This window comes from Thermobia domestica, chromosome 6 (genome assembly GCF_964235325.1).
Source record: "Thermobia domestica chromosome 6, izTheDome1.hap1.1, whole genome shotgun sequence".
Classification (NCBI taxonomy): Eukaryota; Metazoa; Arthropoda; class Insecta; order Zygentoma; family Lepismatidae; genus Thermobia; species Thermobia domestica.
Window position 1 is genome coordinate 102,032,279 of NC_137459.1, and position 144,179 is coordinate 102,176,457.

Here is a 144,179-nt window from a genome sequence, read left to right on the forward strand (position 1 = left end):
ATTAAGTCGTTTCTTTCCAAAATAAGAAATTAAAGAGGAGAAAGTGCTGAAGAACATAGTATTAGTTGCGATGTATTTTTAATAATCTAGTTCTAAGTTATACAACTTTAAACTAACGTCTGCAAAATCACTAATTGGCACATGCTGCAAAACAAGAACGGTCGCCACTCACAAACAGGCTGGGATAAAATTGAAAAAAAAAATAAATAAAAACAGTTTGTGCTACCAATATATATATGGTAATAATATATAAAAATAACTGAATTAAAAAAAAAACAATCAGGGAACCAATATATATATATATATATATATATACACAGAACCACAGACGCGTTAGTTGACACAAAAAAATGCATAACTTTTGTGACTCCAGCAAACCGTTTAGATGCATAATTTTTAAGGATGCAACTAAATACATAATGAAAACTGTGTTAATTGATGCACTTGTGAGCATAAAATTTATTATGCAGATAAACGTTTTGCTGAAATCACAAAATGTTATGCATTTTTTTTGTCTCCTACTGAAGCATTTACATGTATTAATTGAAACAATGGTTGGTATCGCTGGTTGCATATTCCCTAAATATACAGGATTTCCAAGGGTGTGAAAACGATTAAATAAATTTAGAACACTACTAAAAATATGTAATCGAGGCTTTTGGGGTAATGCAGGACAGAGTACAGATATTCCATATTACATGAGAGCCTCTACGGCCATTTTGGAAGTAGTCATACTGGATTTGAGTTAATTAAGTGAAATATAGACTTTACGATACACTACTATTTTTGAAATAAAGTGTGATTTTTAAAGACATTAACAAGATTGTTTTCTATATTCTTTGTTAACGAAATTTTGATCACATAGGTCTAGATACAAAAACTTGTCATTGTAAATTTATGATCATAATTTTGTTCAGGATGCAAACAAGCAGAGAAGAAACTACCATAATATCGTTACGAAATCACACCTTATTTCAACAATAGTATCGGATCGTAAAGTTCCCATTTCACTGAATTAATTAAAATCCAGTATGATACCTTCCAAAATGGTTGCAGAGGCTGTCATGTGAAGTGGAATATTTTCACTATGTCATGCATAACACCAATAAACCTCGATTTCATAGTTTTGGTAGTGTTGTAAATTTATTCCATCGTTTTCACACCCTTGACAACCCTGTATATCAGATGTGCAATATACAATTTAGGCCACTCAATTTATGAGATCCATCTAAACTATGTCACAACCATTATGAGGAAATAGTTACAAAAATAAGGCCTTCAAATAGTATATCTTACAAGTCAAAAAAGGAAAAGAACTCAATTTATTATACCTAGGTACATAGCTTTTTTTTACAGGTTGCTCTACAAGAGCAGTTTTGCCATTTTCACTAAAGCTAAAATCCCAAATTATCTTTGGTGAAATAAAAGAACATGGGTCAATGTTAGAAAAATCGTACCGATAGCAAATCTAGCGATGGGAAACATAAAACTTTACAAAGTAAAAAAAAAAAAAAAAAAAGTGGAAACTACCAACTCAGATTATAAATCAAACTTTGTATGTCTATGTTCTCTGAATCTTTCTATCGCTTTTTTATAATATATTTTAGTATACTAATTTATGCCCGTTTGGCCTTTTTCCGTTTCGCCTTATGCCCTCAAAACATTTTGCCATACAACCGATAAGGATGTTATCTTAAGGTGGAAGGGGAATTCCCGTTTGGCCTTTTCCTGCTTGACCTTATAACATACAAGGGAATTTTCACTCTGTTTCTGTAACAAAGAGGGATTTATCTTATTCTCAACTGCAACGTCTCTTCTATTTCAGACAAATTAAACTCAAATATCTTAGAACATAAATTTTATTATCACACCCGAAATAGCATATCAAGTTTCTATGTGGATATAATATGAAACAGCATCAGTATATGAAATTACATCAATTTCACTGTTCTTAAGTCTATCTTTTAGGCGGTGAATCCTGTCGTCAAACCGTCTCTACCTTAGCTTTCTAAGTGTGTTTTCTGATAACCACTTGAAGACGTACTCGCAATCTTTCATTTTCACGTTGCCTGTCTTTCATTAATTCAATGAAAGAATGTATGTCTAAGTGATCCCTTGATGCCTTTCTTCGTAATTTGACGTGCCACTGTCTTGCATTGTTAGTCATTTGTTCTTGATCGTTTTCAAAGTGATTCCACAAGTCACTGCAAATAGGTAAAAATACATCATTAGCACATTAAAAATTCAAAGGATTGCAGGAGAATCTACGTTGGAAAGTCGATGGCAAAATTTTGGGTGAACCTAATTTATTTCTTTTGCAAAGCAAAAGAATGTGTTCTTTTGATAATTTACAAATCAGTGAATGTAGAATCTTCAATACATGCACGTCGCAAGAAAATCTATATTACACTTTACATTAGGTGTTAATGGAAAAAATGCTATACTGTAGAGTGCTCGGGATAGCTTAATTAATGATTTAATAATAAAAAACAATCATTAATTTTTTGCACTAAACGCTATCTATTTATGTAGGAAAGAAATACTTACAGAGAAAATAACGTGTCACCATCATCCAGCCAAGTGTCTATAAGATAACCATGGAACTCCTCCTTCATAGAACGTTAGGCGCATCTTCTTGCAAACGTACAAACACTACATCTAAATGGGAAGTTGGTACCAGAGGCTGTGCTGCTGCATGTCGAATCCATCTTTTTACTTCAGTGCTCTCTTTGTACAATTGAAAAAGTTCTAACTGCTGAACCTTCCTCCAAACAGACTGAGAGAAGTGGAAGGAACATCCTGTGATTTTAACCAGGAAATACTTTATTTATAGCATTGATTGCTACTTTCGTAAGATCAATAGAAACTTCTTTCAATTTGAAACGCAGTCCAAATTTCTCAGCTTCTTCCATGATTATCTCCAGTAATCTTACATGTGTCTCTTGCTTTTTACTGGGCAATATGCAGAAGAGGAGAACAAATACCTGGCCGAAATATTTTCCGTGCAGGATGTACATTTGGAAGAAAAGGAGAGGTACAGTCTTAAGTGTCCCTCCATTACAATCCTGTCGCACTGACACATAATTTTCAAAGTTCCAATAGTGCCGAAAACCTGTTGAAGATAGAAAGACTAGAATAAACAACACAGACATTCTAAAGAAAATGCTTTAATATTAATATTCTTACTCCTGTTACTATTGTCATAACAGATTTTTACGATTTCAAAAAAAAAAGAAAGAAAAAGAAAAAAAAAGAAAAAAAGAAACAAGAAGAACGTAAGAAATTATAAACTATTTTCTTGATTACTAAAATATAACTTACAAGAATTCTACTGGTGTCATCGCCTTCATCCCCCAATAAAAGTTTTTGCCGTCCTGCGTTTCGCTCCACGATCCTTCCACATTCAATTTATTCAATCTTTGCGATAGTGGTGCCCAGTTCATGCTCGTACGTTATATAGAGAGTGTTTAACGGCACCAAAAATAGGGACAACAGATGCAGTTTCACCACAGTAATTTCCCTTAGAAATCTTCTTCCTGGAGAGAAGAAAATAAATTCATTTTAAACATCAACAGCAAAAAAAAAAAAAAAAAAAAAGTCGTACTTTCCCTCTAGAAAGTAAAGACAGACGGAATATTGCTTAACTACGACCGGTCAATTGTGTTACACTATAAATAAAAAAAAATAAAAAAAATGGACTATGTATTTGTGTGCTAGCTAGGATGCCATTTAAGAAAAGTTCCACATCTAAAGTTCTAAAATAACTTTTGGAAAAGTTGCACGAGTAAATATTAGAAACATGCAGAGAAGCTTCAGTGTCAAAATTACTTATACCTTATTACAACTATTATATATACTTACCTATACTTACCTATATGTCTTAGTAATTGTTGATGTTCGTTCTTCCGCCGCTCTCTTCTTCATATGTGAGGTACAAATACAAGGCTACATGAGCAATTTTTTAAACAGTGACGCAGATAACACAAAATTCTGAATACTTGCTTTGATTATACGCTATTCTGTTCGTTCAAACGTAAATACTACTAGCATTACAAATGTTTTCCAAAATGACACTAAATTTCCCTATCATAACTTGAAAATCCCCTTCGCTGGTGTAAGGCGAAATGGAAAGGGCAAAGGGGAATTCCTGTTTCGCCTTACAATCAAATTAACATATACTTAATTATAACATATACTTACATTAACATATACATTAACATATACATTAACATATACATAACATTAACATATACTTACATTAATCAGATCTTAGCATCATAGCCTGAAGTAATGAAAACAGGCACAAGGCGAAACGGGAAAAGGCCAAACGGGAAGACATCCAAAGTTTCATTTTAAAATCATCTGAAAGAATTGTTCACTTACATTTCCCTGTTTTTAATTATTAAAGATATATTTTGCAAACGGACAAATACGTGGACGTTTCGAATTAGGTACAAAAATATGAAAACTGTTCTTGTGATGTTAGATGTATAATTATAATATTCTAAAAAAGTTATATTTCTGGGATAAAAGTCTGTAGGTCTATAGTAATTTACCATGTTAAATTCAAATCTGAAATCAGAATTTCGCTATCAGGTTTACTTTCTCAGTAATATAGGATGTTCTAAAAAAAAAAAAAAAAAAAAAAAAAACTGAAAATGGAACAGTAACTAAGACGTTACTGGTTTAGCCTGTAGCATGTTTCCTAGTACGTGTGTCTCTTGTCTTTACTGACACATCATCAGTAGCCTTCTGACATGCTAAGTTATGTTTCTTTCATTTCCCATTCATGAAACTACGAATTTTAATTAAAAATGAAGTAACAGTCAGTTAAAATCTCATAATCAAATTGAATTCATTGGAAGAACATAACACTAGTGGAAAATCCTGTTAACCTCTGAAAAGTTAACCTGATAATGATACCAGAAATTACATTTGAAATTTCCTTTCCTTATTATACGCTGTGTTAAAACGGCACCATTCACATTTCCCTATCACGTCCCTGAAACGGAAAGTTTGAGGGGAAAAATAAGGCTTTTGGTAGAAAAAATCCCTTTTTTCTATTTTGGGTCCCTCCGGAACACCCTGTGTTAACACACAGATCTCAAAATAAACTGAAAAATACTAAATGGTGTACGAAACGTTTGTACAAAATTTCAAGCTTCTATCTTGAATAGTAAGGATGGGAGAAACAAATTACCAATCAGCTAAGAACATCCCCACAGTGGCCCAGATGACTCAAAAAGATTCGGATGTAATATAAAAATTTTCTGAGACATCCTAGGGTCATGTTTTACACTTCATTCTCATCAGAATAGAACAGTCTTTCAAACGGTACCATTCATATGTTTCCGTCATGTATCTGAGGCGGGAAAAATTGCAAAAAATGGGATTTTTGTTAAAATATCCCTTTTTTAGCATTTCTGGACCCCTCCCCCCTATGTTAACACACAGATCTCAAAATCAACTGAAAAATGTTAAGGGCATAGTGAATATGTCTACAAAATTTCAAGCTTCTATTTAGAACAGTAAGGTAAATATATATACCTATTAACACATGTGTTAAGAATATCCCCACAATACCCCAAATTCCCGCAAAAACGGGAAACTTTCTAAGACATCCCTATTTACCCTAGGATCATGGTTCGTACCTCATTTTCTTCAGAATGGAAAGTACTTTCTAACGTTACCAATCACATGTCTTCATCATGTATCTGAGGCGGGAAAATCTCGATAAAGAGATTTATTAAAATATCCCTTTTTAAAACCTTTTTACCCGTTTGAACAGAACTTGGGGCACCGCAGAGATCTGAAATATATCTGTAGAATACTAAGGAGTACACTGAATGTATGTGCAAAATATCGATCTTCTAGGTGCAAAAGTAAGCCCGCCAAAAAATAATATGCCCACAGTACCATAAATTCCCGTTTAAAACAAAATCTCAGGTAAAAATTTCCTGAGACATCCTTATTTACATTAGCATTATGGTTCGTACCTCATTCTCTTCAGAATAGAACAGCCTTTGAAACGTTTTCCATTCGCATGTCTCCGTCGAGTATCTGAGCGGGAAAATCGAGAAAAAGGGAATTTTTGTTATACAGTAGGTGCAAAAGTAAGTAACTCAAAAAATAGTAAAAATAGGCCTAACAAAAAATTCTTTAGTTTTAAGTTATGACGTATCACACCCTATGTTTCGACCCAGAAAGGCGTAAAACCATACGTAACGTGTTCTAGAACGCTTCCACTCTAGAAAAAAAGCTTTATTAGTACTTTTTAAATCGAATAATGAAAATACAACCCTAACGTATAAACATATACGATATATGTAAGGGTTAATGCCGTGCTACTGTTTTTAACCTTCAATTTATTTCCTGCTCAATAATAGGCATACCCGTGTTTTGTCAATATTTACTTCAATATCACGAAATCGGGGCTTTTGGCCCGATACTCTAACCAAAACATCACAATTACATGACCATGTGTGACTTTTAGTAGATACTCAACTATTGGTATGTGCAGGACAAGGGCGCCGTTTTCTGTGTAACTTTGGAGGGCCCTATGAAAGATATGCATTAGTAGAAAGGAAAAATGAACGACCATGTACTGTAGAAATAGGAGAACCTGCTTCAACTTAGCAATTTGGCCCCCCTCGTTAGAGGACCATTTCAACTTTGGAGGTCCCAGACCACTAAACCCCCCCAGGATCGGCGCCCTTGGTGCAGGAGTAACAACTTATGCGAGTTAAATGAAGTTTTTCTAAATAATCAACCTTCACCTAATAAGAATATTAATATTATTATTAATAATAATAATAATAATAATAATAATAATAATAATAATAATAATAATAATAATAATAATAATAATAATAATAATAATAATAATAATAATAATAACAGCGGTACGGAGTTCACGCATGCATCGGATATATTTAATGAGAATCAAGCAGCCACTAGCATGAGTCACTTCAACATACAGTATGTACTGTAGTTAACCTAAATATTTCTTCACTCCTTTGTGGATTTTTGTAGGAAACGAGTTCCTTCTGAGAATCCCTTATGGCTTTGTCTCTATTCTTGTTGCTATTTTTGTTTTGCTAACGGTACTTTTCTTAATAACTACATACTTGCACTACCTAACACAATAATATCGTATTTTAATATACACTTACCTCCGTTTTTCTAAGCAGATTCCAGCACTAGACAAAAGAACACACACAATAACAAGTCAGAATTCGCTCCACAACAACACGAAAACCAGTCGAGCATGCGCAGTAAGTGCTGGAGACTAGCTTCAAACAAAACACGACAGGTGACGCTCACATCATGAAGAAATGCATCCGTACCGATGCAAAGATCTGCATCAATTGAGTAATCTTAAACCACAATGCATTTATATGTCTCAAATGACCCATTTTTTTTTATTTTCGATCGTTCTCTAGGGTTGAAAATGCTGCGCATGAGTGACAAAAACAAAATTTATACATATTAACGCGCCATTTGATGCACGTAAATGTTTCAAATTCCTAAGATGCACTTGTAGTTCTGTGTGTACGTTGTCCCTATATGTAAAGTCGGTATTGAAATGAGACGTTAAACCATGAACAAGAACAACATAGTGTCTGTTTCTGTGTTTCTCTTCCGTCCACCCGTATTTTTATTCTGCGAATTCTTGTATAATCTTTCTCTTTCATTAAACATTCATCTTCTTTAGCCTAAAGGGAAAAATGTGGTACGTTAAATTGAAGATTGGAAGATCCGAACAAGGAAACTAATCATTAAACTGAAATCTCATAGTTTAACTTATTCCGTCTGGAGACAAACTCCCTCAATTTTATATCCAAGCGAATGATAAAGAACATAATTTTGAATTAATTTTGTTAACAATTATTAATATTAGATATGAGTTTAACTGGTATATATTGTATTTACTGATAACAGTAATATACAAAATTGAAGACTAGTTAAGAAAACTTTCATCTTCGTATATTAGCTATAGTTAGACACATATTAATTAAAAAAACATTGCATAAAGGTTAACCAAAATTGATAGTAATTTTAAAATCAGTATATTTCTACTCTTGTACAATCCGCGGCAAAAAAACCTGCAACATGAGCATATAAGTTTATTGTGAAATGACGAAGTCTTTTGCTCCAAAATAAGTGCGCACGGGAGGAGGCCGAGGTTTATCCTGGCGTGATTCGTTCCACTTAGACGTTATGTTCATTCCCTGTGCTGTTAGGCGTAGTTTCACAATAAACTTACATCCTCATGTTGCAGGTTTTTTGCCGCGGATTGTACCACTGCTATTGTACAGGTATGACACACTGTTTCCTATATTGGAATTGAAGACACTTTTTCTAGATTATTAGTTAACGTAGCTCTAAGTTTGTCAAGACCAATGAAACTTACTCTATTTTTATGTGAGGTTGTGCAATCTCACAGTAGTCTGGACCTAACAAGAACTTGCAAAATTTACTAACACATTCCAATGCAGAATACTGTACTACAGAAAACAATAGTAATGATAATATATACATTTGGTAATAGCCACATTATAAATATACTTCATTAAACAATAGTAGTAAAAAAAGCTTATAAGACAATTTGTATATGGAGTGAATATTTTAAATATCTACCATTTTTTTCTGTACACTATAGTAACTACTGTCTCGTTCACAACATCAGCAGCAGAAATAATGCGCACATTATGTCAAACGATGTACTGGAAGATACTAAAACATGTACTAAGATTCTTCCTTGCAGTAAGAACAGCTGTGCGCGTATACACGTATAATGACACAAATGTCTTTGGCTGAAACATGTCGCCTTGAATTGGAATTCTGATCGCATGTGCTCATTTTTCTGGTATACAGATTTTGTGATGAGAGACAGGAAAGAAATATGATGTTAAATGAAGCCATGAAACCAACATCATAATAAGCTGAATTTGTAAGTTATATTTAAACAAGTGTATGTATACGGTACATTTTTATATTAAATCCACTTGGTTGTTTATAGTGAAATATAAAATTGAGATATGCATCCTTGATTTTTAAAATAAAGAAGTAGCAGCTGACACACTGTCCAGGGAACATTTTTGTCTCTTGTGGACGCAACTTGCTTTGCGATCCTTTGTTACCCTGAAGGTTAATAGGCTTCAGAATGAGAAGTGTAGCAGATGTTCCAAGGTGATACACAGTTCCTGTAGTTAACCACATCCACGCCTTCTCCCCTTAGAGACTTCGGCATGAAACTTGCTTTACAGAGCAGAAGTTTGAGTAACTCTAAATACAGCAGATTTTTTTAAGTATATTGAAGTTCCGCGATTATGCAACTAACTTCTCAAACCCAAATTTTGGCTCAACACAGATGTTACTGTCGATATTTTCTTGGAGATGTGTTTTCATTTAATGTTTTGTTATTAGTATCTAGTAGCTTCAAGAATATGAATGTCAGCTTTGAAAGAATGTTTTCCGCATAATATACTTGGCTTCTATATTCAGAAATTGGGTTTGAACGTTAATAAAAAAATAAATAATAAGATAAAAGCACTTTAAAGTTCAAATGTGTGCTGTAATCTTTACACATTTGAATATTAATTGTATTTTAAATGTTCCTAGTAGTCTTTTTTTTTTGTTGTTGTTGTTACAAATGTGTATCGTCAACGAGAGTATCAATAACCGCATTGCTTACTTCGTTGATTGGAACTTACAAGGGAGGGTTACGAAGTGGCTCCCCTGAGATCCGAACGAGTCAATTGTGTTTGCATTTGTTATGTTATAACTAGACGAATCTCAAAGTCATACGTGCCGCCGGGCGTTATACCGTGAGTTACAACATATGTTGTAATGTAAAAGCTACATAGCTGGCAGAATAGTTAAAACCGGGTCATTTGTTCGTAAACGGTTGGGTTAATGGAAAATTCGGCGAACAGGCATCCCGTCATTTTCAAGGGGGCATTTTAGATGTAAAAAAAGTTTGCTCAGTGTCCCCCGCAGGGTCCCAGCCCAGGTAACACAAACCGGACCATGAACGTCTTTTTTGGGGGTTCGAATTCAAAATGACGTCTTTTGAAAATTTGGAACGTCCTTATCACGTACTAAAATGGTAGTAAAATGACGTGTCAAACATGACCGAAATTGTACGTGTTTATCACGTGCCAGAATGGTAGTAAAAATGACGTGTCAAACATGACCGAAATTGTACGTGTTTATCACGTGCCAGAATGGTTGAAAGAACTGACGTCTCAAACATCACCTAAAAAGGACGTCTTTTTGAGGTGCTAAAAGCGCGGACGTTCTTAGAACAGTGCATGCTGGGAGTCGTGCTTGATAGAATCACATGATAGAATAGCGCGCGTCCATCATTTAGAAAGTCGCGTAGTGTTAATTTAATTTTTAGTAGTAAAAGTACTCGTTTTACAGCAAGATTGTCATAACAGACCACTGTGCTACTATACCGGAGGAGAAGGTAAATTATCTCATTTTATCTTTTCAAAACATTGCATTTAATTAGTGTGAAGAAGAACCATGTATTGTGTCATTGAGAAAAAACCGGATATACAGTTGCCTGAAGGCAATCCAGTTATTATTGCCAACGAAATTTGGCTCACTCCACGAAAATGTGAAGTTCTATGGCCTCCATATAAAGTGTCTACTCGTTTCGAATGCGCGCTTAAAACAGGGGAACAACCACAAGAAAATTGGCTTCTTGTGAAAATAAAAAAAACATCAGATTTAAGACAAGTGAGTATTTTCATTGAATTTCCCGTACAGGTTTACTTTTGGCACATGACTTGAAATAATTGTTGATAAATTATAAATCTTTCATTAATTTCCTTCTTATTGTTTCCTAAAAGCTTTCCACTTTCGCAAAGATACAATTCAAGGGTGCCACCGGAATTGTTTTAAAAATTACAATTATACATATGTCTAGCAGAAGAGGTACAGCAATTTTTTCTAAGAAAAATGTTACAATTTTGGTGATTTCTTTTCACATTAGCTTAGGTTAGATTAGTTTGTTAGGTTGTTACTTTAGGGTCCAGCATAATTTTCGAATAAATCATAGAATTTCACTTATTTCTGTTAATAATAGGTTTGGTTAGGGTTATGTGAAGTCTAAGTACTTGCATCAACCCATTTCTATAATTTTATATTTTTTTACGTACCTCTGGAACCTTCTGCTAAACATACCCCAACGATTGTTTTACGATTTACTTATTAATACGGCTTCTAGATGTGTAGCATAAAACTTTAAAACAAAACTAACCTTTGTTATGTTGCCACTAAGAAGCACGAATACTATCTAATCAAGCCAGGGTAGTGCAAACGCGCGGGAATGCGTCCGAAGGGAGCAGGCACGTCAGCGATTATGGGTATACGCGCTAGTAAGGGTAGTGGAAAGAAATGGGTTTTTGACAGTGATACGAGTTTTACTAGCACTGGTCATGGTTTCATAGGAACGCTCCAATTGTAAACTTAAAAACACAAGTGGCATTACTTGAACATGCGGTTCTACCTAATTTTGACATCTCTCTTACATGATTACGAATGGGTACCAGGATAACCAAAAGGGTACCTCAAGAAGGTACCAGGATGACGTGATTGAGGTTAAAAAGATGACGTACCATGATGGTACCATATAGGTCATCAGTAGACGTCTACGGACGACGAAATCGAGGTGAAAGAAATGACGGTGCACAAATCGTCCTCTGTAGACGTCTACTGCACCTTACAGAAGACGTCGCAGATCACGTGATATTTGATGACATTATCACCAAAAAAGTGACGTCATGTGATACCCTTTAAAAAACGTCTTCTGTTCCAATTTTTGTTACCTGGGAGACGGGGTCCAACTCAAAAGTTTCAAATGGTAAGGGGGGTAAAGTAGCACATCGATGGAAAGCTGTTGTGAAATGAAAGAAAATGGAGTAAGTCTCGACTCTACAAATTATGGACGTATAACTGTGAGATTTACAAATCAAAGGAAGAGCAAGGAAACATGTTTACGTGGACTGAACTAATTGCGAAAAAAGGAGCCGATGAAATCGAATTTTATATAATTAAATTTCTTTCTTTGAAGCCTCTTCTTCCCAAAAATCTTATTGTGTGGAGTGACTCTTGTGGGGAACAGACTAAAAAACAAAAAAAAAGCTTTTCCTTATGGTTGGTTCTTACAAGTAGTAGGAAAATTGAAGATATAGTTCATACGTTTCCGTTGAGTGGACATTCAGTGCTACCTAGTGTTAGGGATTTTTTACATATTGAGACGTTGAAGAGAGTGAGAAGCGGTGTTTTCAGTTTTCAAGAACGGCAAGATGTAGTTAAAAGTGCAAGGCGGAAGAGGAAGTTTAACGCAATTGCCATGACTCAAGAGATTTCAAAGGCCCAGATGCTGCAAAGGACTCATTCATCATCAGGAAGTCAGCAATGGACACTGGGAATCCCTTCTCCTATCACAACGTTCGACACGTTTTATAGTATAAACCAAATGTTTAGATTGGACAAGTTCCAAAATTAAAGGGGTGAGCCAAGGTACCCCTCCCAAAATTTTAAAGGGGTGCATCAATGTAACTATGTTTTATGATAGGGAATGAACCTCTATACATGACCATATAACCATATAAGGTAATAGACCCTCTTCCAAGGAAAAAATGGGCAAAAACAAACAAACAAACACATAGTACAATGTATTGCTTACGTTTATATTTTGGCAATTTTGTACCCCTAAAAGGGAATGAGGTGGACCACCCAAATTTATAGTGATCTATATTAAGGTTCTATACTATTATACCAAATGTTTAAATTTGACAATTTCCAAAACTTAATGGGTGGGTCAATGTACCCCTCCCAAATTTTTAAAGGGGTGCATCAATGTGTCCATATCTTATGAAAGGCAATGGACCTCTGTATATGCCCATATAACTATATAAGGTAATAACACCTCATGAAAGATAATAAATTAGGTCAAAAACCCCGAAATTTAACTTTTTGGCAATTTTTTACCCATGAAAGGGAACGAGATGGACCCCCAATACTAATAGAGGTACATACGATGGTCCTAAGCTACCATACCAAATTTTTATATTTGGCAATTTCCCAAATTTAAGGGGGGTGTTCCTATGTACCCCTGCCAAATTTAGGGATTGGGCCAAGGTGCCCCTGCCAGAATCTAGAGGATGGTCCTAAGTCCCTAGGTCATTGACGCCGGGCCAGGAGCATTGACCTTTGACGTATGACGTCACTAAATTTTTTGCTGACTCGGTTGGACATAGAGGGACCACTACTACTGTGACATAGAAGCTGACAACTTTGAATTGCCTAGTGGTTCATTCCAGCCTATACTTTTTTTTACAAAATGATCTTAATGGTTTGGTTCCGGGCTTAAATCTGTCGAAGGAATCAGCAGAAGCTCTTAATTCTAGGCTCCACAAAAGAAACGTTTTTGCATCTGGAACGACATTTGCCCGATACAGATAGAGAAAGACAATGTTGATTCTACTTTGTACAAGAATCTCTTCGTACTGTTGCGATGTGTTGGATTTGCTTAATAAGTTTTCCTATATTTTCCAATAGCTGGAGACTGTTTGTTGATTCTAACAAAACAAGTTTAAGATGTGTCCTTTTACACAATGAAGATAAGTACCCATCTGTACCTATTGCTCACTCGATTTCAATGAAAGAAACGTAGAAATTAATTTTAAAATAAATTATATATCAAGAACATGGGTGAGAACTGTGTGGTGATTTCAAGATTTTGGGCATTTTCCTAGGGCAACAATCTGGATATACGAAGATGCCATGTTTCATTTGTGAGTCTGATAGTAGGGCAAGAAGTGAGCATTGAGTAAGAAGGGAATGGCCGTTATGGGTACTTTGGAATCCAGGATCTGAAAATATTGCACATGAACGTTTAGTTTAGTTCGTTAGGACAAAATATTACTTCCACATCTTGACATTAAGTTGGAAATCATTACACAATTTGTGAAAGCACTTGAAAAACAAGAACAATGTTTCAAGTTTATATATAACACATTTTCATCCTTGTCCTATGGAAAAGTGAAAGAAGAAATATTTATTGGCCCTGATATACGAAAACTTTTGGAAAACAGAGATTTTAAAGCAACAATGAATGCAGCTGAGAGAGATGCCTGGGCGGCATTAAAAAGTGTAACAGAATTTTCTCGGTAACTACAAAAGTCCAGATTATAAGAACATTGTAGAAACTATGTTGAAATTTTAAGAGCTTTGTTGCAACCTAAGTATTAAGATACATGTCTTGTATTAACATCTGGATTACATTCCAGAAAATCTTGATCAAGCAAGTGAGAAGCAAGAAGAGAGATTTTACTAGCATATGCGAGATAAGGAGCATAGGTACCAGGGTAGATGGAGTGTTAGCATGATGGTGGACTGTTGATGAAGCATAAACAAACAAATAGCGGGAGAAATGCGTAAGAAACTCACCAAAGCTTACAGAAAAAAGCGTTTGAAAAACAACTGAAAAATATTTATTTGTCTTACATATTCAAATTGAAATATTTCTGTAGGTGAATTTATTTATATTCATTCAGATTTACATTTCAGTACAGACATCTGTATAGTTCCTTCGTATTTCTGTTCCTATATATACTATATCCATACAAAATGTGTGGTATTGGGTTGGAGTTACAAAGTCAATTTGCGGAAAATCCTAGGGCGATGAGAAAAAACGGACTTCATTTTCGGAATCAGCGAGTGAAAAACTATTAAATTCACCTATCAAAACGAAAATAACTTCCAGATGGTTTTCATTTGCAGCCCTGTGTAGTTAATTAGTTTTAGATAACTGTATTATCTTGACATGATGAATTTATTCAAAATTTAAGCACGGTTATTTTGCTATTGAGTTAATGTATGCATACTTATGTTACATTAATATTCTCAAAATATGTAGTTCTCCAAACAGAAAGTAAAGTATGTGATAAATGAGGAATCTTCTACTCATTTCTATCTCGTATCAAATGCAAAATAAGAGAACATCAAGCTGTGATATTCCTGCATTGGTATGGGCTGCTTTTATGGGTTTGGTGGAATGATTACATTTGTCTCCAATATCAAATAAAACTTCCGGAAATGGAGCAGCAAATTACTGAAGGCGAACAGTTTGCGTTCTGCGGGGAGTAAGTATTCAGACAATCTGAGAATGATGGCAATTCTTCGTATAGATAATGCGTATAATTCTAGTGAAGTTGGGTTTAATTAATACTGTCTGAGTGGATCTGAAATTTCAGGAAGTTCAGCACGTGTAGTTTCTGAGGTTAATAGGTACATGTTTCGTTCTTTATATAATACTAGTATCAAAAGTTTAACAGTGACTTTAAGGTTGTACTTTTCTTATTTTTGTACCTTGGAACGTTGTTATCCCATTCTTGTACTTTTTGTTTCACCAGAACCTTTTTTCACGCAACATAAAACAACTACTAAAACAGCCAATTGCTCAGCTTTTAGAAAAAGAGTTCTTAGTCAGATATATTGAAATTTTGGGAAACATAGACAAAGATACAACGACTGCAAACGGAAATTACGAGTGGCGTTCAAGTGAGTCCCTGGCGTTTTGTAAAATAAAATAAGTAAAAAAAAAATTAGAAGGAATTCCAAAGATGGAAACTACATTTGAATTTCTATCTTCAGTCACAAAGTTAAAAACTATCATTTTTACTGCTTTGACGGAACCTGTATGGATCATTTACTAATAAAACAACGTGTTTCATTATTCGTAAATGTCGTCTTTCAATATTGCTTCCGCTATAAATAGTAGCCGTATTCACAGAGTCTCCAGAAAACAGAAGAAATGAAAATCTTTAAAATATTAACTGAAGTTGTTCTAACAAATACCTATTCTTCTTTTTCATTTCCACATAAGCTCTACTAAGTTATAAATTTGTTGCAGTGTTTAACTAATGTCTAGAAGGTTTCAGCTTAGAACGATTTTTCAGTGCATCTGAACCATTTCAGAGCAGATTTCTTCATGTCCTCATCACTGTGATAAATTTATCTCCGAGGGGTTCATTCAGGGATCCGATCCAGGAAACACTGTTCTTCCTCGTCATATCGGCACTTCAGTTCAGTGCAGACTTGAACTCTTCTGTCCGGTCAAAAATGGAAAGCTGCTTCGGAAACCAGCATGAACTTACTTTTCAGAACAGCGAATGGTAATGAATTATTGTGGAATTTATGTTTTTAACGAATTATTACACAATTTTGCAGTTTCGCGACAGTTTATGTGACGATTGTCAGTGACAAAATGTTCAACGGGCAAAACATTCCTAGGAATGACTGTCCACCACGACCCGGATTGTCAGTGATAAACGTACAACCATCTGCAAACCGTTTGCACCATTCAAATATCTTACTGCGGTTGAGTGCTTCTTCACCATATTGTGACTGAAGTATTCTGCAAAATGTGAGCTAGATTTATACCCTCCTTCACTAAAAATTTCATCGCCAGATGATGTTCGGTGTACAAGTTCACATTGTTGTCTACCATCAATAGCTGTTCTGGAGTGATATGCAAAATGTGTGCCGCTTACCAATAACAGGAGCGAGTTAACACTTCCTACTGAATACACTGCTTTCACTCTGGAATTAGATTTTTAACCTGTAAAAATGTCCCGAATTAACCCAAGCGCCTGTCGTATGAAGAAAGCAGTGTGTGGTGTACTTAAGAGGGCAATGCAATGCAATATGTGTACTTTTTAATAATTAAAACTATACAACGTTAGAAAAAGAAATCATCTTACAGATTAACTGGTTGCATACTGGAATTTTATTTTAATTACAATTAAATGAAAATTCACTATACTAGCAATTACTTAACAATTTAATCACTTGTTTATATTATTGAAATTTAATTATGTTTATTATATCATTATGTTTATGCAACATTTATTTAAAATGCGTTGCAGTTATTTATTGCATTTCAATGCACTTCATCATCATGCCTATATTAATTAGTTCACGACATCGCTCATCAGTTTTGTAATAAGTACGTGACACATCTCCACTGCGAGGAATCGAATCTTCGTCTTCCGTGTTACAAGCAGGATACTTATCACTATATTACCAAGAATGATTTATTTGTGTTATAAGAAAATGTATATGTTGCCGTTTATTTCTTTAATTTAATTACATTCCATCAGTATGCTTACATTAATAAGTTTACGACATTCTTCTTCAATAATTTAATAAGTACGTGACAAATGGACATGAATTTTGAACACAAAAAGTTAAAACTCTATCTGGATAAAACCTTTTTTTATATCCACCCAAGTGTTTGTAACCTTTAAAAAATAATGCCACTGCAAAAAAAGTAGTGTATCAAAATGGTTAGCACGCTTTCGCGGAGTAAGTACATTGACAGCTTCAAATACATGCATTGACTTCGACTTCTTAAGTTTTTATATTTTAGAAAGTTCTTTCAACTTGTAATAAATAAATAGATAAATAAATAAAGGTAAAAATAAAGTCACTGAAAAATAAATACAATGAATAGAAAATATATCGGAAACCGTTTATCTGACATGAGCTAAAATTGGTCAATTTCCGTCTACGTTGTGAGCTCGTTAAGTTACGAACGGAATTTAAAATGCTATTAAAACAAAACGAAAAGTAGTCAATTCCTTGCGGGAGCTCACGTGGTTCGGATTCCACGTAAATCAGTAGGTCCCGCGTCACATAGCCTCCCTGCTGAAAGGGATGTTAAACTAAAAATCAACTCATCTCATCACAAAGTAGCCAAATTTTTATATTACTACTTAAGTATCTTTTTTTTAATGTCTAGAGTTTGATATTTATTTTACTTGGGTACAAATAATATTGTACTATTTATAAATACACTTCAAGAGCATCTAATTTGTTGCTATATAAGGAAAAACTACGTAATATTGTAACGGAATAGTACTCTAAGTGAGATAGATAGATTCAATTTTGATTACCAATCCTGTACTTTCTGATATTTTGAATTTAATATAGTTTTATGCTCAGGCATAGTTTTATTTGAAATACATTTTAGTATGCATACTCCTCAACCATTTTATAATATAATAAGATTCTTGAAACATTATGAAGCGCAGAGCAGCACTAAGTGATCTTAGTTTTGAACATCTGTCCAATAGTTCAGATTACTTTTTTTCTATAAATTTATACTCGTGTCACTTTGTAAACATTTCATTCTGAATCTATGTACTTTATGAAATTTTCCAAACGTTAAACTACTGCACTAAACTGATTTCTTCTAAATTGATAAAGCTGGAAAATTATACTCTTATAGTTAAGCGGTTAACGCTATCATCTATGGTGCCATATACATATATATATATATATATATATATATATATATATATATATATATATATATATATATATATATATATATATATATATGTTCGATCTTAAGTGGGAGCAAATATAATTTGGATACCGCATTGAATGTTAGTTAAATAGATTGATGTTGAAAACAACGTGAAACACTCTGCAACAAGTTAATTCAAATTTAACAATCTTGTAATAATAATCTTTAATAACAATAAAATAATGCGTGTGACTGAGTGTTGTCTGTCACCAGGTTTTCTCATACGGAGACATCCAGAGCTACCAAATTTGTACACAAATAGATCGTCACCAGGTATAATTGCGTCCAATTCCATTTCTGTTTTTTTTTTCGATTTTCGAATCGAGTGGGGATTGCAGGTGGACGATCAAATTCATTCAAATTTTTAGTTGTTTTTAAGAATATATTACCAGTATGCAACCAGTAATACATATCTGTTATACTGGCTTACATAGGAGACTATGATGCAGGTGTTGCTCTTCGTTAATCACTTATGTCCTCGCGTAGAGAAGTCACTAACACTCGAGCTTTTGGTGTGATCGGTCCCAGGTTCGATTTCCGGTGGGGACACTCGGTCTGAAAGGTGTAACAGCTTTATTCAGGCGAACTATCATAAGTGAGGTTTTTCCCGGGTTTTCCTCATTCACACCAGGCAAATGCCAGGATAGTACCTAACATAATGATCCCAGGTCGATTCCTTCCTTCCCCTCTCCTTTCTTTCTCTTTAATTCCCCTGCAAGTGTGATTGCCGAGGGACGTCATCCCTCATATGTGTGACGGGCTAACATGGTCATAGATGCCGAAAGCCCGTAAATCTAATTCATAATCCTAATCAACTATTCACTTACTTCATCCATTTATTTACTTTCAGGTACTTAGCACAAAACCTTCCCTTTGTCTTCTCTGTCCGAGGAACGTACAGTTTAGTTTAAGAAGAATAAAGGATTAAAGAGAAATTTAAAGTACATAATATTTTTTATGCTTCATTGTCATCCATATTTTAAACAAACCTCATAGTTAATCATGTAATTGAAACATAAAACAATATGACGATAGAAAATATTATACTACTACTAACTTTGAGTTCATTTTTCTTAACCCAGATCTCTCTCTCAACAAACTACAAACTAATCAATAGGAAAATATATATCCTTTACATACAAATTAACAAAATTTAAGAAGAAAAAGATAAAATGCTCTGGGAAACTATATTTCTTTTTCTCAATCATATGCGTGCGCAATTTATTTCCATTTTGAAACGAATACCTGGTGAGTATAATCGTATTTCAAAGTGAAGCTGTCTCTTTCTTTCTTAATAATCTCGAGGTAAGAAAGAAAGAAAAAAACGAGAGAGAGATTACAAGAATTGATGCCACATTGCAAATAAGATCTGAGAAGAAAGAACGCAACGGGATTGGATATATCGATTGAATATATTTTGTAGTTCAACTCCCAAAATCCAATTTTTCTGATTCTCAATTGTATGTCTTCTTCACAAACGGAGAAGATGTTTTCCATGGAGGTGCAGCGTAGAATTTCAGCTTTTGTGAGATTATTCTATATTCTGCTGTACATCTTCTTGAAATATTTTTTTTTCTCACTCGTTTCCTTTCCTTTTTTAAGAAGGAGAAAAAATACGATACATTATTACGAAAGGCAAGCAAAAATCGAAGGTTTTTGTATATTTTCCACAAAAGGAGAACTCCTAACAAAGACAGTATTCTTTTCGTCTATGATCCTTTTTTTTTTCTTTGAAACTGTATATTTATTCAGTTAGTATTTTATCCTAAAGCTGAATCAAATTCAAGTTGGGACAGTACTTTGACAAGAATTATTACAATTTGGTTTATATTTCTGTACTGTACGTTCTCATAGATAATTACAATAAATTCGTTTACTCAATTATAACATGGTAATGGTATTTTGAGGTGCAAAATTTCAGCTCAGCTGAGTAAACATACCAACCACCTACTAGCAATTCTTGGAAGTAAACTAATGGTGGACCTTCATTGGAGGAAGGTCTGGCTTGCTAAAGAGAGGATTTTCACATCTTAGTGATTTCTCTCAATATGGTTTATCAAACTGAGAGTTATCTTTCAGAAGGATTATTTCAATGTTTGAATTTCACTGAGTACAAAGTCATTTCAATATTTAACAAAATTACTGTTATACAACACATTAAAGTCCCCTAGATATATACATGCAACCTAGATATATTCCATTTTTGGGTATAAATAATGATGTGGAAATGAAATTTTCAGTGGTAAACAAATCAAGTTCTCTACCACTAATCCTAACCTTTACTGAGAGATGTTCCATCGATGTTCACTTACCACTATAACGAATTTGAACCTGGTCATTTTTTGATGGTTGTGTTTGTAAGCGGTGAACGAAACACTAGGATTAACCATAAGAACGTTGCTAAGCTGAATACAGTAATAATTTTGCATTCCTTATGGAGACAATACAAAGTTTAATCCATAAATTTTAAACTTTTTTTTTTAACCTAATGATGAATTAAAAATAATTAAATAGATAAAAGCTGTTTGTGTTATGAGAAGTATATATACCATTATAATTAGTAATAAGTAGCCTAAAATGATCATATGAACGCTAAATCTATAAAGTTAATCTCTTAATGTTATCGATTAAATGAAATTTATTACTATCATTATTATCTGATTTTCATTTGATTTTGAGTTTAAAGATTTTTGACAACACTGGAATTATGTCAGATGCAACATAACGTGAGATCCAAACCACATCAGCGTTCGTCGACAATAATCATTGCAGCACAAGAGAGCTATTATTATTATTATTATTATTATTATTATTATTATTATCAACCTGTCATATGCATTTAAAATGCCCAAAATATGTCGGTCTCAAACAGTTTTTTGAGAAGAATAGCAAAGTTTTCGCATATTCTGTCAGTAGAGAGCATGGCGTCTGACTTCAGAAACCAACTGTTCACACAATTGAAACTCGGTTGTGGATTTAAATTTGTCTTCCTGATCAAACCAAAGTTCTTCAAAACCCGTCGTCACTTTGTAATGGCCAACATGTTCCTAATTTATTTCTTTATTAAGTGATTGATTACTGGGTATTCAAATGTGGACTTATTGTTTGCAGTGTATGAGTATTACTGTAGAATAAAGAATGGCAAAGATTTAAATTTGAGTTTAGGAATGCACTTATTTTCTGACGCCGTTTACTGGTCATTTAATGAGGTTTGGGAATATATATAATATAATTAAATTCAATTCAAGTATAGGGTTTCTGTTCATTATGTAGAGGTGTGATGTTTGTAAATACTGACTTAACGTACTTTGTACATTTATACTAGTGAGTGCTATTAATGCGATTGGTGAATAATAATATTAGATGTAATTCTGGTAATGAGCAGAATTCGCAGGCAAGAGCAAGTGGTTAAGTCAGTTTTCATATTTTGTGAATCAGAGATCAATCAAATTTACAATTGCCGTTTTGAAACTAATGATTATAAACCAGCCTCTCGAATGAACAGTATTAAAGTTCATAATTGATAGGGTTTAAAGGAGGAGTTCCGTTAGATTAATTTCAATCAATCAAATACTGTTTGTTGAGGAATATATTAAAGTTCGGTTTTTGTACTTTTTTTAAAAATTTTTATTCAGTCTGTTGCTATTTGCTTTAGTTCTATCATTAAAAACAATAGAATATATTTTGTTGTTACCATCTGACTTATAAAGGAAAAAAGAAACTGCGTAGTTTTGTGTTGGCTTCTTCTTACCGAGAGATATGCTTCACTGCATTAAGTGTTTTTTTGTACATTTCTGGTGCTGATATGCTTAAAGGAGACAACCAAAAAGACCAATAACCTTGGGAGTTCTTCCTTCATATACTACAATAAGGGAAATAGAGCGTTTATTTATTTAAATCGCTACTGTTACAGTATTGTGGTTTCTGAAATAATCATTTAGAACTAGTCGTTGCACAAGTTTCAAATCAAGGAAGGACTTTACTTTTGAAGAAAAGTGATCACGGTTTTACTTTACCACAAGGAATCTCTTCTCTAGAGCTGATTCTCTCAAGCATTGACTTCCAAAGTTTTAATTATACGACTTCAGGACGAAAGAAAAAAAAAAAGAAAAAATAAGTTCCACAACAGTCTTGCTTCTTTTTTTCATTCTTCTATTCTTATTATTCTAATAGCTGTTGCTCTAGGCAACATAGAACAATGGTCTGGTATTTTATTTTTCAGTTTATTCTGTGAGATGTTCTAAGCTCGTACGACATGCTTTGCCAGATTTTTTTTGAAGAAAAATTGTTTACCTGCTTCTACGAAAGTTCTGTTCTGCACAACACCAAACGAGATGTAAGCCATCAAATTATCCAGTTCCGTCCAAGGAATGTTATCTAGATGTGAGTCTACTACATATGAACACTGTGATAAATTTTTGTAGGGGTATGACAATAGTAGTGGTGACTACCGGAAAACAGTTGAACCGGTTGCAAACAAAGTTTTGTTGTTGTTTGTCGAAGTTTATTGTTCATTTCCAGCAGCGAGGCTCTATGAGAAGTAGACCTACAGTCTAAAGTGAAATTTGACGAACCACCCTAATCAGTCAATGCTCTCCCACCGGGAATCAAATATGGGATCTTGTGAATCAAAGACACGCCTCGTATTACCCACTAGATTAGCGAGAACGGTACCAAAGCTTTTACAGTAGGAATGATTACTAACAGGAAGGTAATGGTTACTTAAAATCTAAGGCGTGAAGTTCGTCAGTAATGGTACGAGGTTATTAAAGAGAAAATTTTTTCTTCTTCATCTAGGAGTCAACAAAACGGTTGAACTATAAACGTCACCAAACTTTTCTCACTGATATGGTCGTTGAGATATTGGGACGTATAATTGTTGTGACCAACTCATCGACACTTATTCCATATTAAGATATCTAGAAACGTATAATTTGGGCAGAATTCGTCTTTTGTTACGGATGCAATGAATAAAAAGTACATCTCAAAGTTTCTACATCGAAGCTAGCGGACATGATGATGATGATGGTGAAATGATTAAAGTTGAACGAAACAGGAAAACTCCAAGAAAACCCAAACAAATGATGTTTGTTAAAAATTGTATTGCTTCAATTTAATTATTTTAAAATAGGACTAGGGTTGTAACCATATTTATATTTGAGAATTAATATTTGCGTATTTCCACAGAAACATTTTGTGTCGATTTAATTGCAACTTAAACTATATCTTCACAATTTATTTATTTCAAAATGGATAGTATTAATTCTGGACATAAATCTGTTTTTCTGGTTAGTAACAATTACGTCAAGAACCGCAATTGTATTTAGATTCGAGCTTTAATATTTTCGTAATCGCAAGTTAGTTGCTAAACGAACTAGGGACAGTAACTGTAACCAACTAGAGCACTTAATTAAACACGATTTCAACCAATATAGTCTAACTAATTAACTAACTAACTCTATGGCTTATGGAACCCGCAGGTTCAATGCCGCGTTAACAAAAGCTCTCCACTGACTTCTATCCTTAGCCAATTGGATTCAGTTTCTACTTTGTATTTCTATCTCTGCGATATCCTTCTTAATATTGTCCTCCCATCTGCGCCTAGGTCTTCCTAATAGCCGTTTTCCGATTGGTCTTCCAGTCAAGACTTTGAAAGCGTTTCTAATTTCTTCCATCCTAGCTACATGACCTACCCACCTAAGCCTCGTAGACTTGATGATCCTAACAATGTTTGGTAAACCGTATACATTATATAGTTCGTCTTTATGAGTTTTCCGCCATTCCCCATTACCGTTCCTCTTGGGTCCGAATATTCGCTTCAGGATCTTGTTCTCAAATACTTTCAGTCTATGTTTTTCTCTCAGAGTAAGTGACCATGTTTCGTAACCATACAGAACGACAGGCATGATTATCGTTTTATATATTTTAAGCTTCAATGACAAGAGATTTTGAACCGAATAGTAACACGAATTCCCTGCTTTTAGTCGACATTTAATTTCTTCGTGAATATGATTTTCCTTTGTTAATATTGATCATAGATATTTGAAACTATCCACTTTATCAAAGTATTATTTTATATTTTAACGCATCCATAATTTGACGTATTACGGTCCCGACGCACTTCCATGTATTTAGTTTCCACTGCAGTTACTTCTAAACCCAAGTCACTGCAAGCGTTTAATAAGATCTCTGTATTTCTTTCTATTGTTCTCCTGTCATCCCCTATTAAATTTACATAATCAACATATGCCATAACCTGGTGAATACCGTTCAACTCTAGGCCCTGGTTGCTATCTTTGATTTTCCTTCTAGCGTATTCCAGAACAAAGTTGAATAATAATGGCGACAACGCATCTCCTTGTTTAAGGCAATTTCCGACGTGAAAGCTCGTGGACAAAAGTTTTCCTACCCGGACTTTATTTTGAGATTCATTTAAATATATCTTAATTAATCTAATTAGCTTTCTCGGTATTCCAAGTTCTGTAAGAACGTTGTATAATGTTTCTCTCCTAACCGAGTCATAAGCCTTTCTAAAATCAGTAAATAGTTGATTACCAGGGTATTGTTTTCCCATTTCTTTTCGAGTATTTGGTGAATGCTGAATATTTGTTCGATAGCTGATCGATTTCGTCTAAATCCGCGCTGATAATCTCTAATAATTTCATCTGTGTATGGGGTCAATCTTGCTAACATGATATTTGAAAGGATTGTATAGGATGTTGACACAAGACAAATGCGTCGATAATCATTAAAGTAAGTTTTGTCGCCTTTCTTGTGAATTGGAACAATGATTGATTCTTTCCACTCTTGCGACAAATTTTCCTTGTTACAGATAAGGAGAATGAGTTTTTTTTTTTATCTTGTTCCTCAATTTTTCGCCTCCAGCTAAAATTAACTCAGCCAGAATTTCGTCTACATCTGCAGATTTGTGTTTCTTTATTTTCTTTATAGCGATTCCTGCTTCTACTCGGTTGGGTTCTGGAATATACGTTTCTGCGGTATGTATCTCTTGTTTCCACTCATATTAGTTTTTGTCTGCGTGTTCAGAAAATCGTCAAAGAAATCTTCCCATCTTTTTAAGATGCTATCCTCAGTGAGAACTGTTCCGTCAGCTTACTTTAATATATAAGCACGAGGGAGCCTTTCTCAAATTCGTTGATCACCTTATAGATGTCTGGAATGTTTTTATTTTTACTATTCAAGTTACTTAATTTTAGCTTTCAAAAAATCGCGTTTCTTTGTTCTAAAAATTTTGGAAGTTTCCCACCTGATGTCTACGAAATTTTGTGTATCTATTTTATTCGGACTTTGTTGCCAACGTAATTTTGCTTGTTTTCTTTTCTCTGCTAGTTTTATGCATTCCTGGTCGAACCATGGTTTGTTCCTACGTATTTCCGCGTGTCCCAATTTTTCTTTTGCTGAAATTTGAATGCTATCTTTGATTTCAATCCAAACTAGTCCACTCTGAATCTTCTAAAGCCGAGAATCTATTCGAAACTTCAATCTGATATTCCTTTCTTACCTGGCTCTCATCTAATTTATTTAAATTAAATCTCTCCGTTTTCGAACATTGAATATTTCCTTTATTCAACGATGAGCTCTCTCCTATTATCGCTGCTACCTGGTAGTGATCAGTGTCACAGTCAGCCCTTCTAAACGACCGGGCATCAATTATGCTAGATTGCCTTCTCCTATCTACTAAAACGTGATCAATTTGATTACCGGTATGTGTTTTTTTTTCCCGTCTGGTGATGTCTAAGTGTATTTATGAAAGTCGCGATGTGGGAATTTTGTACTGTCCACGATTAGGTTTTTGGATAATTTAAAGTTCACGAGTCTAACGCCGTTGTCAGTACTTTCCTTATGCAGACTTTTGTTCCCTATAATCGGTTTGAAAGTATCATCTTATCCAACCTTCGCATTGAAATCACCTAACCAACCATATTTAAAACAATAATATCACACCACCGATCCCTCAGAGTAATAAAATAAAGTATGCCAGTAACAAATTCAACCCGCTTGATTGCTGGTAATATTCGTTTGTGAACGAATAACCCTGTTCCTAATTTGTGATATTTATTTCCTTCCCCGTAAAAGAACGTAAATTTTCCTGAATTCACAGATCCATTTCCTTCCCACCTAACTTCCTGAACTCCTACCAAGCCCATCCTGTATTTCTTTAACACACTCGTTACGGATTTTAACGCGCCTGCCTTGTAAAAAACTTCTAATATTCTATGTTCCAAATCCCATGTCCATTTTCTTTTGCAGAGGTCTGCCAACTTATCAGTTCTTGTTTGATGCTTTTGTGAATGTTTCTGAACAACTTCCTTGTTTTTTACAGGATGAGGTTGTTAGAATTACCCAAACCCCCAACCTGGAGGACCACCCCTTGTCGTCTGTCTGCGACTGCTTATTCAGTGCATTCGCAGCTAACCTCTATATCTAGAGGCCTTCTCCTCGATCCGCAACCTGATAACGCCCCCAAGCAATTTCAACAATTTTCAAATTTCGTGTTTTATATTTCTTAAATCTTATGGTGCCCGTGCTGAAAACGGGCACTTCCGCCAGTACCTTCTACAAACGTCTAGAAAAAAGATATAAAGCAAATAACATTTGATTATAAATCTCAATCTATACTAGCAAATAAATTCATAACTTTCTCACAAGGGAACATTCCGATTTGGTGAATTTAATTGCTGAAAATGATTGCTAGCACTGGATTCAGCACCAAAAGAACTAGAGAAAAATAGGGTGTATAGTGGCAAACCGTATAGAGGGTGAGTAAGTGAAAGTGCGAAGTTAGAACGTAGAAAAAATCTAGAATTTTCAAATTATTTTTGAAACGAATAGAGGAATTAAGGTTAAATATTGACATAAGGAATGTATGTAGAGCTCCACTGACTAGTCGTAATGTGAATTATGGGTGACATCTGAAAAGCCGCCATGTTGGAATTAGCACAAAAAAAATATACGGGAAAGGGGACATGCAACATATGACTCTTGACACACACCGTTTGTTGAAATTAACAGTGGCGATTAGAGTTTAAGATCTTTGTTTAATTACAGCTGTTATGGAACTTAAGAATGATTGTGTGATTGAGCCAAAAATGGAGACAACAGTGGGTACATTTGAAAAGCGATAAAGATGGACAATCTGGCTCTTCACGGCTGTCTTCGGTATTGAAATTGAAGCAGTAGTTGACAGGTGTCATGAATGCGCCAGGTGCTGTTTGCAAATACCCAGTTTTGTAGGAATCAAATATTGATGCTGTACCTTTGTGTTGTAAACTGGTAGTTGGTAAGTGATTGCAAGTTACTAAAGTTGTCCCGTTGTCATATTTTGAAATCAGATGACAGTAAAACGGTATGTGTTATACATTTTACGAAATTCTTATACGGACAGAAGAAGAACACATCCAATGTTTGTACGAGTGACGTACAAACATAAGGGATAATGAATCGGGTAAGTTCAACATTGTTTGCTTTCTGCACCAACTCTTCATCTTTATTAGTTCTCCATGAATCAACGAGGAGCAGCAGTTTTATCTGCTCTATAGAAGGCTAGAAAACGTCAGTCATGAACTCTTTCAGGTTGTCCTTAGTCATATTTGCACTTTTACCGGAATATGAACGAATATTGGGTAGATCGGGAGGTTTTTGGGTGGAAAGTGGCTTCATTCACGTTTGTATTTGTTCCTCATTCACGTCACCTTTACGATAGTATTGCTATATTGCCATAGCGTGGAAAGTGTTACAGAGGTCTGCATTGGACACTAATTGATTACAATAGACGATGTGCGTCAAGACCCATATGTCACATGACCCCTTTCCCGTATATTCTTCTTGCGCTAATTCCAACACGGCGGCTTTACAGATGTTCCCCAGGATTCCATTACGCCTATTCACTGGAAATCTGCATGCATTTCTCATATCCAACATTTAACCTTAATATCTCTACTAGTTTCAAAATTCACTTGGCACTTCCATACATTCTCTACGTTCTATATTCGCACATTGCTCTCACTTATCCCCACCCTGTATACGGTCTGTCACTAAACACCCTCTTTTTATATGTTTCTTTTGGTAATAACAATCATTTTCAGCAATTGAATCCACCAAATCGGAATGTTCCCTTCTCAGTTCATTTCATAGTAAAAACTTCTGAGGTTTATAAACTGGGTAGAATAATTTAGTTAAATGTAAGACCTTTAAGTTAATTGCAATTTATTTCCTATTAATATATATATATCAAGGGCTTGGGTTAACAAGTGGACAAGCTACAATATACAAATTTTACAGTACAGTGATTTTTAAGTTTAAAAAAAAAAAAATCCACGATTCTTGTTATTGATTCTATATGCGCCGCTATTCGTTACTTCACGCATCAATATATCATGAATAAGTTACTGTAAGTTAAAGTCTGATTTACCAATATTTTTTTTTGTAAAAATCGCTATTTTCGGGCAGAAAATGTTAAAATTTGTGGCTTGTCACCTTCTTGCTTAGAGATAACACATGAAATGAAAGTTTTGGGGCAACAGTATGACACGCTTCATGAAATAAATTTTCAAAACTATTTTTTCTGGACGAAAATATTTATTTGGGCAGTTTTGTAACACACAAAAAGCAAACATTAAAGTAACTATATGCATTCAAAACAAATTATTACACAAATCCTTTTTTTCTTGTTACACTTATAGTTAAATTTACTTCTTTTTTCATGTTTGTATAACATTAGAGACAAACCCAATTTTGCCTGCCGTATAGATACTAAATAAGTTCCACATTGCTCTCATCATCATGATCATTTGGCATAAGCGTTTGGAAGTAGGTGCTGTAGATGGAAGGAATGAATGGTAAGAGACTTCTTACATCTTCAAGTTTCTTCTTATTTATCCTTAGTGGCGCATTGTATTTTGGTTTCAGTTTATCAGCATTAAATTTGAATGTAACTGCTGCTGAGAAATCAACTGGGCGTCCACACTTCGCTTTCTTTGTCTTCCACATTTTGTAATAATGCTTCAACATTTAATATGTCCTGTTGAGTCATTCGTATTACGTGAAAAGTATTCTTTTTATTAGCTTTGGAAATGATGTCCATCCACATACTAGGATTATAAATTTGCTGGTGTTTCTGCTGAAAGTTCTCAATAACAGCAAAGTCTCTATCAGATGGTAGAATGGTGTGTCCTGATATTAGAAAGTAATGAGTTATTTGCTTGAAATGTCCCTCTCTAATAAGATGGAATCAAAGAGCCATCATAGTAAAGTTCTTATTCTGCCTGGACAATTATCACTGAAAACAAGCTCTTCCACTTCGGGCTTCGTGGCTATAAATTTTATAAGAGCACTGCACACTTCATCACAGATTCTGCGACCCGTTTTTTCCCTCCATACGAACCCGTAAACTTTCCCGTTCTCACAATCATGAATATTGAAGTTGAATAGCCAAAATTTCCGACAGTAAAAGGCAATACTGGTAGTGAGTTTTGGGACTGGTAAGGCATTTTGCAAGTTCATGCTAATCACGAGTTTCTTATTATCTTTACTCAGAGTTTCCCTTTTTTAGAATATTCTGCATGGCTTCAGCTCGCCCCTGGTGCGCCTTCAGATCATTTTCGATAGTTTTTACTTCATCTTCTTTGTCTTCTGATTTTAAAGCAGCAATTTTGACCTTCGATATATCACATACTTTGCAAGTATCTGAATTAGTCAATTTCAAACTAATATTATATTCGGTGCAAAAAATTCTACGATATGCATCTTGACTGACTGGATTCTGAATCCCCTTTTCCGCGCACCATGGTAAGTAGAAATCTTCATACAACCGGGAAATTAAAAATCACAGTCAAAAAGTATTTTTCCCGATTATCCGATCTGCTGTATTGGCTCTGGTACTTTGGTATGCTGTTTATGTGATCCCTAACAGACTTAAGTCGATTTTCGTCTATTCTGTTTGGCCTGTTCTTATACTTGCCTCTGCTATCCGCTTTGGGTGTTGTAACTTCACTTGCAGCTTGAGAGACAATAAAATTTATTCTTCCTTTTGAATTATGCAATCCATAAACACTCAAAAACTCACTTTTGCAAATTTTGATTTCCACACCACTTACTTTAACTGTGTATTCGGTTGTAAATTTTCGTGAAAAAAAATATGTTCTTTAGTTCTTCTAGGATATGATCTCTTCTTAGGGTTTACTTTAATGCAACCAAATGAGTAATCATTTTGTATGTCATAGGAACCAAGATCCCAAAATCCACTAAAAATGTCTACCTTTTACCTAACGGTTTAGATCTGCACAATTTTTCGCAAGAACATGGGGGACCAAGAACTCGGCTAGAGACCCTTCTCTTTGAATATTCGCTGGAGTATTCACGCTCTTCATTCCTCCTCCTCTTCCTCTTGGTTTTCGCATGTGACGAAGGGCTTCGTTTTCTTCATCCCTTACGAGACTTCTTTTGGGGAGTTATTTCTGCTTGTCTTGCAATACGTTGCATATCATCAACAGGCGTAGGTTCATCCTCAAACGAAGTACAGAACATAATATATTGCAACAATACTTTAAAATCTTTTCACAAAATATAGCTAATATAAAACTTTATTCAAATATCCGAGCACACGTTGAGCAAACTTTGCAGATGAAAAAACTGGGTTTATTTGAAGACTGCACAGAAGAAAGAGAAAAGGTTAAGTTTCTTTTGTTCTGAGAAAATCGAGTCAAAAGTAAGTCCGAGTTCCCCCATTGTCAAGGTTTTTTTTTTTTTTTTTTTTTTTTTTTTTTTTTTTTTTTTACAAGCAGCTTTAGAAATGATAGAATATGTTTCTTCCTTAGTGTATTACATTGCACTCCCCAAGGCGTACACACTGGTATCAATAATTCAATTTCGACCAAACAGAGGTATTCCACCTATCTTCCATGTAGTCTTCACTTCGAAAATCTTATTTGAAACATTTTCACAGCTTAATTCGTTCGTCGGTAACTAAGAATACAACGGAAAGTTTTAAGTATCTGGCAGCAGTGATTTCAACGATTCAACAATGAAACAGAATCCAATTCTTTTGCAAAGTTCGATATTCATCTATTCTTTTCATAGTAGCAAGAAATACGAAAATTATAATTTTAACATAATTAGGTATATTTACTTTAGCAATAGTATAGCTAGCTATAGTAGTAGGTATAGGCATATATTATTAGTCTTCTAATTTGTACCACCTTCAGGGATTTTGTTACCCTATATTTCTCTTGTTACCAGAAGAAATGATTTGTTTGTAGGAATCTACAGTGAATAGGACTATTATCTACGATACTTTGTATGTCAACATCGAACATATTTGAAAATTACTAAAAACGAAAAGAAGCAGACCACAAATACAGGGTTTGTCCGGAAAGTAATAGGACTGAGACGATTTAAAAAAAATATTGAGCCAATCGTTACAATTCTTTAAAAACTTTCAAAATAGGCTCCTTCTGCGTCGATGCAGCGCTGCCAGCGCGATTTCGAAGCATTGGAGGCGTCAATGAGGTCATTCTCCGGAATAGCCTTGAGAGCCGCGGTGCAAGCTGCTTGGATCCGCTCTGTCGTCTCAAAATGCTTGCCTTTCATCGGGCGTTTCAGGCGAGGAAACAAAAAGAAGTCCGGGGGCCACATCTGGGCTGTAGGGTGGCTGCGGAAACGTTGGGATGTCGGCCTTGGTCAGGTAGCTGTTCACAAGAAAGGCGGTGTGAGCCGGAGCGTTGTCGTGGTGCAGCTTCCAGTCGGCTCCGATGTCTGGTCGGACCCGATTGACATTTCGTTTGAGTCTCTTGAGCACTACCACGTAAAACTTGGCGTTGACGGTTTGCCCAGGAGGAACAAATTCATGGTGGACGATGCCTTTGATGTCAAAAAAGACAATGAGCATCATTTTCACTTTGGATTTGCTCATTCTTCCCTTTTTGGGCGATGAGACGCCGGCGTGTGCCACTCGGAAGATTGCCTCTTTGTCTCGGGATCATACTCAAAGATCCATGATTCGTCACCTGTGATTACGTTATTCAAAAATTGGGGGTCACTTTCACACATGTTCAAATCTTCTTGGCACAATTCCACTCGCCACAATTTCTGGTCGTCAGTGAGCACTTTTGGGACAATCTTCGCGCACACCTTGCGCATGTTCAAATGCTCCGTCACAATTTCATGAACCACAGTTTTTGGTAAATTTAACATCTGGGCAATTATACGAATACTTATTCGACGGTCTGAGTTCAAAACTTCGCGCACACGAGTCACATTGTCGGTGTTTGTCGAAGTCGAAGGTCTTCCAGCACGGTCTTCATCGGCGACCTCTTCCCGACCCTCCGAAAAGGCCTTGTGCCACAGAAACACACCAGTTCTTGCTAAAGCATCATCTGGGTAAGCCTGCTTGATCATATCAAACGTCTCTGTCGCAGATTTACTGAGTTTAACACATAATTTAATCGCGTACCTCTGCTCTAACGAACGCTGCATTTTCGGCTTGCACCACCCATAGAAACACATCGCGCGAAAAAGCCTGTCCTGACTCTCCGTGTGCTCGGAGACAACTGACCAGCCACTCGTTCGTTAGCTAGGAACGCCCTCTACCGTATCCAGTCGGTGCACGCACACTCCGAAGTACAGTCATGGCGGAATAAAATCAGTCCTATTACTTCCCGGACAAACCCTGTATAATTGCATCGCAATAAGGGTTCATCGCTAACCCCATTACAAGCAAATTAAACACATTCAGCACAGTAATGAGTGTTAGACACGATTAAACTTTACATTAAATTTTCTTGCATACAATTGTTAGTCGTGTATATGGTCCCACCAGGTAAGTTAGAGGAATATGTAATGTTTCTAGGAGGACTCTCCTAGCAAGTTATATTCGTTTGTATATACATAGCACCGTCCCGCCTTCGATACTGTTATAGGCATGTTCAAGAGTAACGTAACTTGGTAGCAATTTTGACTTAAGTTTTAAAAAATCCGCTTAAGAGCATATACCTTTTATCTATTGGTGAACATGTCTGGTAAAATTAGGAAAGTGCCCTCACAGAGTTATATGCAAGAAAATTGGATGAAAAGTTTGATAGTGTCTAACTGTCTTAAAAACCTTTGTTTTACGCCCACGCGTACGAATTTGGCGTGTATCCAACACTGAAAGACATGACATCATAATTACGATTTTCTTCACGAAGAAATAATTCAGTGATTTTCTTTTCTTTGCTCCCTCTGGAACACCATGGATTTCAATATTATAACATTTGGCTCCATGCCGAAACGTATACGGACTTTCTAGTCTTTTGATCCTAAATTTACCGGTAGAATAGACTGAAATAGTGTGACGTCCCACCCTTCTCGTTACCATAGTGATCGTCATTTTATTTTCTAAACAACAAGTAGCCTAAATATCTAAAGAACTTATGTGCAAAACGAAAACAGTGATGAAATATTTCGTAGCTGCAAACATTAGAGTGGAACAAATACTTATGTTTCTTTTTAAATATTTCTAATGATTGAGACCGAAAAAGAAAGTAGAAAATGTAATTAGAAAAGAAATACATAAAATAATGTTACGTGCATGACAAACATTGACACTGAAATCAGCGAGTTCACATGTCTTGTGAAATTTTCCCTCTGATGTATATTTTGAGAATTTCTATATTTTCAGGTTAAATTAAACCTTAAAGTGTACTCACCCTGTTCATAATCAGATATTAACTTTAAATAATTCCGGAAAACTTTTGATTCAGTAATATGAGTATGATATACTATTGCCAATTTGAAGAGGATTATTGTTTGACAGTTGTTTAAAATATATACTGAACCATTCATAATTGGATGTGTAATTATTGTACGTTTGCTAAATGCTTTTATTTTTTTAAAAAAAAAAAGTTGGTAGAGAACATAAGAAAAGATGTTACCTATATCCACTGATGGTCTGGATTGAATATTTCTAAAGGCTAGCCTTTTTTTTTCTTTTGTAATGTATACTTAGAAATAATATTGTGCACTCTCATTATAAACAGTAGACATTAGAGGTGTAAATGCCTTAATAGAATTAACATTATTCTAAAAGACTTTTTTCTTTTTTAAAAAAAATCATATATTTTTACAGCTCTCTCTGTGCCGACAGTTTGTCAATCTACACGTTAGGGAGTTTATACTGCGTATAATTGCTTCTTATGGTGGATTGCATGATAATTGTGCTTACATTAACTATTCGATTTCTACCTTAATACTTAGGGATGTGGAACTTTTAAAAATAAGCTCTTTAGCTCCATTAGCCTCACGCGTTTGTATAGAGAAAAAAACATGGCGATCACCATGGTAACGGGAAGGAAATGGCATCACTATTCCAGTCTATAAGGGATACTAGTAACTATAGTTGGGGAGCTAGAGTCATTTTATTGTTCTCGTTCATTTTGTCGAATATGGATCCTACTATTTTTGGATCAAGGCTGCTAAGTACATAATCCTTATGTTTGTATAATATACAAATTAGGGATATATACATTTTATGTTGTGGCTTCTTTCCCCTACTTCCGATGCGAAAAAAATGGAATTTACTCTGTTGCATATACAATAATCACTTAACAAGAATCATAGTGACACGATAAACATGATCCGACCTGTGACAATTCTGGTTCCAAATAAATGGCAAAGTCGGGTCTGTATTCAAGGCTTTAAATAATGTTTCAATTCATATCATGCAGCAGGCGAACGTCATCTTGAGTGATTAGAATTTAGGACACTAGTACACTTCCTGATTAAAGAGGATTGTTTAGAGTAAGGAAAAACACTTCCATGTGATTTGCATTTTTTAAATTGTTTCAAGAGCGTATTTAGAAGTACAAAAACATTAAGTCAGATAATGTAATGTTATGGTTGCTAAGGAAATCAAACCTAACTAATCTGGAGTCATGAGTAGAAGATTGTTTTTTCTTTACTTCAGACATTCCACTTTTCCTAACCAAATGATTCACTAGCCCAGTAAACTTAAAAGAAAATTAACACGTCGCCGATCTATGCAGCTATCATAACAACATTATAATATAAGCCACAAGCTGAATAAAACTCAAAACGTTTCGATATAATACTATGACATGCCACAATTTATAATATGATTTAATTACCTGGCTCGATGTTGATGCAATGTCTGGTGACGGTTCGTAATCTGATTCTAGATCTGTTATGTCATCAAACACGCTCAAATCTCCACTACTTTTGCTCTCCAAATCATCACAATTGAACAATTTTCTTCTGCTCGCAGCATTATCCCAACTGCAGGACGCCATCTTTCTTTGTGGCATGTCATTGTTTTTTTATCAAAAAAGAAATAAAAACTTTTTGGGCAGCAACGCGACTGTCACGATAGTGCTGCCATCGTGTGGAAATCCGACGAAATATATTTTTAAAAATGTAGATATACTTACAATACACCATTTAAACAAATAAAAGGATTTTCCCAAAAGTGTGGCTTGTCCACTTGTTGCCCCAAGCCCTTGATATATATATATATATATATATATATATATATATATATATATATATATATATATATATACATATACATATATATATATATATATATATATATATATATAAATAGAAAATCACTATGTTTGAGACACTAAATCTGCAGAACCGCCCGAACAATCTTGATCAAATTTTCAACATGAATGAGGTTCAGGACTGGGATTGTTTTTATGATTTAAATTTGACGGAGCAACGTAGGGGAGGGGAGGAAGGGGGAGATATATGAAAATCAATTTATACAAGACTGAAAGTGACTATTTTTGTAAGTTAATAAATCTTGAACTATCCGACCGATCTCAATCACATTTTCAAAATGCATGAGATTCGGATCTGGAAACATTTTTGTAATTTCACTTTAACGGTAGATCCTAGGGGAAAGGGAGGAGATGGGGACGTATTCATAAAATCTAATAAAACCTATTAACTTTTGAACCACCCAACGAACTCCGATCAATTTTTCACCGTATATGAGGGTCGGGTCAAGGGTGTATTTTATAGTTTCAATTTGATAAGCAAACGTAGGGGAGGAGACTGAGGAGATATATGTAAAAAAATAAAATAAAAATGACTGTCTTTCTGATTTCATCACTTTTGAACCACCCGACCGATCTCAACCAAATTTTCAACATACACGAACTTAGGGGCAATGATTACTTTAGGCTATTCACTTTGACAATGCAATGTAGGGAGGGGGAAGGGGAGAGAAATTTAGAAATTATAAAAATGACCGATATAACAACTGTTGAATCAATAGTTTACGGGGTCGATGAGAGAAACAGTGACACTTCTGATGCTGATTCAATCCACGTTCAGCCCTGATTGTTAAGGAGGAGGAGGGTACAACGTAGGAGATTGGGATAAACATTTAAAATGATCGAAAATGACTAATATTAGTTTCGAATCCATAGTTGTAGAAGTAGCTGAGATTAACAGTGACAATTCTGGTCCTGTATACCGCAGCACGGAGGAGGGGAGGCGGAGCTATGTATAACAATGATCGAAATGACCAATATTAGTGTCTAATTTATAGTATCCGGGATCATTCAGATGAACAGTGACATTTCCGATCCTGTTTAAATCTAAAATCAGCCCCGCCAGTTAGGGGAGATGGAGCAAAAAAATACATATAAAACTGATCGAAAATGGCCGTTATCAGTGTCGAATTTATAGTTTTCTCGGTCCCTTAGATGAACAGTAATACTTTCGATCCCGTTTAAATCTAAATTTAAACCCGCAACTTCGGGGAGGGGGAGGAAGATATATTTAAGAATGGACATTTTTGGGAGTCGCTTTGAAGAACGGGGACACTTCCGATGCCATGGCCCGCAACATGGAGAAGGGAATATATATGGTCGAAAATGGCCGATATTAATGTTGAATCGATAGTTCTTGGGGTGGCCGAGATGAACAGTGACACTTCTGATGCTATTTAAATCAAAATTCAGGCCCGCATCTTGGGGGGAGGAAAGGTAAATACATAAAACTGATCAAAAATAACCCATATTAGTGTCGAATCCATAGTTTCCTAGGTCACTGAGGTGACCGGTGACACTTCCGATTCCGTTTAAAACCAAATTCAGCCCCGTAACTTGGGAGAGGGGGAGATAATAAAATGATTGAAAATGACTTATATTAGTGTCGAATCCAAGGTTTTCGGGGTTGCCGAGATGACCAATGATCTTTCAGATGCCACTTAAATCGATGTCATTAAAAACAAAAACAGCACATTTCACGGGTACTAAACACATGAGATACGGAGTTGTGCATTTAAATTTTCATTTCAACCTAGCGAAGCTGGTAATATATGCTAGTATATTATATATTGTGCAATTAATTGAGTTAACGTTCAGAATGCTACGAACGTTAATTCCTTTTGTGTCAATAATACCATTGCTCAAACAGACAAGATTAAGTCAACACTGTGCGATTTCAAAGGAGCCGCACATGGAATTTACACGGATATATATATGTAGCTTCTGATTTGCTGACACCAGACCTCACGTTAACAGAATTATTGCGACTTCGTGAATATGTTTCGCAGCATTAAGAATTTACGTTTGCTGTATATACTGTTTGCTCCAGGAATATCTGAGCTCCTTAAGCTGTTTAGGTGCTCACTTAAATTACCATTGTGTAGGAAATAGGAGATGTATCTCTAAAAAATAAGAAAACTTTGTAGACCCGCACACCAAAGATACACTGGGACTTCTACTATTAATACAACAAAAACAGCAATAATAATAATATATAGTGCCACCAGCTATAGTGCCACCTTATAAATATCATTTTAGTAACAGAAAATAAGACGAAATGCTTTTATTTTATTATAATTATTACTGTTATAAATATTCTGTAAAAATAATAAAGAAGAACACAGTAACTAAACGATAGAAAAAGTACTTACAAAAATAAATATATTTTGGTTTTATAAACTAAAATCAAGTTAGTTATTGCAATTCACACCTTTTTAAGTTTTCCTTGTTTGTTTATTTAAAAACTGAAAGAATACCTATTATATATGATAACTGTTACATAATGTAGTGAATAAATATTAATGTCATAATGTTTTCAATATTTGTTGAGTTACTTTAGCTAAGTATTGGAGTTTTATATAATGAGTATCTTAGAACAGACATTTTGTATTGTAAAGCTACCATTATTATGTGTAAAAATGTATTAAAAATAATTATTATTCCATAGAACAAAAACAAAAAAGAAATATATGGGTAACCAGGGCAAGAGTGAACGCTGGGGAAAGAGTAAACGCTGGGGCAAGAGTGAAAATGCTATTGACGAAGAAGTGGCAACATCGGTAAACAAACGAATGTTGAAAATTAATTTGGCATGACACATGTCAGAACGGAAAAGGAGGGGAGCCATGTGTGTGCAGTGTGAAGAGCAGCAGGGTTGAAAGTTTGTTGCAACGGGAAAGATGTAGAAGATTCGTAGGCAAGTGTCACAGTTTATAATGTAGTTTCAGCTGAAGGTGCAGGATTGAAAACATTTCCTGGAAAAGCTGCATAAGTTCGTATTTCTTATCAGTAGTAAGCAAAAGAAAAAAAGTGCTCTGGCGAGAGATGGCAGACAATTATTGGAAGATACCTGAAGAGGGGCAAGAGTGTACGGGGCAAGTGTGAACGTTCACACTTGTCGCTTGTTTTAAAGTTGGATAAAGAAAATGTAGGAGCCAACATGTAACTTGCGTGAAAAACACTTGCAAAGGTAAGTCAGAAGTTGGCGGCTATAGCCTACTAACAAAACATTTGCATTATCGTTTAGAATTTCGCAGCCCGAATTGTTGAGCATATGTCATGTCGCACTGGAACACAAAAGAAGCTAGAAATTCGCATCAAAGTCATCCCCAGCCAATTCAGTGGAGAATTGTTTTCAGACATACCAAACGGTGAAATGAGAATTTGCTGTATCATATGCAACGAGTGGTCTCTCGAATAATGTTCCAATCTTAATCAAATGAAGTCTGTATATGTGTGTGACCACTGTGTGCACCACAAGTAAAATTTTTGTGCTTCGAGATGAATGTTGAACTAATTTATCCTATTTTCATATTTTGTAATTATAACATGTATGATATACAGTACTGTAACATTATTTGGCAGTCCCATTTGACACTAATCTGTTTGGTTTTATAACTTCCTTAGTTCCATGTAACCAGTACATATATATCTATGATTCAATGTATTTTTTTGTGTTTATGCCTACGTTTCTATGTTTTGATTCGACTGTACACCGTTGCCCCAACCGTTGTTTATTCTTACCCCACCATATGAGGCAAAAGTACAAAATTTTCCCTTCGTCAAAACTATGTTATTCCTCTGTATCCTCTGCTTGGTTTGTCGCAATTAAACTGTCTATTTTATTAGAGATAACAGGCTTTCACATAGAGAACATATTGCGTTTTTCTCTGTCACCATTCCACCGCAATTCTTTGATTTACAGAAAGTGTTCACTCTTGCTCTGGTTACCCATACTTTTTATTTTGTAAATGACAATGAAACTAGTTATTGATTTTAGAACGCAGCAATAATAGCGCAACTTTAATATTTTATTGGAAGAGTAACTACATAAGTCAACTTTCTTATTAGTTACATTTTACTTTCTATTCGGAATGAAAATATGAGTAAACAAATATTTATTTCCAGAAAATATTCAGTTTTCATGAGTAACTTAAGCTGAAATTTTGGGTAGTCAAAAATTTACAGTAGGTATTTAATGTTATATCTACTTACTTATATATGTTGCAAGTATATACACCCAGAAAAGTAGTAATGCTATGAGAAAACTTCGTCTTAAGCGTATTAAACTGATGAAATATGATTTTGTGAGATCAAAGGTGAATTCTGAGGAAAGAATACATTGAAGTTTATGAAACATTTTTTTTTTTAGAAATGAAAAAGATCGTTAGATTTTCAGTTAATAAAACTTTCTTCAGGTAATATTTATTACAAATAAGTTTTTCGGCTAAACAATGATGAGGTATAAGTGGAATATGTTTTTATGAATCGGAAAATTTTCATCACTGGTCATTCCTCATACATAACGGGCTAACATGGCCATACATGCCAAAAACTTAGAAATCTAATTCCTAATATTAATTCTAATCAAACACAATCACCCTGGAACGCTCATTGTGAAATAGGACGTTGCTATATCTACGTGGTACCCCAGATGTTTTTATGGTGTAAAATCGTTTCCCTCCTAAGGCGGATTTCAGTATATGAAACAAGAAGAAGTTATAAAGAGCTAGATCCAGTGAATATGTGGAATGTTTCATGACGAGCATGTTGATTTTGGCCAATAATTCGGACATTATTATTGAAGTGTGACACGGATACACAGCATTGTCATAGTACAAATGCAATGTCCGGTTGCTTACTTGTCCAACTGCTTACAACAAACAGAATCACGTTACAGTTGTAACACATTTGTATACATTTCCTTGTTGATAGTTTGGCCAGCTGTAGCTAAATCGTGGTGCACGATTTTGCGCACGTCAGAAAGAGCACAGTCAGTAACACTTTCACCATAATTATATTTATTTGGTCATGTTGAATTTGGGGATGAAAGTGACTTCTATTGGAACGATTTATCCTTGGAAGCGTACCGTGATTCATTTTCTTTGATGATACTTGCAACGAATGTCAGATCATAAGCAGTTGCTTCCTCTATTTCGATTATGATGATGACACGAATGTCCATCTGGTCCTGAAGGAGAGTCCTCGCCACGAACTTCGCCGATATATGGCACACTCCTAGATATTTGTGTATGATTTGGTGACTTAAGTCAATGGATATGTTTAACCCCTTCACAATTTCACGTACAATCAGTCAGCCCACGATTGGATTACATAAGTGCAGCGAACTGGGCGATGTCCTTATTCCGATTTTTGGATGGGCGACAAACATGGGGATCATCTTTCGCGGACATTTGTCCGGTTTGGAAACGTGTAAACTACTGAAAAATTTCTTACATGACTTATTATATATCGCAGAATGCTTCTTGCAATATTTGGTACTACTTTGTAGCTGTACCTTTATTTTAAAACAAGGTTTAACACTATCATCTGTTTTTCTTAACATTCATTTCACAAGCCGACAGGGATCACAAAACACATTCTACGGTACCACGTTTCATTCAACCCTCCCTGCGTTTAGGTGTATGATAACACTGTAACACTATCATTAAATGCTGTTACAAGTACATGCGCTGAGAATTCGGTGCTACAGTTGTTTCTTTCTGAAGAAATTAATTTGCGAATTAAATGAACGACCCTGGTATGTAATAACAGTGTACAGATATGATTGGGACCGTTTTACAGGAACATTCAGTTGAGATTCTGCAAACCCCAGACCTGTTTTCCTCAAAATATCTTTTTCTGTAGAAAAATTAATTCTAAGTTTTGCCTCGAAAATTCACAGTTTGGAGTGTAAATATATTTAACCAAAATTGATTCATTTTGAGCTTTTTCTTTTACTATTTCTCCAAAAATGTATTTAGCCAAATTCTAGCCACAACTTGTAAGACTAATTTGTACCAGAATCATTAATCTATATATATAAAATTGAAAATCACTTTGTTTGTTACTCAAAATCTCCTTAACCGCCCGGCCGATCTCGATCAAATTTTTAACATAGATGAGGTTCGAGACTGGACTGGTTTTAGGCTATTCACTTTGATGGTAGAACCGAGGGTTGGAGGAGGAGGAAGGGTAAAAAATAAATAAAACTTAACTCCTGAACCACTCCACCGATCTTGATCAAATTTTTAGCATGGATGAGGTTCAGGTCTGGGATCGTTCTTATGATTTAAATTTGACGGTGCAACGTAGGGGAGGAGAAGGACGGGGAGATATATAAAAATCAATTTATATAAGACTGAAAGTGACTACTTTGTAAGTTAATAACTCTTTAACTATTAGACCGATCTCAAATACATGAGGTTCGGATCTGGAAACATTTTTGTAATTTCACTTTAACGGTAGATCCTAGGGGAAGGGGAGGAGATGGAGACGTATACATAAAAACTAATAAAACCTATTAACTTTTGAACCACCCAATCAATCCCGATCAAATTTTCAACATATAGAGGGTCGGGCCTCGGGTGTTTTTTTATAGTTTCAATTTGACAAGCCAACGTAGGGGAGGGAGTGGGACGAGTTATATGTAAAAAAAAATAAAAATGACTGCCTTTGTGACTTCATCACTCTTGAACCATCCGACCGATCTCAATCAAATTTTCAACATACATGAGTTTAGGGGCAGGAATTACTTTAGGCTATTTACCTTGACGATGCAACGTAGGGGAGGGGGAGATACATTTAGAAATGATAAAAAATGACCGTTATTAGTGTTGAATCAATAGTTTTCAGGGTCGATGAGAGAAACAGTGACATTTGTTTTGCTGTTTCAATCCAAGTTCAGCCCTGATAGTTGGGGAGGGGGACGGTACAACGTAGGGGAGGGAGATAAACATTTGAAAATGATAGAAAATGACTAATATTAGTGTCGAATCCATAGTTTTAGGAGTAGTTAAGATTAAGAGTGAAAATTCTGATGTCGTGTGCCGCAGCACGGTGGACCGGGAGGATTATATATATATACAGGGTGGTAGGGAACTCCACCGACATACTTTGGGACGTGATTCCTTATATGAAATGAAATAAAAAGTTCTAATAAACATGGAATGAAAAACGTCTCCTTTCAGAGTTATGAGCCGCCGAAAATTCGAAAATTCACGTTTCGAAACGCTCTGCCTTAGAAATTATAGGACCGATCCCAAGCGGTTTAAGGAATTACAAAGGAACTAGTATGCGCTCTATCTAACAATCTATGTTCTACCGTGGTCCGTTATCGGCGAAACGAACTGTAAAAAGGAAGTTGAGATATAGGGATACTCCTTTAAGTACTAATGACGCGTTCGTTTCGCCGACAACGGAGGATGTTGAAACATGGATATTTATATAGATCGCAGATCGCATACCAGTTCCTGTGTAATTCCTTAAATCGCTTGGGATAGGGCGTATCGTTTCTAAGGCAGGGCGTTTCGAAACATAATTTTTCGAATTTTCGGCGGTTCATAACTTTGAAAGGAGACGTTTTTCGACCTATGTTCATCAGAACTTTTTTCTTTCATTTCATATAAGGAATCACCTACCACCCTATATATATATATATATATATATATATATATATATATAATGATCGAAAATTACCAATATTAGTGTCTAATCCATACTTATTTTTAGATAACTTAGATGAACAGTAACTTTTGGATCCGGTTTAAATCCAAAATCAGCCCCACCACTTGGGGGAGGTGGAGCAAGAAATACATATAAAACTGATCGAAAATGGCTACTATCAGTGTTGAATTTATAGTTTTCTGGGTCCCTTTGATGACCGGTAATACTTTCGATCCCGTTTGAATCCAAATTCAAACCCGCAACTTGAAGGGAGAGGGAGGAAGAGATATTTAAGAATGATTTAAAATGACCGATATTAATGCTGAATCCACATTTTTTGGAGTCGCTGAGATGAACGGCGCCACTTCCGATGCCATGTTGACCATATATATAAATGGTCAAAAATGACCGATATTAGTGCTAAATCTATAGTTCTTGCTGTCGCGGAGATGAACAGTGACACTTCTGATGCTGTATAAATCAATTTTCAGCATCGACACTTGGGGGATGAGGAAGGTTGTCATATATTAAAATGATCGAAAATGAGCAATATCAGTGTTGAATCCATAATTTTCGGGGACACTAAGATGAACATTGAGACTTAGGATACAGCAGAAATCCTAATTCAGCCGTACAACTTGGGAATTTGGGGAAGGGGGACATCATACTTCAACATAAAATGTAAGTTATTATCAGTCTACAAAACCGTACTATATGATATTCGGAACTTTATGAATAAGCTACATGGTTCGTATCATAAGATATAAATATTTAACAAAGAAAAATGGCAATAAAATACATGGAATAAAAATATGTGTATTTAAATTATTTATTTCAACCCAGCGAAGCGGGTAATATATGCTAGTAAACTATAATAAGAAGGAAGCAAAAATAAATAAATAAATAAATAAATAAAATAAAGCCTTTTGGGGTTTATACGTAAACAAAAATTCAGACATGCGCCTGGTGGAACTGGGGAAACTTTTTTAAAGTTCTCATTTGGGTTCGTCGGCTACTTGATTCGGATACAGGACATCCTGTTTTCGAAACAAGTCTTCTAACCATAATCGATTGTTCGGTACTCACTAGATATGATTTGTTTATAGAAACAGATACTTATAAATTTGCTCTAGCTGATAAACTTACCTACTGCTCTAATCAACAGCGCGCACGCACAGAACCCCAGGTTCGATTCTCGGTGGAAGAGTCCTGAAATTTTTACATTGGTTTGTATTCCACTTTAGACTATAGGTTCTCATCTCATATAGCCTCGGTGCTGTAAAGGATCGCTGAACTCCAATGAACCAAGTTTTCACTGGTAACGAAGGACGTAGTACAAATCGTTAAAACAAAGCAGTTCAAGCTACTTTCTTTCATATTTCTCTGGCCACTTTGTCTTGCTCTAGTACCAAGCAATACTATGAAATATGGCCTCTTTCTGCACCCTGAAATTTGAAGGACAGTGGCAGCATCTTCCTAGTTGAGACTCCATTACTCTGTAGCCATCCGGCTGCCCCTCCGTAGGCAGGGGACCTGTCGGCCAGTCTGAGAGCTTTTGTTGCAGCGTTGATCTGCTGTTCCCAATTCCATCCAAAGTCACCGACCAGCATGTATGTTCAGTGGGTCACTCTAAATAGTTGTCACAACTTTATTCGATGGTGCGTTAGCTGGTCTACCGATACGTACTGGGGATCAGAGGGCAGGGGCTAGCACCCCTCGTCAACTCGTCGTCAGCCGCTCTTCCCAGCGAAAATGATTAGGCTTCCGCTCATCGGCCGCTGCCAATGAGGACCTGAGTAAATACCTTTCATATTTCTAAAAAAAAAATAAATAAAAAGCAAAATAAAGAAATACTGTTTCCTTTCTGTCTAACTAACATTAGTTACTACCATTGACAGTTATTTATTACAACTTAAAACTTTGAGGCAAGGCTACTTTCATTAAATACAACAGTCGATCAAACCCAACAAAATAGTCCAAACAGAAGCAACGTTCCCAGTAACACACTTTTAAAAATTAAACCGTAAGACGCATTTGTAAAACTGGCCAATTGAGAGGAAAGAAACATTCATGTTGATAACGCTGGTCATCTCTTATTAAAATAGTCTGGAAAAGAAAATTGACAAAAATTTGCATTTTTATTTTGTTATTAATACAACTTCAATAAATTCAGAGAAGAATCACTCTAACCTGCTGAACATAATACGTAATACGTAAATAAACATTATAATAATTAAAATGAGTACACTACAAAGAAGAAGAGGTAGAAGAAATAATTCTTACTGCATGTCCTAGTGTTTTTGAGAAACAGTTATTCTAGTATTTCCTTTAAAGAATATGACTTAGTTGTAATATCAGTAATACAAAAATGAGTAATTTTTAATCTTGAAGGAAATAATCGACTACAAAACTAATACACATTTGGGAAGAATTATTTCAAGAGAAACTGTATATTTAGGAAGTAAAAAAGATTTACTTTCAAGTTTCCTTGATAGCATAAATTTTATACAGATGAAAGTAAATAGAAAATATTGAGTGAAAATACGTAGTTATATGTGACGGAACATTCGGATTGGCATGTGTTTGCTGGTTCCAGAGCACACAAGATGAAAAACGAAGATGATGCGAAGGAAGCACAAGAGTTTGCTCCCAACAACAATGGCACAAAGAATGGATACCATGATTGATTACCTCACATGACACTTGCATTGGATAAATATACTACCATAAGTAACAAATGGTGAAATGTAAGCACAAAAAACGAAGAACAGTATCTATGGATTGAGTCAATGAAAGCAATCCTTTCTAAAAAGTAAAACGACAGCCACAGAATATTTCGTGAAACAACTTTGATCATGGTTCAATGTAGATTACAAAAGTTTACACCTATCTAACTGCAAATGCATGTTTCCTATTTTAAACGTTTCTGACATGTTCTATTTTGAGACTGTTGACTCAGTACCTTAGTTTGGCAATGGTTTTTGAAACTATTTTTTTTAAAAAACAATTTCTTCTATCGACAAATTTTTAAGAACAGATCAATGGTAGAGCTTAGGTTGTATAGTAACCAGAGTGAAAACTTGCGAGGTAAAATACACAGGTCTTGATAATCAGATGATTATCTTCTCATCTTCTTCTTGGTCTAGCAATCTTTCCGTTGGTTTGGAACTCATTTCGATTTTTTTCTGTCCTCAGTCCGACTTTTAATTCCGTGTAGTTTTTCAACCTAACATCTCTTTTTCCTTTCTTTGTATAATTTGATATTCATTTTGATTTTTCTTCTACAATTCTCTTAATAGTCAATAATGTTTTGCTCCATGTCTCATCCCATTTCCTCTTTCCAAAACAGCCTTCAATACGATCCTTTCCTCCATCTAATTTTTGAGGACAAGTATTTTCTTATCACATTATTTAAATATTAAATAAAGCTTCTTCAAAGTTTAAAGGAACTTGATTCATTTTACTCTCTTATTCTGGACCGATAGCAAAGTATGGTAAACAGCTAATTTTTCACATAGAAAGCTGCAGAACCTCTACAAAGATTATTACGCACCTTACAAGTATTCAATATGAACACAAAGAAACGAAGCCGTATGTCGGTAGACGTCAACCCTGTACTGGACTTCTTGTCACACACACTTTCTAATATGTATGACAAGAACGATATTAACGAATTCTGCAGTGATTCTGTGCGGCAGTTGTGATAAACCACGTAGCATAGTAGTTATGTACACATGATCTTTGATGTATCTCATATGAAAAACAAAATCTCATTACAGCTAACATGGAATATCCATAAAGTTTTGCACGATGATTTCAACGAAATTTGCGGGTAGATACTAGACACAAAATAAAGTGATCCGTGTTTTTGTTTCGTTTCTGCGGAAATACGGTTCGAAGGGGCCTAAGCTTCTCCCGAAATATTTTCAAAAAAGCTCGAAATCTCCAAAAGAACATGAATAATTTGCAGAGAAAAGCGTATGCACTTACCAGATATACAAGTAAAACATCCGTATTTGTTATTTGCTGCGGAAAAGCTGTTGCAAGAGGAGCCGCATCATGAATAAATGAAAGGTCAGAATCCACAAAAGATCACAAACGATTCTGATGAAAGTATAAATGCACCTGCTAGACTGAAATGAAGAAATACATATTGCAAGTATTATCCACCACTTTAAAACACACAAGCAGTTTAATAAGAACATTTTTTTACGCAACAAATGTGTCACAATGATGATATTCTACAAAGAAATGTTGTAAATAAAGTGATCTCTTATACCAACCACAACGAATCACAGCAACCTGTCCAGAAATGTCACATGTTGGTATGTGATTCGTTGCTAAGGGGAACTGTTGGGGTCTGAAATTTTGCTGTTGTCTGTTGTATAGTCAACGTGATACCACGCGTATTTGATGACATCTTTGTATCTTGGAGAGGAGAATTGATTATGTGTCAGAGATTGTAGTCTGATTATGTTATCCCGCAGATCAGACTGTTGTCAGATAACAGTGTCCGAAAAGCGGCGCACAAATGTCTTCCACAAGCGAAAAAATGCACATCTAGTGGTTCCAGCTTCCAAGTTAAATCTTGAGGAATCGTAAGTAGCACAGTATTTTTCTCTTCTGGTTCAGAGATGCATACGCAGAGACGGTCTGCCATCGCTGGGGGCCTTTGGCTGCAGGAGGCTAGGGGCTCCCGTTTTAAAAATGCCAACTTGCGTATATTAATGAATTGTATTATTATTGACACATTTAAATAAAGTTACATACCATATTGTTTCATAGGGATTTTATTTTAATGGCAAACCTCTACAGTAAGCTTACATTTTCTAATCACAAAAATTCTACCATCATATTTTTTTTAAAACCATTATCTTGGTCAATGATATAAGGTAAGTATCCAATAAATACTACTAGGAACACTTTACACTTTTCATACTTTATTACAAGAACATTACAAAACGTAGTTACTTCGAAATTTAAAATAGTGATTTTGCATAGACGTATAACAATCTACATAAAAATTCTATAAAATTGAATAAATATATACAAATTGTGTACTTACTTTACTTAGATTCACTCAGGAAAAGGTACTTTCAAAACTGTCAACCTGTAAAATTATTATGTTTGAATATCTAATACTGCATTCTGTTGATGAAGAAGAATATTGGCATAGTATGAATATAAGGGAGGTGGAGGCATAATGGACACCTTAAGATTGAAATTGAAATAGCGGAGTTACTATGAACCGAAAGTCAACGATTTTGCAGTACAATATTATTCATTCTTTCTCCTACAAACGTAAATAGGTGAAGGGCGGGAAAGTTTTACCAAACAAGTTATACGTGCAAATAAATTGACCTATTATGAGAGATTGTTTTACATTACCCCTGGGTAAAATGACCCAATCCTTGGAGCATATACACATTAACAAAGTTATGTTCTCTGTCGATAAGGAAATTGTAGTTTCGTAATTCATTGAAAACGTTAATGAAACAATTAATTGTACAACTATTCAACAATGAACTGAAAACTTTAAAAGCGAAAGTAATACTAAAATAAAACTAAATGAAAAAAGTAAATACAAAGTGGCATAGAGGGGCTATAAAAAAGATTTCGAGACTACGTCTCTAACATTGAAAGAGATGGCAGAACATGCACACATTCGGTCACAGGAAGTACTGATCTTCATATGTCAGTTTGTTAATAAATAGCCTATTGTGTGATTCGATACTTCTGCATTCCGTGCTATTGTGACTGCATGCATCACAACTTTTGCGATTCCAACATGAACGATAAGCTAGAGTGGCATGCGCGTTTCCAGATTGGAAGAATAGCAATGGGAAACAAGACAAGATCAGGGAGACCGTAAACGAGGTCAGCACAGGAAAATGTCGAAATCATGTGTTCTCCGATATAATGAACATCATGCAGAATATACTGAATGCCACGACAGCTTGTTGTTCATGTAGCAGTTTCAACAGCGGTGACTCACGTAGTCACAATACCATGGACTGCACAACTATCGATGCACACACTAGGTTGTATCTTAACACATTGGCCTATGTCTCGTGATACACTAACGTGTTAGAAAACTAGTTTTAAAACTGCGTGAAACTTTATATTTACAATTAAATGATCTAGACTATAGAAATGTGTACAGCAGTCCTTCCGGAAAATATTGTCTATCGGCATTGAAGCGCTATGTCACACACAAGTCACAGACATATACTTCATCATCCGCCCCTGCTCTGCCACACTCGTCATGTGACCATCCTAAACAACGATCATAACGAATCCACCCTCACCACCCTTTGATCGCGCGAATATATTACAACACAATATATATATATCACGTTATTGTTATTTTCGTCATTACTCGATTCCATTTCTAGGGACAGCTTCGCACGTTTTTCTCGTTTGCGTAATGAACTACCCGATTTCATATCGCCCACTCCATTGTTATTTTTGTATTTTCAAGATGACGTTTATATGGGCTGCTTATCAAAACTAAAGCGTGTCCTTCTCTGCGTTTCACTCCGCGTGTATGTTGAAAGGACGTAAATTTGGGAATGGGGCAACTATCCTTAGGACTAACAGCAGTGTTCTGAACGGAGTCCGTTCACAAGCCAGTTTTTTGGAAAAGCTGTGCTCTGAGAGGAGACTTTCGACTAGTCATGTGTTGGGGAAGCTGTCTTCTTAATTGGTCCTATCGGCGGTTCAGATGTTGGAGGAAAGCAAGGCACATCAACTTCAGCAGAAGATCCAACAGAGGAAGAGATGAGCGATTGGGGCTACGTTATTGTTACTATGTATTCCGTACGTGCATGCCTTCAGCAACTGCTGTGATTTCCTCCGTTGGCATTTGTTCTCTTGCAACGTGACTTCTGCGTCCGTAAACAAATGTGGATCGTATGGGAAAAATCATATTGGCGGAAACTATTAATAGCGGTGTTGGGCGCCCCAGGACATTGTACCCTGCTCAATTTGTTATGGGGTATTTTGGTCCCCTGTACAACTGTAAGGGACCATTTTGCCCCAATGCCGATATAACTTTCAAAAACGCTTTATCTACTATCCGTCTTCTTCCACAAGGAATTCATGCACGATTGTTTGATGGCCAAACCTTTCTCACTATCTATGTGTGTAATATGTTTTTGTTAAAGTAATTACTTTATTCAGCAGCAGGTACAATATTCACTATATACCTTATATCAACGTACCATGAAAATGGTTTTCTCCGCTTATTTCACACGCTATTGCAGGTAGCGACGTCACCCTTTCTCAACACTTCGCGATACACTAACTACGGATTGTGTAATAGTAGCACTTATCTGTCACCAGATGAACACCGTCATATACCAGGGCGACCACCTTGCCCTTGGAGTCATTATGCTCCCACCTCTCTTAATATTTACCATCAACAATAACAACAAAAAGAAGTCTCTTTCTACCTAGATCAGGTCTCTAGACATAACGCTTAAATGCCTCATCAAACTAATAACGTTTCCTAAGTTTCTCAGTTGTTATTGCTGCTTCATCTATAATCAAATTTTTATCTAAACTTATCTACATTTACAAAACAAGTTTCATTCTACATTAATAAAAAGCAGCTTCGACATTAAATCTTGGTTTAGCGAAGACCTTAATCTATTTTTAACAATTTTAAGTATTGAATTGTCTTCCATTAAGTTATTCGCATCTTATACTTTATCATTTTGATCCCACTCAGTCTTGACAAAACTTTCGTTCTGCTCAGCAAATTGTTTCAACTCTATTATAAGAAAACTTATATCAACTTTATTTAGGTGATAAATGGTGCGTAAGACTTCTGTTGGAAATTCGTCAATATCTGCGATTTCAGTTTCTTTTGGATGAAACTTCTACATTATTGACATCCTCTAAAATATTGTTCATGGCAATTGCATACTTCTTTCTTTTTTTCTTTTTTTCTTTCTTTCTTTCTTTTTTTTTTGATTTGCCAAACCAGAAATTCAAACTGCTCTGAACTTTTTGCAGTGATTTGTTTTAATAAAGCTTTCACCAAATTCTGATCTATACAGTAATCAATTTCTTTACTCTGTAAGTATTTTGAAAGTGGAGATGCGATCAGAGGAATATCAAGCATGACAAAAGACGAGAACATTTTTTTTTAATTTGGACCATTGATTTAACATGTTCTGGCCGCGAACTTTGATTTGCAATCGATGCTTCTATTCGATATTTTATTTAAAACATTCAACAAATGGACCAACTTTCTTGAATGGTTATCACTTATCAAAAATCGTTCGTCAATAATTGATGAAAGTATCGTATGCTTATTCTACCATCTTGTGGCACCAATTTTCTGGAGTCTGCATAGTTTGGCGCTGGCACTGTATTTCTATTTAGTCTCTTTTTCCGAGGCAGTCATTCTCTTGCAACAATATTTTAAGAAAACAGACGATTCCTCTACTAATCCAAATAAATGTTATGCTATGAGCAAATTTACTATAGGATCAGCTACAATCAAGTTTAGTACATGTCCCATGCATGTGTGTGTAAATTAAATCTTGATTCTCCCTTTTGAAATGCTCTTGAAGAGCGTTGTAAGAGGCGCTCATGTTACTCGCCCCATGAAAAGAAATTTTTGAATGTCCCGACCGAGAATCGAACTCGGGGCCATGCGCGCCACATGCACGAGCGCTAACCTATTGGGTAAATACAATACAAATCAGCGACAATAATTTTCAACATAACTTATATTTTCACAATTGAAAGGAGGCCCCAAAAACAGAAATAATGGTACCAAAATTGCTAGTAATCTAAAATTTCACAATAATTCTTTCTCTCACATAAGAAATTAATCCAATATAAATATTCAGTACGAAATAATAAACAGGTTCAGCGCAGGCCCTGGTGCGTTCCATCGCTTGCACTGTGGCTATTTTTTGCTGAGTACTACTAAGTGATACAGGTTTCATATTTTAGGTCCAAATTTCAGCAGTTCACCAGAATTGCTTTCTTTCAGAATGTCAGCCAAATGTGTGTACTACAAGGTGAGTCTATATTAATGCTTCTTGCAAACATGAGTTAGTGCGAACGAGGTATAGCTCTACAACTTTGAAATAACCTTCACACATCCTATGTTTGAATGTGATGGAAAAGTGTCTAAATGTATGTAAACGTTTTTAATACCAATCAAAATTTATCATTTTTTCCTGGGGGCCCCACACCTCGAGGACCCTAGGCGATTGATAACCTGGCGACCTGGCTAGATTGCCCCTGCGCGTAGGGTATTTTCACAATGTCCACTCAAAGCGTCCAGCAGAAGAACTATTTGACGCTGTGTTGTAGTAAAATACATGTGTTCTAGCCAATGACGGAATAGTTCGTTTGTAAGTTTCTTCATTCCCTGAGCAGCCAAGGTTTTACCGCCATGCATTTCTAGTTGGAAACCACTTTGATCGTAGCTGCGCACACTACCTGGTCCGAATTGGATAATATGGTGCTTTATATTGTCAATAAAGGCATTTATTTTACTCAATATATTTATCTTCTGACGTACGTGTCGTAGATGTAAATTTTGTCACCTTCCGCGATACGATCTTGTGTGTTGTTTTAAACTCCCACAGCCAGGTATTTGATGCCTTAAATAATGAAAGGTGAAATTTATTGCTGGCCTGCAGAGCCCATCGTCGTAGATCAACATCGTGTATTGAAAAGTGTGCTTCACGAGTGTCTTTGAAATGGCGAAGGGCGTATTAAGATATCTACTATATCTCATCTTTCCGTGTTCCTCCACCAATGACTTGCTTTTCCCAGCGTTCTAGCTGCTGCCTTGAAGTTAACTTTCTAACTTTGCTTCTATGGATTGAAGGGATAGCGGTCTCTTAATACCGCTTCTCCAATAGTTCACAGCCTTTTGTTCGACCCAAAGGCGATGTCTGCTTCACTATGTACACTTGTGCCGCCATCGCACTCTTCTACGTCGTCATCCACAGGACAATATTGGGCGTCGTGTTCATTGTCCCTATCGTCCTTCGTAAATGATGATGTTACTGGTTCTGTTTCTGCATTGCAATATGAGTGGCGTATTCCATTCCTGTGTTGTTATTGGCGACTCTGGGCGATATATCATATCAAAAGAAACAAGCAGCAGATGCATACTGTTAGCGGGATACAGGGTGGCTTTCTCTTCCTTACCGCACTGGCGGAACTACGAATTTATATCATACACATATGAGTGTGTGATACAATGTACTTAACTTCACGATTATATATCGTGTACACATGGTAGATATTAATATATCATTTTGCACTTGTGACTCACTTTCTTGAAGTGTTCTTTTGTTGCATCCATATATCATTATCACGAGTAAACAAGTTGTTACCCACGCCAAGGGCTAGTTAAATATAATTGCACATTGCCTTGTCAATTATCGATCATATTATTTGCACACATAAATAAAGGTAATATCGCTGGAACTTATCATATGCAGCAATGAGCATGACCACCCCGTAGGCTTGATATTACAAGACAACATTATAAACATTTCATAATACAGTTTGATATCTTCTGCTGCCCAATTATATGCACTCAATCTTTGAAACGGTTCTTCAGAACACACATCTCCTGTACTGTTTGTTCAGTAAATATTACTTTAACAGCTTCCTGTCTGTAAGACTTAAAATATTTATATGTCGTTTCAGAAGTTGTTTCTTTTACGTACAGCTTCTGCATGAGTGGGACATATACATTGGCCCGTAATACGAAGATGAACCCGCCTCCAGAAATATATGTTGATTATGTGAAATATATGCTGGAAATTTCTGTAAATTGTTTGCGCCGTTTTGGAGATTTCGAGCTTTTGTGAAAATATTTCGGGATAGGATTTAAGTTCCTTCAAACTGTTTTTCCGCAGGAACGAAAAAATACATATTTCTTACTTTTAATTATAGTATCTGGATGCATAATTTGCTCGGAATCGCTTGTGCCTGCCCCTTTGGCGATTTTGACATTTGATATTATTTTTGATGATATTTGAATAGGGGCCGTTTCTCCCCATGCAACCGTTTCCTCACACAAAATAAAAAGCTCATATTCCTTAATTATCTATCTAGTATGTGTGTACGCCTTTTTCTGCAAATTGTTCATGTTCTTTTGATGATTTTGAGCTTTTTTAAAAAATAATTCGGGAGGGCTTACGCCAATTCAAACCGTTTCTCCACAAAAAAAAAAAAAAAAAATATGATTCTTTTTGTTTTGTGTATAGTATTTACCTGCAAAATTTTGTTGAAATTGCCGTGCAACACTTTGCTGATGTTCCATGTAAGTCACATGATAATTGGATTGGACATGCGACTTACGCCGACTCCCCTGTTCTCCGATGGCCTCCACATCCATCTGACTTAACCCTATGCGATATTTTTCCCTTTCAGGCTATATGAAAGATCACGTAAACTTACCAGAATTATGAATAACACAGTACCTTGCTTTAAGTATGACTCCAAATTTGGTTGACAATAACAGAATTGCATATTCCTTTTCGATTCTAATAACATCTAAAACTCTTGTCTGATTTCGGACTTTACTGCACATTGTACAGTTGCCAGCAAAATTGCATACTTTGATCACCGATTTTTTTATAAACCATGAAGAAGGAAATTTGAAATGCAAAACTCAGTCGACTAAACATACCAAAAAATTGCAATAAGGATGTAGTTAATGGTAAGGCTCTGAAATGGATCTTCGTAGTCGGTTCCTGGAGAATAAGGCCGATTATTCGATATTTCGGTGTACAACAACTTCTTATGAATAAATCTAATGTGATTTTAGTATATACTCCATGGTGAATGCACTACTTCATTTCCGAAGTGTTTCCTCCGTTTTGCCGTATTGACAATCTAAGTCATTGATGAATTTATTTCGGTGATTCTTTCCTCAGTACTAACGAAACTCTGCATATATATATATATATATATATATATATATATATATATATATATACGAGGAGAAATCAAAAAGTACAGTGAATGTAGTCGAACAGCACCACTTATCAACATTTTATACATTTTGACTACTAAGCCGAGTACCCTGAACCTTCAAAACAGTCAGTGTCGAATTGGCATGAGTTCTGATATGTCAGTTGGCTTCTAGATGCACAAGAGATAGGAAGTGTTAAGAGTGCCTGTAGCTAATAATAGATTCCTAGCAACGCACGAACATTAAGTTTCATTTTAAGCTACAAAAATGAAAGAGAAGCTCAGGAAACGTAAAAATCAGTGCGTGGTGATGAAGTGGTGATATTGAAGACTGTTTATAAAGTGATATGAGCGATTCAATAGGGATAATGAGTAGGTTGAAGATGAGCAACGATTGTCCGTCGACTTCACATTCAGTTGAAAACATGCAAAAGGTTACAAAAATGATTCGATAAAACAGGAAAATGGCTATTCGAGAGCTATTTGATAACTAAACTACTCATATGGGTCCGTGCAAAGCACTTAAATCGAAAATTTGCAAATGAAAAGAATGACTGCGAAATTCGTTTCCTGACTTTTTGGCGAGTGTTCGGCAGCAAAAAAGTATCCCTATCTATTCATATCTGCCTTGCTCTTCACATATAGCAATATGTGACTTCTACCTTTTCCCAAAAATCAAAACCGTCTTAAAGAGAAGACGTTTCCATCACACCATTTCCGAAATTGAGAAGGCAACTTCGATGCAGTTGAAGAAAGATGACTGCGAAAAGTAGTTCCGAGCATGGAATCAAAGTTGGAATAAGTACATCGCAAATCAAGATGAGCACTTTGGAGAAGATTTATTCATGTTCGATGTAAGCTTATTACTTGGTTCGTAATCAAATAATTCATTGTACTTTTTGATCACACCTCGTACATACAGGTATATACAGGACGAGGCATCTAAAAATACCAGTTGGAATACCGAAGAAACGAGAAATACTAGCGAAATACGGTTTGTGATAAACACCATAGATCTGAACTTTGCTTTTTATGGATATCAAACAATAAAACGTAAATGCCAAACAATTGCTGAGTAGTTACGACTTTGTTGCACACCATGGGCTTGGGGTTAGTTGGCGTATAGCATTTGGGGTTGGTTGGCAAGGGCGCCAAACAACCTCGTGTTAAATTTTATTTCATTTTACTTTTATTATTACATTGTTTGTTTTATTGTTACTTAGTTTACAGTTCTACCAATCTTTTACTTCAATGTTATAGAATAGCATGCACGTATTGGATTACTGTCAAAATTTAGAAATCGAGATAAGACTGTATGCTGGACTTTGAATTTTCTGAATAGTCCTAATTCTCAGGATCAAGAATATTTTGTATGTGCTCTTTTGTTACAAAAATAGAGGCCTAGCTATGTTTTTTTCCTTTCTTTGTGCAAAGTAGGAAATAAACTACATTTCTCATAATTCAGCAGAAACATATCTTAGCTTCTCTTAGCCACTTTGTGAACAGCGGGAAATAAACTACCTTTCTTGGTAGTTCAGTTATTTGAATTACATTTTGAAATAATATGAAGAACCAATCTACACCAAATCATATTAAAACTGATGTGGTTTGATATTCTTGTAGCTTTCAATGTCATGGCAACCAAGCTAGAATGAAAGAAAGAAGTTTTCATATTTCATAATGCTGATTCTTTTAAATGTTGTGAATAAAAGTCATTTCAAACTTCAAATAGCCTACTTCATTGCAATATATATAATAGAATTTAGAAAAATAAAGTTTATTTCTAATAAATACAATTTTTGTTTGTGTTTTGCTACATTTAAAAAGTATGCCAACTAGCCCCACAATATCAGCCAACCAGCCCCTTACTACGGGTGGTTGGCATACTCCGTTTTAAAAGAAAGAAAAAATTATTTCTCGAAAACTGAAAGTAACAAACAAAAACAAAAACTGAATTTGTTAGAGGAAACATTTTTCTGTCCGTATACATCCATTACATTGCAATACAGTGCACCATCTGCTCATAAAAAAAAAAATAAATAAAGATTGAAAAGTTTGCCAACTAGCCCCGGTCTCCCCTATTGTACTGGTTAAGAAAATTGCTAAGGAATTTATCTCAGTGATTCTTCGTCATTTTAGATTCTATTTTATAATCCATCTACAGAGTGATCACAAATCCCGTTACCCTCTATCACGTGTCCACATAATCATAGATGGTCACATTGTATTAATGTAGGATCTTGGCAGAGGACAACTTTGAGTTAATGTGACTATTCTTTACTATTTATTCCAGAATATCTGTGTGTAGATCATCATTTTCAGAACAGTATGATTATCTTCCATATACTATGTGAAATTTTCCTCAGCATTGCTGGCGTGATGGCACACTGAACAGCATCCTTAAGTTTGTCAACTGTCTCTTGTGGCAGCAACTTTTTGTTTTATGAATATCCATAATGCATTGTCGCAAGATGACAGATAATAACTTCGAGGTGCAGGCAAATGGACTGAACTACGTACAATCCATTTATCAGGAACTACCTCACTGAGATATTCTCTAACGTCAATAGCATAATCTAGTGGTGCTCCATCCTGCTGGAACCATACACGACCGAGCAGTTCCCTATCTTGTAGATATGGAATAAACCAACCACGCAACATGGTGAGATGCACAACGCAATTCACAGCACTGTCAAATAAATATGGATCTACCAAATGGGTTGCAGACATTGCAACCCAGATCATAACATATTGTGGGTAAAATTCAAGCTATTCATAAAAATGTAGGTTTTCTTTACTCCAGAAACAAACGTTTCTGGCTTCTGTAGTGCGATATTTTGGACGCTCATCCGAGAAAAAAAAATCCCTCTTAAAGAAAGAGTTATAAAGGCATTTCTCCATGAGTCTGCTGCCATTTTTGCTTGACACCATCACGGAATTCGTTTACAAACGAAGTGTTAAACGACTGTAACTGCAAATCCTTTTTTCATATGTGTTTGTAATGTCGAGTATGGAACACCCAATTCCTCTGACCACTTACGAATGGACATTTTTGGCGGAAGTTCGACAGACGCTGCAGCCTCCACACACGTTGCCAGTCGCGTTGGTGGTAGTGCTGAGTGGAGCTTACATTTTATGCAACCAGTTGCAAATAGCTTTTTCTCCCACCGTAAAATTGTTGGTTTTGGAGGGGAAGGTTTCTGAAACCTGACAGTGAAATCATGCTGAATGTTTCTAATTGATATTTCTGTATAGAGTCGATCGTGAGCCCACGTGTTCATTATGATCCATTCCTCGATGGTATCAACACCTGCAACAATAAAAAAAAAAAAAAAAAAACAACAGTTCATTAACCTCCATGCAATACATAAGGGATAACAGAACTTTCTGATCACTTTCTATATACAATATATTCAAAAACATTATTAAAATTTTAGTAACTGTCAAATTGTTTTCTGCGTAATGCAATGACCAATAAATAAATAAAATATAATATAAAATAAAAGCTGAGTGGCGTAAAAAAATCGTTAGCTCAGCTCAAGAATTTCGCAGTAAATGGACTCATTTATGCATGATTTTGGTTGTAGAAGAAGAATTACCTTTTCTGTAGGTCAAGGAAACATATGTTGAACATTTGTTTCAAAGTTATTGACCATATCGGCGCATGAGAACCAGAGGAACGTAACACCATTTTCGTAAGTTTACAGGCCAGAGGACAAAAATATTATTTTCTTAGAAAGATGCGTTTTTAATAAGATGGTAATTGAGCTACATTACAACAGATGATTGATAAGGAGAACATATGGTGTTAGGTTCCATTTTCACCAAGTGGTGCTTTCAAAATTCTGTCCAAACATGAAGAAAACGAAAACTACATTCCTGGAGTTAAGTTCCTCTGGTTCTCATGCGGCGATACAACATGCACTAAATGGACGTCTACATTTAATGGCGACTATTCAAATTACCGTAGGTTCTCACAATGCTTTTAATTATATATATATATATATATATATATATATATATATATATATATATATATATATATATATATATATATATATATATATATATATATCAGTACAAAGATATTAAGTTTTAAAGAACGTATCATAGTCATATCTTAATAGCAACGGTACATCTAACAAACATGCTCTTGTGTTCTCCTCATGTTTCCGTTGGGGATACATGAGAAATAAATTGTTTTTCCTGGTAGTTTGGTGTTGTTTCTGAAGATATATTGTACCGTAAACTGCCTCCAAAATATCCCCCTCCACATACGGAATTTGAAAATTTGAACTTGTTAGTCCTACGCAGGTGGCATGACATTGTTCCTTTCGAGAGGTAGAAATGCTTTATTTGTAGAAAGGGATTTTCAGAAGATATTGTATTGATGTTGTATTTTTGTAATTTGTGAATCGAGCGTTAACGAAAATTCTATTACCATTTGACTCAGTTGACATTTGTGTATTTGTCCGTCTGTTCATCTGCGTGTTCTGTATGACTGTTTCATGATAATGTAGTAAAACTTACATTATTTTAATGAAACTTGGCATGTACCTTCCTTCAACATTTAGAAATAACATAGTGATTTAGATTGTAATCCACGAAGAAGAAGGGACAAAATGGGGTCAAATAAATCCCATGTTGTGTGGCCCCGCGTAGCGTAGTCGCTAACGCTCTCGCATTCGCTGCGAGCGGTCCCGGGTTCGATTCCTGGTGGGGGCACTCGGTCGAAAAAGCGTAAAATGCTTTTTCAGGCCAGACATCCTGGGTTTTCCTCATTCACACCAAGCAAATACCAGGGTGGTACCTAACTTCTAGGTCCCAGGCCACTTCCTTCCTTCCCTTTTCTCGGATAATGTGCTCGCCGAGGGACGTCATCCCTCATGTACGTGACGGGCTAAATGGCCATAGACCCCGAAAGCCCAGAAATCTAAAATTCTAATTGTAAATAACATGTTGCAAGTTTCAACATTAGCATACAAGACATTTTCCAGGATAATAACTTCCTTTAAAAAAAAGTGTTCGATTTTGTTAGAACATATGAACATTTTCTTTGAGGTTTTGAAATTATTGAGTTTACGTCCCACGGTTATGCCGGTGAGGCTAAAAGAGACGGTGATGATGGGTAATGAATGAAATGGCGGAATGAAGAAATTGGGAGGAAACAGGAGAACTCAGAGAAAACCCACGCACACGGTGTTTGTCATCACAAAGTTCACTTGGCGGGGGCTGGGATCATTCCCGGGACCCCAGGCACCAGAGGTGAACGCTCTACCACTGAGCCACCGCGGCCCCTACTTTGAGGTTTTCTCACAGTCCTTAAGTGGTTGAGATTAAAAGTTATTGGGAGAAAGCGGATAATTGAACCCTCTGATGTAGGATGAACACCTTCCCTTTGAAGAAAAAAAAAATATTGCAGCATACCTATCATAAAATTGATTTTGATGCACATACGTTTCGAGGCTTCTTAGTCATCTCCTCTAGTTGGATTTAAAATAATCGACAAAGGGGACTTACCTCCCCTCTCTTCAATATTAAAAATAATATGTTCCACGGAAAATGATCTAAAATACCTTTTATAAAATAAAATAAATAGATTTTAGTGGAGTATGGTTTAAATTTGTGTCGTTTTTACTGATGAAACCGAAATTGATCAATTATGAGTAAACGAGTTCCCCAAAATCACCATCATATTTGAAAACAAAGGTATTTCCGTGAAAATTTTGTAACAATACTCTGATTTTTGTAAAACATATTGTGTTTTTTTCTTGATATTAAAAGTTTACTGGTATTTGGGGTTTAAGTTAAAGAGAAAGGGATAATTACTCGCTTCAGATATGCACAGTATCACTAACAATAATAAACAAGTGATTTATGTTTTTCTTTTAATTGCTCCTGGTTATCTGAGATGTAATACCAATCAAGCTGATATTAGCTAGCGATCTACGTTCTTTTCCAATTAATATTTTCGAGTTCAAACCAAACATCTTGCAAATGTTTCGCATGAGGCAAGAAATTTATCGTTTTGTCTCGTGTCGGAAACAAGACGAAAATAGAAACGAGAAGTAATTTTCAAAATTTGACAATGCTCGTTTCAACGTGAGATAAAATTTTCTTGCGTATATAGTATGTGTTCCGTACCATTACTGATCACATAACCATGGGAGCCATCCTCACTCTCACTAATTTCAATCCCCAACTATCTCTAATCTCGGATAAAACACATACAATGTTCTATAAAAATTAAAGTATTTTTAATAAATATTTAGGAAAATATGTTATATAAAATTGAGATTAACACACCCTCTTATTATTAGTCCATCTCGAGAGCAATAAATCTAGGGGATTCAAAATTTTCAGGCAAAAAGGTAGGCCATATTGGACGAAATTATATATATAGTGGAGAAAGTTATGGTATATAAGTTTTATTTAAATCCTTTGGGAATGGGGAGTAAATGAGTTTTCGTATTTGATTGACTTCAACGATAAAAGTGAGGATCATGTGAAAATCTAATTAAAGATGTACACCACATTGTGTTAAAATCGAAAAATATTTCTAAAAGTTATCATAGAACATTATTTTGTGAAAACTATGTGGGGGAGGAGTAACTCACTGTACAGTTCTCGGTTGATATTAAATCAAACAGGGGAATGATTGTGAAGCTTCAGAAAATATCCGACATATTGTACGAAAATTTAATATTTTCACGAAATACATGTTGGATCATATTATTTAATCGGAGGGAAGGGGTAATGCATACTACATTAGGGGGCAAAGTCACTACTTATTCTTAATTAATTTTAATTAAAAGCACTGAGGATTACGGAAAACAGTCAACAATAATATTGTATTAAATTCAAAAAAAGTTTTACGTAAGCTATTGTAAAACAAACAAAATTTTAGAGGTTATACCACTGCTTTGTTCTTTATTGTTTTCAGTTTTACGCAGAGTGAATAATTTGAAAATCTCAAAGAAAATGTAAAGACATATTATACCAAAATCAAACATTTGCAACGGAAATTATCGTGGATTATTTTTTATTGGAGGAGGGTGTAAGCTATCCCACATGAGAGAGATGAACTCATCGCTTATTCTTCACTGATTTTAATCTCAACTACTGATAATTACGGAGAACAGTCGAAAACGATGTATCAAAACCGAATGAATTTAAGAAAATGCATCGTGAAATTCTATAAGAAATCGGAACGGAGGGGGCAGGAAGGTAAATCCACTACCTTAACTTTCTGCAGAGGGGGTTATAGAGAAGCCTCAAACAAAATTGTATTACAAATTATGCCAAAATCAAATACTTTTAACGAACATTAGGATAGAACGTATTTTTGTAACTGAGAGAGAGGGCGCGCCTTTCATTCTTAGCAGTTTTTAACTGCAAACTGTAGTGATATTCACAATACCATAAAAAATATAAACCAAGTTTTGTCATAATAATAGATTTATTTGTACTTGTTTTATATTGGAAAAAAAGTGCCTTGCATATCCATGTTTAAACTTGCAACATGGATGGATTTTATCTCTTTTACACCCTTATACTTGGCAAACGGATAGATAGACAGACGAACAGATACAAGACTGTCAACCTAGAGGAGTGGCAGAAGTTTCGCTAAAGCTCGTTTCAATCAATTGACATACAATCATGTTTGCTTCCAAACATACAAATGCTTGATTCTTTAGCCATCTAATTCTGCACAGTATGAGCATAATGGTAAAGTTAATACTTTACTTCACGGCTTAAGTACATTGTGAAAAAAAGGTCTTGTTGACCCATTCTTCGTTTAGATTTAAATTATTATTAGATGTTAATGTCCAGTATTATCTAATGGAGCAAACTGGGAAGTTAGTAAGTTTTTGTCTCTCCTGATTCATTAATTATATTTGTGTTTTGTATTTTTATAAATACTGATTTATAATATTTTGTAAATGTTTAAGCTTTTTTAGACCTCTAACTACAAGGATTGAGATACCTGATGTTGTTCTCTCTCGTACAACTGATAAATTACCATAACATACTTATATTGTTTCTTGTGGTTATGTTTTTAATGTTTCATCTTGAAGGCTTTATATTTGTTATTGAATTTTCCAAAGTTACTTTCATTATATTCGTTACTTTTTATGTAATATTCATTTATTTTTTAAATAAAATTGTTTCCTTATAAAACAGTAAAGAAAACGATTTAGTAAAAACTTAAATTTTTAATGGAACTCTCTTGTCTATCATTTCATCCATGGTTTTACTCTATTTCTGTTGCATTATTATGCATGTACGAGGTAAGATGTTTAGTCATCATCTTTACACTTCATCCGCTTACGTACTCCTAAAATGTGCACTTTCTGTATTACTTGCTATTAGTTTTGCACTGCAAACAAGTTTTACGATAGTTTTGGGCATGATCATGTATTAGTGAACCTGGTATATATTGTTTAAAACTAATGTTAATTGTTAAACAGTAATTCATAGATTGCATTTAAATTTCCCATTTTAAGTATGGTATTCTAACAAGCTTACTACGGAAAGTGAAGCTTATGCATTTACAGAACTAGAAGAGTAAAGATTTTTTTTCAGAACCGAGACGTGATGAGAAAGAATCATTCGAGATTCTTGAGGATAATTCTATAAAATTTACCAGATGAGACAAGGAGAAAGGTTTCTTGTCTAACGAGCAGCACCTCTTCCTGCCAATCTCAAGGAGAATTGCCCAAATTTTACTTAGTTCCAGAATGGAATTTCTAGATTATACCTACCTTTAAATATAGAGCTTGATGGACTACTTTCCTGTTCGTTTCTAACTGTACTTGTTAGTGTTCAACTGTTAATTGAAGACTTGCTGTATAAAACAAGCAATTGTTTCACTTGTTTTATTTTTTAAAAAATACGTTTATGCCTTAGTCAGATTTTCATACATAGCTTCATTTCGTCATATGCTGGATTGTATTTCTAAGTAATAATATTTCCTATCTTGTGATACTTTGGCACAACTCTCTCTACTGTTACAGTAATTATTGTTTTTGGCGCTTAGACTGTTTTCTACAGCGAGCCTTCTATTGTCCTCGTAAAGTATATCTAAACGTTTCGACAAACAAATAGAAATAGCTCATGTCACAACCTCAGATATATAACAATTTTCTTATTACAGTATTTATTTTTTGGTGTCCAGCATAGAAATGGACAAGTCAATAAACTGCATTGTCTCTCACAAAGTTGTGCTCACTAGAAAATTCATATTCCTTTCAACACCATATGTTTTCTTTATAGTCATCATTCATCACACAAGTCTATTGGAAAAAATCAAATATGAAATGTCTTAAAGCAAGTCAAGGTTAGTCAACATTCTCCTTCTACAGATGCCTCGAAAAGCAACAATAATTTCAAGGCGTCAAAACAAAGAATGGGCGAAGTAGAAATCAATATGTCACGAAGAAGGGACTTGTTTTTGACAGGTTAGAATCGTCTCTTGGTACAGCTTTTCCGAGTGACTCTGAGACTGTGCTTTCAGGAGATTAGAAACAGCTGCTGCGGTATTAACACTTTTTGAGAGGGATTCATTTGCTACGAAGTATATCTGATTCATGGGTGAAAAATAGGTAGTTAAAAAGATGGTGTGATTAAGCTTCTTACCTTTTCTTTAGGTGTGGTATGAAGATAACACATATTTGTAATTTTAGAACATACAACTAGCTTTGGAAGTTAAAAGTTGATATTAATACTTTGTACTAAACATAGAAACACAATCTTTCAATTGTATTATCTATTTAAAACATAGCTTATGAGATCACTATTAATTTTAAAGTAAAGATAGAACTGTATCTATACAAGTTAATTTATACTGCAAATGTGTTTCATTAAACTACAAATCTAATATAGCGTGAACGTTGAAGGAACGCTAAACTACAATTCACCAACAAATATAGGTATACATTTTTCACCAGATTTCCTTGTTATTCAAATAATGCTGTTTTATTGTATGTTGCAGTTCTACAATTTTTATTTATTTGTGTATGTATTTATTTATTTGAATTATCGCCCCCTTTTGGTACCGAAGTTATATGAGACGTGGACCAACAATTTACGGAAAAATGCGGATCAAAGTAATTACATGCAATGCAATGCAATTACATTGGGAGTTGAACTTGGGATCCTTTGTACAGTCCGCAGCAAAAAAAACCTGCAACATGAGCATGTCAGCTTATTGTGAACAATGAAGTCTTTTGTTCAAAAATAAGTGTACATTGGAGGATGCCGAGGTTTCTGATGCCGTGATTCGTGCCACTTAGACATTATGATGATTCCCTGCGCTGTTAAGCGTAGTTTCACAATAAACTTACATGCTCATGTTGCAGGTTTTTTGCTGCGGACTGTACAGTTCGAAGCATAGAAAATGTTACAAAATGTTTAAGTCAAACTTAGGAACAAACTCTTGCGCAGTGTGAATATGCATTCCGAAATACACTCCTCATCAAGTAGTTACTTCCGGTATGCAACCCAACTCAACCCCTCCTCCACATCTCCTTGTCTAAAGCGGTGTGTTACGTAATGTACTCTTTCCATTCAAAAGAAAAAAAAAAAAAAAAAAACAGAAACCAGTTTACAAGCTTTATCGCTCTAAAACCGTCTCTTTCATTCGCTTGTTCTGAAATGCCTTTATAGAGCCTGAATAAAACAAAACGTCACAAAATGTTCCCATAGCTTCATAAACACCCTTACTTGCATTCTTTCCCTTCTTGAAAGTTTGCATATCACGTCAACCTAGGAAGATGCTCCTTATGAATTCTGTGGAAATTGTTAATCATGCCAATACGTTTGTGCTTCCCAAAGTCTGTAATGCGGGCACATATCACTAAAAACTACTGACAGAAATGAGTGTTATTCATTTCTTGTTAGTAATTGCTAGCACGTAATTGCCCCCTTCCTTGAGCTTGATAAATACATATTCTTTGATCAAATGAGTAGTAATATAATAAAAAAACAGTTCGATCCCAGCTCGCGCTAAATAAACTTTGTGGTGGGAAAACACCGTGAGCGTGGGTTCTCCCGTTTCATCCCACTTTTTCATTCCACTATTTCCTTTATTGCTTATTGTCACAGTCTCCTTTATCCTCTTTGAATAATAGTGAGACGCAAAACTTGAAGATTTCATTTCATTTTTTGCTAATAAAAATAAAACTATTATGTCTGCGGAGAATCTCTGCCTTCTCCCCCCCGCCGGACCCGCGCAAAATCTAAAATGACGCTACTTTTAACAACAAATCTTTATAGTTATGATAGCTCATTGCCAGAGCGTTTACGTTTGGTTTCAAGAGTTGAAGGTTTACCCCAAGCCATAACACTTCATGGACGACATTGATATATATATATATATATATATATATATATATATATATATATATATATATATATATATATATATATATATATATATATATATATATATTCAAATATAGAGTCAGAAAGGAATGATTTACATATACAAGTTTAGAATTGGAGAAAAAAATGATTGGACAGCATCCGTATTATGATGAAAATTGTGACTTTTTGAAACAGAAGAAGGAAAGGTTCGGAACTACGCGGCGCGTTCATAAGAGGCAGTTGTTGAATTAAGATGGAGAATTATTTTTAGAGCATCAGATGATTACGAAGATAGAGAAGATCTTAAGATCTGGAGTTTTAAGAATTTAAAAAAAAATCTTTAGCTTCCGTGCCTGGTTTCGACCCACGAACCTTTTGTTAACAATCCATGATTTTATCCACACAGCCTCCGAGAACTCTAGATAGCCTGTCACATACTTTTCCATCACCTTCTAGAATGGGATATTCCAAATGTTGACTCGGTGGATGCGCCGTTCAGATGGGACGCAGCTCTCTTGTAGCTAGTTATAGGGTGTATAATGAACTTCCCCTTGTTCAGAAAGACTTTTTAAGTCGGTAAAATGTATTCTTATTGTGTTCAGTAAATTATGTTTGATAGAACTATATGATAAAATAGTACCAAATACTTTGCGTCGTTGTCTGTTACATGAATTTTTAATGTAAGACATTTCTACTTGGATGGTATTAGGTTCGAATCCCGACCCTTCTTATTGACTTTTTCTTCTAGCCACGCGCATACTGTGAAATCGCGAAATTCAATTTTGAAGTAAATGTAGTCACAGCTAGTTTAAGACGAAATTATATTCACATATATTTGTTATTACATGGTTTTCTTTAACTTACGATGTTTCAATGTTGATATTAAATCCTACTACCTTTATGTGAATCATTTCTCTACGTCATATCATGCTGAATGTTTGCACAACGACAACAGTCGGACGGTAACTAAAAATCCCATTTTTATTGTAATATATGTAACTTACAAATTTATGCAAATTTATAAGTTACAAATGGCTAAATTCACGTCGTGGCTTATCAGATGAAGGTTTAGTGAACGGTATTCCTTCCCTGATGGTCCTAGGGTCGAATTTCTTCAATTCTTGTTACTGTTTTCTTTTAGTTACACTTAGTTTATGCATTCAGATATTCAAGCTTGAATCAAATATAGTATCAGCCAGTGAATTAATTGTAGCTGACATTATTTTGAAATATGACACGTTAATACATGCTTTTCATTAGCTTACAATATACAACTTTGAAAATAATAGTGTATTCAACTTTGTAGCTACATTTAATTCACTAACTGTTATTTTATTTGCTTCAAGCTTGAAGATTTGGAATGCACAAACTAAGTGTAGCTAAAAGAAAAAAAATAACACAAATGGACGATATTTGAACTCAGGAACACCAGCGTAGAAATCCCGTTCACTAATCCCTCATCTAATAAGCCATGACGTAAACATGACTATTTGTAAGTTACAAATACTCAGCCAAATGACACCATTATGAGAATGTGTAATAATTATTTTGCTCTTTTTCTCTTTAAAAACGTAATATGTTTAAGACAATTTGATTCATTTTCCATTAGAACTTCGAAAAAGATGATTTGTGTTTGAATATATTGTCTTTTTTTTTATCAGACATTTCTGCCCAATACAAATCAATTTACACAACAGTAAAAAAAATTACTGTCTTAGAAAATGTTCCTAGAAAGTAAAACTGTATTACGCACCCTGAACGGTGGCGTAAGTAAGTGGAGTTCGGTGCGGGAGGCTAACGGCAAAAAGGGGCCCATTTAAGTTTCGTAATTCCTCTTTGTAGGGTTTTTATAATTTCACACTTCTTTCTCAATGTCTAAAATGGACACTACTTCATTCTTAGAAGAAAAGGAAGTTGTAAAGGAACTGTAGACTGTAAAATCTGCTAAATACATTTATAACCTTTTTGCTGCAACAACTTTAACGGACAGTAATAAAGAAAAAGATTGCGTGAAGTTTCAACTTAGAATGAATTAGCTAAAGTTTTACTCTTAGATAACAGTCATTTCTGGTAATGTTCCGTATTTCTTTAGACACCTACCCATTTATAACTGTATCTGCCTTTTCCTGTGACGAGAACAGAACATAAGTGAGCATTCAGTGAACTAAACTCCATTAAAGCTTATATTCATAGCACAATGGTGCAAATGATGTTGAGCCCTTTGTCAATCTTCAGCAACGAAAAAAAACACACACACAAAAAAAAACCACCACATTGGTATTGAAAAAGTAGTCAACGAATTCCTCTTCAAAAAAGATCGGATTCACAGTTGCTTTTCAGGTGAGAATTTATAGGTATACTTAAGTTGGTTGAAATTCCTGCATAGTTAGGGGTAGACACTGAAACCATCCCCAATAAGAAAAGAAGGTGACATGTAAAAGTAGTCAAATACGAACTATATTAGTGTCGGATTCATAGTTTTCGGGGTCACAAAGATGAATTGTGATACTGTAGATTAAGCTTAAGTACGAGTTAAGGCTTGGTTGGCATGGAGGTCAGAGTGGGAGGGTGACAGGCAAAAAGAATCGAAAACGTTCTATACTTGTGTCGAATGCATAGTTTTCGGGATCACTCACATAAATAGTGCCATTCCATATGTGGTATATGTCCATGGTGGGACACATTGGCATGAGAGTCACAGGGGAGAAGCAATGAAGATTTCCGAACAGTTCCTTTGGCATGAGTTTCAATACACTGGGAGTGAAATTATTAATGCACAGATACTGGTGTCACATCCAGACCTATCAGAGATATGATTTCTGGGGAATTGTTGATTTATTATCCCCTGACCACTAGCTAAAATAGTCATTGCTTTGCAGGGGCATAGACAGAAGGTTATTTCAGGAATAGAAAGATTTTTTAGGGTCCAAATTCAATATGAGGTCATACTGTACTAAAATGTCTAACATCATTTCTAAAATAGGTAACATTTACAGATAAGTAGTTATATCGGGGAGCAGGGGATTCTGGACAGCCAGGTCCTACATTATGTGTATGTTCCTGCTGCTCTGAGTCGTCATAAACTTCTCTTCAAAAGTATAAACATACCATGTATATAAGAAATGTAGAACAGAATAAAATATAAATAGCAAATATATGTAATTATAACTAAGGGGTAGAAAATAATTACAAACTAAAGTTGAAGGACAAGTTTTTTTAAACAGTCAGACTTGAAAGGAAAATATATTTATAAAGCAATTTTCCATTTATGCAGGGCTAAAAGCAAGTGAGGAGCGCTCATCTGAAGTGCCACTATTCATCTCTTTAAACCAGAGAACTATAAATTGGACACAACATTTTGAAATTCTATTACTTTTTTACATGCCATCTCTTCCCCTCCTAGGGATGGTTTCAATGTCTTACACCCCACAATAAATTGTTCACATGGTATAAATAATTTACAAATATACTAAATTTGTTTGAATTTCCTCCGGGACTCTACGTTGCATCGTACGGTTTACTACGTACTTTTTTTCTGAGTCAAACTCAGAAATATATATTACAGTAAAAATGTAGTTTTATTACCACACGACTGTCGTCGTTATGCAAACATTCAACATGAAATGACGTAGGGAAATGATTTACAGAAAGGTAGTAGGATTTAATATCAACATTGAAACATCGTAAATTAAAGAAAAGCATGTATTAACAAATATCATATTTGAATATAATTTCGACTTAAACTAGCTGTGACTACATAGCAAAAAATGAGGTGTTGAAACAACACAAAATGTCGACCACTTTAGGGTGTTACTTGTGTGTCAATTCAATACCGAGTTTTTTTTTTTTTTTTTTTTTTTTTGCTAGCCACAGTTAACATACACCCAAAGGATTACACCCCTTATTTGGGATGCGGATTTGTCAGGAACTTTAGGTGTTGGGCTATTGTCGTCAGGCAAAGGAGATTTTATTAACTTTATTATATCTTAACTTCATTACCATTAGAGGACATTATGGCCTTTAATCATAATCATCAGGTCTGGAAAAGGGAAATGAACACTGGCGAAGAATTCAACATGAGAGCAGAGAGAGCAGAGCATCGGCAAAAATGAAAATGAAACTATGAGGTGCACTTGACATCACAACACAATACAAAGAAGAGGGTTAGTGGGACGAATGAGTGTTATCTTCTGTCCAGGGGTTGCTCTGGACGCAATGGAGAGGAGAGGATCCCTGTTAGTGTAGCGAGGCCACTGTTCAACATGAGATGGAGTGATGAATGGTGGGTGGATTGCAATGTGGAAGTCTTTAAGAAGTTGAAAGTCGGGATTATTTGGTGGGAGAACTTACTGGTAGAGAGTAAACAGCAGAGAGAGTGGGGAATGCCGGAGAATAGTTGAAGGTTTGCGGAGAGTGCCTTCGTGGTGCATAGCATCAAAGAGCAATTGATGGAGAGCTTCGAATCGATTTGTAACGTACCTGAGTCTGAGGTCTTCTAGGTGATAGAGAATGTGTGGAAAAGGTGTTGTGTCATATAGGTCCCGTGTAGGGCTTGGTAATTTAATTCGGAAGACAAGGCGTAGGGCGTGGCGCTCAAGAATTTGCAGACGGCGGTAGTATGCTTCGGGTGCGCAAAGCCAGGCTGTAAAGCCACAAGTGAAAACATGGCGTAAAATTGTCTTGTAGGTATTAAGTAGTATTTTAAGTTTCAGTCCCCAGGTAGTCCCAGTTAGGCGTCGGAGTAAGTTCAGTCGGTTGGTCTCTTTTAGAGCAATACTTTTGAGATGAGAAGACCATTTCAGATGTGAGTCGAAGATGATGCCCAGGTACGTGACTCTGGGACTAGCAGCAAGTGGTGTACCTGCAATCTCAATACTGAGGCTGGATGGATTGCGATGGACCAGAATCGTTTGCCTGGTGGTAGATAATGGCTTGAGTTTTATTGTCGTTAAGCTTGAGTCGCCACATATCACACCACTGAAGGAAAGCATCGATGGCAGTTTGAAGGATTTTGTTGGTGTTGAATAGTATTTGCCGTTGCCAGAAAAGCCGTATCATCCGCCTATTGAAAAAGACTGGCATTTGGATGAAGAGTAGGGAAGTCAGGTACATGTAGTAAGTAAAGAAGCGGGGACAGAACCTTGGATAACACCAGAATGGATAAATACATGGTGAGAGAGAACATTATTAATGGAAACGTAGGTCAGACGACTTGAAAGAAAATGGAAAATGAAGCGAATATAACAGATTGGCAGTCGGAAAGAATATAGTTTATATAGAAGGCCAAGATGCCAAACTTTATAGAAAGCCTTTTCTAAATCAAAAAGGACAAGACAGGAAATCTTAGATTGATTAAACTGTGCAGTGATGTACGTGGTCAGGCTGAGTAGTTGATCAGTAATACTGCAATTCGGACGGAATCCGGCCTGATGAAAGGGAATTAATTTGCGATCAGCGAGATGTGTGTTTCGGCGAAAAACAAGTATCCGTTCGAGTATTTTGCTGAAAACAAGGATGAGTTGAATTGGGCGATAGGAAGACACAAATGAAGCTAGTTTGTTCGGTTTCAGGAACATTAAAGTGTTAGATGTTTTCCAATCGTTAGCTATGAAACCAGTACGGAGGATGAACGTGAAGATGAGAGACAGAAGAAAATGAAGAATGTATGGTCCTTCTTTCATATGGCGATACGTAATAGAATCTAGCCCTGGAGCGGTGGTGCGTCTACGAGTGACGGTGGTAGTAAATTCGGTGACGGCAACATGAGCTGTCAATAGTAAATTGTCGGGTAGAAGATGATCAACATGAGGTTGGAGTGATGGTGAGTTGAGATTGAGCCGGTCAGTAGGATGATTGCGAGCTGAGAGGGCAGGTCCAAGAGGCGTGAAGACACCTTGAAGTTGGTCAGCAAAGGTTTGGCTTTGTCCACGTCAGCGTGTAATGACGTATCATTGAGAATGAGTTTATATGAAAGACGAGAGGTTTTGCCAGTGAGCTGATGAAAGCGTTTAAAGTACTTAGTTGGATGTGCTGTATCAGAGAGGGTATTACAGGTTTTTATCCAGCTTCTGGTCTTGCATGCCACGAGATAATTATGCACTGCCCGTTGGTATTGGCGATGTTGCCGAAGCGATTCCAGATTGCCCGCTCGAGTAAAATCTCGATAAAGCTGACGGGAACGACGTATTAAAGGTAAGTATTGTGGCGGCAATTTTGGTCTATAGGAATCAATTGTAGTCTGAGGGATATACTGCAAGGAATCCTGATGAATACTGTCAGTGATTGCATGTATAGTGTCGTATAGTTCAGGCTCTATGGTTGGTGCTGATAAAGGTGTTAGCCTGTTAGAAAGATACCCCCTATAGTGAGTCCATCGCGCACGGTCGAAACGAGCCACTGTGTCGAAACGGGGGCTGTAGGAGGAGTGGATTGAGGTCTACCTGTATTTTGAAGAGTAGCTTTGACTGGAATAAGATCACTTCCAAGGGGGTCAAGCACAGCCAGAGTGAGCTTGGGGAGAATACTGGGTGATGTTATGACTATATCGGGGGTTGTATTGTGTTAGAAGCCACACGAGTCGGCTTAGGAATAGAATGAATAAATCCCGTTGTTTGGGTCTGAATATAATTGCAAAAGGTGCGTTTTTGATGATCTGAGCGACTATGGTAATTAATATCAGCCATTATGATGTAAGCCCGGGAATTGTCAGAAATATATTAAAAGAAACTTAGAGGAATAGGATGGCTTGGTCGTATATAGATGGTAGCAACAATGACGTAACATTGTTTGAAATATAAGGTAGCGATAAGATGTTCAGGCAGCGATTTGTCTCCAGTAGCGTGTACTCTATGTGAAATAGTGTGTGGAAAACCAAAAGCTACGCCACCATTAGCACGGCGAGTGGGGATGGTATTATCGTGTCGAAGAATGTGATAGGGTGAGAGTTTGCATGAGATTTTAGGAGTATGAAATGTTTAGTTGTGAAGGAAACAATGAACGGGTTCCTCCAGAAGTAGCTGCTCAATCAAAGGCTTTTTTTTGTAGAGAACAAATGTTCAGAAAGAGAAAATGTACTACCATAATGAAAAATAAGGAGTATCGATGGAGAGAGAAATCAGACTGCAGATTCATGAACTGTAGAATGAAAATGAGCGTAGTGGTTGGAGTAAGTGCCGGTGAAGTTGACATGCAGGATAGTTTTAGCAGCGAATTGTAATTGTTGAAGGATATGTTACGAAGAAATGGATGTATGTTCTGCAAGGTAACAGTGAGAAATGACAAAAATTGGTCGATGGTGATCGGTTGTTGTGCAGATCTAAGAAGCGGGGTAAAATAATCGGCGTTATGAATGCGGATGTGCACAGTGAGCTCTGGTTTTAGCATCTTTGCAGCGGGTTTGGCCTTACATTTATAGCTATACGTAGGATGCTGATCTGGGCAGGTCGAATCCAGCACGCGGTGGATTAGTGAGATTGGTGCAAGACTTGGTGGAATGTGGACCTTCACATTACCCGCATTTGAAATGGTTCCTGCAGTCGTTAGTGTGATGTGAGTTAAAGCTTGACACCGCTCACAACGTACAGGAAGAGGCGGATGTGATTGGGACGGTTCCACCCGATGTCGTTTCAGGTATATGTAGGCACCATTGCTAAGAAGATCATCCACGGTCTCTTGTCTCTTTGTGAGGATTCGGGCCATATAAGTGGATCCGGATGCGTTTTTTATGCAAATGCATTTCAGAATTGAATGACCCTCCAGCTTAAGTTCATCAGCGACCTCGGCATCCGTGAACTGTAAATCTACTCCTCGTATAACAGATAGAGCTGGAGGCTTGCGAAGAGGCGGAGGCTGCTTCGCCTGGTTTGATGAAAGCTTTTGAAGGTTTGCCGAGGCGCCGAAGGTCTCGAAAGAGTAGGTGTTGCGAAGAGTGTTTGCCATGTTAGGATGTGCCGATCGGATGATAATGCCATTCTTGGTAGGTATTAGCTGCTTGACATCCGATCGAGGCACGTACTTGAGTAGACGTAAGTAAATCTGCTTTAAATCATGCGTCGTAGTTGGTAAGAAGAAAAGAATGAACTACTGGTTTAGATGATTTTCCAGGAATCTCGATATCCATATTACTAGATGCCGACGAGGACTCACTCACTGTATGAAGACGTTTGGTTGGAGGTGTCATCTGGAGCGCAGCAGAAAAGGTAGCAGTTGTTGAAGAGTGAGCCGTTGGGCTACTTGGCTCTGACTCTTGGTGAGCTTTTCGTTTGTCGTTGCAGCCGTCAGAGAAGGATCTGAGCAACAACAGGATGTAGTCCAGTATGACCGGAGCCTCGCCCAGAAGCCATAGCGAAGGTCCTCTATCAGGTAGGTTACAGGTTTGAAGATCACCCGTTTGGATAGTGGTCTAGGTGGGAAAAAGAGACTATCAACTTGCGTAGGTATCTGATGAGGTGGGCTAGATAAGTCTCTCAACCAACACACACAGAGATCTAGCTTCAATGACCAGGATAGTGAGATAAGAGATTACAAAACTCTTCACTATGCTCTACTGGCGCTTCAAAGATGAGCAAAGCAAAGCTCTGGGAAAATGAACACCAACCACATCGCCTTCAGAGCATATCAGAAATACCGCCTCACTGGCTGTGAATATTTGCATTGTTTTTTATTGTTTGGTATGAGCAAAGTTTTGCGAAATATATTTCACATTTACGACAAGTAACTAATTACATTCTATGTTTTCTGTAATCGATCGCAATAATATTGTTATAAACCTTTGAATCATCTGATAACAGTTACACAAATAGCAGTACCTCCATCTATTTTCTTTATCTGTTATTCTTGTGTCTTACCACGGATGAACAGAGGATGGTAGAACTTGCCTGTGTAACGGTTGTCAGAGGATTCACAGGTTTACAACAATATTATTGTGATTGATTACATAAAACAGAACATTATTTGTTGTTTGGCATAACTGCCAAATATACAGTATTTCACATAGCTTTGCCCATATTAAACGATAACTACCAATACAAATTATCTCAGGTAGTAAAGATCTATTTTTGATATGCTCGGAAGACGGTTAGGTTGGTGCTGAATTAACACACAAGTAACACGCTAAGTGGTAGTCATTTTGTGTTATTTCAACACCTCAGTTTTTACAGTGTACATTTACTTCAAAATTGAGTTTCCCGATTGAAAAGTATGAGCGTGGCTAGAAGAAAAAGTCAATAAGAATAGTCGTGATTTGAACCTAAGATCAACCAAGTAGGAATCCCTTACATTAAACATTCATGTAACAGACAACGACAGACAGTATTTGGCACTATTTTATCATATAGTTCTATGAAAAATTACCTAATGAGAACAATAAGAATACATTTTACCGACTTAAAAAGTGTTACTGAACAAGGGGAAGGTCATCATACACCCCATAACTAAGCACAAGAGGTCTGCGTCCCATTTCAACGGCCCATCTACCGAGTCAACATTTGGAATATCCCATTCTAGTAGGTAAAGAAAAAATATATGAAAAGGCAACGTAGAGTTCTCCGTGGCTGAACGGATAAAGTCATGGATCGATAACTAAAAGGTTCGTGGGTCGAAACCAGGCTCAGAAGCTAAAGATTTTTTTTTAATTCTTAATTCTCCAGATCTTAAGATCTTTCTGTCCCTTCGTAATCATCTGATGCTCTAAAAAGAATTTTCCATCTTAATTCAACAACTGCCTATTATGATCCGCGCAGTTCCAAACCTTTCCTTCTTCTGTTTCAGAAAGTCACATTTTTCATCATAATACTAATGCTGTCCCATCATTTTTTCTCCAATTCTAAACTTGTATATGCAAATCATTCCTTTCTGTCTCCATATTTGAATCTCTCTCTCTCTCTCTCTCTCTCTCTCTCAATGTCTTCCATGAACCGTTATGGCTTGGGGTCAAACCTTCTACGCTTGAAACCAAATGTAAGCGCTCTAGCAATGTGTTATCATAACTATATAGGTTTGTTGTTAAAAGCGGGGTCATTTTAGATTTTGCCTGGGTCAGGGGGGAGGCGGAGATTCTCCTCCGACATAATAGTTTCATTTTCTATTAGTAAAAAAAGGAATGAAATCATGTTTTGCGTCCTGCGATTTTGCGGGGAGGACAAAGGAGACTGTGACAATAAAACGGGAGAACCCACGCTCACGGTTTTTCCCACCACAATGTTTATTTAGCGCGAGCTGGGATCGAACTGTTTGTTTTATTATATTACTACTCATTTGATCAAACAATGTATTTCTCAAGCTCAAGGAAGGGGCAATTACACCCTTCTGTCTGCCCAAATGACACCAACTAGAACATTTGCTTGCAATTACTAACAAGAAATAAATAACATTCATTTCTGTCAGTAGTTTTTAGAGATCTGTGCCCGCATTACAGACTTTGGGAAGCACAAATTCTATTGGCATGATTAACAATTTCCATAGAATTCACAAGGAGCATCTTCCTAGGTTGATGTGATATGCAGACTTTCAAGAAGGGAAAGAATGCAAATAAGGATGTTTATGAAGCTATGGGAACATTTGTGACGTTTTTATTTTATTCAGGCTCTAGAAAGGCATTTCAGAACAAACGAATGAAAGAGACGGTTTTAGAGCGATAAACCTTGTAAACTGGTTCCTGTTGGTTTCCTTTTGAATGGAAAGAGTACATTACGTCACACACCCCTTTAGACAAGGAGAGGTCTGCATAAGCACACGGCGCATGAGTTTGTTCTCAAGTTGGACTTAAACTTTTTGTAACATTTTCTATGCTTCGATCTGTACCAGAGATGCGAGCCTTTGAACGAAACCTGTGTTAAAATTACAGTCCATTAATAATGTAAAATATCATCTTCTTTTTCACACAGCAGTATTATCATATCATTTTCCTAGTTCTCGGGAACTCAATCTTTTTGTATATGTTTAAACTGCCCTAGGGATTTTTTCACTTCTTCGCCAGCCTCTTCTAATTATATGACTCGACTTGAAATTCTGTATATATTTTTCCTCGTTTCGCATTTCTAATAGCGTATGTGACTTCCTACAGAACCAGAAAATGTCTGTATTTCTTCTTCATCTCATCTTTTTAATTTCGGTTGGTACCTTTAGTATAAGATATCGTACAAATGTTTAAACTTTTTCACTATTTCTTCTCATTTTTGTGCTGTCCCTTGGTCATCCATTTTTTAGAGCTATGATCAGATTCGTGCGCTGCGTAGGCCCTGCTAAGACTCGTTATATGTTCAGTTGTTATTATAATGTGATTAATATTTACTTTCCAATCATTTACATTTTTGCACCATACTGCGGAATTCCTCATTTACTATTGCAGATTATATAGTTTTTTAAACACTAATCAGAATGTCTTTATCAGTTGCCATTATGCTTCCCATTTTTCTCTTCCATTGCTTTAGTCGTAGTACGTTGTTTCTTTGAGGCTCTAAGGATAAAAGAATGTGTGTGTGACCTTTCCTTGTTAGATTCCGAAATATTCATATTCTCCTAAACTGCCCCGAATATTTCAGTGCCAGTTGACATAGGTTCTGTTGATTTTGAATAACCTTTGCTGCATTTGACTGTCTCTTATAAATTTAATTATTTCAAGTTTCGATTTCAGATGCATTCAATTGGTCACTTTGATGTCTAGAACTGGTTTAAAATTTTCCAATTTTCTATCATATAACTAATATTTGCCATGATTCAGTAATTTTTGACTGTTCTTTCGCTTCTGGGCAACCATACATATTTTCTGTACATTATTCTTGGTAACATTTATTACACATCATTCATTTCAGCTTCGACAAACTTGTTAATTTCTTTTTGTTTTTCTTTCCATTTTATCTGAAGTTTTCTATTGGCTTTTAAATTGGTTTCCCTTAACCAAATCTGGCGTCGAATTCTTCTGTGGTAAAAATTCATCTAACTGTATTATTTCATATTAAAATCTCTCATTTCTTCCCGGAGTTCTTTCAGTTCATCTTCTGAATGAGTAGTTGTGGAGAGACAAGTTAGAATACAAGGATCAACATAAGAGTGTGATAATAACAAGTTTTGGTACTTCCCTGAACACACTGTTTATTTATATAACATGGTTAGTCTTCAACTTCTGAATGAAACACTGTTCATACTGTCACATTTTGAGTTTTGTAATAGTATAAGTGTCCATTCTTCGATTTTGCATTTTTTTTTTTAATATTTTGTTTATTCCAGTGATAGATTTATCTTTCTTTTTTTGCTTTCTCTTTTTATTTTTTTTCTTTCGCTCTTTTTAAACTTTTCTTTCCTTTTATTTCTTTACGTGGTTCTTTATGTTCTCGAAAACATTCTTCTGATGAAATATATATCTCATATTACAGGTGACAAAAATCATTCTTACAAACCTCTGCCTGTGTGTGATGTTTAATGTTATCTTTACTGGACATATTTCGTTCCCCGGAGAATAAAATATGTCAAGAATAAGTGTCATAACTTATTTTCAGTATCATAATTATTTAAAATTATTACATTTAAAGTATCTGTCGGAAGATGTCCGTACTGGGCAAGCATATTAGTAATTAAGGCTTCTCGTCCACCCATTATTCAATAAGAATAACTACACCACAACAATATATTTAAAATCCATAAAGTTCCATCATGGAAAGTGTTTCAGTATTGGAAGAAATGAGGAGAATCTTTAGTGAATGAAGAAATATAAAAAGGTTCACGTCCATTTTATTTCCTATTGTATGTTGTGGTGTAGTTTCTGTTGTAGAACATTGATTTGTAGATAATTTTCTGCTACAGTTTGGTGTGCTTGTTTAGTTATTCTTTTTAAGGAGCGAATATAATGAGCTGTTTCTAGCGCTCTTGATTCATGTCTATATGCGAAAGGAAATTGGAGTGGCGAAAATGTTGTAGGATCACTACTGATTACGTATTGTTATGTGCATCATATCCTATAATTATGTGCATTATTATACATCTGTATTTCTGGCAATTTTCATTCTTGATAACTTTGGCCATTTTGTTGCCGCTTTTAAATGTATTGTTGCTATGGTTACAATGGCAAGGAGAGTTGGTCAATTGAGAATTATGCCGTGAATGATATACAATCCGTAATTCCTCGTTCCATAGTTCATATTACAAAGTTTGGTGGTTCAAACTAGACATATAAAAAAAATAATAATGTACATAAACTTGAAAATGACGTATTTTCCGAGTTGTGAGCATCGGAAACTTCAGGGCATGAAATTTCGAAGCGCATTATCACAAAGATAAATGACACTGGCACAAGTGGCGTGAAATTTGACACAAGCACAAGTTATAGGGGTAGTATCCAAAAATAGCAAAATAAAGACTCGAGAACAATTGCGCCAGGGATTCTCGAAACTGAAATGAAATCTTTCAGTTTAACGTTCCACAACTATGCCCTTGAGAATAAGGTGGACGGTTGGTTAAGGGAAATGAATGATGATGGAATAATTTGTGGAATAAGAATGTGAGAGGAAAAAATGAAATGAAACGAAACCTTTGAGTTTTAAGTTGCACGATACGCCGGTTAGGCTAAAGGAACGGGGATATGAGAAATGAGTGAAATGGTGGAATAAAGAAAGCTGCAGGAAACGGGAAATTCCCGAGAAAACCCACGAGCATGGTGATTGTTCAGCACAAAGTCCACACGGCCCGAGCTGGAATCGAACCAGAGACTCCGAGCACCGGAGGTGAACGCTCTTCCACTGATCCACCACGCCCCCAGAACGTGAGAGAAAATTGAAGTACCATGAGAGTACCATGTGAGGGTCTCAACATATGAACCACCTCCCTAATACTGTCTATCATTTGAGACAAATGTTTTTCAGGCTATCGGTTTCCTGCTACTAATACCTGAATCATATGTTTCGAAATATAATGCCTTCTCAGCCAGTTGTCCAACCAGCTTCTTTTTCGCTCTCTGTTTGTCTTTTAATATTGCATACATCTATTCTACTTTTTCTAGCATTACTTGATTAATTGTTGTCTCTACCCAGATAATTTTCTCCATCCTTCGCCAGAGTCACATTTGTAAGGCTTCCAATCGTTTTCTGTCCCTGTGTTTCAAAATACTATTTCAAATTCGTACAGCACAATGCTCTATACAGAACCCTTAATGAGTCCTTTTCGTAACACTTTCTTCAAGGACCCACAAAATATTTTCCCATCCTTATTTAATTTGTTATAAAACCTACCGTCTATATTATACGTAGACTCTCCTGTGCACTTAAACATAACTTCTCGTCTCCAGTGCAAACTACATGTGCAATTTGAATGTTTGACCTCAGATCAAACTGAATTGAATCATACTTGAACGAAAATTAGGATCTCTCAAGGACATTTCACCGTGTGTTCGTGAGTTACTAGAAATATTATAAGGAAGACTATAAAGTTAAAATGAATGTATCGAATTACTATACAAACAGAAAATCACATATAACTTTTATTTGTTTGTGACCAGCATAGGTTAATCTTTTAGTTAGTATAATGGAACAGCGTACTGTTATTAAAGAGTTGTGATATCCCTATGCGTTAGCAAAGTAGATATATGCAAAAAATATGCATGATTGTAAAAACGCTCCATTCCTCGTTAAAGATAACGCAAAGAAAACCCATTATTCAACAACCAATATAAACAAGCATACTGTGGCCACTTTGACTCAGTCATTTAATGTCCATCTAATATCAACGAAGTGTCAATGTATATGTAAAATAACAATATGACACAAACATTAAATGAACATAATATAAGTCCAAGAAATTTCTTATCGAGATAAATGAACGTCCATTGAACGTTCATTGGATATAAACTAGAGATTCAATGGATGTTCATATATTCTCAGGAATTGCACGGTTACAAATGTTGTTTCAAGCTAAAGCCCAGCTATAAGGACTGTTCCTACTGATTCCTGAGTTTAGAAACCGAGACTCTGGTGACCCAACAATGAATGGAAACAAAATATCATAAGCGCAATTCAAGTATCAATGATTGATCTTAATGGCTAATGATACATAATTTGCACGCTAAACTGCTATTTGGTTGGTTGAATTGCAGTTTAAAGTCTTCTTCAGCATAAAGGCTATGTGAAACGTGGGTTTAACGTAAGATTCAAGCCATATGAACTCTCACCAAACCTAACGTTTTATATACTTACTACTCAATATTTATTGAACATCCTGTGAGAAACCACAGAGTTTGATGAAGTCTTGAATTCATTTTTGTTTTAAAACGTATGCAGTTTTTCGGTTGTTTGGCGACAATACAAGAAAGAGAGACTAAAGACTTATTTAGATAAAGAACAAGGTCGGTTCAGGTGCAATATTGATAATTCATAATAATGTAATTGCTTTTCAAATTATATACCAGAAGAGCAGAAAACAGTTAAAGGATTTAATTAAAGGAAGATGATCAACATCACTTACCATTATATTTTTTCATCTGTTAGACACTAATTTATATAAAGCAGTTCCACCTATTATGGGAGGAATTTTGTTCCTACCAATATTAGCTTATTGCCCGTCAATTTAATAATTAAGGTAAAATATTTCTTAGTTAAAAGTTCCCTCAACTGTACAGCAGCATATATATTTTTCTAAATGAAAATGTGTAATATAATCATATATATATATATATATATATGCGCATTTGTGTGTTCGTGTGTGTTGTGATGCTTAAAGTAAGATCAGAATAATTACTTGTTTTTTTTATTGTAGTCATGTATGATCACCAGAGATTAACCCGCGACCACACGCACAGAAATAATGTGCTCTAGCCACTTCGTTTCATGTGTGCCTTATATTACCCTATTAAGTAAATATTTATCCAGTACATGTTTCTGGAAGGCTTAAAAGGTTCAATTTCAGATACTATGAAATTAAATCTTAATGTCCATCTGTAATATAAAATGAAAATTGTATTTCAATTCTTTATATTTGTTTCCTTTAAGGTAATCGAAGTGCGCTTGAAAACAAGGAAAATGGTTATCTCAGGGGAAATGTGAGTCCTCTATTCTCTCCCACAAGAAAAAGCGGTACTTGTGTGCCACAAAGCCAAATAGTGCCAATCGAGATTTGACCTAGATAAGCGAGTCTCCAGAGTAAACACTTACCACAGAGCCACTATACTATCGACCTAATGCAAATTTGAGGATAGAGTGCTTTGTTCCTTCCTCAAGTACTATCAACACATGCTCAAGTGATAAAATAATTCAAAATATTTTTTTCTTAAAAATATTTAGGCCCTCTCTGCATAATACAAGAAATAATATTAAATGCTCTTGGTTACTTCATAACTTCCTTCTGAACATACATAATCGAATTACTTAAGCTAACCATAAGTATATGCTGAGAAGTTTTACTAATGGTACGCAACGAAACTTACAGTTAGTTAAATTTCACGGGGAAGGATTTACGCTGTCTTCATATAACTTTACTTCCGTATAGTTTTTTAGAAAGTCTCTGGAAACGTACAGAATAAAGCTTAAGAGGGTAAATCCAATAGCTCTGAATACGAGCTTCGCATCCTATCTGTGAAAGCTGTGGTGTGTAAATACAGAACAAACAATTTGTTGTTTACTACTCGAAAGGGGTTTCTGTGTGATGAAAATATTCGCTAGGGATACGTTTCCAAGTTTTTTTTCCCAGAGCTGTATCAGCCATGTTCACCTATAACATAGAGACCTATGCTTTGTAGAGCAGCTGCAGAACACGCTGTGTAGTCATCCAGTTAAACGTTCTCACATTATGATGCCCTAACAAAGGGAGGGAAAAATAATAAGAACAGAGAGGACAGCATAATGAGCTTTAGAATAAACAAAATTATCAGGCGAAAAGCATTTCACCCTTTATGTCCAATTTTCGGGTTTACCTTAAAATTATGGCGTGTTCATTACCATTTTTAGTCGTTTCCTTCCTACACATTTATTTTTAAGTGTTTCAACAGTTTTATACACTCCAGACTTTAGAGTAGCAGTAAACAAAGCTCAGTTAGCAAAAAGAAACAGCTTACTTATAAAGTTACAAGTAACATTTTGGATACTAACATCGTGCCAGAAAAGAAATGTTGGGATATATATATATATATATATATATATATATATATATATAGGCCCTATATATATATATATATATATATATATATATATATATATATATATATATATATATATATATATAAGGCTATTCAAAATGAGCAGATTTAAAATATTTATTTCTAACTAGTTGAATATATCCCTGCTTCGCACGGGGGCTGTATTTGGAAGTCAACGCCTGTGGGAGTATCACCTATGATCTCAGCGACCGCGAAAACTATGATTTGATACTAATATCGATCATTTTTGATTACTTTTAGATGTCTCGGTATCTAACCACCTCCTCCGGTGATCCCCGGCCCGGAGACGAATAGCGTGAATTTGGAGGTTAATGTGATTGGAATTTCACCATTGGTTTCAACGACCGCGAAAACTATGGATTTGACACTAATATCGATCACCTTTGATTACTTTTACATGTATAGGTATCCCCCCGGTGACCCGCGGCCCGGAGCCGAATAGCGTGAATTTGGAAGTTAATGCGATCGGAGTTTCACAATTGATTTTAGATACCGCGAAAACTCTAAATTCGACACTAATATCGGTCATTTTCTACTACTTTTACATGTCCCGGTAAATATCCCCCTGGAACCCTCTTGATTCGAAATTTAAAAAACGGGCATAGTCTTGATCTGGGGCCTGGGCCAAAGTACCCCTGACCAAAATTTGGTAACTCTCTGTCCACTCGTCTGGTCCCCAGGCCGCACACAGACAGACAGACAGAAAGACAGACAAACATACAAACAAACTTTATTTCATTTATATTAGAAGATAGATGAACGAAAATAGAGACGCATACGATATATCACTCGATGGAGGAATGATCAAATTTTCATTTCGCACATTCAACATGAGCACACTTTTCTATGCGACAAACGTAGAATCGGTTGTCCATTTCTTAATTAACTGGTCTCTGGTTATTAAAGTCTCTGCTCCAACAATTCAATTTTCCAGATCTTGAAGAATAGCAGCCAAAGGTGTACATAGACACTGTCATTCATGCATCACCACAGATAAAAGGAAACTGCAAGATGTAGAATCTGTAGTGACCTTGGAGGTTACTTAAGATGACCAATATCATGTTGCAAACTTCCTCTAATACATCGTCCCGGAAGTGTGTCATTCAGTTACCTCGTGATGCAAGTGAGGTGGGTCAACGTCTTGCACGAAGATATAATCATATATATATATATATATATATATATATATATATATATATATATATATATATATATATATATATATATCTTGTTGAATTTGTGAAAACTACTAGTCTTTTAGTATGCCATTATATGCAATTTCAGTCACAGTTTCCTCCGTAAAAAGAAAGATCCATAAACTTTGCTTACGGAAATGGCACAAAACACATTCAGATTTGGAGAGTTCGTTGCTTACGCCAGGATTCTCAGTCTCCCAAGTTCTAACATTGTAGCCTTTCACTTTACGAGAAATATGAAATGTTGATTCATCAGAAGAAATTATCCTTTCAGAAAAAGTCTCATCCTATAATTTTTTGCAAAACTATAGGGCGAAATTCTAATCGTTTTTCATGACTGCTAGAATACGTAGCCTGGAGTAACTGGAATATTACAGCTTCGGATGTAGATGTTTTTTAAGCACACACCACATCCTTGGCTGTGGAGTTCTCTACTTGTGGATCTCTAGGACCACGTTAAAAAGCAGTTCGAATACTCTTGACATTTTGATCTGACGTGCGAGGACAAGCAGTGCTTTAACCTTTACATGTGCAACTATCTTCTACGAATTTATTGTGCCACTTGTAAATATGTTTGTGACGAGGTAGTTCTCTGTTGAACTTATAATGAAATGTTCGCTGCACTGCTACAATGGGTTCACTCTTTGCATACTGCAGCATGCACACTGACTTCTCTTGGGGCGTCTCCATTTTCTTGTAGACAAAACACTCTGTCACTGTGAGCATTATGTGGAATTAACACTTTTGTTCCTGGCTAATCTGACCTTGTTCATTCTAGTATTCTGGGGTTTTTAGATCATTTTAGGAAATTTATGGCATATTGTAAAATAATGATACACGCAATAAAATATCGCAAACAAAGTTTTGGATTTTAGATTTTATTACGAACATATCAGTTAGTGATGTGAAGATGTGTGTCTAAATATTTCTAAGTAGTATGTCTAAAAATGCATATAAAAAATAACATAACAAATTGAGAGGGTGGAGGTAAGGAAGTAAAACAAGTAGAATTTCAGCAAATTCTACCGGTGGGCGGTGAACAAACTAATGCAAAAATAAATCTTAATTATGTTCAGCAAGATGAGAAAAATCGAGGGCTGCGGATATATGTGCATCCACACAAGTTAAAAGCACATCTCCGCCATGTGCAGCCGCCCCTTGTCAATATGAAAGCTGAGATAACGCGCTAATAGATAGTGTAATTGGGGCGCCCAGGATTTTATAAACATTGAATTTGGTAGAGCGTGAAGTACAGGATCTGACCTGCGTTGCATACAAATAAAATCAAACATATACAAAAGAAACATATTATGATGTCGAAGGAGTTGAAAAGGGTGAGAAGGGAGTAACTTTTAGGACTGGTTAATCTACTCGCACTTACTTGTGGACCTCGGTATCTCCTCTTCGATGATCCTTCCAATGGGTCGATGTCCGTCCATCAGACTATCTGGTCTGCAAAGCGCCCAATTAGCCGGGAGTTAAGAGTCAGCGAAATCCAAGCAGGAAAACCAACATTACGAAGATGGTAAATTCAATCCAAATCGAAATTTCTGTTTAGTAAACAATTCATCATAGTCAACAGCTATATAACGCTAGCTGAAACAAAATACTCTCTAGGCCAGAGCAAGGCAAAACTTATCGTAAGCTCGAAAATGAAGTTTGCGTTCTACATCCTAACTCGTCTCCAATTCAATACCGACTACCTCTTCCAAAAGTATCTCGATCGTTTTGTTTAGCGTCCCTTTCGGGTTCATATCCTGGATCATTGACTGTCTCTTCTGTCTAAAGTGCATACTCATAGATTAACCAAAGGTGAGGTGATGATAGGAATACGGACGGGGAAGCAATCTGTTGTTTTTTATTAATTAAGAAATTACAAGTGTAAGAAAGAAATGACAGACAGCAAGAAAACTTTCTAGTAGGAAAAACAAATGAACTTAGAAAACAAATCGAAAAGTGATTCAATATTAAATGAACGATTATGCTTTTCACTGTATTGAATTTTAGATGAAATGTCCCTAAGTTCGAAATAAAATGTTTCATTATGTATTCAAATATACATATCTTTACAGTGATGTCAGAAAGCATAGCTTGCTACACTGCTGTTTGAAATATATGCGTTTTGAAAAATCGAAAAAAATACAGTAGAAAACTAGTACTAGCATATATTGATAATGCTTATATTGTGGATATTTTTGTACTTTTTAGCAATATATTTTCAAATATATGCTTTTCTGATTAATAAGTGATTTACACGGCAATAGTGTATGAGATAGATACACTGTCTTTTTACAAATACATATAATTTTTAGGAGTAAAAATATTTAGAAAGTTCTTTTTCACAGGTAGTTAGCTTTAGTATGGTAGAATTTGAAACACTCTGGAACACAAACAGCAACTCCACAGTCCTTACACCACCAAAAGGTTTCTTCCCGGTTTACCGGTATCCTTCTTGACCTTTTCACTACATACTTTGCAGATTTTTGTTGGACGTGCCTTCTTTACACCAGATGGATTTTTTTTTTTCTGAAAAATGTCGTCCATGCAACCTAGAACTGGAAGTTGTAGTTTGCTCAAGCGAAGAACCTCCTATCTTTGCAAAGGCTTCAGCAAGATCGAGGATAAAGTTCTTCAGGGTGCAGTTCCTCTCTGTTTCAGTACGTGTGTACTTATACAATATGAAAGAGTTAGTAATATACATTGCGAAAATGTGCATTACTCTTCCCTAAGATGTCAAGTGAACAGTATTTCTTCAAATACTGAGTCTCAGTAAGTATTTAACACGACCGACAGCCGACCGCAACTCATAATATTTACATAGGGGATATTAAGTTAAAAAAAGAAAAAAAAAAGAAAGAAACGAGTTAGAATCGAGCTCCAGCTTTTTAAAATAAACATACAACCTGAGTCTGACTCGGGCTTAGGGTCAAAAGTGTTAATAGGTGGAGGTTTAAAACTCTGAACAGAGTTAGTATAATGATTTAATGATTTACTATACTGTAAATACATATACTTAACTATACAGTTCTTAAGTTTTGTCTGCTAGGTTTCTAAGAATGTTGTCAATTTCTCTGTTAGAATTTGTGTGTTGTAGACTTGTCATACAGTATTTTTTGTATTCAGGAGATTTCTGGTTCTAGTGGCTACAGTCATTGTGAAGAAAATCGTTGTTCTCACAGAAATTGCACCGTATGGTTTGGTAAAATGTGGTGTGGTCTAATCGGTTACCGTATTAGAGCATGATGGAAATTAAATACGCTCTTTGATAATAAGTTTGAATGATATCACGCTTCTGCAGAATTCTGATCGTTCGTGGAAAGCCGGTGAGTTGATATGCTCAGGTAATCAGCCAGAGGTTCTTATGAGCAAACTAGCAAAGTAACGTCAGTGTTTCCACTTTGATGTTTGTGGCACAATATTGAGTAATTTGAGTAGTTTGAGCAGAGTTTGCAGATAATTCTTCAGGATAGAGTGTAATAGTTCTAATAGGTGTTCCATCCTGGAGCATTTCTTCCTGGGAAGAAGAATATATACTCCAGGAGTGACATGTAGAGATATAAATTATATGCATTGCTTGACTAAGGATATATGAGACTTGAATTTACAGCTTCAACTGGAATCTAACACAAGGTAATGCGTTCAAAAAATTTAAGTCTCTAGCACCAGAAATTAAACCCGGAATCTCGATCAGCAAAGCATGTGCACTAGCCACTGGATCAGTGGGAGAGATAGTTTATTAATCATTAATAACAATATCATTCATAATAATAATAATAATAATAATAATAATAATAATAATAATAATAATAATAATAATAATAATAATAATAATAATAATGATAATAATAATAATAATAATAACTGTGAAATTTCTAGAGAAGTGAGGGAAGCTTCGAGTATGTAACATATTTTTTTTTTTTCAATATAGCTAAATATTGTTTCGTAAATTCTACAACTAAACGGTCTTTATTTTCTTGATGACCCTTCTTAAAGCAAGAACTTTTATGTCCTAAACAAGTCAGTTTAAATAACGTGTAGTTTTTTTTATCCCTTTTCACCTCTTAAAAACGTCAACAAATATATTTTTTAACAATTTTCCTGTTAGATTCTTCCTAAAGCTATAAACAAGTCAAATTTCAACTTTCCATCTCGAACGAAAGTATCCGTGATTTTATGTCAGTTCATGTAGCTTTATATATTATTAATTTTTCAAGTATAATTAAGGGGCATTTGAAATAAGAGGTCTTAATTGAAAGTTTCTGTACTACAAATGACAACAGTTTTTTTTTTTTTTTGATTAAGATTTCTGTTCAGATTATTTAATTTGCAAATCATTACATACGTCCCAGATGTTGTATTTATTGTAGTATTTCTAATAACAAGATTGTTAGCATGAATTTATCTTTCAATAATCATATTTACAAATTTGATTATCCTCTACCATTTAAACAATATTAACAAAGTGTAATGTGATCAATCTTATGCATTTAGTAGTGAGACATACCTTATTTTAGAACTTGGTATAGAATATTCCTGAATCCACGACATTTTTGGTACACATTTTATGTTAACAAAAATGTGCGGCCGTCTTACTTTCGCGACATATAATGTGAAGTTTATCTTTACTGAACAGAATCATGCGATTCCATTAAAGTTTAACTCTACTCTTTCCCTCGTCTACGGTATAGCCTTGAACATTTGTAGATTCAGTGAAACTTTCCAGTGTGGAAGACTGGAGGAAAGGGAGGTCTATGTTTGATTTGATGCTTGGTGTAGTTTTATAGCAAGTTCTGAATATATACCCAGCATGTACCGTAGATTTTTCTCTAACTTAAAAAAAAGAAAAAAAAAAGAAATGAAGGTCATCTTGAACTGAGAAACATAGAGTAATTTTATATGGGTGATATATTTTAATAGCCAATCTCATTATATTACGGAAAGGAAATATAGTTTAAGAACTTATAGTAACCCTAGTCTCATTACATCCGTTGCGTTTTGTATATCTATATTCCATTTTATTCAGGAGTTTAAGGAAGATCTTTATCTACATTTTCTGTGTTTCTCTCAATCCTGAAACAAAACTATTAGGGAGATGTAGAGGATAACATGGAAACATATTTACTTTGTTCGCTTCTAACATTGCTGCGAACGCTAGCAAAACGTCACGCATCACTGAAAAGTGTATATCTCTATTGTAAATGCAATTCTGACAGCTTAAAGTGTTAGCGTTTTGAGTATATTTGAATATAATCCTATTTTCCCTTGCGTCCTTTGTGTTCAAGTTCTCTGCTCACATTTCATTCTCATTGCTAGAGGCTCCAACTGGAGCCGATCTTAATTACAGATCTGAATTCTTCCAGTTCTCTAATTTCCTTTGGAAATGCACTTTAACTCATTTTTTCTACTTTCCTACATAATGCACACTATACCCAAGATATTATGTGTTACTTAAATTACCACTGAGGGAGTTTTCAAACCCCAGGATGGACTTGCTGTGTGAGCTATATCCCCTATGTGAATATATATTTTTCGTTTATTTTAAGTAGAAAAGAGAGGGAAGATCTTCATTAAAAAAAGAAAAATAAAGATAGGGTACTTACTTTTCTAGGTAAAAGACTAGTAGTTTCAAGTGAATCCTACACTGTTTGACGTTCATTTCTTTTAAATTCATACTTCATATTTTAGCATTCACTTGAAGAATTCAATAAACGAAAGCTCAATAAACCAATTGACACTTCAGGCAATTCGTAAAATTGTATTTCAGAGACTAATAATATTAGGTATGCTCTAACTGTTTTACTTTAAAATAAATCGACATTGTTGATTCAAGAATTTGAAAAGCATTTCATTTATTTCCAACATTATTATTATATGCTTTCAACTATCATCATCAACTAGAAAATATCAGACAATCTCCTTCGTGGCTAAGCGGATATCGTGCGCCCCTTTGGCGTAGGAGACCCGGGTTCAATTTCCGGCGGAAGTTCATGTGGTTGTGATTCCACGTTAATCAGTAGGTCCACGTTTCACCTGTTGAACGGGACGTTACACCCAAAATCAACTCAACTCGAATATATCAAAAGATAGAAAATTGAAATGCCTAATTAATGAATATATCAAAACTTCAGTTTCGGACAAAGTAAGTATGACATTCAATTGACTTAATCAGTTATTTAACTTCCATAATTACTTTTCATTTATGAGTAAGTGTTAAAATGTACCATCCCAATAATATTAATTTGTAAAATCAATTTATGATTACCTGGTTATCTGATTTAGTAGTCGTTATAAAAAAAATAATTTATTACAATTCTTGTTGTTTCTTGAAGTTTGTGGGAAAAAGTCATTACAGCATTTGAGGAAATTATTGTACTTAGAAAACAAAATATTTAGACAATATTATTTCTATAATAATGTTCTAAACGACATAAAAATTGAAGTTTTCACTCACTTGAGACCTAACATGCTTCCTAAAGTAAGTGAACTATTACAGAGAAAGATGACAAATTGATTTGATTAAACTTCTATAACACTATATGTCTTAAGACTTGAATAGCTCATAGTTTACAATATGCAGAAACCTTCGTTTAAATTGATCACGGCAAGAATAGGTGGTACTTTGAGACCATTTATATGTTCTTACGCATGTTTACATGATGATAGTGTGAAACAATAACATTGATTTTCATCTTTTCTTTCTTATTTTTTGACACTAACAGTGCATACAGCTACTTGTAAACAAATGCTCTCCAACTTTTCTTTTCCCTACCTATGCACTGATGTTTGTGAGAATTGTAACATGAAGAAGAAATGGTACACTGAAAAAAATCCGTTCTCCCGACAGCGGTATATTGTACAATTATACGGAATCCTCTTGCTTACAACAGAAATCAGTACGGAGTATACGCTATTCGTATGCTACATAGTCACTGCCCTTAGATGGGTAAGCCCAACACCGTCTTCAGTAAGGTGCACGGCAAGGTTCTGGAGAGGTCATCCTGGTACTGCAGAAAAAAAACATAAACAAACAGAAATGAGGCGTTGAAGTAAGCGTCACTATCCTTCGTCAACATCCACATGAGGAATGTAAATAATTATGTTCTAGCGGGGAAGAAAGCTTCTTGAGTCGCAAAATTAGTTCATGCTGCAATTACAGTAATGCATATGTGGAAACAATGCGCAGAAGAGAACGGTACCTTTTCCTCTTCGTTGGATTCCATTGACCCTGAACGACTAACACATCTGGCTATTGGAAGCATTGACACCATCGTTAACATTACGAATTGCAGATGACAGCATGTCCTGACGAGTCCTGCTTGAGTATGTTCTTCAGTAATGTAATGATATGCGCTACGTTATATTATGCGATGTTCTATTATGGTGATTAGTGTGCGTTTCTGAACGTCGTAGTTGCCGAAACATAAAATTATGGTTTGGAGGGTCACTTTCACAACTGGAGGCTGAGTTTGGACTAAAATGGGCTCAAGATTCCTATCGACTAACTTAGCAAACTTTGAAAACTAATGATTTAACACTAATATCGGTCGATTTCGATATTTTTTTTACATGTCACAATTTCAGCCTCCCACAATGTACTGCACTTCTTGAGTCATTGGTTGATATTTGGAAAATTCAAGCTACTTCTATGAATAAAAAGTCTCACACATTACTTTAGCTTCAAAATTTAGTTCGTTTTGACTCGACACATTTGCATGTTACTAAGAAAATCTAAAGGCAACCGAAAAAGTTCATTTGCTTTTTGTAAAGGTGTGTGTTCAATTGGCCCTCACACTGTGAGTTGAATGAGAATGGAGATAAGGCGAAGGTCAGTTGTTGGTGTGGGTATATCCAACACTGTACCTGGTTGTGGCAGTACAGTTACACCGCGAACTTTCGTGAGGGCAAAGTGAACATGGGACATCCACAGAGCGTCATAAGGGCGTGTATGCTCTACGAGTTCAAACAGGGGTGAAACGCCGCTGCAGTGTCACGGAAGGTATGCCAGGCTTTTGGTGAGTGTCGTGACGATGCGGACAGTACAGTGTTTGTTTAGCAAGTTTAAGGACGGTGACAAAACACTCGAAGACCAACACATGTACAAAATGTAGATCTTCATGCACCAATTAAGGTAAACAGTGGCCACACATTTGAGGAACTGGGGCTACAATTCATAGTGAGTGGAGAAACCTTCGGCAGCACCTCCATCAACTTGGGAAGCACTACAAGTTGTGTCGATGGATCCATGATTTGACCCCGGGCCAGAAGGCAACGCGAACAGATATATGTGTTTCTTTGCTGTATCGTCTGAGAAATGAGCCATTTCTAATCAGGATGTTGACATGTGACGAGAAGTGGGTCCACGGTGCCATCATCATTGATTAGCATCCCGTGAACCTGTTCCAAAACAGCAGAAACCAGAACTGCCCCAGACGAAAATTATCTAATGTGTTTGGTGGACTGCTCGCGGCATCATGCATCGGGAACTGCTACCAGCTGGTCAGAGCATCAATGCAACTGTGTACTGTTAGCAGTTGAGCCGTATTCAAGAAAAGCTTAAAATTCTGGAGCCAGCACTTCCGAGTCGCAAAGGGATCCTCTTGTTACAGGAAAACGCTAAGCTTTTTGTGCTTTTGAAGGGAAACACTATTGCGTCCACCATTCTCCAAAGAGATTGCACCGTCAGATAATCACCTGTTCCATTCCTTGGACAATCACCTTAGAGGACGTCAGTTCAAATCACTAGTAGAGGTGGAAAATGCACTTGATACCTTCTTCGCTTCACGATCCACCAAGTTCTACGGTGATGGAATCCATGGCCTTCCGGAAAGTTGGTAGGAATTCGTCGATGCGTACGGTGACTATTTTTGATCTTCCAGGTACGTCTTAGGTGACATATCGATGTTCGAAGATGGTGGGTGAAAAAGCGAAAATAATTTATTGGTTACCATTATAATGCAATGTTACTTTTTCTTTATCGAAAGGATAACGTCCTCTATAGTCTGTCTGAACTTATTTTATATAAATCTCTTTCGATAGAACACTCTAATAAAAGGTCGCATGGACAGGCTAATACGTTTGTATGATAAATTATTACTCATTAATATACTGAATATGTATATTTTGGCTTTGACTATTACAAATGTCACAATGTCACACGGACGTCTTAACACTAGTATCATACCTCTCCAACTGACTTATTGGGCTAACTTTTTACGCTCAGTGTGTTCAACTACAATATAATACAACCAATTCAATTTTCGTTTTTTTATGCATACAAAATAATTCAACTGATCTTTACAAAATCTTAAACACTACAATAAATTGCATACCTTTACTCAAATTGGAACAATGTTGCAATATATTAATACGATTAGATTAATTGAGAGCAGATAACACTGATGTAGCATAAATCAAGGGAGCAACTGAGGCACTTTTAGAAAATTTCTAGTACGGTACAGTTTTGAGTCGACAAAACAGAGCCATGTGTGTAAATGAGAAACACAATTAAAGTAATAGGCAACATGTATTTCGTATTATATTTAATGTGTATGAGTGCTTGTTCGTGTAGCGAAATGTCAGATATGTAAGTCAATGTGTATGACAATTCTCAATCTAAAAGAAATTACTGGGTCATACCTGAAACGCAGATAATGCGCAACGAAACTCAAGAAGACCCACTGAGTAAAATGCAGCAATCTCTGGTGTACCCACTAACAGTCTGTTTTATATTTTCATGAATACTAAATTCTCAGTGACCGTCTGCGATGTACTAAAAATCGTTATTATTAACTTTGTTACTTAAAATATTACTCTAACTTCAACTTCTAGTTCTCCGACTTCAATTCCAACTAAATCCTACTTCAACTCAGTGTGACAAAATAGACTGAAGTATTTATACAAGAAAGATGCTTGCATTACAGCATGTGGCTCCAAAAATTCAGGTCAAAATCATACATATAGGTATGAGATTTATTTAAAGAAATCTTAGTTAACCAATTCCTCTTAAAATGGAGCGTCAAGTCAGCACTCTGCATTTTACATAACTTACATAACGCTGTTCGTTGCAATGTGTTTGTGTTGACAAATTACAAAAATGCTTACACTCACGTAACACATTTTCAGACAATTTACAACATTAAGAACATTAGCAGACTATGTTTTATGAATTTACATATACCAAAACAAAAACAAATAAATTTTGATATTTTTCTACAACTGAAAATTTAAAAGACACAATAGTTCCAATTAATGGGAATCTATCTATTAAAATGCTAGGTTTATATGTTTGTCCGGAACCTTTCCAACAATGAGATCTCGAAACCCACAAGTGCTAGAAACGTGCCGTTTTCACTGGTCGATTTCAATTATTATGTAGATTGCCCACTTCTCATTCAAATTTTCAAAAACCGCGTCGTTGTTGTTCTATTCAACATCTTAGGGACCGTTTAAAGCCCACAAGATTAACATTGTTACAGGCCAAAACTACGGTGTTAGAGAACTAGTAGAAAAGTTAGTACTGCGGGTTGACGGACATTGCAGGCGCTTTGCTTAAATCTGAATGGCAAAACCTATTGCATGCTGGCAACTTCAAAGGCTTCAAGAGACGCAATGAGGCACACTCGGACGGATATGGATTTATTAAAAAAAAAAAATATTTCCACTTGATATCTAGTTACTTCTACAAATTTGTTACAAACTCACTCCAATATCTATACATAGGAATTTACTTCCTTTGTGAGTCTCCTATCTTTTAGTGGACAAATACCGAATGCATGGGTTTCCTCGGGGTTTTCCCGTTTCCTCCTACTTTCTTCATTCCACTATTTCATTCATTTTTCTTCATAACCGTCTCCTTTCACCTAGCCATCATAACCCTGGGACGTAATCTCAAATATTTCATTTCATTTTCCTATCCTTTACTTGAGTGAGTAAAGAGACATGCACAGTGGGACGGATATTTATGGTCATAAAAGAACGATGCGCGGAGTAGACAGCGCAGGTTCAGCTAGTAAAATATTCAGATCCCTTCACACTACTTTGCATATTATCTTGGAAATGCCACGAGGATTCGGTTCAAGTAAAGTTATATTTGTTAGTCATGTGATAGACTTTTCGTTGTTTGCCTTTAACCGTACGTAAACAGCTTTATCTCTGCAGAGATTTGAAATTTCAAAATTTGGTTCAGAATTAGGTTTGATGTTAGCCCAATTTTTGTGTCTGCCGCTTTGTGCCGTCACATTTGAATCTTGACCGAATATTTACCAATTACTATTATACACATAGATTCTATATGTTTGTAGTGATATAGGATACTCAAAATGCTTAATAGTTCGTAAAAGTTGATCTAGTATAGTTTCAGATAGTTCTTTTTTATTTCGGTTTGCCAATCTGTAAACTTTAAATTAAATTAGTCAACTTTTCGTTTTTAACTAGTGAACGCCAATGTCTGGCATTAGAAACATGTTTTGGAACTTAAGGCACAGAAACCTACAAAACAACTTTCACTTACTTACAGATTGCTCCATTTAAGTGGATAACAATGAAAGAAACTTTTTATCTTTATTTTTAAAAACTTTTCTTTGACAGTTAAGTAATAAAACAAATTTAGAAAGTCCAAGTTCACCAAGCGCAATGAAGATGCTTCAGGATCATTTAGCGAGAAAAGAGAAATATTTCCTGTGTCCCAAGTTTCACTTGCAATTTTTCCTCAGAAGAACCGTTGACTAACATAACTTGAACTCAAGTAAACTATATTCCAATAGGGAATAATGATGACGGAAAACAAATTCATCATAGTAACCCTCAAGACTGTCAGATTCTTGGCCTCGCCGACTAAAGCACCAGTGTATTGAGCTGCGTAAGCTCCAGTGTATTGACATTTTTTTTCCCCTTTCTATTCGTACGTAATGATTTTATATTGGATTTTATTACATGGTCTGGCATTTACGAGACTTTATTTGGTGAAGCATTGCAGTTTTCCTATACTTATTTCATCATTATATAGAATCAATATACTATAAATAAATAAATAAATAAATAATAAGAAATACATTAATTGTAGATAAATTAAAATATGATACGCATCGAAATTTTTGAATATTTATAAAAGTACGATTTATAATATAGCTGTTATTTAATGAAAGTTATTAATATATTATTCTTCAAGATTAGCATCCTGTTTTACGATGTATTGTCAATAAACAGAGGTAAAGATAGATTTCAAATGCTGTTTGACTTTCTACGACAATAACGCCTTGAATATGACTTCATATTACTGATTTGGGTTCGACTGTATAATTTTTCATAATTTGCAGAAACATTTGTATGTTCGTTTTTCATATATGTGCAAACGAACTTGATTGCTGATGTGTGCCGATTGCATTAGACTACACGACATAATTGTAAAACGCCGCACGTAGATAGTTGAATGTGGGTTTTCTGGCTTGATCCCAGTTCCAACCAATGGCTGACTTTCTGTTGCATGGATTTTCTCAGGATTCTTCCATTTTCTTCACCGTTTTATTCATTAGCGTCATCACCATCACCATCAACTCGGTGGATAATCGTGAGACCTTAAATTAAACAAATAAATTATTGATTAAGTTGAGGACTAAAAAGGAAAATGTTATAAACGGAATACAATAAATGTCTTTATAATTAAAAAAATAACTTTCTTAAATGAATGCCTCAGTTAGTCTTAATGTGTGATATTTGGTTTATCGTTAAATTTAAATTACTAAGTTATTCATCCCACAGCGCACGAGGGAAACTAATTATATTCAGAATACTAATGAAAGATACCTGCAATCATTTGCGTCCGATTTTTGCTTATAAACCAATTTCATAATACATTTTGAACACATTGAATTACAGATTGAACACAATCAAATTATTAACCCCCCCCCAAAAAAAAAAATACACCATATTTTGTAATGTTAAGTAAATGAAATTGCTGGGTGTGAAGGTAGGTGTTTTGTAGCCGATGACTTTCTTCGTTGCTTGGTAACACTCTAATCTCGTTAGAAAACCTTTATCCCAAAACGATTGAAAACAGAGGAAACTGTTCCTTATGTTATTACTTTTAATTACGTTTGTATCTTGTTAAGAAACTCTACAACAAAGAAAGTGCATTAGCTATTGTAGTCATTTTCACTACAAAATAAGAGAAAGGTCTGTAAAGAGAGAAAGAAATAAAAAAAATAGCTTAGAGAATTAACTGTTTCTTGGTATCTCGGACGATGTAGCATAGAAAGACAGGATGGCGGAGAAAAGTGAAACTGTTCTTTAATCACGAATCTCATTTCCTTTGGTTCTTTGTGGAAAACCGTCAAATCAATTTATCTTAGTGTTCTTCACCCTAATCGAGAAGAACAGGTCTTCTGAGAGTAGTTAGTGCGGCCCATGGAAAACAAATAGGTATGAGAGAAATCGGCAAGAAAGCAAGATAGTGGGTGGAAATAAGCTAAGAAACTATCTGTATTATAAAACTACAGTAACAAGTGTAGTACATTAAATTTTATTATTTAGTTTTCTTGTTTGCTATTATAAAGCACTTTCACTACTAATGAAAACTTTGTAGGATATTCATATGCAGTTACTCTCATTAAGGTAATTAGATGTTTAGATTTTTAGATCAATTATTTATTTTCAAAGTTTATGCTATTTAAAAATGTAACTGTACATATTTTATCATGGATTGGTTGTTATATATATATTTCAAAACATAAACAGTTGGACATTTATGGAAACCAAGAAACTGTACGGGTCACCCCACTAAACTTTTTCTTTCCAATTCCTTAAGTTAAATCTTGTTGTGCTGCAGTTATTAAGAAACATTTTCTTGTGAAATATGAGCACAATTAAAAGGTTTTCGAAAACTTTACCGAAAGAAAACTCATTGTCAAAAGTAAACCACCCTTTGCAGAGTTTTCCTTAAGAAATAACTTATGTCATACGTTACAGTTATTTACGAAATATTTATTTATAAGATAATGATAACATCGTAGGAGCGGGATTTCATATAATTACCCCTTTTAAAAATCTCAAAAATAAATTAACCCTTGTAGTTATTCCCATGTGGCCGTACGTAGAGTAGTTGATAATTCTCTCGCCTTCGGTGCGAGTGGTCCCGGGTTCGATTCCCGGTGGGGTCACTCGGTCGAAGGTGCTTTTTTAGTCCAACCATCCGGAATGAGGATTTCCTCATTCACACCAGTCGAACGTCAGGGTTGTACCTAACATATAGCTCCCAGACCGCTTCCTTCCTTCCCTTTCCCCTGGTAGTGTGTTTGCCGTGGGACGTCATCCCTCAAAAGTGACTGGCTAACATGGTCATAGATGCCGAAACACAAAAATCTAAATCCTTAATCCTAAACTCTTATTCCTATGGAAGCGAACTATGCAACATTAAAGAATAATAATGAAACATGTATTTATGAAATGAGACCAGAATCACCTAAGTCGTTTTTGAGAAAGTAGTTTAAAAGAAACTCATCCCCAAGAGGAAACTACCCTTTGTCATTTTTTCATAAGGAATAATTTACACAATATTTAAAGATTTTATAGAGTGAATTCTCTATAACCTCATCTATAACTCTTCTAACCAAATTCATTCATAACATCGTTATTGAGAAGATCGTAAGGAAAAAAAAAGAAAAAAAGAAACAGACTGCATGAATAAACTACTCCTCATATATTAGTCAGCACAAATGGAATATGATATAGTTCCCGGTTATTAATGAAATATTTATTTATGAAATATAACATCGCCTGAGTCGTTTTTGAGAAAATCGTCCGAAAGAAACTCATTCCCAAGAATAAATTACCCCTATATACAAAATCACATGGAGAATTTTTGAGAGAATCGTCCAAAACGGAACTTGTTCCCCAAGAATAAACTACCCCTGGTAATTTTTAAAGGACAAATGATTTATGCCATATTGTCATGTTATTACTGAAATATTTATTTATGAAGTATGAATAAAATGACCGCAGTCGTTTTTTTTTTTTCTGAGAAAACAGCTCCCCTGGAATAAAGTATCTTTAGCACATTTTTTCAGGAAAAATGAGTTACACTGTACTGTCAGACTTTTAAGGAAATAGTTAGTTTTCAGTAATGAAGAAATAGCCTGAGCCGTTTTTGAGAAAATCGTACCACCAAAAAAAAAGAAACAAGAATAAAGTACTCCTCATAGATTTTTCAGGACAAATTAGTTATATCATATTGTCATGTTAATAATGAAATATTTATTTTTGAAATATGAACAAAATCTGCTGAGTTCTTTTTGAGAAAATGGTCCAAATAAAATCCACCCCGATGAATAAACTACCCCTTCTGGATGTTTCATATCGAAATTACATCCATATGATGGTATTGTTTCTGGAAAATTGATTTATGATATACAAACAAAATTGTTGGAACTATTTTTTTTTAAAAAAAAGCACATTAAAAATCATCCTTAAGTAAATTATCCTAATTTTTAGGAATAGAAAGATAATTCGATAACTGGTCCTGGAGAATCACATAAAAACCTTAAATTTAAAATTTTGTTGACGTACTTGAATACCCTAACAGCACAATTACATAGCAGGCATATGCCTATCATGTTCCGTCAGGTACATGGGAATGTGTCCAGTATGTGCCTTATATACTTCTGAGAAAGAAATCACATGGATGGCAAGTGATAGTCACAGTCTATGTTCGCCCCTAGGCACATGAATGACATGTGCCTGGGGAACGTGCCTAGTATGTTCTAGGTACGTTCCACATGCTGTAAGCGTCAATGAACCACAAAATTACTAAACCAAAATATGTTAAACTGCCTATATGCGTAATGTGTTTACATTAACGTGAGTCTAAACAAGGCTTTAAACAAGTAGTGCTACCCTTGGGCAGGCGCGAACCACCAACCTTTGTATTACTAGCCGCGTTCGCTTCTGATGTCGCCATAGTTTTATTGTTCATGTGCTTGTCTTTATACAAAAAGTGAACAAGAACCAGACTGACTCCTAGGGTAATACAATACAATATGTCTTACATACAAGAAAAGGAAAATGTAAAGTATAACAATAATCGCGAAAAATAAAAAAAATAAAAATAAAAACGAAAAGATAAACCTACATCATGAGTTGTAGTTTTTTTTTTTTTTTTTTTTTTAACGAGAATGAAGGAGATTACTGCAACACCACTTCTAAAAACCTACTAAAATACTGCCTGTCCAACTCGGGGGAAAAGAGCTTTCGGCGAGTGCGTTTTAAAAAATCCAAGTAGGTGCGAGCATCCAGCAAAGGCACATGGCGATGGATATACGCAATTGTACACGCCAGTAGAAAAAGCACAGCGTGGTGTTTGGTCTGTGGAAAATAACGAAAATCCGGAAACAGAACATAGGATACTGTGAACTGGTGTGGAGGTCGATGACAAATTCGTCCTAAGAAGGACGTAAGAAAGTTCCAGATAGCTGGAGCACCAACACACTGATCGTACCGGTGGGATAGTGTATCTTCTTTGGCGCATCGAGAACACAATGGGTCAGGAACACGTTTCAGCTCAAAAAAAACGAGCGCGCGTAGGCACCAACTGATGCACCACTTGAAACCATTCAACTTGTAGGTATGAAGGTAATACCGGGATAGAGATATTAGCCCATACCTGTGACCACATAGTCTGAGAATATCGGTGAGGAATTCGGAGAATAATCTGATGGTTAGGCAACGAGAGAAGGAAGTTATACAAAGTGCGAGAATTGTATCCTGTAGGGCAGAGAACCACACCACTGTATGTCCAATAACGTATTAGTGAAGTAATGTACGTCGGACAACAATCGGCAAAGTTAATAAACGGGGGGCTCACAGGGAATTCATAACTAGGCCAAAAACATCGTATCCATTGCTGTGTGAAGGATTCGTTAATAGCAACTGCAGCATAGAAATCGAGCATAAACAGAGTTTGACATTTCAATCTGAGATGTACTAGACCCAGCCCTCCCTGTGAACGGGGAAGATAGAGTCCTGCACGTGGAATACGAAAATAGAAGCCACGCCATATATTCCATAGGAATAAGGAGTCAAACCGCTTAGCGAACAATTCCGGTAAGGGGAAAATTCGAGCCCGATACCTCAGCTTAGGTGCAATGTAAATATTGATAAAGTGAATACGATGAATTAAATGAAGGCGACGGAAACGCTGAGAAAACAAAAGCTGGCGAATTTGTAACAACAACGGGGACCAAATCTCCTCGAAAAGGGGAGTAGGTTGTGACGTAAACGGGATACCTAAGATCTTCAAGGAAGTGACGTGAGGTACACACGGCACCCCAGGCTCGTTAGCAGGTAAATGAAAACCATTGAACTGTAATAGGTTAGTTTTCTGTACATTATACTGTAATCCGGAACAAAGTGCAAAACGTTGCAACACTGCAAAAAACCGCGCCATAAGAACAGGATCAACTCCGGTGATGGTGACGTCATCCGCATACCCGAATATATTTTGACTCAAGAAACGGGAGGGTCCAGGGGGGTGCAGGGTGGCCAACTGTCGAAGTAAAGGATCTAATGCGAGTGCAACAAGTATCGTTGACAAAGAACATCCTTGCCTTAATCCACGTTTCAGCGGAATAAGAGGGGACAGGTTTCCGTTAATCTGTATACGGAAATTGGTCGTGGTATATAAATTGTTAATGACCGTGCGGAAGGCTAAAGGAAACCTCCAGGCTTCCAGGACCTGCAACAGAAAATGTGATCTAAACTGTGGTACGCTTTTTCTAAATCTACAGCTAATGCACCCGCAGGCACCTGCCGAAAATGAAAATAAGCAAAAATATCGCGCAAAGAGCGAAGAGTACATGAAAGGTTATGTGTAGCATGGAGTGCTGCCTGATAAGGACTAATGTAGTGACGGATGATTGGTCGAAGTCGGGCTGTAAGCACTTTAGTGAACAACTTAAGATCGACGGACAATAAAGAAATAGGTCGATAGTCCTGAACATAATGCGCTGCGCGGAATTTCGGAATGAGGACTAAGATAGCGGTATTACGACCCACTGCTTCGCCTCGTAACCAAGCATTGAATAAAGCGGTAATAGAGGGACTGAGGTGAGACCAATACTGTTTATAAAACTGGATATTTAATCCGTCTTCTCCGGGGGCACTACGGCCCTTTGCCCTCCTGAGGACTGCGAAAATTTCCTCCGCACTAATGGGATTGATCAATGTGTGACACTCGTCATCCGTGAGATGGTGAGATAACGTGGACAAAAACTCCGGGGCATATGAGTAGTCTATGGGACGCACACGTGCAAAGTCTGTATAGTAGCGCGTGAACTCTTGTAAAATCTGCGAACAATTAGTAGTAGTAGTGCCATCTCCCTGAATGAGAGAATGAATGGCGGTGGAATGCCGTTGTCGCAAAATCCAATCAACATGATAAATAGTTATAGTATCCTCCGGAAAGCGATGATAAAAGTCTTCCGACAAATACGCACTAATCGACGTGTGGCAGTAAATAGTTTTCAATTGGTGTTTGATACCGTTAATACAAGCCAGGTTCTCCAGAGAAGGCGGAGCATTCCAAAAATCACAGAGAGCTTGATATAAAAATTCATGTAAATGGTGGTCGTCTTCCCTCGCGACCCGCCCTTGCCATTGAAAAAAAACTGCGTAATTTAGGTTTACAATATAAATTCCACCAGGAAATAACAGAGGGGTAGTACCGCTGCATGCTGCACCTATAAGGTAAGCGACGCGAGAATTCCTCTACAACCTGCGGGCGAGACATGATGTTATTATTAATCGTCCAATAGGAAGGGCCCCGGGCCGGTGGTAGCAAGAAAGGCATTTTAAAGGCTACTTCAATCGCGGCATGATCGGACAGCGCCACAGGAATTGTATTTTGTTGTATCACCGCAGTGCATAAACTCTCTGAAATGTAAGCGCGGTCGATTCTACTCTTCGTCGTAGTAGTGCAGTGGGTGAATACATGCTTAGAGTTTGACACAACTAAAGCGTCTTTTAACTTTAGGACACGAATAAGCTCTGACAAAGTAGGACAAGGCGTGGTAGGCGTCAGAGAATCTCGGGGATCAACAATTGCATTGAAATCTCCGGCAATTATACAATGAGGAATTCCCGGAGGAAGTAAAGAAGGAATGGTAGTTGCATAAAACTCGTTCCTCTCTTTTGCACGTGTAAAGCCAGAATGACCATATAATGCTATAAAACAAATGTTCTGAATATAACAACGTATAGCCCTTCCTTCAGGGGCTAACACAACACGATCATAACTCAGACCCTTTCGCCCCAAAATCGCAACCCCAGTCTCTTGGTCGCGGTTAATAATAACTTGATAATTGGTAAGAAAATCCAAAGATGTAAGCAGAGAACTTATTTCTTGTAGAAAACAAACGTCTGGTCGGCGGCTTTCGATGAACTGTTTTAGAAGGGCCTTATTATGATCGGAACTGATTCTATGAATATTGAGTGATATTAACTTAAATGAATTTACTGTTAACATTAGAAAATCACTCAAAAAGAAAACTATAACAAAAAGAAAAAAGTACTTACAAAGGTGAAAGGGATTCTTTCCCATGAACACTAGTAAAGTGACGCATTTTGAGACGAATATAAAACAAACCGAGTGCACTTTCCTGTACGAACACAAACACTAACACTGCCAAATACATCATAACATACAATGTGGACGAAGCCCTGGAAAGCAGGTGTGAAGGTCAATAGCGAAGAGTAAACACACCACGCCTCAGGGCAATTCTGAATCAGATATTGCCCGATGTTGTGATCGTAATTCGCGTGGCTCAGCTTGGTCTATCCCTCGTGTAACATCAAGGGCACACTGTTCCTTCTTTCGTGTAGACGTTCGAGTAACTTTCCTTTTTTTTTGTTGTGAAGAAAAATCAGCTTGCACAGAAGTAACAGTATGTTCAGCTGAAGACGGGACACTATTGTCTTGCACTTCAGACGAAGAACCAGATGGAACTGTTAACACTTCCTGCTCCGACGGACGAGTCGAGTCAAGTTCCATGACATCCACAGGCGTATTCTGTAAAGGCGAGGGTCGCAGTTTCACTTCAGAATCTTCCATAACTAAGGCATTTTTTGTTAGAGATGAATTGAACCTCTGATTGGAAAAAGGGAATAAGTACATTTTTTTGCGATTTTAACCTGAGATAGCAGATGTGTTCCTTTAAGATAGTTACATCGTTGAGTAGAAAATAGGAATGTTTGGGCAACTCTATATGACCAATGTAGAAGACAAAATCTCTCGCTGATTAGAAAAAGGGAATAACTACGTTTCTTATTCCCTTCTTCCAGTCACTACAGGACACCACCACAACTGTGAGACTGTGTGTAAGTAGACAACCACCAGAGCCCTGTGCTGTCGTTACGATACTTCGCCTTGTTTTCGCATTGCACAATCTATAGAGAACTTTTTGCCCCAATCAGTTACAGATTTACATGTTTTCAGTGATACAAGTGGTGGTCAAAACTGCAATCGTTCAATGACATGAATGCTTTTCAGCCTGACCGTGTCATAACAGTTCAGCACTATACAGCAATATTTGCCTTCAGAGGTCACAGTTTTTACCATGTGACCGAAATTTTGCTGTAATCAAACCAGAACTCAAACGACACAATCGTATTTATTTACCAGCACAGTATAACCACATGATTGTGAATGCAAGAAATACTAATTCTCTATTTCAGGTTTACGAAGTTGTCAATGAAGAAATCTTAAACATGGATGGCAACCGTTTTACAAGAAATCTTCAGGTAGCATTGTGGATAAAACAGTGAAATTCCAAGTAAATAGAGACACTGTTTACAAAGCAGAATCTCCAGGTTATGTGCAAGATCATAAGTTTATCAATGGACTAAGAACTGATATTTTTCGATTACTCAAAAGTAATGTCACAAACGTTGCACTGCCAACGTCAAAGGCATACGATTGGCAAGTCTCTATCAATCAGAAAAAAGATCAATGATTCTTCAAAAATCATCAAATACATACCTGACCAATACAAACAGTTTTATAGGATGATTTGTTCATGGAAACCCACTGACCAAGAAACTGTAGAAGACAAAGATGCACACGGATAGGACCCTATGTAAAGCCATTCTATTGTGACAACGTATTTTGCTACGTATTTAGTTCAGCTGTCATTGTATTATTTTTCTTGCTGTACGAATAACATATGTTGTTGTAAAAAAAAAACGAACGGTGACAATAAAAATGTTGGAGGCCTAACATTCATGATAGTTCGGATACATATATCCAAGATTAACACACAACATTGTATTCAGCATGTACATTTTCATAGCTTTCTATCATAAACTGCACATTACATACCCTACACACAATTACAATTGCGTCCAACTCTAATTGATTGGAAAAAGGGAATATTTTTTTCCGTTTTTAAGCTTATCTAACCAATTGCAGTGCTGCAATACAAGATTCTTCTTCTTGTCTTAGTGTTTGTTAGTTCTTTTGCTACAAGTAATCAATTATACACTTTTTGCAACAAACAGAAACAACGCTTTGGGAAGGTTTTTTAGCGTTTTTGAAAACTTAGGTCTGATGTACTTATTCCCTTTTTCCAATCAGTGATTCAATTCACTTGGGGGGTTCGAACTAACACTGGAGACTCGTTGGTATCAGTCAATGAAGGCAAGCTTGGGGAACTCTGAGCAGGGGCCCGGGGGCAGTGGCAGAGAGCGAAGGTGAGCCAGAAGAGGGAAAAGAGCGATGCACTTTGCCAATCTCCGTCATGTGTAGAGACGTCTGTTCAGGGGCGGCCGTAGTTGGTTTTGCGTTCTTCAAAGGACACATGGCAATCGTGTGAAAATTGCTCTGACATCTAAAGCAAGTAATAGGCTGCCCTTCGTAAGACACACTCACCTTACAACCGTGCACTATGATACGGGATGGTATATGCTTATGTATTTCCATATGAACAATACGTACGCCACTGTCTATGCCAGGGGGAAAAGGGGCACTTCATAATTGTGGTTACACTTTGCCCACTTTACCATAACTTTTGAAATGATCTTCTAGGAATGATAATGGTAATTCAAGAGGAAAGTCGTATATATGCACCAACCGAATGGGGTCATCAGCGGGGACGATCCTTACTGTGCTTGTTTCCCCAGACACATGCGTGAATTCTACAGACGAAGGAGCTGTTGCTGCGAAATGTTCATAGGCTTGTAAATCTTTAAACTTAATATATATGCTATATGATTCCGCATGTAACTGGAGCGCACAAATGTTGTCGAAGATACGAGGAAACTTATTTTCCAACCACTGATACACTTGACTAGCATTAGGTTTTACATTTCTATATCTTCGGTCAAATATGAATTGAAATTGTAAGTCCTTCTTATATTCCATACTACTACAAGCTATTAAACTGCAAAACACTGTACACACAGGGTGAGATTCACCGAGCACACTAAAGCACAAAACTTGTGGAAGAAGCACGAGTCTTTTCAACTAACGTATGAGTAGCAATATCAGGCACTCCAATGGGACCAACACTACTCACGATGTGAACAGCTTGAGACAACGAGCTAAACTGTGCCACAGAGGCGATGAAGGGATCATCGCTTGTAGAGAGATAAATTATTGAGATCTTTTGCTAATCAGAGTGTTCCTTTAACCGACTATAACCGTTTGGGATCAGATAAAATATGCTCGTCATGTAATTTTATAACAAATTGACGAGTGTCTATTTACTTTATTGCATTGTTCTTCCATATTCACTTTCAAATGATCATCGACAGTTGCCATCTAATAACGTTGATGCGTTTATTACTTCTAGTACACAATCGCTTAGAAAAAGAAGCAACAAATGCATCAAATGTGGGAGATAAATTTAATTAAAACACCTAAATGGCGAATGCCTAGCACATCTTGTGCTGTTAGGGTATCTGAAACAATATATACCTAAAGGACTACCTAGGACATGACAGATATGTGTCGCAAGTGACGACATAAAAACAAATGACTGTTAGAGTGCGAAACAAAGTCAGGTATATAAATGCTATATATGTGGTACTTAGTTGTAAATATCAATTAAGTGTAACATGTACCTAAAACTAGGTAGCTGAACTACATACTTAGCACATGCATATCATATGTGCCAAGTGTCGGGTACCTAAAAGGTAGCTGGGACAACTAAATGGCTCATGCCTAGCTCATCTTTTGCTGTTAGGGTAGTACGGACCTTAGGACAGTGTAGATCAGAACGAATAGACGAACGGACGGATTGATGTCGAAAAATCACGTTTTCGGTATCTATTGGTCAGGAAACATACAAATCCGTTGAAAGCTCCAATTCGATATTTTCACAATCACTAATCTTTCCTCTCTTCTTTCGTTGCTCGAAAGTAAAAATGAATTTCTAATATATATTTTGTATGCAATTGCTGAACTCCTTCTAAATGTATGAATATTAATAGTGCAAAATAATTTCTCACAATGTCTAAGTATAGAATATTTCGACACGCAGCACTCACATCTATATAAAAAAAAATCTCTTATTTACAGTATATTATAATGCAGGAGTTGTATCAGACGAAAATAAACCTACCTTTGCTTTGGATGTTTTAAATCCAAATTTGAATATTTTTGAAGATTTGTAAACATATTTATAAACATTATATTTACATATTACTTGTTCAAGTAAGAGTATCATTAAATAACATACAAACTTATTTTTTAAAAAGTCTGTAAAGATTGTCTAGAAAATATACACACAGCTCATCATGTAGGACGTAAAGTTTGAAAACAAAATGTCGAAACGAAGTTTATACACAAACAAAAATTTATGTACAGTGATATTAATAGGTTACTTTTGAATTTCTATTAACCAATAAATTTATTTGAAAAAAAAATATAGTTAATACAATAATAGTTCTTTCATAGTGAAATAGCTGCTATGCATACAATATTACAACATCAAGTTCTTGAATTAGCATTTATATGAAAATTGTGACATTTTAAAAGGATACATTTCTATTCTCAAATAAACGCGGTTACTCTTATCAGTATGCCAAACATGCTATTACGAAAGATCAACTTAGTCATTTTCGGCAACAGCCCTCAGTGCAAGTGAGAGATAGTTCACCGGTGGTCGTTAAAAGCGAGTGCCGGAAAGCAAAGAGAAAAAGCCCAGCAGAGTGACAATCAGACACGGAAGAGAGGCAAAGCGTTAAAAGGATATATTTTTAAATATAAATAATGGAAAGAACACTGAGAATTGGAACGCGAGAGAAAGAACAGGTAACTTATTAAATATTTTTTTTCACGCTTTTGCATTGAGAAACAATTCAGCAATGACTTTTTTGAAACAGCTATAACCAGTGATTAAAACTTAGGGTCAAAGAACCAAATTAAAGTCAAAATAGAAAATTATTTTGAAGCTTAATTGATCTCCGAAATTACCTTTGTATGAACGTTTTCCCTCTATATTTGTTAGTACTTACTGATACATGGATAATATGTATACGATTATCAAATTAGTGGAACAACTTGAAGAAAATGCAATTTACTAGATCTATACCGCATGAAATCATTGTTAGCATCCAGAGGAGCCCCAATTTGTCGTGCAGTTGGGGAGTATAAGTGATGAAAGGCTTCTATAAGAATATTATACAATTCAGCACACAATGTAGCACTCAGTTTCATTAGCGTGAATGGAGAAGGATATCTGGTCAGGATTCTGAGCTACAGAACTGACCACATGTATTTATTAATGTTGAAGTGCGAGAATTCGTTGGGTCAGGGGGAAGTGTTGCCGCTTGAATGTCAGGAAAACATGTTTTACAGCTCCAGCAGTGCTAATTAGCGCAATGTCATCTTTGAAAGTTGTGACTTTGATCCAGAGAAACAACTGAACAATACTATGCACATGATCACGGAGTGAAGGGCCCATGCTTCTTTGGTAATCAACCATGCCCTTTTGTTGGAAATGTATTGCAAAAAGTCTCATCTTACAAATATCATGCATTTCCAATGATCTGTTTTCCACATTTCAAATTATCGGCACCATTTTCTTTACACTAGAGTGTTTTTGTTAGATGCTCAGAGACTAGAAAATTGAACGCTGCATAGCAGTTCAGACACCCTCTAAACCTGGCCAAAACCTCAAAATTTGAAATTATCAGAAATATGAAAGACCTTACAGATTTAATAAGGAAAGGCGTAAGGTGTGAAGAAATAGGTAGCTTATCGTCCAGCTCGTAAGGGTTGGGTCTACAGTTAGTACCAATGTGAAAGATTAAAGTCGTGGAAGAAAGTCATGTATCCACCCCGGTAGCTGACGCATGATGTGAAAACAAAATAATATTTCGTTGTTAGGCGTCAATAATGATTCTGCAGAGCATTGTTATATATTAGCCATTCGTGACATACGTACAACTCTAGTATGCCTTCATGCACCAGTCAACATGTGTATAAATAAAGTTACTTCAAAAACCAAAATTGGTATACTTGGTATTGAATTTCAAGTAGAGTTCTATTTTGAACCCAGCCGAGTCCAGTTTTATTGTGTGCTGGATGTGAAAGTACTGCATGTTATCTGTTACAGAAAAAGACCGAGTGTTGCCTGTTTTTACCCGATCTGGTTTCAAAGGCATATTTGTATGTCAGTATGCCAGTATTTTTCGAGTAATATTTAGGTTAATGGCGGTTTTCCCTTGTCATTCGAGAAATGCTATACAAAACAACACAAATGAGGCTTCTGCAAGTCCTGCGGAATATAGAAGGAAAGAAAGAGACCAAAAGGCAACACCTGATTAGTTTCCTCGAGAAAGAAACGTCCACCAAATTGACTAGTACAATGAAAAAGAAAGTGTACCGATTCTGCCACGAAGTCTTTCAGAGGTTGGACAAATGCCACAGCTATTAAGAGCGACAAGAGGAAATCGGCTAAAGATCTGTAACTACCTTCGGCGAAGGCGAGCGTTCCAATATAAGGAAGACGGAGAACGTGCTGGCAGCAAGTAATGGAGTTGGACTATCCTACGCTACAGCAATGAAATATCGTGAGGAGGGTGAATTAGAAAAGATGAAGGTGTTGTGCGCGATAGACACATCATCATTAAGGGCCAAGAGAATCAGGAAGGCCTGATCGTCTGCAAAGCAACAAGAATCTGTGAAAACGGTACGAGCCAGATAAGGCATTGGCTCTGCTCTTGGAGGCAAATCTCACTCTGTTTCAATACCAACTGATGAGGGACGGTGTCAACAAACTCGGGCATGGCATTTACCCAACCTGCAACTGTATACTAGAAGCAAAGAAGAATTGCTACTCGAGTCAATCAACGTTACTGAATCTATCGCCTAAGTGCCGCTGCAGTCGGTTTTGAACCACACAGCAGCACGACTGTTGCAAACTCAGAATAAAGTAGTAGAACGTTTGCCCGAACAATATTGCAAGTCTTTGCGAATGTTTTCTAAGTGGGGGTGTGGCGGTGCGTCAGGGCAATTGCAATAAAATCAGGCTGCTGAAGAGGATAGTTTACGGGATATCGATATTTTCTTCATTTCAATGTTTCCTCTTTAAATCTTTTACGAAAGGACGCAGGGTGGAAAATGTGATGTGCGGCAAAATCAGCGACCATCGTCAATAAGATTCTGTCGTCCTATAAGACTACAATTTCGTAAGGAAAGTGATGCACTTGTTAGGAAAGAAACCGAACGTGTACAGTCCGCAGCAAAAAACTGCAACATAAGCATCAACATAACGTGTAAAGGGCACGAATCACACCAGGAGAAGCCTCGGCGTCCTCTCTTGCACACGTATTTTCGAGCAAAAGACTTCGTCGTTTCACAATAAACTTACATGCTCATGCTGCAGGTTTTTTGCTGCGGACTGTACAAGATGAGATACGCGCACCTACACCGAACAAATGGCAATCGGAATGATGGAGTTCAAGATGCAACACATTCTTCAATTAACGATGGTAGATGGCAAGGTGTGCAACGCCATCACCCATACCGAATTGGCACAGATCTGCTATGTCTGCGGCGCGACGTCTAAAGAAATTAACAAATTAACAACGTCCTCCAGAAAAGAAAATCCAGAAACATTTCAATTCGGCCAATCCATTGTTCATGCCTGGATTCGCTTTATTGAGTGGTTGCTCCACGTAGCCTACCGCTTGGACATCAGCAAATGGCATATCCACAAAACCGATCAAATAGCTGTGAATAGAAAGAAGTAAGGGATCAAATGAATAAGCATACTTTCTCTTATTTTTCCTATTTTCTTCATAATCTATCATCCTTCCTTACCTTCGTTTTAACACGTCCTCATTTCTTTTCTTTTTCTATCCATGATAGGTGCAGCATTCTGCGCCAACAGCACTATTCAAATTCTTTCAGCTTGGATATTTCAGCTTTTCTCAATGCCCATATCTCTGATCCATAAAGCACCACCCTCCACTCTAGTGTCTTAATAAATCGTTTTCGAACGAAAAGCAACACATTTCTTGATGCTAGCAGTCCTCTTTTAATATTGAATGTTTGCTAGCTTGCGCTTCTCTTGAGCTTACATCTTTTGCACTTCTTCCGTTCGAGAGTATTAGACTTCCAAAATAGAGGAACGTCTTAACGTCTTCGATTTTCTCTCCACCTAGCCATACGTTTGTCCCTTCTTGTCCTGCTCTCGTGTACTTTATCACTTTGGTTTTCTTCTTATTTATCTTCATTTTGCATGATTTTTCCAGTTGGTCGTTTATTTTTGAAAGTGCTTCTTCCAAATCAGTGCTATGCTATCAGCATACCATATCGTGCTTGAAACCTGGTCACTTACTTTTATGCCTTTCTCGTTTTCATCAAAGAATTATTTCATAGACTCTTCTATATAGACGTTGAACAGGAGACGTGAAAGTCCACATCCTTGCCTACAACAACACATTATCTTCATTAATTATATAGGTTAACATGTGACGTCGAGTTTGAGTCACATGAGCTGTGTGGGGTTTAATACACTTAGAATTAACATTGTAACTATAATGTGTTTCAAAATAGCAATCACTCTACTAAATTGTAATCAGATAGAGGCTCTTAAACATAGCGTAGCTATCTAGATATATCTTCAATTTGGAAGAGTTCTAGCGATATTATTAGTAGAATATGTCGTTTTTCGCCATATGTTTCGAACGCACTCAATCTAATCTTATTTCCAAACTTTCATTATTTTCCTACCTTCAAATATAATGCTGTAATCTTGTTTAATGTACAGTTCTGGTCACAAAAAGTGAGACTGTCTTCCAGAGACTAAGTCTAAAAAAGTGACTCTAAATACCTACGAATACCTATAGGTGTGGTTCTTTTCTTCCTCCATTTTTTTCCACTGTGAGAGATGGAAATTGAACAATAATATTGCAGTATACATAAAATAATTTGGTTGTAGAGAAACAAAGTACTGAAAATTACTGAAATTTTAAGTCAGAAATGTGATACATTATTTATATTTTAAATCTAGAACGATTAAATAAGTGACGGAAGTAGGGAAAATATCGTAACTACAAACATACTTCAATGAATAACTATCTGCTTCACGTTATTTGGTAATTATTTTACTGCCAATACGAGTTTTCCTAAAACATACTTTTGTCCAGTTACCTTCCTTGGAGACAAAACTAACTAGGAAAGAACCCTCAAGTTGTCCCTCAAATCTGATTGCCACATAGCACAGTGTAAAGTGGGATCCGAACCACTAAGAAAGACGAAATATGAATGCAAGGTGAAAAGTACAATAAAAGCTCCATGTCCGAGGCGGTATTGGAAGCCGCGATCCCTAATAAGCCGGTGGCTTAACATTTTAGACCACACGGCTATCCTTGAGGATTAATATCGAAATGAAGTAGTAATGGAATAATTATATTTCCAATACTAATTTGGTGCTATTGTAGTGTAGAGTAACATAACCATATGGTGTGTAGGAGCGGAAGTAAAAGAATATGTCACTTAACACGACGGACATAAACCAAGAGAGTACTATACCAAATCTGAATAAGATAATCTGGAAAAGCAGGTTACAGAATTTGAACACAGGTTTCTTTCCTCCGATGTAATATTTTGTTTTCATGAGATGCCTGCATTCATCGGGGGTACGGAAGGGTAATGCAGATTCCTCACTTTCTAGGAACAGAAGATAACAGCATTTGTCTTAATAATATCACCCATGTGTTGTGGCGTCGTAGCACTTCACCCTCATACCATCCATCATTTCCGCTCCATTGACTGTCGTATATTCAGCTGTTTAAACATTATGCGTTCATAGCTCGTCACGCATCCAATTAACCATATGTTTGATGTATCTATTCATTTCAGGCACCGCAGCACCAACAAGAACACAAATTGTATGCCAGCCAGCAAACTAGTCTGGACCAGCATCCACTTAAACTGAGGTTCGTCCTCACTTAATTGATGATCCTCTCCATGAAAATGAATAAAGATTCAAATAAATTGATCAATAAAATAGCACCTAGACACTCTAATGATTTAATTTGACCTCCTATGCTATTCTAACTCTTCCCGAAGAAAGGGCGCAACCCTTTAAACGGGTAACCGTTAAAAAAAACAAACGTACAATTGAATGATAAACTTACGGAGTTGTCATTTCTTTTCATATTGTATTTGTTTGGTGTGTATTCACAACCGTTAAGATTGTGTTTGAAGGAGCAATTCCTATTATTTGAACCAAATTGTAATATTAACCAGATTACTATAATTGACGCACTCTGTTTCATTAACCGAGTAGTCGGTTGTTCCAACATGCTAACTAGGTGACGGGATACAAGCTATGGTCTGTAGTGGTAACTATGTGATCGGTTAGCGGAACCAAATTGTAATATTAACCAGATTACTATAATTGACGCACTCTGTTTCATTAACCGAGTAGTCGGTTGTTCCAACATGCTAACTAGGTGACGGGATACAAGCTATGGTCTGTAGTGGTAACTATGTGATCGGTTAGCGTACCCCTGTGAGTTATTACACAGTAAACTATGCAATTTTAACCTGTAACGCAAGGTTGCAATCACCTTCTCTGTTAACCTTTTTGGTTTGGTTGCTGGGACACATAGCTTTCTTGTCTCTATATTGACAAACTAATTTGGTTACTATCAACCTTTTTCTTTTTTACTAGTAACTTTTCTTTTCTTTTTCTTTTTTTTGCGTGTACGTTGGGTTCTTAAACGATATATTTGTCAGGAAAATATACAAAGACTCCTGTAATGTATTTTCTGTAAAGTCCTTCAGCAAGTAAGCATGCAATTAGTATTCAAAATAAACATACAAACGCGATGAGAGGAATCTTTAAAACTATCAATATTTACAATGCATATAATGATATGTTTGTTAGTTCTATCTTTGGTCTCTGAACTTTGCGGTGGACAAATACCATGAGCGTGAGTGCTCTCGGAATTTACTCATTTCCTCTCACTTTCTTCATTCTATGTTATATCTAATTTCATTGTCATCGTCTCCTCCAGCCTCGATGTATAAGCAAGACACGTTAAACTAAACAAAAATGTTTATGTATCTTTAAATTAGACAAAAACTGCTTCAAACGAAATTTCATGGCAATTCTACTGTACCTCTTACGAGGTAAATAAATTTGAATATTAAAACAGAAGAATAATATTGACATTTCAGAATGTTAAAATAACCCTTACACATTTTGAATTAATAGTATCCGACGACTGGAAAGTATGATTCTTACAAAGGTATTCATTGTTAGAATTACAGTAGGTCATATTTATATATATTTACGTCACTTCACACTTAATAACGATCCCACTAGCTTTGATGAAAATAATGAGTTTTGCAAGTTTTCTTCTCGTGCCTTTGCCTTTCCGAGGTAGACCAATACTAAACTGAAATCCAAAACTTCATTCATGTTTAACTTATCAGCTACCATTATTCGTTTGTCTCAGCCTGATGTATCTAAATTATATTTTATTTATATTGCACAACTTATTCCAATGCGTAACACTGTATGAATCGAAAACATGATTTCCAACTCTCGGACCATACGAACTTTGCATTTAAATATTATTTCATAAATTATTTAACACTCTATTTTTTGTCATGAAACTATCTTACATACAACAATGCAGTATTTTAATAATAATCTCATAACATGGATTTACATATACATGGAGTAAACCTTTGAAAATAGCTTTAAGAATAAAACAATGCACACATTTCACTCCGGTCCCTCTGCATGAACTAGCAAGAGCTGAAAATCGTTCAGTGATAAAGTAGTCGAAGGGAAGCTACGTGGAAAATACAAAAAAAATACAAAACCCAAGATCGGCGGTTCGAAGCCTCCCAACTACCTCCGAAAGATGTTTTGAGAAAAAGTATGGTAAAGGAACCGTGTATTAATGGTTGATTGTGTCAGAGAAAAATATCAGAATAATGCAAACTACATCAAGAAACACCTGAGCCATGCCAAAAGAATTATCTAGAGCAAAAACCAACAAACTTGGATACTTTCTAGGTTTTCTTGTTTTAACACAGGAATGAAGCAACTGGAAGGTGGAAATCTAGAACACAATGCATAACGTTAGGAGAGTTCAGCGAGCTGCATACAAAATGCAAAGTAATTTGTGCAGAATGAATATGGATTGCGAGGGAAAAAAAGGAAAAATTGTCTACTCGTGGAAAAAGTAGATGAAAATTTTGCATTGGCCGTGTGGGCGCGTGGTAAAGGCAATCAACTCCGGAGCGTGAGGTCGTGGGTTCAAATCTAATCGTCAATTATTATTTCTTTTCTCTGGAGAAGTCAATGATATTATGACACTTTATATCGATTGTACTGGAAATCGGTATTATTGTTAGAAGCGTGAAAATACATTGATATACATCGGTGTTCAAACGAGGGTATAAAAGGTATCCTGTCCTAGTTAAATGTAACTATCTAGAGATCGTGCAAGACATAAAATTATATAAACAAATACAGAGGAAAAAGAGTATGATTAATAATGAATATGTTGAAGGATAAACAATAATGGAACAAAAAATATGTATTACACACAATGTTAGAATCAGTCGTATTCCTTTGCACAATATCAGTTGGCTGTTTGACAATAGTGCCAAAATCGTTCCCCAAACATGTTCACTTCGTTGGTTAACGACTATCAGCTCGTATACAAAACTGTCTCAACCAACACAAAAAATGGAGGCCGAAAGTGGAATTTGAACCCGTGATCATATACTTCAGTGCCGATTGCCTTTACCAATTGGCAACACAGCCAGTACAGCAAACGTTACTCTTGCTTTCGTCTACTTTTTCACGCGTATATATTTTCCCTTTTTCTCGGAATTCGTATTTATTCTGCATATATTACTTTCCACTTCGTATTCAGCTCGCTGAACCCTCTCTAACTTTATACATTGTGTTCTAGATTTCCATCCCTCAATTGCTTCATTCACGAGTAAGTTGTAACGCGCGAAGCGGTAGTAAGATGGTGTAGGTAGAGTTGTTAACTGACGAATGAAGAAAAAAATGAAATGAGATCTTTGAGTTTTACATCCCAGGATTATGCCGGTGAGGCTAAACGAGACGGTGATGATGAGTAATGAATGAAATAGTGGAATGAAGAAAGTAGGAGGAAACGGGATAACCCCAAGGAAACCCACGCAAACGGTGTACGAATGAAGAAGGAAACAAAGAGTGTCAGCAAAATACGTAACACTTTTTTTTTGTTATCCATGACTACTTTCAATCTTTAAACTTTTTATCAATTTTTATTTTATAAAATTACTTTTTAATTTTTTTTTTTAATCTAAAAATGTATTATATGAAACTTACAAGTAGAAAATGCATTTGAATCACAAGATGTAATAACGGAAAAGAATAAGCTTTCAAAAGATTGAGACATAGTTTATATATATATATCCTCCTTGACGCTCAGGTATATATTGGACAAAATTGGCTTCAATTCTACTTTCTTTACACTGAATAAAGCATCAAACTATTTTTAGCCCCTTCGTTGATCATATCCTGGATCCGCGGCTGTATATGTATAAATTAGGGATGGCCAGTTCCGGAATTTTTACTTTCCGGAATCCGGAAAGTAAAGTCGGAAAATTCCGGATTTCGGAAAAATTCCGAAGTTCGGAAATATTCCGAAATTAAAAAAAAATCCGGATTTCGGAAAAAATTCCGGAATTCGGAAAAAAATCCGGATTTCGGAAAAATTCCGGAATTCGGAAAAATTATTTCTTTCTTTTTTGTAATCCTAAGAATTTTGTTCAAATGCAAACGAACAAATTTCCTTTTTGTAATTCTAAGAATGCATGATGCAAGTTAAGCTGAGACTTACATCCTAAAGTATACAATAATCAATCTTTCCATGGTCAATGAGATGTAGTCCAAAAGTACGATGTACTCCTAATATTTATTTTTTGTTTTACTGTGATATTGTCCAGAGGTAAGACATATATCACACTGAGATAAACAACTTGACAGAATGAAGATGCTATCATACGTAGTTTTCCAGAAAATCGTGAGAAACGAATTTTTATGAAGTTAAAATATGCGTCGCTTGTTGCCAGTGTGATGCAATTGATAACTTTTATGCTGGAATAGTCTTATAATAATAATAATAATAATAATAATAATAATAATAATTATTATTATTATTATTATTATTATTATTATTATTATTATTATTATTAATCGTTTATGTACTGTAAAAGAAAAATATGAACCGTTAAGTAGTAGATTTTATCTGTTGTTTTTTGATATCTTCTAACAGTACTGACAAACTGCTTGTAAATACGCAATGATTATCAAGGACAATGGGATATTAATGTAAGGACTACTCTGCAGACTAGCAATAAATAACAGATAAACAATAGTTGCAAAAAAAAGTAACTAACTTGGGCACGTCAGGGGACATCCACATTGCGCATTATGTTCACGAGAATATAGGGACGCATTGAGACTCTAGCAAAGAGCGTGGTGTTATCATGTTCGTTTGGCTAATTTTAATAAGGTGAGCCTTATGTATAAAGTTGTAAAGGTCATATTATTACTCCAAGGGCCATACGATGGAGGCATTAACTTTAATATTAATGGCGCTAATGATCACTTACTTGCTCTAACGGTTAACCTCATTTTTGAGATGATTCATAGACGTGGGCGTGTTGACATGCAGTTAGAAGACTTATATCCATTATTTAAAAAGCACACGTTATCTGTGGAGTACTAACGATTTGCGTCACTATCGAACACTAATGTAGCACTAGCGATGACTAAAGTCGAAATTGGGGTTTGACATAAGTGGCTTGTCAACTTCACGGACATTATATTTTCCTTGAATGCGAGAATTTTGCGCCCGGGAAATTTGCGCCCTACCACAAAAATAGGAAAAAATGCGCCCTCAATATATTTGCACTGGGATGTTTGCGCCCTACAATTCAACTTATTTGTGTATTGTGTAAAGTAACTTCCACTCACACTTGAACTATTCTTGCCTCTCACCGTCTCAGTGAGTTACTCCATTCGTTATAATATTCCGAACAAATGAAAAAAATATAATTTTAGTTCACTAAAGGGCAATCCATACAAATACAATTTTTCATTATACTACAAAATTTACAATAAAAGTATAAATGACTGATATATAATTATTTATTAATATAATCAAAGAGTATAATTTAATCTACAAAAGGCTGTTTGGCTCTACCCAGATATCTCTGTTCACAATCCTTGGGTGTTGTTTGGCTTTTCAGGACACAAAATATAGAAAAGAAAATTTAAAATGAATGTAAAATCAGTTCAGTAATATTATCAAGAAAACTATATACAATGTGTTTACTTGCTGGAATTACACTTCAAATACACAATTGCGTTCAGACGTTCTTTCAGAAAAAAATGTTCCGGGGGGCACACTTAGTATTCCGGAGGGGGGTCACTGGTGGTACTATTCTATTTATTATTATATTATAGGCGTATTATTTTGATCTCCTCCGAGGGGGCCACTCTGAGAGCTCTGGGGAAGCCAGTGTTCCCCCAAAATCATCTCTGGAAGAAGCAGTGATTGCATTGATCCGTTGTGTTCTTTTGGCTTATATTGAAGTTTGTTCTTCCCTTATATAGCCACAATGAAAATAAATCACAAATGGCATGGCTGTGGGGGGAAGATTGTCAGAAATGCGTAAGCTCGAATAGGTTCTTTTATTTCGCAGGGCTCAAACTTTCCGGTGGAGGTACATCGCAGGCACAATTTTCCCTGTTCTTGAGGTAGGGTGCATATTTCCCAGGCGCAAAATTCTCGACACCGTTCGAATGACCTCGGAAGATTATATCTTTTTCAATACTTTTTTATATTCTTTTACTCGAGATTTCTTCATGGCTTCTTATTAAAATACTTACTAACATATCCTCATTTCATTGCCCAAACCTATCAATATGGGTATGTTGTCAGTAAAATATTTAGATTGATCGAGCCCCTGGTGTGTAACCACAGTTTTTCATATCATCCCCCCATTAGAAATCTTGGCTAAATGAACCAATATATGCTGCCAATAAAATAGTTTAGAATGATTGAGCCCCTGGTAAATAACCACAGTATTTCGTGACAGACCCCCCCTTCCTATTACCATATTCTAGCTACGTGCCTGACTCAGCTAATTCTCTACATTCTTTACCAAGCACACATTTTCTAAAGCGGAAAATGCTCTCTAAATACCTAAGCTCATTATTTCCAGCAGATGCACAAATTGGGTAACATTCTATCTACATGAATGTTATATATGTCGATTACTAGAAACCGCTTCTCGCTATCTATTACCATATTTAGTATATAATGATTAACGTTAAAACCGGAAATGGTTGATTTGTACCGCTTCCGGGTTGAATATTACATTCATCAGGGAACTCGATTCTTAACTATTGACTCTGTACATCGTGGCCAAAATTGATGGTAATCCATCAGATAGTTCTTGAGACTGTTTGTTTCACTGACGGACAGAATGAATATATGGCTATAGAGTTTTGATAAACTAAATTCGTTAATCAGTGATGATGGAACAAATACAAGAAAGGGAACCAAGAGTACAACCGGGAAAATTTGCAAACACAATAGTCGCCATCCAAAACCCACATGTCCTGGGTTAGAATATCATAGATGAAAACTCTACCACTAAGCCATCAATCACCCGCTTATTAGTTTTATTAATTATTATACTAATATAAATTAATGAATGCCTGCTTATGTTGATTATTGAACAATTACATTGTATACTTCGTAAAGTCAAAAATTATAAATTTGTATTTACTGTACATACGTAGGTATGTTGACAATAAGCGAACGTTATTATAATATTTGTTGAGATTTCTTTTCCTTCACTGCCTTTCGTCTGGTTGAAAAGTAGTTTGCAGCGCTTTGGAGCAGCTGCAGGTGGGAACACGATAATGTTTGAGACATACCGGCGACTTTTTTGTGTAAAAATAAGACCTTCCTCATAAAACAGTAAATAAGTGCAGTAGCAATTGTCTACGTAAGTGATAAAGACATCCAACTACAATAAACTAATACAAGTATATATATTCATTACAGTATTTTGTTTTTCTTTTAACAGCTACTAGCTAGGGATGGCCAATTCCAGAATTTTTACTTTCTGGAATCCGGAAAGTAAAATCGAAAAAAATCCGGATTTTTTTCCGAATGTCGGAATTTTTCCGAATTCCGGATTTTTTCCGAATTCTGGAATTTTTCTGAATTCCGGAATTTTTTCGAAATCCGGATTTTTTCCGAAATCCGGATTTTTAGAATTCCGGATTTTTTCCCAATTCCGGATTTTTTCCCAATTCTGGATTTTTTCCGAATTCCGGAAAGTAAATTTTCCGATTCCGGAAAAAACAATTTCCGGAATCCGGATTCCGGAAAATTTTGGCCAGCGCTTGTATAAATATGTATAGTTTCTCTATTTTGCATTATAAAGGAAAGGATAGCTAACAAATCTAACAAACACTTGCGTCCCTAAAGCTTTATAAGAATACTAGCCTTTCAGATAATCCATAATACGAATTTGCATTTCAAACTTAGCGGTAGTCACATTCATGAATAAATGCACTTTTAGTATATAACTAGCTGGGGGCTCCGCCCCAGACCACCAGTTTGCTCGGCCTACGGCCTCACACTTCTTATCTATTGCCGTATCAACTGTGAATTTAGTGAACTTGCTGTTCATATTTCCTGAATCTGCCCATCCGGGGGCTTCGCCCCCACACACTGTCTATGCTCGGTGTAGGGCCTCGCACATTTTGAACCCACAATTCTATCGTTTCTCTTCCTATTTTAAGTATCTAAAAGATAAGATTTTGTATTTCAAGAAACCGCCCATTTAAATAACATGTGAATTTCTTCATCCCCCTTTAGACCTCTAAAACATTTAAAATATTCATTTTAGCAGTTTTCCTATCGGTTAGTCCTGGAAGGTTACAATCATGCCAAATTTTATCATTCTAATCCTGCCGGAAGTGCCTAAACATTTTGGGGTGTAGAAGATGTCCCATATAAATAACATGGGGTAGATTTTTCAGTTCCCCATAAAACCACTCCACATTTGGAAATTTTTATTTTTACTTATTTACTTAGTTAACGCTAACGAGAACGTACAAGCATGCCAAATTTCAACTTTTTATTTCAATTCCAAGTACCTAAAATATGAGATTATAGGTCCAAAAAACACCCATTTAAATAACATGGGGAAATTCTTCATCTCTCCTTTAGACCCCCTAAGAATTAAAAATATTCACTTTTAGCAATTTTTCTGTGGGTTAGTCTCGGAAAGCTACAATCATGCACAATTTCAACTTTCCACGTCAAACGGAAGTACCCCTTTAATTTATGTCAGCTCATGTAGTTTTATATATAGCTAAGACTAGGTAAAACGCGAGTTCTTTGCACGGGAAGAATATATTTAAGAAAATTTTTGAACTTATTTCTGTGTTAATATATGCATTTTAATGAAAGTGTAAATATATTAGCCCATAGAATACTCTATTTTTGACGTGCCTTTCGAATTTTTTGTTCTATACCAATGTGAATATATTTGGGGAAAATGACTACTGTATGTTTAATTGACTGCAGATTTTCAGATTTAAAAGTAATTTTTACTCTTCTGACGATGGTTAGGAAACCCAAGAAATGAAAATAACTTCTTATCGGCTTAAACATCAGTGAGGAATTTCGAAGGACTCGCAAACAAAGCCAAAGATAGGCTCTTTTCTTTTACATTTCTCTCCTTCAAGATGAATCACTCACTGCACTTGAAGAAACAATTAAATGTCATCGATTATATCTTACAGTTGTTAGTATAGTCAAGAATATACAGTTGTTTGAAATCTTGTATTGTGGAGTAGTATTGCTAAATGAGAATGTCGAAAAAGAAAAGATCGACGAATTTCAATCTTAGACTAAGGACTAAAGAATATTCAAGCATATCCACGGACGGAAAGACTATGTTCAGCTAAGTATGAAGCAGAGAAATACGCTGTAAGAAAAAGTTTCAAGTTGAGACAGATATGTACAGTGGGCCACAGAAATTCTTGGGGTACAAAATCCGTTAGTTAGGCAACCCAGCTAACGCCAGCTTCAACATTAATTACGCCTGGTAGAGCAGCTAGAACAGCAGCATGAAGTTGCCCCCACCTGTTAAAAGAACAAATCGTAAAGAGTGTTTTTGTGCAGGAGTGAGGCAAAACGCTGGCTGACGAAATGACAAAAGGGAGACTTTGCATACTTTTACTCACAGTACACAGCACAGTACCACAAAAAAATATACGGACGATGAGACTTAGATAATCTTATAATTAACTCAAATGAGGGATTATATTAACAAGCTAAATTACTTCAAATGACTATACATATATGCGTATCAAATAATATACAGATAGATTATGCGGTATATGTATTAGATTTTTTTTTTAGTAAACATAAAGCCTTGTTCTGAGTTTTAAAACTATTAACAGTAGCTCTACCTGCAAATCAATTAAATTATGGATTAATCATTCAGGGAAAGAACCCAGCCCCTAATGAAAATTTTTGGGGTCTGACAGGGCCTGAGATTCTAGGTTCCGGTGCCACTGACTGATAAGTAATGTTACTTCGAAAGAAGAACTTGACCGATTTCATTATTCGTTAAATGACTTTTGAAAATGTGAAATATTGTTATGCAATAATTTATTTATAAATATTAAAAATGCAAAATTCCATAACACTTACACGAGTTGGAGAACTTATCCGTACTAAGCGTATTTCAACTTAGGTTGCAAATATAACTGAGGGCTCATAATTTTTAATATTTGTGCAAATTTACACATTGAGGCACATGGAGAAAAGAGGAGAATATAGTGTCAATAAACAACAATTAAAATGCACGAAATTAACGATTAATATCAAATATGGGACCATTAACAGAATTTACTCGTTGATTCGTTTTCTCCATTCACTTTTCTTCCTTTATTTTCAAGATTGCATCATCACTGAATTTCTGCACTGGAAATTAACTTTCATTTAGCAGCATCCAACTGGAGTTCAGCCTTGTAAATGAAACATTTTAAAAAGTGTAAACGGCGAAGGCGAGAATCGAACACGGGTTGTCGAATTACGAAACTACAAAGCTAACCGCTCATTTAAAGCGTTACTTCTTCCGGCTTCCTTAAATAAAGAGCCTTTTCTGTTTTCTCAAAATAGTAGCTTGTTAATAGGTTGATTGGCAAGACAGGTGAATATGTAATCGGGGACTCGGAGGGCATTATTTCACTGTATTCAACAAATTATCAGCATTACAGGTTTACTTAAAAAAATCAAACTCCTTTATTTTGAATGAAATACTGCGCGTGTATTATACTCATAAACTAACTAAAAATGAATCAATTGCTGCATAGTAATCTTGGTTCAGTTGTCAAGGCGCTCGACCAGTAATTTGAAGGTTGTCGATTCGAATCGGATCCACGAACGGCCATACATTTTTATTTTAGAATCTTTGGTGGCGATTGATTGGTGATGACACACATTTTATTATCTTCAGTTATTTGAATATTCGGATGTTTCAATACTTAACTATCAAATCTTCCGGAATAATAATAGTAATAACAATAATAATAAACTAATAATAATTATTATTATATCATAGAAGATTAAAAGTTAGGAGCGTATTACCGCTCAGGGCATAACATTACAACCAGAAATGTAACATTTGGCAAGAATATTTCGGTTTTGTTTAGTGTAGTTCGCCAGAAGAAAAATTTCTTACCTCGTTTCTGAAGCAAAACAAACAAAATTGAGTCGAGATTTAACATTTTACATTCAAGACGGGACAAGGCTAACTCAAATTATCGTCTCGCTTTGGAGATGGACACCAAGACGAGACGGAAAGTATCGTAGACATTTATCGTTTTATATCGATTCTCGAAATAGTTTAAGAAACAATTGCTTGGCAGACTGAATGTTATACACTAGGTTATTACTTTGTATTTCGGAGCTCATTGAATTTATTATGGGCTGTGTAGATATTCTTTAACACAGCTATTACAATTACTTTTGAATATCCTTAAAGTTAGTTTATTATATGCCTTACTATTCAGTGATATTAATTATTTTTTATTATATTTATTTTCCTCAAAACGTACAGTAGAATACTTTCTTCATGAAACTTCAGTGGAATGCTTTCGTTTAAAATTTTGGTAGTTGCAGAGGTGTGTCCTGGATGAAAAGACACCCTACCGAAATGTCGACTTATCTGTAAGTTTTGAGTAATTTTAGGGCAACTTAAAAATTTTAATACCATTATTATTATTATTATTATTATTATTTTATTATTATTATTATTATTATTATTATTATTATTATTATTATTATTATTATTATTATTATTATTATTATTATTATTAGTGAAATTTTAAGACCTCAATATTACATCCTATAGCAATATAAATAAGCATTACTGAAGTTGATAGGAAAATAAAAATAAAGGATAAGAGATACTTTCGAGAAGGACGCAGAAGGAGAGGAGAGAAAGATGTCAGCTGGACAATATTATTATCGAAACTTCGGATGACTCAACAGAAACGAAGCAGGAATTGACTTCGTCACGATACATAGTAGCACGCTTTTCTTGGATAAAGTACTTTGGATTATGTATGGGTTATATTGATATTTTTAGAAAATATGCACACCAATATAAAAAAGAATAGTTTCTATTTACAAATTTTGGTTGAATGGATATATGGAACGTATTGGAAATGGCGAACGCAAAATAATATTATTTGTAGCAGTAGGAGTAATACTGGAAAAAGTTCGGAATAATTGCTCGGAACCAATATGGTTTCAGACACATTTATGACTCAAACTAGGCCCTAAGAATGACCCTTAGGGGTCGCATTCATGAATTGTTTGTTAAACACGTTATTTTTCCAGAGAGTACGAATCAATTTTGCAGACAGACATGTCACGTCATTTTGCTGGTATTTCCCCTGTGAAGAAAGCCGTATCTACTCTAACTTGTAACACCGAAATAGATTGAGAATTTTAAATTGTATTACACATCAGAAGCATTGAATATTGTAGTTGATACAAACAACTTCCCACAGCGAGAATCGCACCCAAGGCCCCTGAATTACGAAACAAATGCTCACGCCACTACGCTAACATTGCTCTGTTAAGTAAAGTTCAAAAACACCCGTGTATGTAGCAAATTACACAAGTTTACGATAACGACGAAACACACTGATTTCGCTCGCTATAAAATTTTAAGGTCCAGAGATTTCAAATTTAAATTTTAAAAAAAATATGCATATAGTGCCTCAGCCCACTTTCTTTTCTGATTCACCGAAAGCATCTCCGTAACTTGTCTTTATTATACTTAGTAATTCTCGTTTTACAGTTATTTCCAGTAACCTTGAACGACAGGTACACGAACACAGATACATCGAGGACATATACAATTTCAAAAGATCTCTCACCGGGAATTCAACACGGGACCCCGAGCAGTGAACTATCTGAGGCAGTGACGGCGTGGGTCAATGAAAACTTGATCCACCAACCACCATTACCCACCATCCGCGACCAACTCTGACCCACAAACCAGCATGACTCATTCGTACCCACCACCTACAATGACTCACACGGATCCACTACTCACCGACCCGCTCCGACTTCCCACCCACCAAAACACAACGTTATCAATTCTGACATATGATACAGAGACTCTTCTCTACTAACTAAAGAGTTTATACCTGTAATAAAACATGGTTGTGAAATTCTAACTAATCGATGTTTGAATTTTTACGGTCACTCGCCCAAGAACCGGCCTGTTACAATAACGGTGGATCTGAACTTTACGATATAAAATGGTAAAGTGTTTGTCATGTGCCAATTTCGATGAATTTTAATTAAATTATCATGGTATAATTATTTCCTTATTGAATAATCGATAATTTTCAGTAGAAAACGCATGAAATTTGAAAGTCCCAAATCAAGGTAAGTAGCCAACGTCCAGTCCAAACTTAAAATTTTCGCGTAATTAAGGATACATTTCAAATTTTATGTCTTTTTCCCACAACTTTGTTGCTTGATTGACCTGTGTTCTAAGCGCTCCATATGATAAACATGAGCTTCAACAACTATTATAGTAGAAAACGTATTGTTTCTGTTTCTCAATTTGTTTGTTAATTTGTCTCTCAACTACTATCGATCGGTTTCGATTATTTTTACAATCCAACCCACTACCAATTTTGCATATTAGGGGAGTTTTAGAAAATGCGATGGTACGTTCTGTTCATTTGCAATAACAAAGTTAATATACTGAATTTCAGCTCCGCTAGTTTCACGGCTTGTGAGATCTCATTTTTTCCTCAAAAATTCTGATCCCCACTACCCCCTTAAAATATTATTATAATGAAAGTGATATAATAACATCCCAGTTTGAATTAAGGCCTAACTATATACCAAAAGTCATTTCACTTGACTTTGCAAATTGGCCGTGATCATCAGGCACACATTGGTACATCTATTTTTTATATAAAAATTTATATCTTGTATTGATTCAAAAATGTATTGTTTTCAGCAGTTAGCTCCTCTAAAAATTCACAGTCTGTGTGACTTGAAGGCCAAGTAGTAGTATAAGTCGTATTGCTATTATTGCAATTACAAATATCAATATCCAAAAATGCCTTAAGTTCTTTTTCCACTTAGAGATAGTCAACTCAGGTAAGTAAAAAGAAATAAATAAAAAAAGAGTAATGAAGAGCTGGAAAGTAATACGTGGACAAACTCACCAGTGTTCACAAGCATATTTTTTAAGGACGCTCGATCCTAGCAATAAGAGCTAAATGCGCTTTTCTTAATAGTTGAAGTTATCTGTTTCTCGCTACATACCATAAATATTGCAGAAATGAACAACCTACTACTGTCGGTCTTCGTGGCCGATCGCGCTAGCACAACCGGTTAGTAATTATAATTACTTTTGGCGTAGGTTCAAACCCGGCTCAGAGAGACTTTTCTAAATTCTTGTGTTTTTTTGTTAATTTTCCATCACACTTTTTTCATTAAAATAAGATAAACAATGCTCAAAAATGTGATTTACTTAGGTTACGCTTGCAGTGTTGCTACACAAACCCATAGCATTAGTAGTAGTAGTAGTGGTAGTAGTAGTAACAACGTGTCTGAAACTCGCAGGGCTCGTTTTGTTCCAGCTTGACTGTCATGATATTAATTTAACCTCAGCTTCTTCTTTATTTTTCTTCTTCTTTAATTGTAACAAAGTGACATTTTTTCTATTACTATAATACACAATACATACACCAGAAGGTTTGGAAAATCGCAAACTGCAACCAATCAGAAAATTGTATTTAGTTCCTATGGCTAGGGTCGTGGGTGAAAAAGAATACTGTTCAGAAGATACTGTCTACAACGCAGTAAGTAGCGTGCGTCGGTATATCAGAGTGGGTCGTTGGGTCGCAGTGGATCGTGGTGGGTCGAGTGCGTCATAGTGGGTGGTGGGCTGCAGTGGGCTACATGCTGTTGACCCTCGACCCACTGATCCACTCAGAAAGCTCGACCCACTAGACCCACTGACCCACCAACCCACTCCAACTCTGAGGGTGGGGTACTTGGTTCGTTCTCAAGGCAAGTAAGCTTGAAGCGGACAACATCGTGCTCGTGGGTTCTCTCGGGACACTCTAATTTCCTCCCTCTTTCTCCTTTCACTAATTCGCCCATCATAATTCACTTGCTTTATTCATGGTTTCCCTTAACCTAACATTCATAATCGTGGGACATTAAACGCAAAGATCACGAAATATCAAAAGTGCTAATAACAGTATGTCAGAAGTGCCTAAAAGACATGATGAGTTGCAATGAAATTTTGTATAGGGTTAATATGCAAAAAATAAACGACCAGTTTTTTTTTTATTTTCTGCAGAAGAGAACGGTTTTAGCGGACAAAAGCCCCCACCTAAAATTTTTAAATTTGACGCCCGAAAATTAAAATGTGGACTGAAGCAAACGAAATTGTGCATAGATATTCTAGACCTGAAATGAAGGAATATGTGTTTCATATTTTCCTGAAAAAAAGGTGGGTTGGGCATGGACTCCGGAAAGCATTTGATCATGAAATATCAAAATTGCTAATAACAATACTTAGAAGTGCCTAAAGATCATGGAGAGTTGCAACGAAACTTTGTGCAGGATAATACGTAAAAAGGAAACAAATATATTTTTTTTTTTATTTTCTGCAGTAAAACTGTTTTAGAGTGCAAAAGCCTCCATCCAAAATTGTGAAAGTTGTCCAAAAGCAAGAAGTAACGGACTGAAGTGAACGTAATTGTGGACAGATACTGTATACGTAAAATGAGGCAATATGTGTTTCGTTTTTTCTTTAAAAAAATGAGTTAGGATGGGCACAGACCCTTCCAAACCTTTGATTACGAATTATCCAAGGTGCTAATAAGTATATGTCAGAAGTGCCTAAAGAATATGGCAAATTGCAGCGAAAATTTTTTTAGGGACAATACACACACACAAAAAAAAAATGCCGACCCTTGTGTCTTTAGCTTCTGCGGAGAAACACTGTTGGGGCCAAGGTCTCTTCAGCAAAAAGTAAATATTATCGTAGAAGCACGGAAAGAAGTGGATCGAAGCGATTGAAACTGTGCGTAGATATTGTACATGTAAAATAAGGCAATTCGTGTTTCACAATTGTCTCTATCCTATTTGCTTAAAATATGACACATCAAGAGTAAACAGAAAAAACGCGCCCCCTGTAATACTATAAAATACGCCATAGGTAGGAAACGGCTAGTGTTATCATAGTAAAATGTTACCAATAGTTAGATCAGCGTTTCCCAACCGGTGTGCCGCGGCACAGTGGTGTGCCGCGAATGGGTCGCTGGTGTGCCGCGAGGAAATCGGAACAAAATTAGTAATTCTATAGCAATCAAATTGCAAGACATACAGAAAAAGGTATATTTGTATTTCAAATTACTACTATGAATCTAAAATTTAAAGTTTCATACTGTGTTACTTTTCTGTAGAACATTTTTCCGTACATTTCTATTTGAAAAAAAAGTATTTGTTATCATTGTTATGACCATTATTGCTTCTTTATTGTTGCAGACTATTTCGTAACTTGAAATTTTAAAATATTATTCAATCCTTCCGGCAAAGTAAACATGCATACGAATTACCTATATTTGTGTTTTAAAAGTAAAAGAGATTCGTTTGTTCGTTCGTTATTTAGTGATCCCCCTTCTTAATGAAAGGTTGGATACAGTTTTCGAAAAAAAAAGTGTATTTTTAACAACTTGAGCCCTATATCTGATTGTAATTGTTTTCTATTTTTAAATTAAAATGAAAAATAAGCATAATGATTTACCACGGGGAAAAAACAGTGGTCTAGCTTTCTTCTCTGTGAGAAGGATGTCAGTAATCAGAAAAAAAATACTACAGTATTTTATATTTTCAAATAATAATAATAATAATAATAATAATAATAATAATAATAATAATAATAATAATAATAATAATAATAATAATAATAATAATAATAATAATAATAATAATATGTGTGCCGCGAGAATTCAAGTTACCCTGAAGTGTGCCGCAAGTTGAAAAAGGTTGGGAAACGCTGAGTTAGATGATCTAAAATCAATACAGTGATTTTCGAGTGTGTCCTGTTTCTATCCTCAAAAGTTCAAGTACGAAGGCTGGACATTGCGCACTCTAGCGTGGTACAAACAAACAGACACACGAGAAATTGCCACATAAACAAAAACATGGGTCGATTTATTTCCTGTTTACTTTTGATGTGCCATATTTGAAGCAAATAGGATGGGGACAATTGGGAAACACGAATTGCCTTATTTTACATAACAATATCCAACAATCCGTGTTCGATTCTCGCCTTCGCCGGTTACACTTTTTAAAATGTCTCACTTACAAGGCTGAACTCCAGTTGGATGCTGCTAAATGAAAGATAATCTCCAGTGGAGAAATTTAGCGATGATGTAATCCTGAAAATAAAGGAAAAAAATGAATGGAGAAAACGAGGTACAGAGTTAATTCTGTTAATGGTTCCATATTTGATATTAATCGTTAATTTCGTGCATTTTTAAATTGTTTATAGACAATATATTCTCCTCTTTTCTCCATGCGCATAAAGGTGTAAATTTCCACAAATATTAAATAAAATCACGAACCCTCAGTTATATTTGCAACCTAAGGGGAAATGCGCTTAGTACGGATAAGTTTTCCAACTCGTGTAAGTGTTATCGAATTTTGCATTTTTAATATTTATAAATAAATTACTGCATAACAATATTTAACATTTTCAAAAGTCATTTACCGAATAATGAAATTAGTCAAGTTCTTCTTTTGAAGTAACATTACGTATCAATCAGTGGCCCCGGAACCTAGAATCTCAGGCCCTGTCAGACCCCCAAAATTTTCATTAGGGGCTGGGTTCTTCCCCTGAATGATCAATCCGTACTTTAATTGATTTGCAGGTAGAGCTACTGTTAATAGTTTTAAAACTCAGCGCAAGGTTTTGTGTTTACTTTATAAATTAAACAAATACATACACCGCATAATCTATCTATATATTATTTGATACTCATATATATATATATATATATATATATATATATATATATATATATATATATAGTCATTTGAAGAAAGTAAACTTGTTCATATAATAGCTCATTTGAGTTAATTATAAGATTATTTAAGTCTATATGTGTGTTTGTTGTGTCTATGCCCAAGCATAATTTTAACGTGGATCTACCGATCTTAACGACGGGTTTTATGTTTGAAAGAGCATACCTTCCCGGTGGTACCATGTACATTTCATTAACATGTAAGGATAATCGTTGGAACTAGGGAATAAAACTTCTCAAAGCGGACAATGTTCATGCTATAATTGTGTGTATGATCACGCATAACGTAGGTGCACCGATTTTAATGATATTTTTTTGTTTGAAACAAGATGCATTTGCGGTGGTTTTATATCAGTTTCTTTATTATGACCATGAAATTCTTCAACGGCTGACAGTATTAATACCGTAATTAACTGACTACGTTGTTTGCATGTTTACGCTTAACTTCAGGAGAGAAGTACATATTACCCTTATTCTTATTTTTTTTTAAGTTTTAAAGTGTATAGTCTCTCACAGGTCCCATATATATATATAAATTATATGAACTCATGAAAGTCTTTAAACTAGATCATGAAACATCCCAATATATGATAGTATTAATACCGTATGCACGTTCACGTAACATAATCCGATAACTCGTCGACATCTTTCTTTTACTTCACTATACGGATGTTCTACCTTTACTTTAGGTATATAACTAAACTGCTGGGTAACAGAAACTGAAAAAAAATAAAGAAGAATAACCAATGTCAAGAGCAAAAACAAAAATAAAAACTTAAATGAGACAATATTAACCGACTTCAAAGAAAACACTAGTAAATAATGAAAACGCTAACAAATAAAAGGTTTTAGGAAAACTAATCGCTTAAAAGCATAAAAAATCATTACCATTATCTATAAGATATGCACAGTCATGCTTCATAAAATTGCCATCCAAACTATTTCTTTGTTTATACATTTATTTGTTTGACTTGGCACTGACTTAAAAATGTTTTTACAAATAATGGAATGAATTATTTTATGCTCTTTAGTGTTTTTATTATTTTCTACAATAACAATTTACTATTGCACTTGCATTGAAATGCGTATCCTGAAAGGAAAGAATGTTCTAAAATTTTTCATAAACTTATTTTCCCTCTGCGAAAAACGAGCATTTTAGTTTATAAATGATTATTTATAAATATATATTTTAGTTTCTCTATTTGTTACTTGGTTTTATTATTCTTTCTTGATAACTTTATACTATGTTGCCCATGTTCGACAGAACATTAACACACCAACATTTAGAAGACTTAAAATGCCCATTTACCTCAATGGGACTCAAAATCAAAATGAAATTTCCTCACGACATTCAGACGAGCTCTTTGAACGCTTGACTGCATACACAGATCTCGCTGAACTAACTCAACCACGAAACGGAGAACGGATGTCGCTGACTTCAGTTCACTGATCATGTTTAGTATATAGTTTCCTAGATGTTAATGTGAGTTCTATATCATATGCGTTTAAAGCAAGTATCGGACTAGACCAACGGAACTGACAAAGCACGTTCTCAAGAAAAAAAAGCCCAGAAATTGAACATTGAAGTAGCATACTTCTCGGTAGAGATTTCCATACATCCTTCTGTAAATTAATGAACCTGTTGCACCCTTCAGGTTCTGAATGCTGTAGTTTAAGAAGAAAAATACATAATGTTGTTGGGAGCCATGAGTGTGTACATAATTAGCACAGATAACTTTGTATATAACTTGGATATTGAGGATTTCAAACCACCAGCACAAAGAATAATGCTGAACCACAGACATACTAACAAGGTGGATAATTTTGTCCGAAAATCACAGTAACAAACCGAATTACAGTTTGAAATTTTGAGAAAGTGAGGCAATCATATAACTTTCCTTATATATATATATATATATATATATATATATATATATATATATATATATATATATATATATATTAAGTAAATGGTAACAGTTCTAACAGCTGTTTTGAATGTAAGCCGTCTTAATCATCAATGTTCTTTATGTATGTAATAGACTACGTATTTAGCACCAGTAGTTTCTAACATTTTGCTTGCATCCTATTCCCTCTGCACAAATGGTAGTATTTTCCTACGAAAAGACTACTAATTTGTTAACGCAGGCGAGAAGATTGAACAAAACAATACTTTATTTTGCTAACATTGCACATTCAGTAGCATGATTCACGTATGATATTTGTCCTTGAAATGCCCTTATGTAACCGGAATTCTTTTATAAAATATGTTGAGCGGGTATCACAACATCCTCTAATATAACTCATAGTGTATATTACTTTACGTTTCTTTGTTGGCCAATCAAGAACCTATAGGTTTCGAGTTGATTATCTTAGAGATCATTTTTCCAGCTTTTCAGTATCTTCATATTTCTCAATTAACTATTTCCGAACGTCGACCCACTAACTGTATTCACCTTCTCGATATGAGGAGCAGCCCTGTTGAATTTTCGTACACATGCTTAGAAGTAACTCACTCATAACCATCCTGGTCACACCACTGTATAAGTAGGAACGTGAAATTTGAAAAAAATAAAATAAAATACGAAAGCAAGAGATAGGGAAGCATTTTTTTTGGAAATACACACCTAAAGGGGGAAGGACAAAATTTATGTAATATTAAATTGTTCCACTATTTATTCAGTAAATATCAACTACGAATATGAAAATTTCCCACAATTTGTTCAGAAATTGCCAATGCAAGGATTCGCTTAAGCTTTAGGTGTGAAATTCGGTATATAATATCTTACCTCAATGTGATAGAATGGGTGTTTTAGTTTTCAAAAAATTCTGCATTTAAGGTAGGATGTTTGTAATTATTTTCTCTCGAGATTCAAACTAACGTCTGTCTCATCATCACGAGACAATGGCTGAATCTTTTCAAACGAATTCTTGAACATAGTTAGTACTATTTTAGACAAGTGTTTCTATCACATAACTTCCAATAAAATGCTTATTCTAAGAAGGCGGGATTGGGGTTTAAAATGTATGACAAGCACACAGTATCTGAAGAGATTTTCATGTTAAGGAGTGGAAGCTTAGTATATGAATTTCTTATTGAAACAAGTGAGCACGTGCCCCAGCGTTTTTGGAATTCCTTGTCTAACTGAGGACGTAGGAAAAATTTGTGATCTTTTCTCCCATTATATAAAAATTACATCGACGTTGTCTGTTTCATTGTCACGGAGAAACGGTTGGATAAGTTATAATAAATTTTGAAATATAGTTACCACTTGACTTAAACAGGGTATTTAACATTTTACTTTTATTAAAAACGGAGGTAAAGGACGTTTAAATATGTACGTCTAAAAGTGAGTGATTTGCACACCTCTTTTTATGAAGATGAAACCTTGGATATGAACTTATTATTTTGAAAGTGTTCAGATATCCCACATTTTCAAATAATCTGCTTCTAAACAGGGCTAGGGCAAAATTTCTAAAATATTTTAATTTCTCATTTTGAATACATCGACGCATAAGAACCAGAGGAGCGTAACTCCATTTTCATAGGTTTACAGGAGAGAGGAAAATAAGTGATTTAAAGAAAAATAATAAAAAAATAAGATGGTAAAAATATTATTGAATAGTAATCAAGGCATTACAACATGGGTTTCAATACTACTCAAATGACAGGATAGCTTAACAAAATAGCAATTCAATTTCGTGCTACATACTATTGAAATTAGATACGTTCCTCTGACTCTAAGCAAATTGTTTTAAATGAATTGTTCTTATGGACATACGCTTAGCAAATTATAGTAGCCTTCAGTTTCATTACTACGAGCTCTAACTAGAAACACTAAACATTGACATCTAAATGTTAAAGTAGCATCACTAAAAATAGAAATAACATTTAATCACTATCTCGATCGTCATCACTACCTCAGCGCTGCACACGCTGCAGAGATAGCGTGGGTCAATGAAAACTTGACCCAAGACCACTGACACACTACTCATTATGACCCACGACCCACTTGACTCACTATGACCCATCATGACTCATCGTAACCCAATTTTACCAACCACCTACCATGATTCATACTGACCCATCGCCTACTGAAACCCTTTGTCATCAACTCTGACACATAATTTACGCCCCTTCTCAACTGAATAAAAAGTTTAGACTTGTAATAAAACAAGCCTGTGAAATTATCTCTATCGGAGTTTGAATGTCTACGGTAAATCGCTCAAGTACTGCTCTGTTACAGTACCGGTGGATCTGGTCTTTATGATATAAAATGGCAAAGTGTTTGTCATGGGCCAAATTACGATGAATTTCAATTTTATTATCATATATAATTATTTCCTTATTGAATTACAGGTATTTTTTCAGTGGAAAGTAGGATGAAGTTTGAAAGTCTCGAAAATGAAGGTAAAATAGGCCAACGTAAAGAAATAAAAATCTAAAATTTTCCATATAATTAAGCATACCGTACAAACTTAAAATTTCCATGTAAACTTACAATATAAATTGTATGTCTATTTTTCTCACAACTCTATGGCTTGATTCTTTTGCGCTCTCAACGCTCCATATAATAAACACAAGTTCCAGCATTATAATAGAAAGCAGTTAAAATGCAAAGCACTTTAGTGTTTGTTTCTCAATTCTATTTCAAATGTGGCTGACGCGGACCACTAAACTTAGTTATCCTTTTAATAGGTAGATGATATTTCAAAGCAGCATACGAAACTGAAGTATTCGTCAATAAATTCTTAAAATTCTGACTAATGTTTTGAAAGTGATACAAACATTTTCCAGAGTTCAATTCATGATGTTTATTGCTAAACATTAAGAATAACTAAGAATTAATAAAAAAATAACTATTTACTTTATATAGTCTTAATTTAACTAATTCCAGTGGGTATTAGGACATGATTCAATCACCCTTCGGTACTTCAAGAAATACTTAAGTATCACCAACTTCCAAACTAAGTGCTAAATGATTAAAAGTTTCAAGAAAATAGGCAAATGGATAAGACTCAGAAGATAGGATTATCACAGTAGTTTCCATATACCCTACGCTTAATAATAATAATAAAAAATAGGTATTCAACTGACTACAATTTCTAATCTCTTCTATTCCATATTAATGGTGTGAAGAAAGTGAGCGTGAGAGGTGATTCTACGTATTAAAAAATCCAGAAAACGGCTTCTATTCAGAGATAAACAATGACTGGATTAATTGCTGACTTCCTTCGGATCGATTGCCGCATCAGTTCACCGAGTCGTTGTTCTGGTAATAGAGTGTTTCAAACTAGAAACCTCGTTCTGGATTTTGTTGCATGAGCTCTCCTGTTTCCTTTCATGTATAGGAGCACTTAGCACAGCCATATACTCTATCTACAGCCTGAATATTTTTCCATTACTTTTATACGAAATACTCTTCAAGAATTTCAATAAAAGTCATTTTTGTAACTCTTTTGTAATGACAGCAGTGAAACGCGTATTCAGAAATTCATTTTGAGGAGTGTTCAATGCTTTTGCGGACGCCCAAATTCAGAATGACTCTAAATTTTGCACGTGTCGACAATTTTGAGTAAAATTGTAGTACCGGTAAGCCTATATTTCAAAAAATATCGGAATTTCAAAGAAGGAGGCTTGACAGCAGTATCAACCAAATGAAATTATGGTTAACCTAGTTTCGTAATCTCTCTTATTTTTTCCTCCTAGTATTGTCTCCTTTGAATTAGTTGCCCTTCTTTTCTTTTTGAGTCTAGGGTTGCCATCATCTGGTGTTGATGATAATGATTCCGGGCTAGCACTAGCCATATAATCATCACTTGAACACAGGGGTAAAAGTGGATCAGAAAAGGTAGGGGAACGCATGACGTCAAGCCGTCCCCCGTGCCTATCTTTGCCCATTGTAGTTTTTAGAAACTGAGGGACGTCAAGATACTTTCTAGAAATGAGGGACGACGTCCCCCCGCGACCCCCTCACTTTCACCTCTACCTAAACATGAACTCAAAAGATCTTCGTTTTCTATACCATTAGATTCATTGTTATCTTCACCCGTTTCTTGGCGTTATTCAATTCTGTTTTGATGGTACCGATTCCGGATCAGCAATAGGCACATAATTATTACTCGAACACAAACTCGAAAAATCTTCTTTGTTTTCTGCACCGACTCAAAGTTTTCTTCTATCGTTTTCTCGGTGTTATCCAACTTGATTAACCCGAGAACTTTTCTCACCCTCGAAGGGAAATGAAGGTCTTGAAAGTAAAACGCAGACAAATTTACCAGTCTTCAGAAGATACTGTCTACAATGCAGTGAGCAGAGAGGGTCGATAGATCATACTGAGTCGGTGGGTCGCAGTGGGTCACGGTGGGTGGTGGGTCGCAGTGGGTCATGGTGGGTGGTGGGTCACAGTGGGTCATGGTGGGTGGTGGGTCGCAGTGGGTCACGGTGGGTGGTGGGTCACAGTGGGTCGTATGCTGTTGACCCACGACCCACTGACCCACTCAGACAACTTGACCCACTTGACCCACTGACCCACTCCAGTGTTTAATAAATATGCAAAAGTTCGATACTTTGGAAGTTTGGTGACTTTTTTTTTAGCATTGATGCCACTGTTACATAATTATGCAAACACGTATTTATTAATTTGGGATAGCGGATACTGGATACTGTAGGCAGTGTTGTGAGAAGCCATATGGTTTTACACTTGTTTAGTCGTACTTCTGGTTATTCTAAGCTATGTTGTCGGGTGCCTGCTTGGTTATCTGAAATCGTAATAATGCGACTAATCGAATGAATCGCTGATTAGAATATTTGAGGTCTATTAGTCTACTGGTACTCATAGCGAAAATACATGCAATAAAGCTAGTCTTAACCAGGGACGTAGTGTCCATTAATGCTATAAGGCTTAGCCTATCCATTTATTTATACATCAGCCTCAAATGTTGCTTTCGGATATTGATACAATTATTTTTATTAATTGGATTTATTTTATAATATCCTATTTAAACACCAAGCGAGTTGAAGCGAAGCTTCTGCAAGAACGCATTGAAGGCTATCGGCGGCTAGCCTTCCGCTTCTCTCATGGAATTAGGAGAATGAGGCGGTGGCAATCACTTTCCCGCCACCCTCAGCAGACGAAAATGTCTTGAGCTATACACAAATTCAACATAACACAAAGAAAGTGGACGAATGTTGACGAAAGGCTAGCCTTTCGGGTGTTTGGCGAAACAAAAGTGACAGGATGCGGTCTTGAAGAAAGTATAGAACAGAGACTATGAAAAATTTAGAAGCTCACATTCAGTAACGAGTTTTGACCAAGAAAAAGGAAGAGAAACAGAGAGAATAAAAATGTTATGTTATTATGAATAGTATTAATACATCAAGGACCTTATTGCGTACTGGTTTGCGTTATCACAGCGTAAAATTTACATTTTAGTTTTCGAGAACTGACATAGCAGTTATGTTGTATTTTTTGCGTTGCGTTGCTATCCGCAAGTTTTTCGAAGATCGATACTGAAGAAGACCTCAGATGATTTATAGTTTCTTATGTTTTTCATACTTTCAATTTAAAAATAGCTTTTTCTGTAAAAATCATCAATTGACTGTGAGCTACTGCTCGACTGTTTTCCATTAGTATGCTGATATGCGTTGTTGTGGGTGAAGTTTGTCTATGATTTGGGGAAGTTACAATCGTCCTATAGCTATCCATTTTTATTTGTTTCTTTGAAACAGTAATACAGTGTATGTGTGATATGCGAGTATCGCATATGTAAGGAAACCGTATGTGTAAGGGAAATATGAAGCAGAACCACTCTTATACTTTTTCTTGCATTGTATGAAAAATATATTGCATGAATTAGCATTTTTCTATCAAGTATTACACCGTAGTCAGAACACTAAGACGTGATCGTTTAAATAAGGGCGGGATAGTATTTTTTTTGGGGGGGTGTAACTTAAACACTCATATATACGTACAACAAAACTTGCAAGTTTCAGGGGATTGGGCCCCTCCTAGCCACCCTCTAACTACGAATCTAATTTCAGCCTACCCATTTCAAAACTTCACGCTACGTTACTGGTCTTAACACTGCAACAGAATATCGATTTATGAATATCTTAAAAGGACATGGATGTTTGTTCCAACTACATCTTCAAAGCGTACGAAAACTCAGCTATATATATATATATATATATATATATATATATATATCCTCTCCTGGTGTTTTGTTCAATACATGTCAAAATTGGTAATTTTAAAAAGAAAAAGCAATGTATGTTAAAGATCAGAACAAGGGTGCGATATTACAAACTAAGAATTAATTTCAACTTTTATTCTTATGAATATTATGCACGACGTAGGTGCAACTCTTCTTTCGTTCACTTTTGTTTCCTTTAGTTAAGTAGTCTTTAACAGCAGTGGACCAGTGTGCACTCTAGTTGCATCCATCCAGGAAAAAATGTTGCTAGCCAGTGTGTGTACTGATACAGTTTCCAGCAATTCGATGAAAACTGGGTCAATATATATTGCCCAGTAAGAATTCTTACTGGATCTAGCAAGAGGGCATGCTGGACCGGTAAGGACCTCTAGATAGGGAATCGGTGTGATAATTACCGTAAATCTTCTACGGTAATAACACATCTGTGCCTTTCTTTTAAATAAAAACGACCCGTAAATATTACGGTAAATTACCGTAAAATATACGGTACCAAATTTGTTTCTAAACACGGTCAATATTATTTTGCTTCTAAATATACGGTCTGCCGTTTTTATGAAAAAACGGTGGTCCGTAAAATGTAGGGCAATCGGATGGCAGCGAGAGTTGACGGTAATTGGTCAGTAAATTTAAGGCGAAATTTTTTACACACGCTTCACCTAGTGGTATCATGACATAAGCTGGTTGTGACAAATTTGTCACAGATCTACTCGCGAAAGTCGCTTTACCAACAGAAGAGAATCTTGTTTGGCCATTAGAGACCATTGGGGACCAATCATTAATCATATGAAAATTGCAGAAAATCTACCTGAAGATATCTCACTGCATGTAGAAAACATTCCGAAGAATTCCACAAGGTTTTTTTCAACCACTTGATGTCTACGGCTTAGAAACTTGGAAAAACTACCTAAACAAGCGAGCCCGGTTATTATAAAGTTTTTCAGGGAGATTAGCGTCTAGTGCGCATGTTCATTTTGTATAATGAAATGAACTCACCAAAGTACATTGCCATGTACCAATATGTTTTATAAAAGCTGGATTGAAAACTGTGTACATCCTCATTTCGATTCTCCGAGCGCATTCGCTTTCCATTTTGCAATCGGCACTTGTCATTGTGAGACACTTGCACGTATTCGCTGTTTCTGGTGTAAGAAACTTTCTGTTTGATTTATTTTGTACCTGCTAATCCAGACAACTAGGTTAAGTACCATTATTGCAAATTACGTGTTAACTAGTTCTATCCTCAAAGATGTCAATTGTTCTTTTCTTTCATTTATTTTATTTATTTATTTATTTATTTATTTCGAAATTACTGGGCCTAAAGAGCTGAATCTCACAGTCGGGGCCTTTCCCTTCTTTGAATACAAGAATTAAAGTGAAAACACACTAAATAAAACCCGACTACGGAAAGAACTAAAACGCATGATATTTGCACAGTGTTATCGTAGAGCGTCAAGATTTGTTCCATTTGCTTTCATTTAACAACAGATTTCTAACGATATGCTACGTGACTCCCCTTGCTATTTGAAAATTTTGAGTAGGACTCTGACTGGGACCCTGAGCAGGGCCGTGGAACTAATATGTTCACTTTGAATCGTTGTGCTTTCCCAATGATGAAACACGTGATTTCTCGTTTCGACTTCTGTCTCACCGCTTCAGATTTCTTGGAGTGGCTATAGACTTTACAGTGGCGTTTTTGCTGACATTTTGACCAGCCACGATTTTGCACAGGATATTTTAGAGAGTTGAGTTGAGTTTTTTTTTTAGTTTAACGCCTCCTTCAGCAGCAAGGCTATATGAGACGGGACCCGCTAATTAACGTGGAATCCGAACCACATGAGCTCCCGCTGGCAATCAAACCCAGTTCTCCTACGCCAAACGCGCGTACGCTAACCGCTTAGAGGTATTTCAGAGAGTCGAGACTTGATCCGTCCTCTTTCATTTCCCAACAGCTTTCCAACGATATTTTACTCGACCCCTTAACCATTTGACATTTTTGAGTTGGACTCCGCCTGGGACCTGCGGGTGACCCTGGGACAATAATTTTTGTTTTTATACATTGTACGTATAAAATAATCAGTCGCGTGTTTTCTTGTTTTGGCATCTAGGCCTATCTCACCGTTTGAGATTTCTAGGGTTGGTAACAGTTTTTTTTTTCTCGATACTCTGTATATTCATATAACACGCACAGTATATGCATTCGGAAGAAAATTACAGTTTCTTAATAGGCTTTCTTAGTGCTTTCGATTGGTGCATAAACCATCTTCCACATCGATATATAATCTCCCTTTCTTCCCTTGTGAGTTTTATCATTTCACTTTGACTAAAATGTGTATTTCTAGTGAAAATAGAATTTAATCTTTTCACGAAATATAATAGATGCATCACCTAAATGCATTTTTGATCATAGCATATGGGTCAAGTTAAGTTAAATAATTTATTTATTGACTTCGTTCGAGGAAGGTGTTCAAACATACCTGTCATAATTTTGAATAAGCCTATTTTTGCCATGAGAAGAAAGGACATTTTAGATTATATGCACATTACGACATTTACAGTCTGAACTATTGTTCTTTATCTTTTCAGCAAACCCGTATGATTAAGAATTTACGTTTCTCTTGACTGTAGGGCTCTTTTGTTTTTTCTTCGTTTCTTGGAAAGCTTTTAAGATTTTTCTCCTGAGCGTGCCCTACTGAAAGGTATATCTATCATGCACAAGAACTATTCACTTCGTTGATAGGAAATACTCTAAACATAGTAATGTATCAATATGATTAGCTATTTGTGGGTTGGTTAGTGAGATTTGAGTGTCACTGAGGCTACATGATACATAGACCTACAGATTAACTGGGATCTAAGCTACCGTACATGAGTTCCAAACGGGAATCATACCTCCCTCCACAGAGACAAGACGCATAAGCAGACCATACAGGTATGAGGAAGCTCGGGACTCTATTTGCGCATTATACAAAACAAAGTGATAAGTCTTGCAACATTTCCACAAATCTAACAGTAGGCTTGTGAATATGCATGCAAGTATAAGGTCAAACTGGACGAAGATATAGTGTGGGAAGCAGACTATTTAACACCGAGATCGCCACTTTGTCAGTATCATCAGCCACTGTTTTTTCGCAATCACGACGAATGCTCTAGAACATTTTACACTTTCTGTTACTACACGAGATCGAATTTCGTTCTAAAGCTGCGGCAGAAACCCAAAACATTTGTCATGGTACAATGAATGAGAAAGTGCAGGGAATCACAGTACAACACCTCGTTTATTCTACAAATTGCATATAGGTTTGAAAATTATCGAAGATGAATCAAGGTTCGGCCGCTCCAGTGTAAAAGATTCTGAGGTCATACTACACGCCATTGAGGAAAATCAATCCACCAGCACACAACGAGTTTCAAACCAACTTTTCAAGTCCCAGTACACTATAGTGCCTGACCTTCACGAAT